Here is a 110,301-nt window from a genome sequence, read left to right as displayed (position 1 = left end):
ATGAAATAAAATGCTGTACAAATATTGGTTGTCATTAATTTCCTGCCAGTGAGGAAAAAAAGACTTTTCACCAAGCTAAGTCCACTTAATGAATCCTTCTCTGATTGCATTAGGCCCCAGTGAGCTCCCTGGAGGCATATTGCTAACACCTTTTTATACTCAATTACATACCACATTCAGAACTCTAGAAAGACAGATTCAGTGATTTACTGACTCTAAAGAAACTCAGTCTAGTGAGAGAAATTGTGATCACATGTATTGCTCTGCAGTGTCTGCTAAACATGGTTTCCTGGGTTGTCTTAAGATTACATCATATTCACTTCCAAAAACATTTAATATCAATCAAATCTGAGGTATTGCAGGACTGGAAATACAAAGGTAGATCAAGTCTCTGCCACGAAGAAACCTATCTGATGGTGGAGAAAGATTATAAAGAACTATTTTAAATAAGTATCCATAAACACACCTCTGGTTATTTGCGATCAGATCACCTTGTTTAGTTCCTTTGGTAAAGACTAGTAGTTGTCTATGCCAGTAACTATGCTCCCCTTCTTTTTTGTAGTAGAACTCCTAGCCCCCATTTGTAACTGGGCATGCGGCTACATTTCCCAGGCTCTCTTGCAACTAAGGGGAGCCAGGTGGTGGAGTTCAGGCCAATAAAATATCATCAAAGTATTGCATGATAGCTTCCTCAAAATGCCCCTTAAAAGAGAGCTAGTACACTTTCTTTGCCCCTTCTTAATCCCTTCCTCCTTCCAGCTGTATGGAACTTGGTTGTGTTTCCTGCCATATTGAACCACAGGAAGAGGGTCACACTCTAGACAAAATCAATTACTGAGATAAAAGGAGACAATTACTTGGAGCAATCATACATTCTTGAGCTACCTGTCTTTACCTCTTGAGTTCATTTATACAAAAGAGACATTTATTGTTTAACCCACTTCTATTTTTATAGACTTATCACAGTCTGAAATCATCCTATGTAACTACTTATTTATTATCTGTCTTCCCAGTAGTCTACAGTCTTCATGAGAGCAGGGACTTTGTCTATCTTGTTAATCATTGTTTCCAAAATACCCATATTATTAGTAGGTAGTCAATAAGTGTTTGCTAAATTAACAAAAGAATGAATGAATGGATGGAAGCAAGTAACTGCATTAGAGAGTGTCTGATTCAGTACAAAAGACTTTGTGATTTATATCAAAGAGGGATTTAATTCAGAGAATTGATAACAAAAGTATTGGAAGGGCTAAAAGAGCACAGGGGAGAAAGAACAGGTTTGTAGTTGCAAAAAGGAGAAAGGATTTATTACCCAAATATCAGGAAGTTGCTATTCCCTCTGCCTTAGTGCTCATTAGCCCACATGCAGTGCTGAGCTGCTGGGGTTATTTCCACTGCTGCTTTTATAACCACACCATGACTGTTGAGCAAGAATGAAGGAGCTAGTACTCTGCAGCTGTTGAAACCCCCTCAAGTGCCCACAACCATCTGCAGTTGCTCTCTGAGCCTTAGTTTCTTCATCAGTAATAAAAAAAAGTTCAAGATGCTGTATTAAATGAGATTTTGTCTGCCACACAGTAGACTTTCAATATATGATAAATATTATTAGTAAAAAGTTATAGGCTTTGGAGTTAAATAAACATGGGTGTGAACACCTGCTCTACCACTTAGCTGTTTGATCTTGGGAAAGTCACTTTATGTTTCTTAGCTTATGTCAAAAAAAGCATCCCTATAGACTACAGAGGCATACACACTAAATAGACGGAACTATAACCTAATCTTCCAAAATGGAATAAAATTAAGAAAATGATACAAAATGTGAAAGAACAATAATAACTAGTACTAGAAAAACTCAGGATTATGATATAGAACACCAGGAAGAAACAGAAAAAAAAGAAAAATCACTATAGAAATGAAGGTTGAACTAGAAGGAACTCAAGAGCAAAGAAACACAAGATTAATGCCATAACAAAGGGATGACTTTTTTTAATCAAAAAGGAATAAAGAGAGAAACAAAAAGGAATTTTTAAAAGCAATATATAGGAAAGATAGGCAAACAAGATCTAACATATGAATAATGGGAGACCCTGAAGACTGCATTCTCATTTTTAACCACCACCCTCTCCCAACAAGGTACAAGGATGTGAGAATTACCTTTTGTTCTCAAATTTTCCTAATACTTTCAAATAAGCCATAATTTTCCTAAAGTTTTCATTTCAAAACCTTCATATTGTATAGTCCTAGGTATCTTATATAAATGCCTGATAAATATTAGAAGGTGAATGGCAAATAACCCTTCTCTCTCCCCATCTGTACTGTGTTCATTGTCAAATCCAGTCCTTTGAAGAGAGAAGGCTGCTGACTCTTGATAAAATGTGATTAGCTGTTTCCAAAGGCAAATAAAAGACATTTATTTTAAAAGACAGCTCCTTGGATATCCAAAGTCTCTTGTGCAACAGTATTTTGATGAGTCTAGCAAAAAATAAATAAAAACACATGATATTTCCTAAGAGGGCATGGAAAACACGTATTCCCTAGGATAAACATAAGTCTTTTTTTTTTAACCAAACTCAAGCCTTGGGGAAGAATTAGAAAGGTTCACCAAATTGAAAATGAGGACAAGGCTCCTCCTCCTTCCTTTGATAGCCCCTCTCTGAAGCCAGGCTGCATCTCTTCATGGCTGTGTAGTGGATCAGATTTCAAAGGAAAGAGCAATGAAGAGAGAGGAAGATCCTTGAGGGAAAACCCACACAGTACAAACAAAGTATGTAATCCAGGCTTCAGAAATGGCCCCCCCCCTTTAAACCAGTGGTTTACAAAGTCTGATTTAACCTTCTGTTGGTGACACAGAGACAGTAAATCAAAATCTATGGGTTAAGTTGAGGCTACTTATTTGGTGCTTTGTTTCCAAGGATATGAGAAAGAGGCAGGATCAAAGGCAGGAGAAGTTCCTGGTAAGCAGCAGGTAAAGGCGTTAGAGTCCAACAGATACAGAGTAGAATCCTAGCTCCCTGCTTAATAGTGGGTTAGTGTGAGCAAGTAACTCAACCTCTTAGTGCACAAGTTTCCTCAGCTGTAAAAAGGGGGATACTAGTGTACACTGTTCTTTCTTTCTATCTACCTAGCTAAATGCAGCCGCATTACCCACCTTCAGATAATGTGATGGTCATCAATACTGCTCACCAAGCATTTCAGCTCTCTTGTTTTTAAGCATATAGTAGGATTGCAGCTCATAACCTTCTTTGAAGTTAGGTACGGCTGTGTGACACTTCTAGCCAACGAATTGGGAGCAGAAGTGACAAGTGTCACTTACAGGTAGAAGATTTAATTTTTACTGTTAGACCGTTCAGAGCTCTTTACCTCTGGCACATAGTGACCAACAATATATGAATTGGTGCTCGTTCCGTCAACCCAGAGGCCTGAGTGACTACAACGAACAGAGTGTCCCTGCCAATTTGTGATGAACTTGTAACATGAGCAAGAAATAAAACTTCATTGTTTTAAACTGCTGATATTTTGGAATTGTTTGTTATTGAAGAACAATCTAACCTATCCCAAATGGTATAAATGGTGAGTCAGTAAATGCAGTTACTTGAAGAGGGCTTGAAAATGCCTTGAAAAACTTCGTGTGTGTTTTATGTATTACCTTATTAATTTACTCCACTAGAATTTACTTAGCAATGAGTATGTGCCAGGCACTGTGCTGGGCCAGGGGAGTGCCCTTTGGAGCAGAGTATCTGCTATCAGGACTTTCCTGTCTAGGATATGAGGCCCTATCTTTAGACATTCACTCTCCTAAAACATATTCTCACTGAATACACCGATAGAGCTGGTTATCAGTTTTTAGTTTGTAAGTTTTTCTTGGAAAAAGGATGGGGACAGGTCTAAGAAACTTAAGCCGATCTGCTTACAGACTTCTCACTTCCTCACCAACACATCTTGTTTTTTTCTCCTTCATGCCTCTACTTAAGCTGGACTCTCATGTCTTCAAATGCTATGTCTTCCATGAAGCCTTTCCTGTTGAAGCTCTCTTTCTTCTGAAGATCCTATAACCCCACCATTCAGTGGATACGTCCTGCCTTGAGTAGCACAGTAGAGAAAGAGCAAACCTTGGAGCCAGACAATCCTACATTCAAGCCCTAGCTTTGCCCTTCCCTTGCTGAGAAGGCTAGACATCTTGCTTTGGTTGAACACTTATTATACATTGGACTCTGCAAGTCATATCACATGATTCAGAAATGGCTCACACTTGCCTTCAAGGTGAATGAGATATATTACACATGTGTATATACATGTATATATACACACACATATATATAATATGCTCCCAGGCACTCAAGTATACATACATATATAGTCTTCTACAGAGAAAGCCAAGCAGAGAGAGGTAAAGTGAAGCAAAGATTCACACTCATATCTATTTGAACATTTCAACTCTTTTATATGGTTTTTCACTGTACAGCCGATTTGCTTGCTCACTCCCTTTTCTCTTTTAATATTTACAAAGATTTGTGCTTTTGCCTTAATCATTTCCCTTATATAACATCTTTAACTCCCTCTATTTGGGGAGAGCAATTATTGTCGATTATTTCCCTCTTATGAAAACACTGACATTGATTAGCAACTTCTTCCTTCTTCCCTCTTTTCCAGCACCTGGTTTGAAGTAATATTCTGTTACTCTTAGTTAATAACTATAAGGCAATCAGCAAGTTTGCCCATTGTAAATGTTCTCCCGTTCTCTTTTTACTTTTGTTCGTTATACTGTGTATTTATTTTAAGGGCACATAACCATTATAACAATATTCTCTCCCTTATAACCATCATTCATTCTTAGTTCTACAAATAAATATGTATTAAGTGCTCTCCACCTGTTACATCAATGTCTCACCAGTCTGGTTGTCTGAGGTGTGCTCCCTAGAAGATGTCTCAGAAAGGTCCCACAAGGAATATTCCCTGAGTTCTTCCATGTTGGTAGTATTTCATCTGTGGCTTTCACACCTGAAAGTCAGTTTGGCTGGATGTTAAATCCTTTCCTTTGTCTGGTGCCTTAGATATGTTGTTACTCTATAGTCTTCTGATGTCAAGTGCTGTTGTCAAGTCTGATGGCAATCTGATTTTCTTTCCCTTATAAGTGAATTTGTCTTTTAGCCTGGATGCCCCCAGTATTTTTTTTTAATTCACTATTTTTACTAGAATATGTCTCAGTGCTGATCTTCTGAGTAGCTTCTCCAGGAATAAGGTAAGCTTTTTCTATACTCAGCCTTGAGTCTTTTAAATTTTTTTCAGGGAAGTTTTTTTTTTTAATTATAGTTTTTAAATAATATTTCTATTCCATTGCCTCATTTTTTCCCCTCTTTCAAGGACATGTATAATAGTTTTAGATACTCTTGCTAGCTTCTATATTTATCATTTTTCTCTTGAATTCTAAGATTTTTCTTTACTCATTCTAGAATTTAAATTTTTTCCTTCTTTTCACTTTTTATTCCCTTAAGGCATTATCCATTGTGCAAAAGCTATGTTCCTCTGATATTCCTTGTAGTTCAGTCTTCATTTGTGAAATTAGTTTTCCCTTTTCTTTCCAATTCTTTCCTGAGTTTAATTACCTAATTTCTACTTTCTAATTCTGACTTGTGATTTTTTTTCATATCTTATACTATTTCCTTAAATTACTTTAGCTCATTTTGAAATATTAAGTTACAGTTTTTATCTGGTTTTGTGGGCATGTCTTTCTGGAATGCATTCATTTCATTAGGGATGTTTTTCTGCTCCTTGTTCTCATTTTTCTTATAATAACTTCATTAGAGATTTGACTGCAGTCCTTTCTGTTGCTCATTTTTGTATAAAATTAGTTTATTTTAGTGGGGAGGGGTGAGTTAGGATAGCTTTGCTAAATCCAAGGCTCTATGATTCCTTTTCTGTGTTTTCATGAAGTGTTCAAAAGTATGGCTTCATAATTTCTGAGATCTTCTGGCTCTGTTCCCCTCCCCCATTCTCATCTGGACTTCCCTTTCCTTTGCCCCAAATTTCCCTGGCTACCCTATTTCTAATCTATTCTCCGCAGTTTCTAGTCTGGTGTCCTGGAAATACACTTTGGCTGGTTTTGAGGGTTCACAGGATCTGGGCTGCTCCAGCTTCTTCAGACCTCACTCTGGGCCCCCTTGCACTCGTCAGCTGGAGACTTGGTCATACAACCACCCACCCCTCAATTCCTGCTGCTGATCTCCTATTGGTCCATGTACTTTCCAGGGAGCACCTGTTGTCTATTTTAAGGTTCTCTTATTTTCATATTTCTTAGGCACTCTTTGCTTCCCTCTGCTTCTTTCCACAAAAATGCTAATACCACACAATTCTTTGAGCTGCCAGTGGTTTCCACCTACATGAATTTTGGGGTTTGGGTTGCTATCTTGTCACCCAGTTTTGTTATAGATATCCAAAGGTTTTTGGTTTTGCTAGCCCAGTTACTCAGTTTATTAATTTTTTATGGGAGAATTCAGGAAGATTATAAAATGTCACTCCTGTATTCCCAGAATTCTTTTCTCTCAATCCTTTATACAGTGCCAACCAGTGAAATCAAACAGATGATGGACAAATCACCACCCACTAACTTTTCTAAAAGTAGAGGATTCCAAGATGTAATATTATCCACCCAAAACCCATTTTGGTTTCACTTGGGATGGCAGTGTGCCCAGCTAAAGAGCATTCCCAGCCTCCCTTGCAGCTAGAGATGATCCTGTGATCCAGTTCTGACTGATCAGATATAAATGTAAGACAGTAGTGGGGCTGTGAAGAAAGCCCATCAAAAGACAGATTAGCTCAACTGGCCAACTCCTTTTGCCCTTTGCCATCTTCCTGCCCATCAGAAGCTGAGCTGCCAGGTGTCTGTGTAGAGTAGTGAAAATGAAACTAACAGTCAAGGCTTTACTCATCTACTGTGACAGTGTAAGCAAGAGACTAAACAGGAGAAAGTGCTGGCCCCCCTAATGTTCCATTTTTCTCCCTGGAACAGTGCCAGGCAAGAGTCATGTGGATAAGTGCAGATGCCGGGATTGTATCACTGCTGGAGGATCCCTAACCAAAATGCTCCTGCCATGTTGCAGACCCAGGAGGCTGGGAGGAGGGGGGAAGGGCGAGGAGTAGAAAAGTACTACGTACTGAGTCAGCATTCAAGGAGGACACATTTCAAGGCCCCTTCTTTGCCCTTCTACCCTAATAAGTCAGTCTCCGGAGAGGCACCTAACAGAGGCCATGGCTAGGGCCTCCCCTTCTCTCCAAAAGGAGCCTGGGCTAAGGCTGGGTGATGGTAGGGTGGGGCCAAAATCCTTGACTGCAACTTCCCTCAGAGAGCGCAGTGCACGGGCTGTGTACCTGTCTGGTGTGGGCCTTCCCAGGAGACCCATGGGTAAAACTTTGTAACTGCCTATGGTCGGGCCTGAAATCTCACAGATAGGTTTTTGACTTAGAGCTGGACTCCTCACTGCCTATGCTTTGCTGGAGAAAGAAGCACACATCTTGGGACCAGAGGATGACAAATTTATGCTAAAGACTGTTGAGCAGAAGAACATTAAAAGATAGAAGGCAGATTCCCTGATGGCCTCATGAAGCAGCCGTGTTAACCCTGGACTATCCCTAAACTTGCATTTACGTGAGAAAAATGAAACCGCTAATTTGTTTAAACCACTGCTCTTCCAGGTTCTTTTACAGCTGAATGCAATTCATAAGTGCTACATGGGGGTCCCAAGAGCAGTGGCTTCTGAAAGGGTGAGGCTGGTTGGTTTGTGAAGTTTTCACTGCCACTTGGTAAGTGAGAAAGAATGCACAACGTAGTTGGGTTTTCATAAGCTAAGTTTATTCAAATTTTTAGTACTGAGATTATGCCCTTCCAGATTATCAGATATTATGATGTCCTCTCTTTCATGAGATGTTGGTGCTAATTTATGATGCCGGTTATGTCTAAAATCCTTACTTAAAAATTAAATTATGACCACTGTATCATAAAATCTCTAAACATATTTTTGGAAAAATGTACCAGTCATACCACACTTAAAAATATTTAGAAGTAACTAATTTCCCCTTCAAATTCAGATAACTATATGTGCCTGGGGGGAAAAAAATCACTGTTTCCCTCTACTTGAACACTTACAACACTTCTGTGACCAGATGTGTGGATTTTCCACACTAAACAATTTTGACACTGTCTAAAATTAGTGCAGAACCTGTTGGTCAACAAGATTGTCCCCTACTTCAAATGCCAATTGCAAGCAGTGGGTCCCCAGGTTACCCATGACTTCTGTCTAACTTGGCTGCAAATTGGAGGGTCCCACAACCCCTTCTTTGGGTTTGACAATCTGTTCACAGAATCCAGGAAAACAGTTAATTTACCATTGCTGATTAATTACAAAGGACATTTTAAAAGACACAAATGAAAAGACAGAGGAAGAGATACATACGGTGAGGTCTGGAAGGGTCCCATGTGGAGGAGCTGGTGCCCATCTGGAGTTGGGGGTGTGCCACCTTCCCAGCACATGGATGTATTCACCAAACCAGAAGGTCTCTGAACCCCGTTCCTTTGGGGTTTTATGGGGGTTTCATCACATAGGTATGATTGATTAGTAACCCTATTTCCAGCCCCTCACTTCTCTCCAGAGAATGGGAGGTGGGGATGAAATTTTCAAGCTTCTAATCATGGCTTGATGTTTCTGGTGACCAGCTCCGTCCTGGAGTTCCCAAGAGTCTCCTAACTAGAACCAAAAATGCTCTAGTTCCCAGGAAATTCCAGGGAATTTAGGAACTCTGTCAGATACTCCTGTCACTCAGGAGATGACAAGGGTCTTAGGGGCTCTGTGTCAGGAACTGGGGCAGAAACCGGTTTATACATATTTCTTATTATTTCACAATATGCTTCTGTTCTTCAGTAGGAGAAAAATCCCATCACTTTTGGTAAGAGATAGGAAGGGGAGGTTGCAGATGGCTTGCACAGGGGAATTCACAGGATCCACATGTATAAGAATCCCTGTCTTGGGCAGCAGGAGTTAAGTATTAAAGAAAGAGTGAGCTGGGGCACCAGTTCAGACTGGAAAGTATGAATACCAAGTTCTTTGAAGAGCCCTTGAAGACAAAAGAAATATTTAGCTGGAGAAGACTCAGGGGATAACGAACAGCTGTTTTCAAAGACCTGAAGTTAACAAAAGAAAAGAAGTTCAGACCTGGTCTGAGGGCCCAGGGTTAGCGCTTGGACCACCCAGTGAAAGCTGTAGAGACACTTCTAAGAGCAAGAGCAGTTCAGGGGGAAACGGCTGCCTTGGAGAGGCTGAGGCTGGTCATCCCTCAGCAGTGATCACTGGACTATAGAATCCACAGGAACTGGGATTTTTTTCTGTTTTGTTTGCTGCCCGAGTACCTAGAATGGTGATCAGCAGCACATTGTAGGTGCATAATATGTATTTGTTGAATAAGTTAACAGGAGTGATATTCAGCATTTGATGGGAGGTTTGCCAAGGTGACGTTAAGCTCACTGTAGCCTGGATTTGTGTGCATCTTCCTTTATCTGTGTGGTCAGCCTTTTAAGTCCAAATATGTCTTCGTAGTTGTGTCAGAAATACACAGGGAACTCCTGTCCTGAAGAGGACAACAGAAATAGTGGGGAATCAGCAATCCTGACCTGGCAGAAGCTCAGCCTCCAAGACAGTGTGCATTTTGAATAAAAAGTGTAGCAGAGTATCTCTGAGGTATCACTTGTTTCTCCCTTTTAAGCACTCTACCCAAGAAGCCCCGCCACCTTGAAGAGGTACTCAGGGGGCCCTAAAAGAATTTTCTAAAATCTGTATGTCAAAATAGGTTATAAGTAAGCAAGTTCTTTAAACCTACTGTTCCGTACTTAGAGGGGAAAAAATTCTGATGTCCATTTTAACCCCCACACCCCAAGTCCTAGCACATTAAATCAGACTCCCAGCAGCCTCCAGCAGGCTGAAGATAAAACATCAAGGAAGAATCTGAAATCAAAGTCACAAAGGACAAACACAGACATAATGTGAGGTATTTATTTTGCAACCCTTAGGTTCAGTTGGCCAGTATCGGATCACCAAAGACACATTTTCAGGCTCCCAATGAATCCCAACCAAAGTTCACATTGTTTGGCCACTTGAGGATGCAAAAGGGAGCAGAGGATCACCTAGGTAATCCATCCACACTCCAGAGAAAAGACATCCGAGTAAGGATAGATCCATCTCAGGGATGAAGGGCGAACCGGGAGCGAAGCACACCACGTGACTGTGAGAGGCGAGTGCAGGGCACTGGAGCAGCCGACACCTGCCCCATACTTCACTCCAGATCAGCGCACAGTCACAATGACAATGCACAGGTGAGAAAAAACAGCTGAAGGACACATGTACTCAACGATATTTAACTTCTGTTTGTTTAACAGGTGACTAGGCTTCAGTGTGGGCACCGTCCCGATGTTGCGGGCTGGGACCATTCATTCCATCGTTCTCCTGCTGGCTTTGGTCACTCTGCTTCCCTGTCGTGGAAGCCCATGTCCAAAAGAACCACACCAAAACCCCTCAAATAGAACTGAAAAGCAAAAAGAATAACTTTCAAGGTAAAGATTCCCCCATACAGAAAGGATTCATAGCTGTAAGTTCAACACCAGAGAAGTCTGCTGCCACCAGCTCCCCAAACCTAGAGCCTTGAGCCCTGATTTAGATGCCCTTGGAAGACTCACTGTTGGAGGGGAGATGACATTTTTTAAAGTTTTCCTCTATTTCTTTGGAAACCCAGTGACTTTCTCTGACACAGATCCCAAAGCTACCTTCCCCCATCCTCCTTTCTCTCTTCTTTGTGACTGCCCTGTGTTTGGTGCTAGAGGAGGAAAGATAAAAGTAAATATGGAGGGATATAAAACAATTGGGAACAGGAGAGCTGTTTGTGGTTGTTGAAACATAAGGTTATACAGGGGACACTGGCAGGATATGAGGTAGGGCAGATAGATTAGGGGTAGATCTTGGAAATCCAGGGAGTTTGGATTTACTTTTTTAGACAGTAGGAGGCAAAAAACAAAAAACAACCTTTTTACATAGAAGAGTGACACAGTCAAAGGCGCAGCTAGATTTATACACTTTCACGGACCCCCTATAGCTACATATAGGATGGCTTGGAAGGAGGAAAAGAAAAGAGACAGAGAAACCCATCAAGTTATTCCCACAGTCCAAATGTGAGATGATTGGGTCCTGAATGCTGGGTATGGTACTAATAGGACAGATTTAAGAAGTATTTCAGAGGTAGAGTAGACAAGTCTTCTGACAGGTAAAACGAGGAAGATAAGAGGGAGGAATCTGCACTGATGGAAGTTCCCAGCTTGGGTAACTAGGTGGATTTCTTAATTTAGCTAACAAATAGTGACGGAGGACTCATGTGCCAGGGACTGGGTACAGTGATGAATGAGGCAGATATGGTCCCAACTCTCAAGAAACTTACAGTCTAGCAGGGGAAAGTACAGGGGAAACAAATACATAAAACATTCTTTATGTAATTATAGCTGTGAGATACCATGAGAGGGTATGATAAAGAATCTAACTTAGTCTGAAGTCAGGGTGGTGTGGATGGTAGTGCCATTCACAGACAGGAAAATATAAGGAGGCTCTGGCTGTTGGGGGGATGAGTTTAGTTTTGAACATAATGAGTTTGAGGCATCTGTCTGTAAACCTAGTTGAGGATTTGTAAGAGATGAGACCTTGGAAAGACTAGAGATATGGTCAAGTCCAGGGGAGATTAAAGAAGGGGTTCCTAATGCATGGCCTTCCCCCTAAGAGAACGAGCCAGGCCTCCGTGGCGACCTCATCAGGGGAAGTGTCACAACATGACGTCAGCATCTGAGCACCCCAGGAAGGTGAGCCTGAGGCCGGGGATATGTGTCTTCATCTACTGGCTCCAGAAAAGGGAAAAAATGCCAACAAAATATCTGTGAAAAGTGGTTGGAGGGTGGATGCGGTAATCTGCTGGAGTGGAGGAACCTAAAGTCCTGACTGGCTGCCTGGTAAACATCGCTCCAGTTTCTAAACTGCTAAATAAAGTTAGGGACAAACCAGTGCACAGGGCAGGCACTAAAGGTTTTATTTTCATAAATATGTATTCTGTTTCTCTCTCGTCTTTCTAGCTGTCTGTTCCAAATTAATGTCAAGACTGGAGGAGGACATGAAGGCAGAAAAATTCCCTTTCCTGCTGCCAACTTTTCATAGGTGGCCTGCAGGGCAGAGGCTGGGAATTCCTGGGGCTTAGGCTGAGGGTAGCAAGGAAGATGATGCCATCCTTTGTGCCAGATTTGGTCCATGATCTCACCATCAGCCAGGACTCCCTCGCCTCTTCCAGGCCTGAGACCTGACTCCTGGCCACTGCTAGCTCCCCACCTTGGTGGCCCCCTGTGGCACAGGCATGCTCCGCTTCCTTCCTGGCCCCCTCCCTGCATCCAAGCCTGGACAATGTCACCACTGCCTGACCTGGAGTGTTTCAACTAGAAGTTCCCAAAGTAACGATTCTCTCTTTAATTTAGTAAGGCCTGCTAGTCTGTGTGATGCAGGAGATATAAAATTGGGGTGCAAAATCAGGGAAAGTAAGGACCTATCTCCATTGTTCACCAGTAGCCCAGCATCTAGCACAGACTGGGTCTTCAATGAATAAACAAGAATTTCCAAGTAAGTTGGCAAAATATCCCAGGAAAGTTTTGAGTGCCACGTAGTATGTATATAATCCTCACTTGTTGAAATCAAGCTTTCTCCAAATGCCTGCTGAGTGTGGGACCTATATTGGTAAATAAATACCAAAGAACTCTCAGTCTATCAGGTTACAGTTAATAAGAAAATTGCCATAAGAGAGAAACATACAAACAGCTGTAGCAGAGCCCAGAGAAGTAAGTAAGGAATATTACCTGGAGAAGTAAAGCCAAACTTCACCAAGAAGAAAGTATCTCAAGTGGGTCCTGAAGAATAAACAGGAAGTTCCCAAGCAGACAAGGGAAAGAAAAGGGCATTCTAAACTTAAAAAAAAAAAAACCTTCAAAGATTTTAAAGTAACATTTCCAGGCATTAGTGGTAGTGTTGGTACTGTTATTGCTAGATCGCTGGGAGTGCACAGTGGGATAAAACAGATCAGTATGTGATAGCCCAATTCTCTCACTGATGATGTCACTGAGAAGTGAGATGCTCAGTAGAGGAGAAAGGAGATACAAAAATAAGATAAAAGCAGTTTAGTAAAAACCCTGTAGTACAAAATAGGAATTGAAAGTATCAGTATGAACTGAAAATATACTGTTCTTTAAAAAAAAGCAAGCAAACAACAATCATATTTCCTATCTCTGAGAACTGAAATTCAGGCCTGAAAATGTTGACCAATTGTAGTGATTACCACTAGCATCCAGACTGTGACTCGGAAATACTATTTCCCCACTGAATGGAACCAAGACTCTTTAGAGAAATGGCTCAGTCTGGGTCTGGGACAGGGAAAGTTCAAAATGAGCCCAGAACATTTGGCCATAACAGATAGCAAGGCAGTTATCAGAAACTCCTATGACTGTGCCAACAGGACTAAGGGGCCAACATGAAGAGGTTCCCCATGGCTAAATATAGGACAATTTGAGCATCAGTAAGCATAATATTTGCAATGAGCTGAAGCTAACTGGTCATCACTGCAAAGTGCTAGTAAGCCAACTACAATTTTGGAAGCAGGTAAATAAAGAGGAAAAAAAATCATTTACTTGCTTTTCTTATATAAACTATACCACCGGACACCCAGGTAGAGGAAGGGAAATTCCTAACAAAGAAATATTCTAGTTCATAGAAGGGAAGATAGAAGTGAAATATCACCATTTTGAAACCCCTAATGAATTGATGGGTCTAGATGTGGCTTATTAATGGCTGCTAATATAAAAAAGGCAGAGAGATAATACGACAATATTAGTTTATGGATAGAAGAACTTAACAGCACATATCAAGTAGTCTTGCCAAAAGAAAAAAGTCAAATCTGAATCTGATTAAACCTTTTAGATACAACCACCAACTCACAGAAAACAGAGGACAGAGCTACCTGTTAAATGATACCATGGAGGTACAGTCAGCAAAATCCAGACAGTGAAAAACTATAGGTTAAATAATTTTTCAACAAGTAAATGGCAAAGGGAAAGAGAAAGAGAAAGATGGAGTAGGACCCTCTAACTTAAAAAGCATTTAAGACAATCTAAATGTCCTTTGACAGATGACTGGATAAGGAAGTTGTGGTATATTTATACAATGGAATACTACTCAGCCATAAAAAAAGAATAAAATAATGTCATTTGCAGCAATATGGGTAGACCTGAAGATTGTCATTCTAAGTGAAGTAAGCCAGAAAGAGAAAGAAAAATACGATATGCTATCACTCATATGTGGAATCTAAAAAAAAAAGACAAATTGACTTATTTACAAAATATAAACAGATTCACAGACATAGAAAACAAACTAGTGGGGGAAGGCAGTAGGAAGGGATAAACTGGAGATCGAGATTTGCAGATACTAACTAATATATATAAAATAGATAAACAAGTTTATACTGTATAGCACAGGGAACCATATTCAATATCTTATAGTAACTTATGGTGAAAAAGAATATGAAAATGAATATATATATATGTTCATGTATGACTGAAGCATTATGCTGTACACCAGAAATTGACACAATATTGTAAACTAACTATACTTCAATAAAAATATACATACAAAAAAAAGAGATACATCACTGAATTGCAATATGAAATTCAAACACTGAAACATATTTGATATTAAAGAGTTACTATTTTTTAGATGTGCTTATGGTATTTTGGTTTGGTTTTGAACAGAGTATCTCTCATAGACACAGAATTTAAGTATTTATGGATGAAATAATAGGATGCTCTAGATTTGCTTAGAGAATATAGGCGAAAGAGATGGGGTGTAGGTGAGTATGTGGATGCAACAAGACTGGCCATGAGTTGATGACTGCTGAAAGTGAGTGAGGGGAGGGGCACACGGGGCTTCATTACACCATTCACTCTACTTTTGCCTAGGTTTAAAATTTTCCACTAAATAAGTCAAATAAGAGAATGAAAAGTTATTTGGTTGACCCACTTGCCCTCCCAGGTTCACCTAATTTTCCTGAAAGAAAAGGAACAAAGAAGAAAAACTGAGAAGGAAATAGCCTAGGAACTGAAGATGGATCCTCTGGGCAGGGAGATTTCAGACATGTTATGGAAAAGAATGAGGGGCTGTAGAGAAAAGTGTTCACTGCGGTGTAGAGTCATGCAGTTGGATGCTGTGTTAAAGGGGATTATAGCACTGAGCCAAAGCTGATTTCAGAACAAAAGAACTGATGTGTATAAACCTAGTAAAAACATTTGCAGCTTTGGTTTATAAAACGAACTCTTGACATAAGTGAGTGAAAGGATAATTGCATATAAACCCTGTCTATCAAGTCAGGAGGGTTTTAATTACACAGGAGTCCCCGGAAGCCCTTGGCTCATCTCTTATTAAAGCCCTTAGCATGCTGCAGTATAATTATCTGTTGGCTGCCCTCCTCCTTCTTGGGACAGGGCCACTTGTCATGGCCCTGGGAAGACAGCCCCAACCTGGATGTGGCCCTTTAGATATTCCATCCCTCAAGCCAAAGTTAGACTCCCTAGATTCCCCAGGGTCTTGGCTCAGAGAAGAAATGGCACTGGCCCTCCAGCTGTAAGTTAATACAAAACAGGAAAGAAAGAAGGAAGGAAGTAAAGAAGAAAGCAGATGTTCTTTATAATATCTCATTGGTTATGTAGGGATAGCTTCCCTGATTAGAAGTAATTGGAGGCTCCCCAATGATCCTGAGGTCCCAGGGAGAGAAGCGGTAATGCTCCCCCAGTAATCCCTTCCAGGCAGAGTCCTCCAATGCGCAGATTTACAAGAGGAAGGTTATCTTTGAGATTAGAAGCCATTCTTTTTCAGTGAAAGCTGGGAGTCCAGAGATTACAGTGGGAGGCACAGCCAGCTCATAAATCTGCAGTGCTCGGGGCTCTGGACAGCCCCTCTCATTGGCAAAGCAATTGATGCTTCTGCCAGGGAGGCTCCAAAGAAACTGTTTATCACTATCTCATTTAGAGACTTGACACCCAAATGGAGACACTCACATCCAGGGTTATAGATCTGAGCAAAGCTCAGAGGTATCAAATCTGTGTAAATCAGGATGGAAGGTCTGCAAGGGCCCTGAGGGCCAGGCTCTTCCCAGATGTCAGCTTCTGACTCTCCTAAGGTTTACAACACCTGGGACACTTGGTCTGAAGCCTTCATAACCAAAATGTATGAAAGGAACTAAAGTCTCAGCTCCAGAACAGGCTGAGAGAGCCCCTCTCCAGGTCGATGTCAGGTGTTCCGAGGCAATGCAGAGAGCCAGGCGACCATGGCCACTGGGTCCTCCACCTCTGTCCGTCCACAGCTGAGCTCAGATTTTCTGGTTCTGGGTGATGTGAGCCTACAGTGCATCACCATGTCCCAGTGAAGAGCCTCAGTCTTCACCTTCCCAAAAGCCACAGGGAGTTGACTAATCTTTTCGGGAAAATGGGCAACAGTTTGCTTCTGCTCAACCTTCAAGACCCGGATCAAGCAAGACCCCCTGTGAAGCCTTCGCCCAGGCCAAATGAGTCAGTGTGTCTATGCTTCTACAGCGTCCATCAACTCAGAACTTGGCTGTGGCACTTCTCACACAGCCTGGCCCACAGCCTGGCCCTTATCTGGTGAGTTGTTTCACACAGGGACCAAGGCACCTTGAGGTAGACTGTATCTGATTTTCTAGGTCCCCAGTGCCTGGCCCAAGAGACCATAAAGTGGCCTCAAATAAACACTAAGAGAGAGTAAATGATGATCCAGGACTCAGCGTGAGCCAAGGCACCTCTGGTAAAAGCCCACATCCTAACTCTTGCCTTAATCTTTCAAAGTCATCTCCACTCACTCAACATTAATGAAGCACACGCTCTGTCTGTGCTAGGCGGGCAATGGGCCCAGTGCCAGGGAGTTCAAGTGAAATAAGAGTCCCTTCCCCACGGACCTCAGTCCAAGAACCATCCTGCCTTAGGCCTTCTCTGCTAACGGTCAATAGAGGTCATTTGCCGGACAAGCTGGACAAATGTGCAGATAATTAAACTGTGATGCAGATAAGCTACCACATGCTCATTCTAAAGCACTGGGCTCCAAAAACTATCCACTGAGGTAGTGAAAAGAAAATATTTGACCTTCTATTAATATTTATTTTTCATCAAAAAATAAGAAGTTCAGCTTTAATAGTTCCTGTATAGACTGACAACAGTCTGTGTAAATACTTCAAATATACACATATCACTACAGGTGTGTGCTTGTGGCAGACAGACTCTAAAATGGCCTCCATACCCCATATGTGTATAGCAAACCATCACGAGCTACACTTTAAATGTCTTAAAATTTTACTTAATTACATCTCAGTAAAGCTGAAAAATAAAATAAAAATAAAAACAGCCTTCAAAGATCCCTGCCTCCAGATATCCAAGCCCTGGTGTGTCCCCTCTCCCCAACTGTGGGCAAGACTTGTGACTTGATTCTAATCAAAAGAATATGGCAAAGGTAATGGATGTCATTTCCATGACTTCATTACTTTGACAGTAACTTCCATCTTCCTAACAGACACTCTGTTGATTATCTCCATTTGTGGCTTTGATGAAGTAAGTCATCATAGGAGGGGACTACGTGGCAAGGACCTGAGGGCAGCCTCTAGGTGACAATTAGAAAGGAGGTCGTCAGTCTAACAGGCCACAAAGAACTGAATCCTGCCAACAACCGTGTGAGCTTGGAAGAAGATCCTCCCCAGCCCAGCTTTCAGATGACACCCCAGCCCAGGCAACACTTGGAGTGTAGCCTGTGAGAGAGTCTGAAGGAGAGAACTAAGGTAAGCTTTGCCCAGGTTCCTGATTCACAGAAATGGTGAGATAATAAATGTGTGTTGTGTGAGCTGCTAAATGTGTGGCACTCTTGTTAGGCAGCAATAGATAATGAATACAGTCCTCATATTCTTAACTGACAGGTTGCATAATCAAAGAAGCATGGAGGCCTCTGAACTAGAGCATCTCTAGGCCAGCAAAGGAGGGCCTTCCCACCCCACAAAAAGCTAGAAGCAAGCAAAGGAGCCTGCAAGTTCTCGTGGCAAAAAAACCAACAGTCTAAAAAGTGGGAAAGTGGAAAAACCTCAGGAATTGGTTCCCCAAGACCTGGGTTCGAGTCCCAGTTCTGCCTTTAAGAGGGAGGGGATCTGAGTCAACTCAAACTTACTAAGCCTAGCTCCCTCATTCATACAATTGGAACAAGAAGGATGGTATGAGTGGCCAATGAGAGTAAAGTGGACAGTGTTTTGTGAAATGGACAATGATATACCCATTACTTTGCGGTGGCCCTGGGCAGGGCACTGTCCTCTCTTGCCCTCAGCTTCCTCACTGTAAAAAGAGGAGGGACACACATCCCATCTCCAAGGGCTCTAACCTTCTTTGATTCCAGCATCATGTCCCATGTGAAGAAAGAAAGAGGGGAAGGTGGGCTGTGACATGTATAGTGGCTCCCTAGTCATGCCATTAGCCAGGACTGTCTTACCAACAGGGCCACTAGAGGGGCCTGTTTGACCCATCACATTTTGTCGCCTTGCAGGCCAGCAACCTAAATCCCTCAACTAAGAGGCAAAATCTCCACCTGTCTTAGAAAAAGGAAATAAAGGGTCACAGTAAAGTCAGTGAGAACTGCCAAATTCCAACACAAATTACTGACCCACACTCGGAGGGGCAGCAGCTTGATTCTATTACCGAGCACCTTAACGATGTGCAGGAGCTTTTATAGACATGATCCCTAATCTTCACCACAATCTTATAAACACATGCATACCTTGTTTTATTGTGCTTCACAGATATTGTTGCTTTTTGCAGATTGAAGGTTTGTGACAACCCCTGCACTGAGCAAGTCTATTGGGACCATTTTCCTAAAAGCATTCGCTCACTTCTTGTTTCTGTGTCACATTTTGGTAATTCTCTCAGGATTTCAAACTTTTTCATTACTACTGTATTTGTTATGATGATCTCTGATCTTTGATGTTACATCTACAACTCACTGAAGGCTCAGAAGATGGTCAGTATCTTTTAACAATCAAGTATTTTTTAATTAAGGTATGTGCATTGTTTTTTCAGACATATTGCTGTTGCATACTCAATAGGCTACAGTATAGTGTAAATATAACTTTTATATGCACTGGGAAACCAGAAAATTCACGTGACTTGCTTTATTGCAATATTTGCTTTACTGCAGTAGTCTGGAACTGAACCCACAATATCTCGGAGGTATGCCTGTAGACTGTATCATCCTTACTTCACAGATAAGTTAACTGAGGCCCAGAGAGTAAGCCCCTTGCCCTGGGCACACTGCTAGCACATGGTAGAGCAGGGATTTAATTTTAATTCTATTTGACTCTAAAGTCCCTGGTCTTTGCATCACTCTCCATTGCTCTGGGGGACAGCAGCTTGGGCAGAAAGGTCAGCCCATGATTACAAAATAAAGGTTCTTGGCCCACAAGGAGATCATGTGCAGAGTGTGGCTTCATTCATTTATTCCACAAACATTTACTGAGCACCCACTGTATACCAGGTCATGTAGTGGGCAATGAAGAAATAGAGAAACACTCATTCCTTGTTACCATGGGGCTGAGTCTAGCTGGGGGGACACCCTAGGACAAGCAGGATTAATAGATGAATAAATGACTGAACAAATGGACAGGTAGATGGACACATGGACCGTGAACGACTGGTGTTTCAAGCACCACTAGTAAAGTGATGTGCAATATAGGGTGTGGTGGGATCTCCAGGTACGTGGTGACTACTAGAAGGGAAGGAACAGTTCAGACAATTGGCTCGGCAAGTGCAAAGGCAGGTTGTGTTCCAGTGACAGCAGGCAGTTCAGCACAGCTGCAGGCTCAGTGCACTGAGGTGGTGGTACAGGAAGAGGAAGTGGTCCTCTTCCTTTACTCTGACCCCCCGAGCTAACCACCGATAGTGGAATCATCAAAGAGGCCCTGAGAACAAATCCAGCATGAGAACTGGGAAGCTTCAGAGAAATGCATGAGTAATTCTGGAGAGGTCACGCTCAGGGTCTGAGGCCAGCCTGAGAAGTCATAGAGAAACTGAGAAAAACCACCAGACTGTAGTCACATGGAACAAACCCATAATATGCTGCTGGGAAGGGGGCAGGGAGGAGAGGTGAGGAGACGCTGGGACCAAAAGGCAGGAGCTCCTCTGACCAAAGAATCTAAAGTTCATGTTGCCCAAGTGTATAAAGCCAGATGAAGTGGATTTCCCAACTGAAGCCTTGGCAAGAGGGACACCCAAACACGGACAGTCATGTGCATACACACCACACTGAACTATGCAGGCGGATTCAAGAGTCTGGCCATCTCAGTTCTCGATGCTGACAGCAACAGCACAGATGCACCTGCCTGTTTTTACTGTACCTCACAGTGAGAAGATGAAAATACAATGTCTCACTTTCTTCCTTAGTGGGACTTGGCTGCTGCAACTGTCTGGTTTGGAGCAGCTGTGGTTGCTGGGAGGTGGTCCATCTCTGGTGCATCAAAGAAGTAGGCCTGCAAGAAAAAGGGATCCACAAGAGGGGTTAAAAAATAATGGCCCAGTTAAGTCCTAGACTCCATGCTAACAGTACCTCTGGGCTCTCGTGGCCCCTACGTTCCCCCACCACACTGGTCATCACACTGAACTGTCTCTGTTTCTGTCTGTCTCTCACTCGACTGTGAGTGCCTTTTTAAATTTCGCTACCATTTACCGAGCACTTACACTTAATCTTCATAGCAACCCGGTGAGGATGTTATCATTACCCTCATCTGACAGATGAAGACAGGGAGGCTCAGAGAGGCTGTCATTCAATCAGGTGCACAAGACTAATGAGTGGTACAGCCAGGACTCAACGCTGGGTCTTTCCGACACCAAAGCTCAAGCTGTTAATCGCTACGCTGTACAGTCTCTCCTCCGGAGATCGTGTCCTTCTTGTCCCTGTGTCACCAGCCCCCTACACAGGGCCTGGCACACTGTGTAAACAATCAATACTTAATGAACTGAGCGATGACAGACTGCCGCTAAACCAGCCGGCTTCTATAAAGACCTTTAGAAGAAAGTACTAGGCAGGCCTTACCTCATAATTCCCCAGCTTGGAAATGAAAGGTTTGGTAAGTGCTTCCACTCACCATCTACAATTTAACTGTCAAAAATCAGAAGGAGGTGGACGATGGAAAACATCAGGGAAGATCTTCCCACTTGTCTCGGGGTCTGAGAAGCCTACCTTTAGCCCAGGAAAACACCAGTCTCACTAGCCCTGAACATGGGTTGTTCAAAGGACAGTTGAACCTGTTAACAAATCAGGGCCCACTGCCTGTGCCTGACTCACCCTTGGAGCTGGAGCTTCTGGAAGGTAAAAAAAAACAAAAAGCCACCAAGTTAAGAACCATCTTACCAGCTCTGCTCTCTATCAGCCGGAAGAGGGCACCAACACAACACGCTGGAGTTTCCCTGACATAATTCCTATTTCGCGTTAACTCTTCAATAGTCTGTTTCAAAAAGTTTCTAGCTGCAGACTCTCTCTAGTTTGTCACATCCCCAGAGCAATTCTATTCGTTTTAAAAGCCTTCCTCCCCAAGGCCCACTGTGGCAGCTGTTTTCTGAGGAAGGGAAAGAATGGTCCCTAACTTGAGCAGGGGCAGGGGGCCCCTCCAGTCGGCTTGCAGGTGCACTAAGCCAAGGAGCCCCCAGGATGCAGGGATGAAGACTCTCTTCCAGGCTCCTGGAGGAAACCCTTATCAGACAGAATGAACCAAGAGGCCCAGGTTCTAAACGTGGTGCTGCTAGTAACTCACACTGTGACTTTGGACAAGTCTTATCTGTAAAATGAAAGGATTGGAAAAAGAATTTTTTTATATATTCCTATAATTTCTAAGTTATATTTCTATGATTAATTCCACAAACACTAGGACAGAGACCCTCTACTAGCGGCAGTAACCACCTCAAACACAGGCTGGTACATCTCCAAACATGCTGGACACGGATGCACCCTCTAGTGCCTCCTTAGTCATCCCTGCCAGGTGTGTTCCAGGACCAGCATAGAGATGGGGTACAGGTACAGGCGCCGAGGGGCCCTCAGCAGGTGCAGGGCTGCCATAGGCTTCACTGCACTAAGGCAAAAGCACCAATACGTGTTCCCCAAGAGGGAGTGAGAAGGCCAAGCTGTCTGGTTCAGCCACTGTTGCTCAGCTCAAATAACTCCCCTGCCATTTCCTCTCCCTGCCTTTCCAATGATAATAACTGTACGTACCATTCATTCTCACAATAGTAAGATGCTTACTTTTTCTAAATGAGGAGGTGAACTAACAGAAGCAGGGAGTGATGGAGCTGAGACTAGAACTCAACTCCTAACATCTGCTTCTGCCTTCTTGCATCGTGCATCTCCTCGGGAAGAGAAAGGAGGAGGCAAACTCCAGTGGGGAGCAAAACCCCAGGCATAGTAGGGCCCTGGTGAAACAGACAGTTCTTTCCTCGAGAAGAGGAAACTGTGCCTCCCATTGCAGGTCCTACACCTGCAATGACCTCCGGCTCCACCATCCAACTGGCCCCGCTCCTCTGAGCCCCTTAGAACTGAACAGAACAAGGTCTTACCTCCTGCCTCCTTCTCTCCTCCAACTTCTCAACAAGGTATAATATATATATGTGGGTAAGAAGTTCAGGAGGGAGCTGGGAAGACACCAGGGAGAGGCACCAGTGAAAGGGCATTGTCTCTAGCGTTGTGACCTGGGACTGCTGTTACTGGGGCACAAGGAGGAACAGGCAGCAGAGTGGCCCTGACAGCTTCTGATGATACACAGCTCTTTGAATAATTTCTTTACATCTGAAGAAACTGTCACAGTATATGAGGGGCTTTCACAGCCATTTCATTGAGTCTCACAAAACCCCCGAAACATCAATCCCCCTGACATGAGGAAACCAGGTGCTGAGAGCTATGTCACCAGCCCAGGCTCTCAGGGCTAAGCAGTTCCAGCCCCGTACATTTTCTACTTCATCGTCATGCGCTTGTTTAGAAAGTTCCTGAGTAGCAAGATGGGCAGGTAAACCCTAACTTCAGTGTCATTTACCCCCAAAGGGAGTAGTGGGCATAAGAGGTCAAAGAGCCCGGCCCCAGGTACCAAGTGAAATGAGTTAATGATAATAGCAAGATACCTCCCTGCTCCATAGCCCAATTTGCCCTGCTCCTCTCCACCCTCTACAGAGCTGAACAGGGCAATGCCTTGTCTCCTGCCTCCTTCTCTTCACCAACTTCTCAAACAGGTATATAATAGGACAAAAACTCAAAAGAGAGATGGGAAGATGCCAGTGAGAGGTGTTACAGTGAGTGAGTTAGTTATGACGAAAAGAACACTAACTCAGCACACAGAAGGGTCAAAAGAGGGTCAGAGCAGCATTTCTAGGGATCAGCCCAGAGATTCCAAGTGCCAAACATTAAGAGTGTCACTCTGCTGAGTCCTGTGTCTCAAGGGGTTAAAGCTTAGGCACATGTAAAAGGCATGGCAACTAGGTCTGTGTTTCAGAACTAGGCAAAGACAAAAACTGTTTTAAATGTTGTTCATCTTAAAAATAACTCCTTTTCCTATTTTGACTTCATTCTCACCTATGAAATACTAATTTCAAAACTCTTTCTACTTATGTGCAGAAAACCAGCAAAGCCATCCAGGGGGGGAACTCCACCAGCCCTCACTCCCCAGCCCCACGTGTAGACACTCATCCATCCCTACTTACTCCAGCCAGACACTAAATCTCAACCAAACTTCAGAAATTAGGTAAAGTCAGAGACAATCAAATTCTCATGACTTCACTACTTCTCATCTAGAAGAGTCTATTTAAAATGATATTTATTTCATGGAGCCTTTTTTTTTTCAAGTACGTGTTGCTTGGTATCACTTTTGTTTTGTTTGTGGAGGAAGGGTAATTAGGTTTATTTATTTATTTATCTTTTTATTTTATTTTATTTTAAATGGAGGTACTGGGGGAGTGGTATAGCTCAGTGGTAGAGCCCGTGCCTAACATGCATGAGGTCCTGGGTTCAGTCCCCAGTACCGCCATTAAAATAAACAAATAAGTAAATAAATGTAATTATTTCTCCCTCCAAAAAAACCAAATAAATGGAGGTACTGGGGATAGAACCCAGGACCTCGTGCATGCCAAGCATGGGATCCACCACTGAGCTATATCCCTCTCCACCATGGAGCCAGTTTTTAAACAACCATTGTGTCTAACAGCTTGAAGTCTTAGCATCTGCATCTAAAGTGCACCAGAAGAGCATGGGAAGGAGACCATACCAAGCAGCCCACAGAAAGCAGCATGTGAAGCAACACAATTGTCACAACGGTGGCCAACGCGATGCGTCGGTTGTCCTCACGAACAGCTGGCCAAAATGTCATTGCCAAGACAGAGCCTGAGATGCCCAGGGCAATCGTGACTAGAATCCAACGGACGGCTTTCTGGGGGATGATCCACAGTATCTGAAAGAAAAGGAGGGCAGGAAGGGTTTGGGGGAGGCATTCAGAGAGGCATCTGTTCATTCCAGGCCGGTGAATTCATAAGGGCCCAGGAGCCAGTCAGCAGCTGAGCCTTCACTGCACTCTGGTGTCCCAGGACTGCCTGGAGAAATGCAACCAGCAGTGTGCAGATGGAAGAGAACGCTTTCCCAACAAAGGGCTGGAGATCCAAGGAAGGATGTGGCTAAACTTCTAAATTCAAGGGGTGTTTCTCAGGCATGCATTGGTGTTAGGTTGGAAGTAGTGACACTGGTTGAATTTTCCACCACCAATTTTCCAAGAACAGGGCCTCACTCAGAATAAGCGTGGTACTTACTGCCGTGGGAATGTAAATGAAGAGTGAATAGCCATAGACGCACACGATCTCCAAAAATGAATAGGAGACGATGTTCATGACTTTGCTGTTTCTCCACACGAGGAAACCCCAGAGTGCGAGAGGAACCAGCCAGGCATAGGCATAGATGATTGTGGCTGCGATGGACACTGAGGGCCAGAAGACACAAGTTTTAATCCCACCATGCCTTTAACACACTGTCACGGCACTTCCATACCTAATACCTACCAGACTTACTCCCTAACATGTCCATCTGCCTCACTGGATCGGGGGATCGTATCTTCCTGGTCTTCACAGCCACTGAGCCCGGCTGGTACCATTCCCAGCATGCAGTAGGCACTCTGTAAGTGTGCTGACTCGATGCACCTTTAGCATCTGTCTTTGTGGTGACGACAGCAGTCTGTCCTATAGTTTTCGCAATTCACTTAATAACTAACAACTAACTGGTATTAAACAACTGAATGATGCAAATGAAATACTTCCGAGGGCCACACTACAAGTGTTCAAATATACTGAGCATTTCAATCAAATAAAAGCCAACTATTCCCTTGGAAGAACATGTCCTCTTTCCTAATATAACAAGAGCTGACACTGATTCCTTTAGCAAATTTATTAAAATGCCCTGGGTACAGATTAAACTTGCTCTGCATGCTATTTAGAGTTCCTTCTGTCTCTAAAATAAAGAGTTCCAGCTCATTGATGAACTGCTTAGAATATTCTCCAGTTCCACTTTCTTCTTTAAATAATTCTGTCTCTGTGGTAGAAATGCTACTTAGCGGTTCTCAGAACAGCAATGTTCAGTAATATTACGGTCCCTCCCTCCTCCTCCTTCAACAGCAGTGGGCCCTGGAGGATTTGTGCTCCGTCTTCTAGAGTGGAGGGTCATAAAGTGTGGCTCAGCCCACGGCACCAGCCCTACCGACGTGAAAATCAGCAGGTGATTCACTAAACACTCTTGGCAAGAACAAAGGCACTGCTAGTAATTACAGTCAGACTCTGGTTAAGATATGTGATTGTCCAAAACATTTTCAGCTCCCAGAGCAGTTTTTTTCACATTGGGAACTCCCTCATTAAGCCAAATGTAATTTTGCTGATATACTGTCTTTTTCTTGGGTAACTAAAGGAAGGGGAAGGGAACTGCTACCATGGCTACAGCCATCCACTGGGTGTCACACGTTACACTGAGTGCTTTCCTGAGAGGTAACATTGGATAATAGTCAGAGCTGCAGACTCTCTATGCAGACTCCATGGATTCTAATCCTAGCTCTGCCATTTATAGCTGAGTAAACCTGGGTCATGAGTCACTTAACCTTCTTGCCTTGGTTTCCTCATCTGTGAAATGGGAATAATAATGGCATATTACTTTATAAGATTATGAGAGTTAAATGAGTAAAAAAACAGGTTTATTTAGAATACTGATTAATAAATAATAAATGTCCAATCAAGAATGAGCTTTTAATATTGCTAGCTGATATATAAATACATTATTTCATATAATCTGTATCTTCATTTTAAAGATGAGGAAACAGGTTCAGAGAGCTAAGTGGTTTGGTCAAGGTCAAATAATTAATAAGTGATGGAAGTCGGATCTGACCTTGGATGTGTGACCTATCTTCTTTACATAAAATGGAAAAATGTTTATTGATTGAGTCAATGTCTTTCTTACTGGTACATACATCCCATGATTCCCTGATACTGGGATGCCCAGCTGGACAGGATAAGAGCAGACAAAGGCAACCCCTACCCCCACCCCATGCTCCCACACCCTCAGGCGGTGTGATTCACTCCTCTGTCAATAAACCTACACATACCTCTGATATAGAAATTAACACATACCATTTATTACAGCAATATCTACTTATCTGGCCTTCTTTATTTAACCATTGAGCTACGTGAAGGCAGACTTGATAGCTCATGGATAACATTTATTGAATTAAATTTAAACCAAGGTCACTTGATAAATGGAGTTGGGACTGAATCCAGGTCTGACTTCATAATGGAGAAGGAGAAGAAGGGAAAATGGTCATGGAAGGTAGAGGGGAGGAAAAGAAGGCAGGCTACATAGACACACACACACGCACAGATAAATGCATACCTCCACATACACACGTATATGTGTACATACATATACTGCAATAGTTAATTTTACTGAACTCTTTTTGTACATGGCAGTATACTAACCTCTTTACATGTATCACCTTTTTATTCCTATAGTAGACCTATAATATAGGTATTCTTATTCCCATTTCACTAATAAGGAATCTGAGGCCAAGAGAGATGAAATAATTTGCCCAACAAGGTAGTCAATGGTGGAGCTGGAGCCTGAAGCCAGTGGCCTGGTTCTGGAGCCCAGGCCCTGACACAGCCTCTCAGCAGGAGAGCAGGCAGGGAGGGAGGGAGACTGGGAGGGAGAGTGGAGAAAGCGGCACAGGTCAATCTCCTGCAGAGCCAAACACCTTCACTTTGGGGTGGCTGTCATCTGCAAGTCCCTAAAAGCTGTTTTTTGTTTTTGTTTTTCTCTGACTATCCAATACGGCCACAAGAGAGAAATTTTTCAAACAAAAATGTCATCCACGAGCCCATCACCGGGACACGTTCATTTCTGCACTTCCCTTTCTATGCCCTGACCATTTGAAGACTTCTCTTTAACAAAGTTGCTAACAGCACTGGCAGAAGTTTGGATTACCAGTTTTTCACGTTGCTCTTGGTGCTTCATAATTAGTGGCTACAGACCCAGCTAGCTGAGTCATCATGCCTCCAATAACAATGCCCCTATTGTTTCCAACATTTGGATAATGGAAATAATGCTGCAATAGAGAGTTTCATGCACAGTGCTTTTACTTATTTTGTACATTTTTCTTTGGATAAATTTTGATTGCTGTTGGACCTTGCCTTAGTTTTCCAAAAGAGTATACGGAGTCACAGTATTGCGAATGTGCTTAATGCCTCTGAACTGCATGCACACTTAAAAATGGTTAAAATGATACATTTTAGGTTCTATATATTTTACCACAATAAATAATAAAAAGACTACATGGATTTATACAGATGGATAGTTAATTTTGAGACGGTAGGTATGTTTGAACCCTTAAATACAGACAGCAAGGGCTGCAGGACCTACAGACAGGGGTCCAAGAGCTCAGTGGGTAAAAGGAACTCACGGTTACCAATTGACAGCATTCCAAATGAGTCAAGCCATTCACCAACCTTTTCGGAATTCGGGCACATAATGGTATGTCTTCTCTCCCAGATGGATTAAGAAGTTGGAAAGATTCCCACTAATTGCTATGGCAAAGACCAGTGTGGCACATATCCAAAAGGGGCCTGCAAAAGAAACCAGAAAATTCAGACGAGAAAATAAAGAATCAGTTTTTAGACTCTTATAGGGTAGTTTCTTGTCTCCCTCACCCTATTCATGTAAGCAAGGGGAAAATGAATTTTAGATAAAATGAGTACTCGTTTAAGTGGGAATTTTCTTTTTTAAAGGGTCAAGCATACAACTCAGTAATTAGCTGCCTTCAAGACGGAGGGGATTGAAATGCACAGACCAAACACCTTCCACAATTAGGTGAATGAAGACACTGACTTGTTTATAGCTCCTTTTATTGGAGGATCATCCAAAAAAATTCACAGACATTTTGTTAAACCTTCATTATCAGGATACAGGAAGCAAAGGTTACTTCTGTTATGTAAGTGCCAAATGTTGTTGCCAGAGAAAAATAATGTAAATCACATAGGTCCTTCTGCTGTCTAAACGGAATAGTTAGAGCAAGCAGAACACTTTAGCAAATAGTTAATTTAATCTAACAAATCACAACAGGGTGTGTGTGTATGTTCAAGGTTTTACTTATTTTTTTCCTCAGTGTTCAAAGGCACAAAAGGGAATCTAGAGAAAAGTAAACTTCCTTCCCTCCCTGTTCCCTAGCTACACACTTTCCTCCTGAGCTCACCACTGTAACCAGTTTCTGGTGAATCCTGCCAGAGGTTCCTTTCTTTCTTTTTTTTTAAAATTTAAGTATAGTCAATTACAATGTGCCACTTTCTGGTATGCAGCATAATGTCCCAGTCATACATACATACTGCCAGAGATTTCTGTACAAATATAAGCAAATGCCTATTTGCTTAGAGTAGTTTGTATCTCCTAATCCCCTATCCCTGCCTGGCCCCTCCTCCCTTCCCTCTCCCCACTGGTAACTGCTAGTTTGTTCTCTAAATCTCTGAGTCGGTTGCTTTGTTTTATTCACTAGTTTGTCTTATTTTTTGGATTCCACCTATAAGTGATATCATATAGTATTTGTTTCTCTAGCTGACTTATTTTACTTAGCATAATGCCCTCCAAGTCCATCTACGCTGTTGTAAGTGGGACTTCCACCTTTTTAGTTTGACAACTCTCAGCCTCCGTTTCCTCATACGGAAAACAGGGATAATAGCACTTAATTTATAGCCTTGTTGAAAGAGTGTATGGAGGGATTGGCACATAGTAGATTTTCATGAATTCCTTTTCCTCTTATAATCAACATGGATAATTGCTCTAATACTCCACGTTTAGGACTGAGCAGATATATATTGCTGAACCCCACTGAGCATCAGCTTCCCTAATTGAAAACCAGAGATAATAATACCTACCCCAAAGGCTGTTGCAAGAATGAAATGCACTCATGCACACCAAGTCTTTGGTAGAGCACCTGCACACAGAGGCACTCAGAGCCACTGGCTCTCTTCTCCCTTCAAACACAGCGGCCACCGCTGTCGGAGCCCTTTCCCTCAGGAGCAATGTGTGGACCTTTGACCCTTTCTCAGACAGCAGGGAGGTCAGAATAAGAGGCATCCCCTGGCCCATCCTCTTGCAGAAGTCCAAGGGAAGGCCAGCCTGTCTGAGGGCAGAGCTGGAACTCAGCACATCAACGCGTAAGTGTGAGACTGTCTCCTCCACGCTCACCCCTAACACCAACTCCTCTAAAATGAAAATCAACAATCTCCCCTTACACAGAGTGACCTAATCTGCCTCCAGTTTGTGATGTCGTTTGAAGACTATACTACTTGTGAATATATAATTGCATTTTCTCCAAAATTCTTTGCAAGGGTTGCTACTGAAGCTCAGAAGAATCAAATAAAATGCTGCATGTCCTGCGAACGGTGCACTTCTCCAACTTTCCAGGCAATCTGCACACTCACCTGAGTTCAGCTGGGACATGGAAAAGAATCAAAACGGCACAACACGTACCATAGAGATCTGGATTGCTGCGGATATATAACCTCACAAAGTTTTTTCCTGGTATTGGCAAAAGAGACCCTTTTATTCTGTCAAAGACCTGGAAAACAGCATAGCAGTAAGTCTACTGAAGATTTTTTTTAAAAGTTTAATAAATTTAACTACTATAAAATTGAAACTCATTTATTAGAGCTTTAATTATTGATTTAGTATTTTTATTATTTTATTTAGTGTTTTCAAATGCTAACAACCTTTTACTTTTGAAGACTATATCCAGTAACAAAAGCTTTCACATTACTTGATTGTTTAACTATAGAAGAAACAGGTCTCCACTACACATCCAAGGAAAAGGGAAATTGGTTGACAAACCTGGTAAGTGTCTACATCAAAGAATGTTTGGTAGTATTCAAACGTCCAGAAGGGGGAGCTTTTCTTCTGTCCAGCAAGTAGCTGTCAGAGGTAAAAGAAAACATAATGAACACAGAAGTAATTTCCTTATTCTAACTACCCAGAGAGAGAGAGGGTCTAATACAAAATCAAGATGTATGAAAAACCAAACTTTTTTGCCCTCATCATTCAATTTTGCCATAGCCCCGCCTAATTCTCAGCTTGACATAAAACAAGCATCAGTTCTGAAGCCACACCAAAAGGGGTTAAATCCTGGTCCCTCTAGTAGGGCATGCCTTCATCAAATCACTAGACTCATCTCAGTCTTTCTATCCAAAAAGTATAGCTAACAAGAGCTACCTGATAGGCTTACAGGTAGGATTAGCTTAATTATTGTGTACAATAACATATATATGTGTGTGCACACACACACAAACTTATACCTACAGAAGGCAGTCAGCCCTCCTTCAGCCCCTCAACATCCTCACTGCTATCACCACCTGACTTCTCGAAAATCTGATATACTGACCCACCCTAAAGTACGAAAACCTTAAACCATACTGCTCTGACAAAAGAACCCAAATTTCAATTTAGAAGAGGCACACTAGGAGGGCCATGTCTGCCCCAAGAGCACGGCTCTTTCCAGCCGAATGCATGCCCCATGCCAGGAATTGTGAGTGCCATCTTCAGATATCTGAAGAGGATTCATACAGAAAAAGTAAAGATGGACCCTGAGGAGCTATGCAGGACCAGGGAAGGTACTACGGGCAGGTATTTTGTATTCATTATAAAGGAAGATTTTCCACAATTAAAGTTGTCCAGCAGTGGCAGTGGCTGCTTTACATGGTAATGAGCAGCCTGCTCCTGGAGGTATTCAAGTGCTGTTGTTCCTTCTTTCTTTTTTTTTTTTTAAATTTATTTTTGCTTATTTGGGGGGGTAATTAGGTTTTTTTGTTTCTTTGTTTTAGAGAAAGTAGTAGGAATTGAAAGCAGGACCTTGTGCAGAGGAGGTACTGGGAATCGACCCCAGGACCTTGTGCATGCTAAGTGTGTGCTTTACCACTTGAGCTATACCCTCCCCGCCAAGTGCTGTCTTTCTGACATACCTTGAACAGCATTAATCTCTTGGGAGGGCAACTGAAATAGAGGAAACTGAAGGTTCTTTCCAACTCTAACACTGCAAGACATTGAACACCTGAGACTCATGTTCCATAAGCTAAGTCAAGGAATTCTGTTACTGTCATAGAATATTGGTAAACTCCTCCAGATTCCCAGACAACACTGAGCTAATGGATACACTTTGATGCCTACTGTTGCTCAGTGTGATGATTAATTTTATGTGTCGACTTGCCTGGGCCATGGTGCCCAGGTGTTTGGTTAAACATTGTTCTAGATGTTTCTGTGAGGGTGTTCTTGGATGAGCTTTACATTTAAATTGGTGGACTTGAGTAAAGCAGATTGTACCTCCATAATGTGGGTGGGCCACAGCCAATCAGGTGAAGGCCTGACTAGCACCAAAGGCTGACCTCCTGAGCAACAGAGACTTCAGCTGACTGCCTTCAGACCTCATCTGCAACATCAGCTCTCCCTGGTTCCACAGCAAAATGCCTTTGGACTCAAAGTCTGTTTCCCTAATCTCTAGCCTGCCAGCATCCTCCATCAGATTTTGGCCTTGCCAAGCATCCATGATCATGCAAACCGATGTTAAAAAAATGAACCTCTTTCTTTACATATACACATTCTATTGATCGATTTCTCTAGAGAATCCTAATGAATACACTCAGCTATCCTAAAAATTATTCCTATATCCTGGGGGTGCCAACAACTTTAACAAGCATTTAACATATACTAGCTCTAGTACAGAGGGACTCAGATTGTCTCAGTTTAAAGTTCCATTTGCACCTGCCAGTTGTGTGCCCTGGGGCAAGTCACTTAAACTCTGTGGCTCCGGTTTCTCTTTTGTAAAATGAAGATAAGAATAGTTTCTTGCATATAGTGTTGTTTTGATAATTAAATGAGATGATCCAAGTAAGGAACTTTAAGTGGTATCTAGCAGCTATTAAACACTGAACAAATATTACCTATTGTGATAATAATGATGACAACAGTCAACATAGTATTTCTTCTATTCCAGATGAGGAAATCCAGGCTTAGGGAAGTTAACGTACCTGACCTAAGGCCACAGAGCTATTACTCCTGGCCACACCAGGATTCAAACCCAGGCTTCTAATTCTGAACTCTTGCCACAAGATCTAGTCTATAATGGTATTTAATTTGGCATAAATTTTGGTACCTATTTTGATATTTCATGGAGTACCACAAAGAGCACTTGGCACTCCACTATTTCATAAGCCTGTGAACACACTGCTATAAATTGAGCACTCCTCTAGTGAATTATAATCATGTCATGATCCATTTATAAAGTATTACTAGAAATACTATTTTTCTGGAACACACCAGCAGTGCACATGAAAGTAAATCTTTGTGATCAAAAACAGCTCTGATATTCAAAATGCAATCAGATGCCAAAACCTAGAACTCTGTATAGAATTTCCCCTCTCCCTCCTTCACCCCTTTACCACCAAGTCCTACTCAGCCCATCCCCTAAACACCTGTGTTCAGCTCTACTTCAGGCTTCATCCCTTCTAGTCTAGACCACTTCAGCAGTCTCCTACCTGGTCTTCTGGCCTCCAGTCCATCTCCCTTCAATTTACACTCCACAGGGCCACTATATCTTAAACATCTTTACACATATATGGCCATATTGTTTAAAATATTTCAATGGCTCCCAATAGTTTTCAGAATACAATTCATACTCATTGGGTTGAGTCCTTGCCTATTTGTAAGCCTCATTTCCTGTCTCCACCTATATTTTGCTCCCAGTGTATATGAAGATGGGAGACGTGCTGTCTGTACCATGTTCTTTCCTGTCTCTGTGACTTTACCAAAACTGTTCCCCTTGCCTAGATCACCTTTCCTCACCTTCCTCCCTGGTTATGTTCTATTCTTTCATCAAGATTCAGTTTAAGTGTCACTACTTCCAGGAAGCCTTCTGTAAGCCTGTTCCCCTGCTCCCACAATCCCAGTATGCTCCCCTTGGATAACAACAGTCCGTTTGTTGCCTGTTTCTCCCCCAAGACAGAGGCCACACATGATTTACCTTTGTGTTGTCACTGCTTGGCACTCTACCTGGCACACAGGAGACAGTGAATAAATGCATGAACAAGGTTTGTTAAAAGTTAAAAGAAAACAATTTCAAAGGCAAGTTCAAACCTCAGTTTTGTCAGAGTCATCATTTCCTAGTAACTCATCATCCTCTTCTCTTCCTGAGCCTCTTGGGGGTCCTGGCTGATGTTTTGGGGTTTCACCAGGATCCTCGATGCTTATTGTAGTGGCATCTGGGTTTGCTGCTAGAGAAGTGGTTGCATCACCAAATTCTGAAACCAGTTAGAGCACAAGGGCATCAGGGACCTTACCCACACTGGAAATGGTCTACTTTTAATTTAGAGACAAGCTGTTACAGTCTCAGCTGGCTTCAGACCCTATGAGACAAATGGCGAAAGGCTCTGAAAAAAATCTCATCTAAAAATCAAGCTGACATAGAAAAACGAGTATGAAGACAACAGGATTTGAAGTCAGACCTGGATTTAGTCCTGGCTCAGTTACTTACTAAGTATTCAAGCTTGAGTGTGTAACTTAAGCTCTATAAGCGTCAGTGTTCTAATCTTCACAATGGAGAGAATAATATTTATTTTAAGGAATTTTGGGAGGTTAGGAATATTATTACCTAAGTAAAGTCCTTAGCAGAGTGCCTAGCCCATAGCAAGTAACCAATCTAACCTGCTCTTCTTTGAATCAAGTTAAAAAAAAATTTAATGGAAGTTATTTTTTACAATAAGTCCCATGTAATCACTATAGAGAATATGGGGATGAAAATGAAAGTAGAAACCACAGACTGAAAAATCACTCTCAGTCCCACCCACATAAAGGCAAACACTGTTAACTTTTGGTATATTTCCTTTTTTCTATATAGTAAGATTCATACCAGTGATGGTCATTTATTCATTTAACAAGAATTCACTGTATGTCTACAATGTGCCAAGTACTGATTGAAGATGTGATAGTACCATGTAAACAATTTTGTATCCTGCTTTGTCTACTGGGGATTATATAAGAATTTTTTCATATTATATTAGTCTTTACAATGATCGTTACGTGGCTACACAATAGTCCTATGGCTGGGGATAGGGAGAGTAGGACAGAGACACCACCGTAAGTTAACACAATTATTCCACTATTACTGGATGTTTGGGGTGTTGCTCACTTTTCCTTAGTACAAAGAACACTGGGAGGCATATCTGTGTAGAGACAGCTTTTTGGGTTATTGCCTTAGCATGAACACTATCCATGCGATCACTAGGTCACAGGGTGCAAATCATTTTTAAGGCTCTGGAGCCATATTGCTAAACTGCTCTCCAAAAGAACCTCACCTGGGCATGTCCACAGGGAATGACTGTGAATTCCTGTCTCTGGGCATCCTAACAAACTTTATTTAGCTGCTCTGAGATAAAATTCAGGGCAGCTCTGGAATCTGGCAGGACTAAGGCAGGGTAACAGCAGGGCCCTGTTATTACACTGCAAGCATGGCAGCAGGATGGGGCTCCTGGATTGCCTTTCAGCCCTGCACATGGTTTTGTGGAGAGAACTAAAGTGACTGAAATTAATGAGGTGGCTGATATGTAGCAATTACTCAAGCTTCATTCAGTCTCCAATGTTTTGGTTGTTAAAGCAGCATGAGGCTCTGGAGTGAGATGGGCCTTTAAGATAAGACTCTAGCACTCCATGACCTTGGGCAAATTACTCCATATCTCTGAGTCTCTGTTTCTTCAGCTATAAAATATAGATAATACATATCTCACAAAGAGATTCTGAGAGTGATATGAGATAATAATAAATATTGTAATTGCTATAATTTATTGACTAGATAGGACACTGACATTTAAAAAGATGGCTATAGCTTTGCCTGGGAATCAGGCCAAGGATGATTTACTTGTCTCATATTTAAAAAGCAGTAGTTTACCAGGGAGAAGGGTATTCCAGAAGGAGGAACAGAGAGTGTCACTTTAGAGGCACCAGGTCCAAAGAGGTTCAAGCAGGATGATAACTCATCTAGTTGACAGGATTAGGAAAGGCTACTTGGAGATGCTGAGAAGATGAGAAGGATGGCCAGAAGCAGTGGGATCGCATTTCATGCAAAGGTAATGGGATGAGCAAGACCCAGAAGACAGAAAATGTGTCCTGGGTTTGAGGAACATCAGATGGCATAGTTTGATTGCAATGAAGAACGTGTGTACCTCTCACAGGATGACTGTTCACACATTCTGCTCTATATTAGTTATTCTTGTCCATCTCAGCTCCTTGAGGGCAAGATTGGTGTGTTTCTTATTTCTGTCACCAACATTATCTGCTTCTATATCCTGGCATATCCTATGTTGTTCCTTTCCTGACACAATGTCTCCCACCTGCAGAGTCCCTCCACTTTTTCATCTAACACTACCATCCTTCCTCGGAGAAGCCTTCAATGACCCCCACAGCATCCTGTGTTCTTTTCTAAAGAGCAAAGTCTTTTCACATAGTTTACAAATTCCTGTGTGATTTGGCTCCTGCCTCCTCTCTAATCTCACCTTGTGACAGCCTCCCCCACCATCTGTGCTCTGGTACACAGGCCTTCTTTTAATTCCTTGGGAAAAAAATGAAACAAACTTCCTCCCTCCTCAGGTACTCGGCACGTGCTGTTCTCTACACTCGAACTTTCTTGCACTGTACTCCTAGATAGGATGACCAAGGAAGGCCTCTGGAACGAAGTGAGATTTGAACAGAGAGAAGGAACAAGCCATGTGGTTATCTGGAGTAAGACGTCCCAAACAGAAGGATGGCACCAAAGCTCTAAGCTTCGAGTACCTGGTGTCTAGAAGGGACAGTGATGAGGTCCATGTGGGCAGGTGGAGAGAAAGGGCTAGAGTAGCAGATAAAAGCAGAGGCAGTGGAGGGCCCACCATGTGGGCAGGTGGAGAGAAAGGGCTAGAGTAGCAGATAAAAGCAGAGGCAGTGGAGGGCACCCAAAAAGGGCTCTGCCTTCCACTCCTAGTGAGATGGGAGCCACTGGAAGGTTTTGAAGGAATGACATGATCTTATAGTTTTAAAAGACTACTCTGGTTGCAAAATACAGACTGTAGCGGGGGCAAGAGTGGATGCAGGAAGACCAGAAGGAAGGTCAGAGCTATAATTCAGACATGAGGTGATGGTGACATTGAGCATGGTGGGAAAGTGGTAGATGTGGTGAGAAGTGATCAGATGCTGGATGTATTCTGAAGCTGGAGCTGACAATATTTGCTGGTGAAGTGGATTTCTCTTTAAACATCATATCTCTTCCTTAGATAATATTAAGATACTGTAGGTTGTGAACGTAGGATGCCTGGGTTCAAATCCTGCTTTACCACTTATTATAACCTTTAGGCAAATGACTTAACTTTTCTGTGCCTCAGTTTCCTGATTGGTAAAATAGAATAAAATAACTATTTCATAAAGCTGACATAAGGATTAAATGAGTTAATATTTGTAGAAGCACTTAGAACAGGGTCCCTATCACTCATTTAGTAAGGGCAATGCATGTGTTTACAAGACAAACGAGCATTCATCAGTCCTTAGTCTAGGTCAGGCTCTGGGTTATAAGTTACCAACTTTTCTGCCAGCACTTTCATAGTTTGTAGACATATATTTAAGTGATCATTTAACAAACGAATGTCTCCCTCACTAGACTGAAAGCTTCATAAGGGAAGAAACTGACTGTTCACTCTTCTACCCTGATAACTAGAACAACTGCCTGGTTCATGGTCACCATCATGGGATACCTACTGAATCAGTGAAGGAATGACCTGATCACATTTCATCATAATTATCCTTTCACACTTTTATCTGCTCCAGCTGTGTAAAAAACTTCCCCTTTATCTTTTATCTCCTGTGTCTAGTAGAGTTCTAAACACAAAATAAGTGCTCAATAAATGTGCTGAACTAAAGCAGGAACTCTATAAACACCTTCTGTAATCACTACATTAAATTTATGTTGTTACCAATCTTAAGACGGGGTATTTGGCAAGAAAGAACAGCTGATGTGGACACATGGAATAACCTGAGTCCGGCAAACATTCCTTTACCAAGATGTCCGAAACAATCTTCTTTAATATATGTGCCAGTATAGCAATGGATATCTGTTGCTGTGACTGCAGAAATCACTGATCATAAAAGGTGGGCACCCAACTGATGTACCTTCAAACTGCAAGTCATCTACAGCTGCCATTCAGCCAATGGGTCTTCTCCCAATTATCAGGAAGAAAATTTGCAAAGGTCTAGAAAGGAAAAACAAATAAACTTCATTGGATACCATAACCAAATATCTGCAAACAAATCTTATTTCAGCATTTAAAATGGTACTGCTTTCCCTTGCCTCCTTTTTTTTTAGTGGGATTTGATACATTTATATAAAGATAACCATTTAGCGTCAGATATCATGAAAACTGTCATAAAGAAACTAACCTGAGGGGTGGGAGTCCATTGGTTCCATCCGAGCTCACTCACTGTGCGACTGTTTAAGGGCCAAATGTAGCCTGGCGATGGAAGCACGGGGAAGGAGAGGCTGGGAGTTGAGAGGTGGCTGAGGGCAGTGAATAGCAAAGGCAGTTCAGCCTAGCCAGTGGTTAAGGGCACAGGCTCTGGGGTCAGACAGATCTGGGTGTGACTCCCGATTCTGCTGCTTCTCGCTGTGTGCCTATGAGCTCCTTAGGGCCTCAGTTTCCTTATCTGTAAAATGGGTTCATACTCGTACCTACTCACATGGTGTTGGGTGCCATTAAATGAGACAGTGAGTGTAAGGCGCTTAGTGCATAGCCAAGCAGTTAGTAGGCGCTGGAGTGATAGGGACCCTGCAGCCTGGGGCACCCTGAGCCCAGGATGGTCTAGGAAAGAGCTGCCCAAGAAGCGGAGGCAGTGTTTTAGGAGAAGCTGGGCTGCGGCGGCCGAGTGCCAGGAGATCCCGGGCTCCCTCAGTCCCGGGCCGACCTCGCAGACCCAGCTGCCTCACCTCGCGGGGCTCGGCGTCCAGCTGGTCCGGTCCCGGGAGGCCTCGGGCCTCAGGTTCTCCACGCAGGTTCTGGCCCAGACCAGTTGCCGGAAACCGGAGATCCGGGGGGCAGAACTTCACCACCTCCTCCGGGCAGAGCCCCGCCTCCTTAAAGAGACAGCGGCTCTCGAAGACGCTGCTTCCGGGGACCTCAGCGGGCAGCGGCATCCCGAGCTCGCTCCCTACGCCGCCCCTCCTGAGGGCGAGGCTCCAGCTCTTAAAGAGACAGGCGCCGCCCAGTGGAGCGGCGGGGACGCAGAGAGGGTCTGCCTTTTCTCGCCTCTCTCCGGCGGGTGGGGCGCAGAGAATTCTCTAGAGAGTTTGTTTATACCTTTTGTTATTGAAATATAAACTAGCGTAACGAAAGAGGATTGTGAAAAGGAAAAAAAAAGTCATCAATTTCATTCATTTTTGGCCATTAAAATTTAATTAACCAGAGAGGGAGTGAACGAATCAATAATTTTCTGAGTTTGTGAATGATGATATCTGTTAGTAGGGACACCCCCGTAAGTCTGGTAGTTTGTTCCTTCACTCCCACTACGGGCTTCTTTATGCCCTCGGGGCGGTGAGGGGCGGGTAGGCATTGGCTTCCTCCCTGTGCCACCTTGACTACAGCAGGGGTTCAGTAAACAAGGGTGCCGTTGCACTGTGTGACCTGGTGAGAAACGTTTTGCCCTGCCTCCAGTCTTTGGTTAACATCTACACATCCTCCGAGATTTCAGTACCATTTCCTCCTCGTAGGGAAAGCCTGCCTTCGCCTCCCAGGACTCCCTTTGCTCCTGTAGTCTCCTGTGTTAACGTCGTATTCTTCGCCCATCTTTGCCGGCCTGTGAGTGCTTCCGAGGAGACGGATCAGGAATAGGGCCGCCCAGGGCCGGGCCCACAATAGTTGCTCACTGAAGGCTAATCGTACAGTGATCAATTTCCGGCTGTTTAAGCAGCATTTGCCAAATTCACTGCCCACCCAAGGTGGAACCTATGACTTAGGCCTCACCACAATGGGCCCTTATAGACAATTGGAATGACTTACATCTGACTCATAATTACACACACACGCACACACATACACACAGAGTGTATTTATTGAATGGAAATCGTAATCAAGCTTTATACATGCAGAATCTCTAATTCTCAGAACAATCTAGCAAACTTGAGGTGATTATCCCCATTTTATAAACAGAAAGCTGAGTTTAGTGTATGTGCAGGGTACTTTGGTTGAATGTGTACCGGGAATGAATTGCAACGCACAAATTCAGGTGTGCTAGTGTATCAACCACTTCCTATGTCTGATGTCAGATCCTCTTCGCTTCACCTGCCACTTTTTTCACCACCATTCATCTTATTCTGGCTTCATCAGGTATAACCCAGGTGAGCTTCACCTCAAGTCCATACCTCAGGCTTCTCACTTTCTGCATCAGGGTTTGTGTCTTGATACCTTGGGATTATGGGACTGCTGGGATGGTTCAGCACCGGGGCAGGTGCAACCCAGAAGTGCAGAAGTGGGGAGTGGTTAATGCCTCATGGGACAAATCTTTGACCAATGGAGTCAACAACTGATGAATACCTGCTTCTCTCTTTTTCCCCTCAGATAGACTCTCCTCAGGTATTTCTTACAGCTTTCAAACTGTCTTGCAGGATCAAACAACCAAATGCCTTTGGAAGTAGTCAATTTGATAGTGCATCCTTGCAATGGCTCTCCTTCCTTCCCTGCTTTACAGCTCCCATCCTTCACTCCTGATCCTTGAACTCACACTTGCCAATAAAGTACTCACATGAGATGAGGAACCCACACTAAGGCATGTTGGTACCAAGAATGGTCCCAGAGAGTAGCCCGCAGGATGGATTTTGGAACTGGACTGCTCATCAGTCAGATGGCAACAACAACCCCATTGCTAGTGATAAGTGTGTAGGTGTTGGGGGGAGGTGATAACACCCAGACTATATATTTCTCCTCTTGGAAACAGAACTGAAAGTTATACTGATATATTAATTATAATGATATGTAAGTTTTGGCTCAAAATGAGACAGGAATCAAAGATAACTATACTGGTTTAACTAAAACAGTGATTCTCAACAGGGGACTATTTTGCTCCCAGGGGATACTTGGCAATGCCTGAAGACATTTTTGATTGTCACAACTTGTGGGGCACTATGGGCCGGGGAGCTTCTAAACTTCCTACAATATGCAAAATAGGGGTAGGGGAATAGCTCAGTGGTAGAGAACATGCTTAGTGTGCACCAGGTCCTGGGCTCAATCCCCAGTACTGTCATAAAAATAAACAAATAAAAATAAAATAAAGACAAATAATTGTTTTTAAAATGTTAAAAAAAATAAAAAGAAAGTCCCTACAATATGCAAGATAGCTCCTCAAAACAAAGAATTATCTAGTCCAAAACGTCAGTGCTATCAAGGTTGAAAAACTCTGAGCTCAAATGTTCAGATTTCCTTAACTTATCTGCCAAATATAGAAGGGAAGGTGAGTCCATCTGATGATACTAATTAGACCTCTACTGCCATGGGGGGAAATGAGCTGATGAGAGATAGAACCCACCCCACCCCACCTAGAGAGAATGGGGGAAGAACGAGGAGGGAAGGGAAGCCAAGGAACAAGCCTTGTTTTGATGGACAGGGATGGGGTGGGGTGGGGGATGAAGGGGACAGTCTGAAAAGCATGAGCCTTGGATAGATGCTGCATGTGATTCTGCCGGAATCCTCTGGCTTTCTGCAGAGAAGAAAGCTGGCAACCACACAGCTGAGCCACGCTCCAGAAAGTGTCTCCAACACCCCCTGAGTGACACCCATCCCAGGGAGAAGGCTGTTGGCGCTGTGGGAGCATCTCACCCTGGCTCCGGGGGTTGCAAATGAGGGATGGGCAGTAGGTACTGCTTTACTCTTTTCCTTTTGGAGTCTCTAACAAACAAGCCTCTTTTCTTTTTTTTTTTTTTTAATGTGTCTTCTAGTGTTAAGGGCCAAGGTTGTTTGAAACCCAAATGTGGGGCCAGAGCCATCCTGCAACAAACAGGACACAAAATTCATGTATGCTATATCCCGCCAAAATTATAAAATTTGTAGGCAAACCACATACATTTTAAAAGACAAAACAGGAGACTTCAAAGACTTTGAAAACTGAGTGGGCTAGTCTCAGATACTCAGCAGTTACAGGTATTTGACAAGACAAGGTTGAGAAGTGTGACGTCGGGCCCTTTCCCTTAGCTCGGCCTGCATTCTGTTCATGCCCTGTCTGGTAGAAGGAGGTTAAGTGATTTGGCCTTGGTCATTTAGTGAGTGGAGCCAGGCCAGTGGTGTGCTAGAATGTGTTCAGTGAGAGCTGGTTGTCAAATTTTCAGGAATTCTGTGAGCCAGTTATTGCAACCTAGCCATTATTAAAAATTAAATTATATCAATTTACAATTAAGTAAATTTTATTAACAATTAAATAACTTATATTAACAATAGAGGTAATCATATTCAAAACATCACTTCCTCAATATTGCCCTACATTTCACTATCATCTGTGCTCTTGAGATGATGCCTGTTTTTACACACACAGTGTGCTTCTGAGGGCCTCTTCCCAACTCCACAAACACAGTGACATCACTTTGGTAGCTTAAAATCAGCAATTTGAAATTATTTACAACACAGAAATTAGAAAATGCTACATGTCTAGGGTTGATTTTTTTGCTTTGTTTGCTGTCTGGACTAAGGCTGACAATCTTTTTCTATAAAGGCCAGAATAGTAAATACTTTTAGCTTTGTGGACCACAGAGTCTGTTGCAACTAGTCAACTCTGCTGTTGTAGTACAAAAGCAGAAATAGGCAAATGTATAAATGAATGGGCTGTGGTCCAATAAAACTTTATTTACAGAAATAGGCAGAGGGCCAGATTTGGCCCATAAGCCACGGTTTGCTGACCCCTGATCTAGGTTTAAGAAAATGATGAAGAAAATATTAAAGTGCAGATTAAATATAAAAGTATGTGTTATGACTATAGTTGTAGTATTGTGAATAACACAAAAAATTGAGGCAGTATTCTTTCAGTATTCAAAAACAAGTTCCTCACATCATGAACAAATAGTGAAATTTTGACACATATCTTCATTTTTTCACTTTCATCTTCCTCCTTAACTTAAAGGAAAATTATTAACCAACATTCATGTCCAAACTATCCTGTTCAGCAATTGCAAACATAGGTGAGCTACAGAAGCAAGAGTTTGGCAAAAATCAGTGAAAGCATCCTATAAGAATCAACTGGCTATGTGGAATTTGCAATAAGGAATATTGGGTATTTTACTATTCTTGTAAATTGTTTACTGCATAACCTGTATAGCAGTAAAATGTATAATAAACTTACATATGGATATAGGTATATATTTTTCTCCTCAGAGACCCAGTGACAATCTAGGAGAAAAGCTAGATAACCTTGAATTTGGTGATGACTTTTAGATAAAACACCAAAGTCACAATTCATGAAAAAAGAGTTAAGTTGGACTTCATTAAAATTAAAAACTTCTGCTCTGAAAAAAACATGGTCAAGAGACTGAGAAGACAAGCTACAGACAGGGAGAAAATATTTTGCAAAAGACATAGCTGATGGAGGACTATTGTCTAAAGTAAACAAAGAGCTCTTAAAACTCAATAACGAAAAAATGAACAATCTGATTTTAAAATGAGCAAAAGACTGGAACAGACATTTCACCAAAGAAAATATACAGATGGCAAATAAATATATAAAAAGATGCTCAACAACATATGTCATTAGGGAACTGCAAATTAAAACAAATGAGATACCACTACATACTTCTTCAAATGGCCAAAATTCAGAACACAGACTATATCAAACACTGGTGAGGACGTGGAACAACAGGAACTCTTATTCCATGATGATGGAAATATAAAATGGTGCATCCAGTTTGGAAGATAATTTGGCAATTTCTTACAACACTAATCATACTCTTACCATGAGATCCAGGATTTGTGTTCTTTGGTATTTACTCAAATGGGTTGAAAACTTAAGTCCATGAAAAAACACAGATGTTTATGGCAGCTGTCTTAGTCCATTCAGGCTGCAGAATATAACAGAATACCATAGACTGGCTAGATTATAAACAACAGAAATTTACTTCTCACAGTTTTGGAGGCTGGGAAGTCCAAGATCAAGGTACCAGTAGGTTCAGTGTCTAGTGAGTGTTCACTTCCTAGTGTCTAGATAGCCATCTTGTTGCATCCTTACACAGTGAAGGGGCAAGGGCTCTCTCTGGGGTCTCTCTTATAAGGGCACTAATCCTATTCATTAGGGCTCCACCCTAACTACCTAATCACCTCACGAAGACCTCACTTCCAAATACCATCCTTAGGGATTATGTTTCAATATATGAATTTGGGGGGGGACACAAACATTGAGTCTATAGCAGCAGCTTTATTCATAACTGCCAAAATTTGGAAGCAACCAAGATGTTCTTCAGTAGGTGAATAGATAAATAAACTATGGTACATCCAGACAATGGAATATTATTCAAAGCTAAAAAGAAATAAGCTATCAGTTCATGAGAAGACATGGAGGTTTCTTAAATGCATATTACTAAGTGAAAAAAGCCAATCTGAAATGGCTACATACTGTATGATTCTGACTGTATGATACTCTGAAAAGGTAAAACTATGGGAATATCAAAAAGATGAATGGTTACCAGGGGAGAGGGAGGGATGAACAGGTGGAGCACAGATGATTTTAGGGCAAGACTACCCTTTAAGATACCATAATGGTGGACGCATACCTTACAGATTTGTCAAAACCCACAGATTGTATAATACCAAGACTGAACTCTATGTAAACTATGGAATTTTAGTGACAATGATTTGTTAATGCAGGTTCATCAATTGTAACAGATGCACCACTCTGGTGGGATACGGATAGTGTGGGAGGCTGTGCATGTGTTGGGGCAGGAGGTACATGGGAACTCCCTGTACTTTTTGCTTAATTTGGCTGTGAACCTAAAACTGCTTGCGGGGGGGGGGGGGAAGCCTACTTAAAACAAACAGATGACAATAAGAAAAAACAAGTGAAACGAGGGATCTAGGATTGCTTTGTACCTGGCATATATACACAAGGGGTTATTACAGCTTGAAGAGACAGGTGCTTGTCCTTTGGGGACCCAGCAGGTGGCATTTACATTGAGATGCTCAGAAACAGAACATCTTTTGGAGCTGTTTTTTCTTTCTCTAAATAAGGTCAGTGTGCTAGAGGCCACGACTGACACCTTTTTGAAGGTGGCAGCTACTTTCATGTCATCCTTCCCTCTATCCGAACACACAGGTATGTAAATGCCTTGGGGAAGGGGGTGCACTTTAAAGCTTTGTGAATTACCTCCTTAGAGATTATTAACAGAACTGGCCTGAGGCCACTTCCACTCTCTGGATCTCAGTTTTCTGGCTTAAAAACGAAAGTGGTTTTAGATGTTTTCTAAACCTCTTTCCAGCTCTGAGCTTCTATGATTCTTTCAGTTTCTCCAGTGAGCCTTACTATCTCTGGATAGTAGTTCTTTGGACGTGTGGTTCCTTCCACCAGGACCACTGTCCCCACTTGCCTGATTTACTGCTTGCTCTTCTGTCTTTCTGGTTTCAGCACAGACATCACTTCCTTGGGGATGTCCTCTTGACCTCTCTAAACAGAATCAGCTGCCCTTTCTCCATGCTCCCATGGCCCCCACTCATCCTCTGTCTCTGTGTTTAACATACTAAATGGTAATTTTCTGTTTACTTGTCTCTTCCCCACTCTACACTACACCCCACTGAGAGCAGAGAGTGTTGTATTTATCACTCTACCCCCAGTGCTAAGGGAGGCGCAGTCCCAGATTTCCTTGGGGATGTCCCCAGCTCTGTCTCTGCCTGGGGAGCTTCCAGACCCAAGTCCTCTGGGGAGGGCTCTGCCTCCATAAACACTCAACCACCAGCTAGAAGCTGTCAGTGGGAAAAACACCTTTCATAGTTAAAGAACAACTTACATTATTAAAAGAATAATTAACATTAGTGTTCACTTGTAACAGAGCCTTCCTAAGGAGCCCCAGAGTCCTTTTAGGTGTGATCTTTTAAAGTCTTTATTTTTAAAAACTTATCAGAGGGAGAATGTAAGATCTGAAGTTTCCCAGTCCAAATATCTCTCAAAAGTGAAGGCAAAGACTCAGAAACAATCATTAGAACAGACCTTTAGCCACTGGTTTGGAATTTTCCATTCCATTGACAGGAATGCAAATACCTTCTGTCCTGACACTTTCCTCCTGTCCGGGTTGGCTACTGCTACCCTGCACCTTTGTTCAGCTCCGCCCCGTGTCACCTGGCGGTGGCCTCTCTGCCCACCGGCCTCAGAGCCAGCTCTGGCTGTGCCGAGATGGGGCTGTCCCTGCCAGGGCTATGGCTGAAGAGGCTCTGGGTGCTCTTTCAGGTGGTCCTGCACGTGGCCCTGGGCAAAGTGCTCCTGACACTGTTTCCCGGGAGAGTCAAGCAGGACATCCTGGCCATGAGTCAGAGGACTGGCATGGCCCAGAACCCCCACTTCTCCTATGAAAACTGGATCCCCACCTTCTTCAGCACCCAGTATTTCTGGTTCATCCTGAAGGTCCGTTGGCAGCGACTGGAGGACACGACCGAGCAAGGGGGTCTGGCCCCAGACTGCCCCGTGGTCTGCCTGTCAGGACAGAGGTGCAACATCTGGGACTTCATGCAAGGTCAGGGGGCTGAATCAAGCTTGAGGGGTGCTTGAGGAGGGTGGGCATGTGGGTTGAACAGGTCTGAATTCTACTACTCCAGCTGCTCCTTTTTTGGCTTCATGTCTTCTTCCTGCTTCCTGAAATGAGGACTTTTCCTGGGTTCTGTTTTTCTGAGTGGCATCACCACCTTCCCAGGCACTCAAGCCACAGAGCAGGCACACTGGCCTTCAGTGCCTCCAGCAGCGCTCTTAACGCACAGCCCCTTCGCCTGGGCTGCTCTTTGCTCGCCTCTGCCTGGTCTCCTCCTGTTCACCCTTCAGACTTCCACTCAGTGACACTTCCTGAGATAAGGCAACCCCAGCTTCCCTGGACTAGGTTCCCCCCTCTTGTAGGCTTAACATCCTAAACATTTCTTGATCACACATGTCCTGGTTTGGAATTATGTATGGGTATTTGATTAATGTCTGTCACCTTCACCAGCGTGCAAGCTCCGTGCAGGAGGAGACCCTGGCTCTCACCCAGCGTTCCCCTGGATGCTGCTGCTCATAGAAATTGCTCAGTAAATATTTGTTGAAGAGCTCTCTCTCTCTCTTCCAGGCAAACCAGCTCTATCTGTTTGGGCTCTAAAAGGCCTCTCTGGGTCAGTTTTCTCTTTCTGTCCTCACAGCTGCTCTTCCTGCCAGGTCTTCCTCCTCCCTTCTTGTGAGTGGCTCTTCCCTCCCAACTTGTAAGTGGCTGCCAGATTACCCTTCCACAAGCACATCCCTGGCCAACAGGCACCCCAGCTCGGCAACCTCCGGCCACCCCCAACCCCTGCATTTGGGATGAAGCACAGGCTCAGCCTTGTGTCCTGCCTGAGCCGACTCTACTTTTGCATCCCAACTTCACCTGTAGGCTTCCCCTTGTGCCACTGCCTCCAGGTGAGCTGCTGGTTCTTGGGCATCCCATGTGCTCTCCCTTCTCTTTGCCTTTGCTGATGTTGTTGGCTGTTCCCCTCTGTCACCAACATTCCAAGTTCCCCTCATCACCACAGTGCCCAAATGACCTCTGTTTTCTCAATAAGCATTCACTAAGTGACCACTGATAATAAGAGCGATGAGAAAAACAACAAACCTTCCTGTGTGTCTGCCTCATGCCAAGAACTGTGATGGAACCGGGCCAATTTGCTGAATTTTGATCATATAGAGACCAGTTCCATGAAAGCCAAACTTGCCTCGTGGCCAGTTGACAGGATTTGCTTGCTTATTTTAACTGTTCACTTTCTAGTGGGTCAGTTACATTTTAAAGACAGTTCTATTTGTCTCTGCTCCCTGCTGCTGTACCTGAAACTGAAGAAATGGAGAGAGAAGGGGTCTGAGAGAAAAAAGAGAACTCTTGTTTGTAAAATGGAGTTGGCTTTCAGTCCACTGGCCCAGAGTCCCTGAAATAACAGGTACTGATGATACAGATATCAACACAACTGGAAGATTTCATAACTGAGAGAGGAAGATGGTATAGTGGGAGAGAGAACCAGAAAGTCCTGGAAGAAGTAAGGTTGGGTAGGAAGGTGGTCAGGTGAAGGCTTCCTGGAGAAGAGGATGGTGAGCTGGTTGTCCAGGGACCTCAGGCTTGGGATGGGTGAGGACGAGGGGAGTGGTGAACAGAGCAGGAAGGAGGGGAGGAGCAGCAGAGGTCAGAGATGTAGAGGCACATCAATCAGTTTGGCCAGAGTAGGGTATGGGAGGCATGCAGGGATGAAGGATGAAGCTGGAAACATCACTAGGGATCAGAGCTTGCGGGGCTTTAGGTGTCTTAGCAAAGAGGGTAGCCTTTATCCTGAATGTACTGGTGAGTTCCAGAAGGGCTTTCAAGCAGGTAGTAAACATGATCAGTTCTGTTTCTTAGAAAGACATCCTGGAAGTTCTTTGGAAACTCACCAGTCCACTAAAAATCTCTGCTGTATGCTTTAGGTATGAATCTGGGAACTCATTTTAGAGCCACAAACTGGAAGGTCTGGAAGATTCTTTACAGATAATCTAAAGCAACGCTTTCACTTTTCAGATGCAAAGGCCCTGAGAGGTAAAGGACTTGCTCAGAGTCACACAGAGCATTCTCGTGGTCAGAACCAGAACCTGAGCCCTCTGACTCTCAGGGTAAAACAACAGAAGCTTTCTGTTACTGGGTAAAACAACAGAAGCTCAGGGAAATTCTCAGGCACCTCTTATCCTTGGAATGTACACGCACATGCACACGCAGGACAGACACACACTCTCAGACACACACCCACCGCCAAACACTGATTAACTAACATGTGGTAGAAGGCAAGTCTGGATGATTTGTTTTCTCTGTACCTGGCAGTTAGTCTGAAACTGGATTTATTTCAGCCCCCATTAAAAGTCTTCTAAAATCTCCCCAAGTATATTTATGAGGGGTCATCTAGTAACTATAAATGGGCTTTCTCTGCTGGGAAAGCCTGGTGTGGAGGTTAATTTACTAGTTTGAGGATCAACCTGTAAATTAACCAATGATGGCTTCAAGTCTAGAGCTACTACAGAGCTGTTTTCCCATTTATACAAACAAGTTGGACTTGACAGTCTTTGCCTGATGTTCTTGAAATGGTGTTCTCTGCACTGTGGCCTCTGGATGTGGTATAGTGCCAGCCCCCAGCACAGCCACCCCGTCACACCTGTCCTTCCTCTCTCTGCTACCAGGAAAGCAGGGAACTAAGTTTAAACTTTGCACTCAAGCCTGATTGTTGCATCCAGCCACACTATAAATTATTAAACAAATGGCTCTGTTTCTTCCAAGGTCCTAATCAGTGGATGTTGAAATGTTTTATCCAATTAGAAACAATATTCCAGACAGCTAATATTTAGCACTGGTCCTGACCTTAAATTCCCTTGGTTCTTATCTAAAGGGTGACTCCCTGGGGTCACTGGAGGCCAGTGGCCAGCCACTTGGCCATAACTGACCTCTGAGCCTCCCCTGCTGAGGTCTGGGCATTCCTGTCACATGGGTGAGGATGCAACCAACAGGCACTGAGTTTCTCTCCTAGGGCCTCCTCTGAGGAAACCTGTGGGACAAGGACAAGGAGAACTTTGTATGTCCAGAGAAATTGGCCTGCTTTCTCCTCATGTACTGAAAAATAAAGAATATATAAGCAATTGTGTTTGTCCTTTTACTTGGCCACCTGGTAACTCAGAGTCAAATATTAGCTCAGGTGTAAAGAATGCTTGGCATCTCTTCTATGCCTCCCGAAGGGGCATGATTTAAAAAATTTTTTGTTTAAAATTTTATTATACATGTAAGCTGCTTCAAATCCTTTGCAGAACAAGGTGAAGGAATAACTAACCAAACAAACCACAAGCAAGTTAAGATGCCCTGAACCCCCCACCCATCAACAAGTCCTATCAGTTCCACCTTTCCGCTTCTCCACTGCACACACACTAGCCCAGACTCCCATTGTCTCTCATGTGGATTTATACAAGTCCCCCTAACTGCTTCGGCCCCACTTCCATTCTCACCCTCAGTCCTTTCTTCATTGAGTAGTGATCTTCAGGTGGAAACTGATCATTTTTCATTACACAGCCTATTGTAGTAGTCAGAGTTCTGGCTTGCAAGTAACAGAAACTCACTCTGGTTTTCTTAGCCTCACATATATACATGTATAAAGGAATGTATTAGAAAGATGATCCAGTCTCCCCAGAAACAACCACAGCCGCTGGGCTTGGACCATCCTGTAGCATCAGCAGTTGGGCCTGGAAGCTGCTGTCACTGTGGTTGCCATGGGAATCCATCACCACTGTAGGACTCCACCATCTCTGATGAGGCACGACCATTGAGCTGTGGATGAATTCTATCATCTCAGTAACTCCAGGATCGAAGAGCTAGTAGGGTCTTTTTTTTTTTGGTGGGAAGGTCCAATCATCCCAGCCTGGGTCACTCACTGCCTATGCCCTGGCTTCTGAGAGCCAAGAACGGACATGGCCCTGATGTCTTCCACAGAGCAACGCTGGGCACACAGCTACATCAACAGTACACAGAACAGGGAATTCCAAGTGAGAAGGAGGGTAAGAGGTTAGGCAGCCAAAATTGCAACCAATATCCACCATCCTTGTTTTATGTGTCAATGATGTCCCCTTGTACTTGGAAAAAAACCTAGGTTCTTTACTAAGGTCCCCATTGTGGAGTCCCCTCCTCTGCCTACCTCTGCACAGCTCAGGGAGGAGATGAGCACTAAGAACATAAGAACTTACATTTATTGAGCACCTATTATGGGCAGGCACTGTTTTAAGCCCTTATCTGTTTTAACTTCTTTAAATCTCAGAACAACCCTAAAAGGTAAACATTGTTATTATGTCCATTTGTGGATGAGGAAATGGTGGTACTTTGAACGGAAAGAGCACCAAGTTGAGAACCTAGAAACCAAAGTGTTAATTTTAACTCCTGCTATGTGACAAGGAGCAAGTTTATAAATTAGGGGGAAAAAATCACCCACCTTGCAGCACATGAATCATATCAATGAGAGGATAGATGTGTGCCTGCCTTATGAACTGCATGAAAGGGACTCTCCTTGTCATCATTTTATGATCACCCAGTGACTGCAAATGGTCCACTGAGACCATCTGATGCAATCCCCTCACTTTTGAGAGGAGCAAACTGGCTCCAGCCTCTGCTAAGCCTGCTCTCTAGCATTCCACCCCCAACCGTGCCCTGCATCCATCTTAGAGGGGAAATAAAGGTCATAAGAAATGAATTCAGGAGTGAAGATGATGCTTGCAAACGAAATGCTGTGTGTAGGTTATTGGTTGATGATGGTTCCATTTGTTTTAGGCAACAGGCCTTTGGTGCTGAATTTTGGAAGTTGCACCTGACCTTCATTTATTTTCAAATTTGACCAGTTCAAGAGACTTATTGAAGATTTTAATTCCATAGCAGATTTTCTCATCATTTACATTGAAGAAGCACATGCATCAGGTAAAAAACATTTCCTCCCTCCAGCTCTTCCCTCCCTCTTTCTCCCCTTTGCTCAAGGTTGAGGGTGGGGAGACAAAAAGGAGAGAGAGGGAAAAATGGGAAAACTGAGAATTTAAAGAGGTTTAAAGAGCTCACCCAAGAAAACACAGCTGGGTATGTCAGGGAAGGCTTCCTGGAGGAGATGGTGTTAAGAGCAGTAGTTCTCAAGAGAGGGTGGTTTTGGTCCCACCGGGGACATTTGGCAATGTCTGAGACATTTTTGGTTGTCACAGATTGAAGGTGGGAGGATGCTACTGACATCTAGTGAGTAGAGGCCAGAGACGCTGCTCAACCCCTCACAACACACAGGGCAGCCTCCACAACAAAGAATTATCTAGCCCAAATTGTCAATAGTGCCAATGTTGGGAAGTCCTCTATCTGGGACCCTCGGTAAAAAGGGGGGCGGGGGAGGTATTTAGCTTGCAGGAAGTATGTGCCATGCCTGTGGGTCCTTCTGCCCGGCCTTTCTCTTATAGATGGCTGGGCTTTTAAGAATAACGTGGACATCAAGAATCACCGGAATCTCCAGGACCGCCTGCGGGCAGCCCACCTGCTGCTGGACAGAAGCCCCCAGTGCCCTGTGGTGGTGGACACAATGAAGAACCAGAGCAGCCAGCTCTACGCAGCGCTGCCCGAGAGGCTCTATGTGCTCCAGGAAGGCAGGATCCTGTATAAGGTGGTGTGGTGGGAAGGGGACCCAGGGAGGGCAAGGGCAAAGAGAGGGCTTTGTATCAGGCAGACCAGATTCAAATCACTGCCCAGTCATTTACCAGCCACATGACTACGTGCAAGTCTTTCCCCTTCCTGGAGCTTCCATTTCCTTTTCTGCAAAATGGAGATGTTGGCCCCCACCTCAGAGGGAATGAAATAATGTATAAGAAAGTCCCTAGCATTTGGGTCAGAGCTGTAGCTTCCTGGCTACCTTCTGAACCCAGAAGACTGGCCCTGCCCTGGTTTGGTTTGAAGCTGAGAGACAGAGACTGTTGCTTCCTTTTCATAAACAATGCTCAGAGAAGGAAATTGACTTGCCCAAGGTCACACTGCACAGGCTCTGATTTCAATTCTAGAAGCCTCTGGATGGGATGGGCCAGAAGTGGGAGAGCCTCAAGCTACTGATCTCAGAGGGAAGCCTGAACCTGGGAGGGGGTGTAGACGCCAGCAAAGAACAAACTCTGCAGTTTGGAGCTGGAAATACTGAAGCAGGAATTTGAGGCAGGAATTGAGTCTAGGCTTCCTTTCTGGAGGTCGTGTCCCCCTTCAAGGCTTCAGCCTGGCCAGGGTGAGGGAGGTAAGCACAGCCTCTGACCCATGGGCACCATTAGCCTCCCCTGAGAGGACGGAAATGAAGTTTTATAGCTGCTGAAGGGATTTCGAGCCTTGGAGAGCACAGGAAGCCCAGCCACGTGGATGCTCCTCTGCCCACGGGTCAAGCAGGTCCTAGTCATGCAGGGGAAACAAGCAACAACCTGCAGATGAACCCTCAGGTGCTAAGGGTCACAGCACGAGGATTCGGGTCCTCCCTCCTTTCTCCTCCCTGCGACATGGCAGTAAAGTGGCACAGTTGCGACAAGCTTGGTACTGAGTCCTAACCTGGGTTAGGTCCTGTGCGAGTACCAGAAGCACAAGCAGGAGTTTAAAATGGCCCACACCTTACTTCAAGGTGCTCACAGTCGGGGATAAGGAAGACAATTGTCCCAGGTGCTGTGAGATGCAGAGCAGGGATCGGCACATCTGTTCTATAAAGGACCAGAGAGTAAATACTTTCATCTTTGTGGGCCAAATTACCCCTGTCAAAACAATTCAGTTCTGCTGTTACAGCACAGAAGGGTGTGAGACATCAGGACACACTTGGGTCTCAGACTGTAAATTTTCTGAACCCTGGGGAAGGGCAGGCTTCTCAGAGGAGGTGACAATGGCTTAGGCTTTAAGGGGTATGGAGGCAGCCACGTGAGCATAGTGAGTGAATATCATTGCAAATATGGGGAAGAGGGTGAGCAGAGGCACTGAGGCATGTTAGGGCAGGATGTGAATGGAGAATTGGGGGCATGCTGGTTAACAGGGGCTCATTCAGGCCCAGGGAGTTTGTCCTACATCTTAGGGCAAAAAGGAGCCACTGAAGAGTTTTGAGCAGGGGAAAGGCATGATCAGATCTGTACTTTAGAAAGATCACTGCCTGTTGGGTGAAGAATGGACTGGAGGGGGCAGGGACTTGGGACTGGAGGTGAAGAGGGTTGAACTGAGGCCTTGGGATTGGAGACGCAGAGGTGGTTCTGATGCAGAATGGGCAGAAGTTGACGTGAGCGGTGGAGAGGAAGATAAGGCCAGTCTGAAGGTCCAATTGTGAAAGAGAAGCTTATTGGTATAGAGCCTTTTTTCCTTTGGAAAACTATTCACTTTACTCATTCTGGTTTTCCTCCTACTTCTCTCTCCAGTCTTCCCATTAAATGTTGGTGCCACTCCACACACTCTCCCTGGGTGTACTCATCCACTTCCCAGGCGTCTGCCCTTGACTCCACCATCCTGACAACTCCCACATACATATCACCAGCCCAAACCTCTCAACTCAGCTCCAGACCAACATATTCCTGCAAGTCGGGAATCTAACAATGCTGATTCATTTCTCTTGCAGGGTAAACCTGGTCCATGGAACTACCATCCAGAGGAAGTGCGTGCCGTTCTGGAAAAGCTCCACAGTTAATCTGGACAGATTCCCCCTGTTACAACAGGAGGGCTCCTCAAGGCTTGACTCGCTCCCCAACCCCATCACAGTTGATGTTTACGTCTTGATCTGTGTCCCCAGCTGAATCACTAGCCCAGATTTTTCTGATCTAAGCGAACAACTGTTACAATGAGAAAATGAAGCCACAAGAAAGTTGGGTGTTAAGGTACAACTCCACACTGCCCCTGTGGTGCAGACCATGTTCATTGTATGTTCATTTCATTCTTGCCAAAAGATTTAAAACAGAGGGTGGTGCTGGTGATGAGTGGTGGGTTTCCATAGTAATATATCTTCAATTCTACTGTAGAAGAAGAGAGTACTCACTTTACCATCTTTGAATTTATTTCATAGAAATCTGGCTCTCTGAACCTGGGAATCTTCCACCATCTTCCCTTATCAAAAGTCACCTGTGGGGAGGACTGGATTCCTGAAAACATTATAACCTTGACCAAACTAGATAACAGGCACCTCAAAGCTGTCATTCAGTTTTACAGAAGCTCGTATTTGAAATTCTGTTTCTCTGATTTCTTCACAAGTCTCTTAACTGTCATTTGTGTTAGATGACATCAGACTAATGGATAACCATTGGTATTGATCTGTTTTAACTCTGCTTCTTTTCATATTTGTTTATGACGGCCACAGCCTAAAGTACACACAGCTGTGGCTCGATTTGAAAGAAAATGTTTTAAGATGCAGCAAGTTAATACAGAATGATTAAAATGTATTGGGCTATTTTGGTGGCTTCAGTGTCATCTTTACATTGTCTTTGCTAATTTGTGTCAGCTTGTTCTATGTTTTATGATAGACCAATGTAATCTTTTCAGCAAAAATACCATATGCTGGAATGCCCTCCTTTGGCGGAAAGAACACTTGGTCTCTATGTATTACTATACTAACAATGTCTTGCCTTGTGAACTGCTAGAGAACGGTCACGTTGGAATCAAACTGCATTTACAACATGGCATAAAAGCATGAGCTTGGGAGATATTTTTCTAACATGAAAACACCTTCTCCTTGGCTCTGCCTTATTTGTTACAATGGTATTATTAATGTTGATTATTAATGTTGCTATTTTACTCTTTTAAAAATAGTTATTATTGATTATCTATCAGGCACAAGCACTTTCAGATATGTAATCTTATTTAATTTCTATATATTTCAAAGAGGAGATTATTAGCCCCATTTTACAGATGAGGAAAACAAGGCTCGGAGTTAAGTAACTTGTGGAAGGTCTGGGAAGGTTATCTCCAACTTCAAACCAGAGTCCCAGCTCTGCACCCTGCTGGCTGTGTGACTGTGGTTAAGCTGCTTTGGTATATTAAACTATGAAACAATATATCAGCAGTGCCTACCCTACAGAGGATTGTGAGTAAAGCACTCCGAACTGTGCCTGGCTTGGAGAAAATGCCATTAAAGTGCTGGCTATTATTGTTACCAACATTATTGTTCCCCAACTGCCTCCTTGGGTCCCCTTTTTAGGGGGTAGGGGATGGAAAAAAGACAGGACAGTCTGAATAAGGATTCTTCATCCTACCAAAATGACTGACCAATACTGGTGTGAGTTTGTGAGGGTACACTGAGAACGAACAGCTGTGAAATGGTGGGGCTAAAGCACAGCTGAGCACTGTTCTTCCAAAGTACTAAATTCCACGAAAGAAGGCAGAGTATAAGGCCATGCACCTCTGAATCACTTCTCGAATGGTCCTTCAATTCATGTCTATAAATGCACAGAAACCACTCAGTTTTAAATAATAGTAGCTGGAACTGAGGAGTTTTCAGAAAGCTAAATTGATCCCAAACATTCCAATTCAATTCTCTTCAATGTAATGCTTCACGCATTAACTGAGTACTGATTCTTTTCTGGTTTCTGAGTGATGCAAAGATGGACGAAGTCCAGCAGCTTAACCTTCTGGGGTGGAGGTGGGGGACATACACTGCAATATTACTGATCCAAGGTGGAATACTATGGGTTAGAGCTGAGGTAAAGACTAAATGCTTAGAGAGCACAGAGGAGACAGCAATCCATCTGAGCTGGATGGGTCTGGGAAAACTTTATGGAGGTGATGGCCTCTGGGCTTCATCTTCAAATATGCCTAGTACATCCATAATCTGGAAGCCTGGAAAGCATGGGAAGGGAAGTCATTTAAGTGGTCTAAACAACATAGGCAAAGGTGGAAAAAAAGAACCTGCCCAGCAGACTGCAAGAGGTTTGGACGCAATTCTGATTCATGATGAAGAAAGGGATTTTCTCTTTGAAGGTGACCTCTCTGGGTCTCGGTATCAAGAATGAACCAATTCTGCTTGGCTAACATTGCAAAGTATGAGTAAGAGAAAGAAGCTTCTTAATATGTCCTATCCCACTCCGAACACAGTTTGCATTCAGAACATCAACTGATTTATGTTGTTTCGTTTTTTGGAAGGGGAGGTAACTGGGTTTATTTATTCATTTTTAATGGAGGTACTGGGGATTGAACCCAGGGCCTTGTGCATGCCAAGTACATACTCTACCACTGAGCTATACCCTCTCCCAGAATATTTGAAGAAGATGCTTCAGCACAACATGTCTGTCTGCTCTCAACAAGAGGATTTACCTTTAGTTCACCTCTTCTCTAAGGGTGATGCCCTTTGTGGTACCTGGCTTTATGTGGGGCTCTGAGCCTATGCCCATTCTGGCTTATACAAGACATTGCCTTATGTGCCTGGCAGGAGGTGCAGGAAACCCAGGCTCTGACTGTCAGGAATTGGCAGATGCCCCCAGAATGGCCCAGTGACTTGAATGCTTGATCACCTCCCCAGAGTCAGGCTCTCAATTTGTTCCTGGCCACAGACAATTTTGTTTCTGGTAAGCTCAGCCATTAATTTCAAAAGATGTATTAAAATGTTTTATCCAGGACTGTTAGGTGTTCAGCTGAGGAAGGATTCCAGGATACCTAATTGGCTGTAAAGATGACATCACTGAAAGTCTCAAGTATGCAGTTTTTTGAAGAAGGGCACACGGGTCCTGTACTCTTTGAAGTCTTATGTGCTTGCAAACAACCAGCTACCTGTCTTTAAGCCTGAAGGATACCTGGTTGGGTTTCAGTCCCTTTACCTCAGAGATTTGTGGACACCACTGTTGTCTAGCAGTCATGAGAGGAAAAGTCTGAGGCCAGCCTAATTTATTTTCCCTAGCTTTTAATTGCTTTTATTCTGTCTGAAAACCTGTCCAATTCTTTCTTCATATTTGAAGTTCAGTAACTTCCCCAAGACATAGTCCAGGGTTGATTGTTCTACATCAAAATTTCTTTGGAATACTGCTATGGTCTGAATGTTTGTGTCCTCTCAAAATTCACATGTTAAATCTTTATGCCCAATGTCATAGTGTAAGGAGGTGGGGCTTTTGGGAAGTGACTAGGTCTTGAGGGTGGAGCTCATGGATGGGATGGGTGCTCTTCTAATAGAGGCTCCAATGAGCTGGCTTGCCCTCTTCCACCATCTGAGGATTCAAGAAGTCTGTAACCCTGGAATAAAGCCCCCAACCAACCTTGCTGACACCTTGATTTCAGAGTTCAGCCTCCAGAACTGTAAGAAACAAATTTCCATTGTCTACAGGCCACCTAGGCTATGGTATTCTTGTTATAGTGGCCCGAACTAAGGTAAATAAAATATCCTCTTTTGATCTTAAGACTTCTTTTTTTTTTTAACTTTGCCTTCTTTTTTATTGAAGTACAGTCAGTTTACAATGTTGTGCCAATTTCTGGTGTATGGCATAATGTTTCCATCATACATGTACATACACATATTCGTTTTCACATTCCTCTTCATTATAGGTTACAAGATATTGAATATAGTTCCCTCTGCTATACAGTAGAAACTTGTTGTTTATCTATTTTTATATATAGTAATTAGCATCTACAAATCTCGAACTCCCAATTTATCCCTTCCCACCCGCTTCCCCTATGGTAACCATAAGTTTGTTCTCTATGTCTGTGAATCTGTTTCTGTTTTGTAAATAAGTTTATTTGTCCCTTTTTTTTTCAGATTCCACATATAAGCAATATCATATAGTATTTTCTTTTCTCTTTCTGGCTTACTTCACTTATAATGATGATCTCCAGGTCCACCCATGTTGCTGCAAATGGCATTATTTTATTCTTTCTTATGGCTGAGTAGTATTCCATTGTATAAATACACCACAACTTCTTTATCCATTCACCTGTTGATGGACATTTAAGTTGTTTCCTTGTCTTGGCTATTGTGAATAGTGCTGCTGTGAACAATGGGGTGCATGTGTCTTTTTGAGTTATAGTTTTCTCAGAATATGTCCAGGAGTGGGATTGCTGGATCATATGGTAAGTCTATTTTTAATTTTTTAAGGAACCTCCATTCTGTCCTCCATAGTGGCTGCACCAATTTACATTCCCACCAACAGTGTAGGAGGGCTCCTTTTTCTCCACACTCTCTCCAGCATTTATTATTTGTAGACTTTTTAATGATGGCCATTCTGACTAGTATGAGGTAATACCTCATTGTAGCTTTGATTTCATTTCTCTGATAATTTGAGCATCTTTTCATGTGCTTATTGGCCATCTGAATGTCTTCTTTGGAGAGATGTCTATCTAGGTCTTCTGCCCATTTTTTTATTATATTGCATGTTTTCTGACATTAAGCTGTATGGTCTGTTTGTATATTTTGGAAATTAGTCCCTTGTCAATTCCATCATTTGCAAATATTTTCTCCCATCCTGTGGGTTGTCTTTTTGTTTTGTTGATGATATCCTTAGCTGTGCAAAAGCTTTTAAGTTTAATTAGGTCCCATTTGTTTATTTTTGCTTTTATTTCCATTACTCTAGGAGCTGGCTTGAAAAAAAAATTGCCATGATTTATGTCAGAGTGTTCTGCCTATGTTTTCCTCTAGGAGTTATATAAGGACTTCTTATTTTTAAATTTCAGGGACATTTTCTTCTGTTGCCTTGAACTTCATTTCTGTGGCATTAGTTTACTCAGAAACTATAATTATCAGTGTGTTGTAGCCCCTTTTCTTCCATAACTGTATCTTCTCTATAACTGTTTAAAAAAATCTTTGTTCTTTTGTTGTCTAAGTTGTGATTTTTCTCTTCTCTTCTCTGATCCTGATTCTCCCTAATTTGGGTTTATTATTGTTCCAGAAATGGCTTGTTGGTTCTCACTCTTTTCCACTCTCCTCTGGATTTTAGGGAGCTAGAAGCCTGAACCTTGCATCCTAGTTAGGTTCTGCCCATGGGAAGTGCTGGTAGCGATTAGAAGGCAGGTGGAAGGGGGAAGCCCTTCTCCATGTCTGGCTGTAGGGAGTGCAGGAGACTGTGCGTTGCAGCTGCTTCGGGACCACCAGCCATGAGGTGGAGTGGCTTCTGTTCAGAGGCAGTGATGTTGCGTCCACTGGTCAACAAACAGTGTGGCCCATGGGTTCCAGCACTGGGTTACTTTCCTGTCTCCTGTTTGTTTTCCCAGCCTTTTCAACGCTTTCTTTGTAACAAATTCCCTGAGTTATTTCTCACACAGCTTTAACTACATATCTAGATTGATTTCAGCTTTCCTAACTGAACACTGACTGCTGCAAGTACTACCACCATTCCTTTGCTTATGTGGCTTTCACCTCAGATACAGTTAACACTCTTATTTTTCTCTTCCATTTCTTTTCTTAGCTCTGCCAACTCACTTTTCATCTTCTGCATCTCATTTTTTCTTTAAATCTTTGTATCTCTTCTTTGAGCTCCTTTTGTCTTTTTGAGAGATAGCTATGGGTCCCCATTCTTGATGTGTTCTTTGTGTAACTTCTCTTGCAACAAATGTTCTGTAACTGCCCTATTTTTCTGCTTCCTCCTCCCCCGCACCTTTCTGTTTTACAGTTTCTAGTCATAGGTCCCTATAGCACAGTGGCTCTCAACTTTAGCATGTGTCAAAATCACCTGGAGGGCTTGCTGAATCACAGATTGATGGGTCCCACCCCTAGAGTTTCTGACTCAGTGGATCTGGGGCTGGATTAGGGAATTTGCGTTTCTAACAAGTTCTCAGATGAGGAAGAGGAGGATGCTGTTCCAGGGACCCCACTTTGAGAACTACTGCTCTATAGTTGCTATTAGTTTTCTGCTGAGATCCCCTTTCCAAGCCAATGCAACCATCTGCCAGCCGCTCTAAGTGTTGGCTGTTAATGGCTCACAGGTGTCCCTTTGCCTGAGCATTACCCTAAGTGATAGGAGCTTTATTACCCAGCAATGCCTGAGAGGTTGTTCCCCAGAGGGTGGCCCATGGCCAATGACTGATGGATTTGGGAACACGAAGACCTGGTCCCTTGCCTCAAGGTTGGGGAGCATACCTCTCTCGTGTCATTCATGCTCCAGAGCTCACCATGGGATCAGGCTGAGGCCAGACTTCATCTGAAGCCATCTCTGATTAACTTTCTCCCCTGACCTATCCTGCTCCCTGAGAGCACTCCCTCAGTAAATCACTCTTACAAGAATTCCTCTCTAAAGCTCTATTTTTAGAAACCCTGATCTAAAGCAATCCCCTTCCAGGTCTTTTCTGATTACTCTTCTTTAATAGGGCTCCTTATTTGCTGAAACAAGTATAGAAGTATGAAGAGTAAGCTGGGGCAATCTGCAACTTTGATTTAGATTAGTTGTCTTAAATACCCTCATTAAGTTTATTATTTCCTTTGTGATAGGACTCCCAGAAATCCACTTCGGTCACACTGGTTTGGTTGCCTTCTCACCACCTGCTATGGACTTAATTATGCACCCCCCATTCATATTTTTTGTTTTTGTTTTAGGGGGAGGTAATTTGGTTTGTTTGTTTTGTTGGTTGGTTGGTTTTTGATGGAGGTACTGGGGATTGAACCCAGGACCTCATGCATGCTAAGCACATGCTATACCCTCCCCCGACTCCCGATTCATATGTTGAAACCCTAAGCCCCAATGTGACTGTATTTGGAGACAGGACATACAAGGACATAATTAAGGTTATATGAGTTCATAAGGGTGGGGCCCTGATACCACAGAATTAATGTCCTTATAAGAAGAGACACCAGGGAGCGCGCTCTCTCTCTCTCTCTCCCTCCCTCTGTATTTGCACAAAGAAGAGGTTATGAGAGCACAGAGCAAGCCAATGGCCACCTACAAGCCAGGAAGAGACATCACACCAGAAATCCAGCAGGCTGGCACCCTAATCTTGGACTTTCAGCCTTCAGAACTGTGAGAAAATAAGGTCTGTTGTTTAAGTCCCTCAGTCCACGGTATTTTGTTACGGCAGCCTGAGCTACCTAGCACACCCTCCTTCACCATGCTTTCCCTCCAGCAGTCTCCTTCGGTGTATCTTGCCTGGTTTCTCCTTCAGCTCAATCTCCCCTGCCATTTGAATGATTAACCTGAGCCCTATGGGGACCCACCTAAAGCCACCTGTAGACCAAGACTGCTTCAATCTAGTCAAAGTCTAGAACTGTGACATGTTTAAGAAAATGTCTAGCTCTGGGAGAGCATGTCATTCTCAGCTTCTACCTTCACCAAATCCTGATTTCACTGTATTTAGCGGATATGCTTCCCAGTTAGAGGTTGTAACTACTTTCTTGAAGAGAAAACTTTTTTCTTTCTCTTTATAATCTTTTTTATTGTAAATAATAACTTTTGAGAGAGGGGAGTAAAAATTCCTTCTCTCCACTATCCTTAACCACAAGTAACCATTCTATGTTTATATGTGATTTGTATAAAGTATGAAATATGATGTCTGTATGTATCACACGTACTAATCTATGGATGCATAGACTTTTCCAGTTTCCCATCTTGTAAAAACAACATTGCTAGAAGTCTTTGTCCATTTGTCACTTACCTGATTATTAGAATAGATTCCTAGAAATGGAATCTCTGCCTCAAAGGCTATACATGTGTTTAAAACTTTGATGTGGTCTGCCATGTACTAGTTTTTAGAAGGCTTGCTACCAGGGTCAAGCTACAAAGGGCTGTTGGAACAACACCTAGAAGGTAAAGTTCCCCAAAGATGCCTGAGATGTAACACAACGCAATGCTTTTTTTCACAAGTCTGTATAAACAAGTGATAGACACAATTTTCATCTATATAATATGTCGTTGCCTTGCTTGAGTACATAGTTAAAAGGTTACTAGATTTTTTATTTTTTCAATCCATCCCTTTAAAAAAAATTCTGATTGGTTGTTTAACTTTATGCAAGATATTGTGATAAGCACTGACTCAGAGTAAGTGATCCAAAAATGTATACATCATTAGCTAGCTTTATTAAAAACTCCTCAAGGATTTTACAGTATAAAGAGATATACAGACATGCAAATAAATGAAAAAATTAATGTATTTAATCAACAAATATTTATGGAAAATCTACTATGAGCCAGGCACTATTCTAAGTCCTGAGGATATAGTAATGAGCAAAAGCAATAAAACTCCCTGCCCGGTGGAACTTACACTCTAGTGAAGGAGAGAGACAATAAACATGATAATATAGGAAAAATAAGACGAAATAGATAGTGATAAGCAGGGCTGTCCCTAAAAGGGCATGGGAGCCAAGGGCAATTCATTCAATTGAGCCCCCATCCAAGATATTCACACTGAAAGGAGGCTGTACTGCCTCATCTTTCACGGCATGCTTGGGATATCATTAAAGGAAAAAGAATCTAAGTTGAATTTTAGTGGTAGTGAGAAAAGAGGAGTAAGGTACAAGAACCCCTGAAGCACAGGACACAGGGTGGCTACCTCTACTGCCTCATCCCAGGGTTGGGGGTCGGCGGCTGGTGGTGAGGGTAGGGAGACACTATAACTTTAGATACAGTGAGGAAGGCCTGACTGCAAAGGAGATTTTAAGTAAGGATCCGAAGTCAATGAGGAAGCTAGCTGTATAGCTACCTAAGGAAAGGGCCTTCCAGGCAGATGAAATAGCAAATTCAAAGGTCTGGATCACACAGCACAGTGGCAGTCAGGAATCAGCGGACAGGTGGAGAAAAGACCAAATGAGCGGGCTAGGTTATGGGACAAGTGAGACTTTTAAAAAATGACGGGCTTCAGCAGTGAAAAACAAAAGATAAAGCCACGTGTTATTAAACCTATTGCTTGAAACTGAGAATGGTTTTATCAAGCGAAAATGAGTTTTTAAAGCCTGAAAAATGAAGGTTAAGGAATGCTGTTTTCAAATATCATAAAGGGGTATTACAAGCACTACACTGAGAACTTGTTCTCTGCATCCACAGAAGACAGAAACAGAGAAGATTTAAAGATAATTTACTAGGCTTGTGCCAAAGAGATCACAATCAGATAACCTCCGGAGATCCCTTCCAGCAATCTGTAAGCCTTAACACAGTGTTTCTTACAAGAAGAATTATTGACATTCCAGTTTAGGAAGCTGGCAAAAAGAAAATCTTCAGCGTTTCATTTTATTGAACATGAACACAATTGCTCTAAGTCACTTTCCTTCTCAAAAACCTTAAATGGCTCCAGTGTTATGGGAAAATATTGAAAGCATTAAAGGCTCTCTGTGATCTGGCTGTAATGTACGGTTTTGGTCTTACCCTTTGCCCTAGTCAGACTTATGTATTCACCACTCCTCAAATATGTTTTATGAGAGTATTCACTCACCCTCATGTATTTGACGGCACCAACGTCACCCTTGAAGGACCTTTTCTACTCTCCTCCATTGATCTAAAACCTACCTTCTCGAGAGTAAATTTGTGCAACAAATCTCGATAAGCAAATTATCAGAAAGTATCAAAAGACTTAAAACTGTTCCTAACTTTGACTAATTTCCTGCTGGGAATCTCTTCTAAAAAAAAATCATATGAGAGGGAGGAAAAGATTTACGCATAAAGATATCCTCCATAGCATTATTTATTTTAAATTTTCTATTATGAAGAATTTCAAGCATATATAAAAGTAGAGAGACTAGTACAAAGAAGCCCCATATATCCATAACCCAGATCCAATAACTTACTACTGTATTTGCTTCAACTCACATTTTTTTCCTTTAAAAAATATGCTCAAGTATTTTAAAGCAAATCCCAGATATCATGTTATTTTTACCTTACATACATACATACGCATTTTTACCTTACATTTTTTACATTTTTACCTTACATACATACATACACATCTCTGAAAAATATAGGCCTTTTCTTACATAAGCTTGATGCCAGTATTTCACACCTAGCAAAATGAACAATGATACCCAGTCCATAAGTAGATTTCCCCAATTATCTTTAAAATGTCTTTTTCAGTTGGTTTGTTCAAATCAGCATCCAAATAAGATCCACACATGGCATGTGTTTATTGGGGATCTTACATTTCCTTGAATCTGGAATGGACCCACTTCCTTAACTGATTAACATTTTTCATGTCACTGAATTGTTGAAGAAACCAGGCCACTTGTCCTGTAGGATAAGCCACATTCTAGATTTCTCTGTATATCAGTCAGGATAGGCCAGGTTATGCTAGGGTAACAAGCAATTCCAAAATTTCATTGGTTTAAACAATGAAGCTTTATTTCTCCTTCTATATGTCTACCTCAGACTGACTGGGAGCTCTGCTACCTGCTATCATCAGTCTTACTCCCAGAGGTAGAACGATGAAGTAGTTAAACTATGTAGAACATCACAGCTGGTCACCAGGGGAGAGAGAAAAGGGCTTTGAAGGGTCTCTTGTAAGCAATTAAATGCTCAGCCTAGAGGTCAACTACCTTTCATCTCATTGGCCAAAACTGATCACATGGCCCTACCCAAACAAAGAAGGCCAGGAATTATATCTTACCATGGGCAGGGAAGGCAGAGATCTGGGCATTTCTGTGAGCTGCATTAATGGCTACAAGTCTACTTGCTTCCTTGTGGTGTCATTTTACTTGTTCCTCTCTCCCTTGAATTTCCTGAAAATGAAAGATAACTCTAGAACTTGATTTGACTCAGGCTCAGTAATTTTGCAAGAACACTTCATAGGTTGGTCTATGTGCTTCATATTGCATCACATTAGGAGGCATACAGTGTTTAATTATAGTAGATTCCAGCAGTAATAGCCACTACTCTCTGCCTCCACCCCCATTGTAGTCACATCTCCTTGTATCCATGCCCTAGGTGGACCCCTCTTGTTCTGACTCTGGGTTTGGCCATATGACATGATTTGGGAAAAGCACGATGATAGCAAATACAATGTGAGCAAAGACTCAAAGTGTTTTGCACATTGTGGCTATTCCTCTCTTGCCACTCTAGAATGCTGAGATTGGTAAGCAAGTTATCAGAAAGTATCATGTGATTATGAAAGCTGACAAGTCCAAAATTTGTAGAGTTGGTCAGAGACCCAGGGAAGAGCTGAGGTAGCAGTACAAGCCAGAAGGCCCATCTGCTGGCAGAATTCTTTCTTGCCCAGGAGATATCAGTCTTTGTTTTATTAAGGTCATCAACTGATGGATGAGGCCTGTCCACATTATGGAGGGCAATCTGCTTTACTCAATGTCCACCAAGGTAAATGTTAATCTCATTCAAAAAATACCTACAAAGAAACATCTAGAATAATGCTTGAGCAAACATCTGGGCACTGTGACCCAGTCAATATGACACATAAATTTAACAATCACATATATATTTCACTAAGGCTGCGTTGTGGGGTGAACTGTATCTCTAAAAAGATATGTTGAAGTCTTAACCCCTGATACCTGTGAATGTGACCTTACTTGGAAACAGGGTCATTGCAGATGTAATTAGTTAAGATGAGGTCATACTGGAGTAGGTTGGGCCCTTAATTCAATATGACTGGAGTCCCTAAGAAGAGGAGAGGACACACAGAAACAAATATATGCATCGAGGGAAGATGATGTGAAGACACACAGAGTGAATGCCATACGATGACGGAGGCAGAAATTGGAGCTATGGTGCCACAAGTCAAGGAATGCCGAGATGCCACCAAAGCCAGAAGCTAAGAGAAAGGCATGGAACGTATTCTCCCTCAGAAACTCCAACAGGAACAAACGCTGCCAATACCTTGACTTCCAACTTCTAGCCTCCAGAACTGTGAGAGAATAAATTTCTATTGTTTTAAGCCACCAAGTTTGTGGTACTTTATTATAGCAGCCCTAAGAAACGAATATAGACTGCATAGATAAAATACTATGTTCTAATGTTATTTTTCCTGTGTGTTTATCAATTTGTAATAAAGTTAGGTTTACGCATTTCTGTTTGTTTTCAATATTTTGAAATTGCTTAATTTTTTAACTTTTTGACTAAATATATGTATTCAAATTCAAGCTATATGATAAGATACATTCAGAGAAGTTTTATTTCCCTCCAAGCTGTCCTATCCTGTTCCTAACCTCCCCAAAGTATAAAGAAAATCAAATAATATCAACATTAGTTATCACTGGGAAGTAAGATTATGTGTTTCCTAACTCTTCTCCAAGGTCTGCAAATGAGGACAAAATAAAATTAAAAGAAAAAAATAAGCTAAAGCTCAAGTTCTATGACCTCAATGAAACCTTCTCATAAAAGACTTTCTCTTTCTTGAACTTGTACATTGTTTACTGTCCATATTGTTCACTTAGCCCTTTGCATCAATCAATCAATCAATTAAAAAATTAATGCACTGACATCCGAAGGACACCATATTAGATGCTGTGGGGACACAAGGTATTATCAGCTGAGTTTTCATGTATAGTCATTTCCTTGATTAAATTGAATGCTGAAGTAAAAGTTTTCTTATAGCCCACATGTTGGCCATCACTACTGACTGATGAACCAAATTCCTACAAAATGTTACAGAGAAAATAAATAAAAACTGAAACAGATTGCTACAAATCCCTTTAATAACGACAGCTTCATGTTTCAATAAATATATTATTAAAATTGTGCAAGAGGATTTTGTTATAATTGTTAAGAAAGATTTGAGATTGCTATTCCCTCTGCAGAAACGCTATGCACAGATGCAAAATGATCAAAGGCTGATACAATAATGAATCTCAAGTAAGTGGCGTGGCCATCACGTGCCTGTAGGGGAAAGATCAACACAGATGCTTTTATCAATCCTAGTTAACCATTAAACAAGCAGTGAGCAGAAGGGTTTGATGCAAGAATAATATTCTAAATTGTAATGATTTATGAGATACAATATTCAGAAGAGAAATCAGCCACATATAATGGTACAGTTATTCTGATGTGTATCAGCCAAATATCAGCCTTGGTTTGATGAAGACTAGCAGGTGGAGCTAAAAATTACGCTGTACAACTCTTGATTAATTTTTAAAAATGCTTTTCTAAAGTATTTTTATGCTAAGAGATTTCATTTGTTGGATGATGCCTCAGAATACACTACTTTGAAACATTACTATATTTTTATATTTACATAATTTTTCTGAAAAGCAATTTGACATATATATATATATATATATATATATATATATATATATATAGAACTATAAATATGTCTATACCCATGGACCCAGTAATTCCATTCCTTGAAATTTAATTTTAGAAAATAATTTAAAAGGTGAATATCATAGTAGCAGGAACAGGCATAAGATGTCCCTGTAGCATTAACTATAATGACAGAGGGAGAAAAAAGGAAATTAGTTAACATTTGCCTATCTGTATACATTTAATTTTAAAATCGTAATTTATGAAGCTTGTGATATAATATTAAATTTTTAAAAGATACAAAAAATTTCACACATACTATAATAACATGTGATGCATATGGTCAATAACTAGAAGAAAATAAGTACTGTAAAAGCTGCTGTGCCGGGGTACAAAAACTATGGGTGATTTCCAGCCTTCCATTCCCCCTTACTTTTCTCCAAATGCTCTATAGTGGTGCAATCCTCCCTGATCCACAGTGAGTTCTGAAACAAAATACTTAGCAGAGGCTTACTAATCATAACCTATTGGTAAAGATGGAGAAAACAGGAAGATAAAATTCCTTCTTCTGGTCCCCAGTAGCCTTCCCAGTCATTAGGCACATTTGGGTGGTGGAGAAGATAATTAATAGGATTCAAAAACTCCTGCAGAATCTTTCAAAACACTGATTTCATAGCTGCCAGTATGTTGTGAAGAAGGAAACTTAATGGACAAGGTACCTTTAACCCTCATTTAGAGAAACTTTAATTGAATAAGCACTACTACCTAAAAAAATACATATTCAGTTGTTTCACTTTTGTGTGTTTGTCTAAAACAGGGGCCTGACAAACTAGCAGGAACACAGAAACTCCTGATGAGGCAGCAGCTTCCTCATCAACAGGCATTCATTCCACTTGACAAGCAAAGCCCAATGGAATGTTGTCGGAAAACGCTGGTTCTCTTTTCACCTCATCTCTCTTTGGCTTATTTGTTGCTGATCCTATGCTCCAGTTCCCCTTATCTGAATCTCCCTTGTCCTTTCATGCTTAAATTAACATCCAATTTTGGCATCTCGACTTTTTTTAATTCCTATTTTAAAAGCCTACAAAATCAAATGAAAGAAAGGAAAGCAATACTTCAAAATAAATGAATGAACAACATAAAACAAAAACAAATAAGTGAATTCTGTTCTATCCTTGCCGTCATTCTGTTTATGACAGATAAGAGCCTAGTTGATGAATGCTACATTAGATTATACTCTTACTGAGAATAACTTTCTCTCTTGGTTGATTAGATACAGAACCTAAAATATTATGAAGGTATTTACTAACTATATGACTATGGAGATAGGTTTAAAATTTAAATACATTGTACTAGCTAAAGATGATGTTTATCTCTTCAAAGTATATTTACTTACCACAATTTCTTCATTTTGAAGCTGCCCCTCTGTGTGTACTAGATCTAAAACACAAATTTAATGGAAAGGAGTTAGGACTCAAAACGCATGAGGAAAGCTATGGAAATTTATGTTAAGCAAAACATGATACCTGGTAAACTATAATTAGACCAGATTTACCAGTGTTTTGGGGTTATGACTCAATATAAAAATAGAGACATTTGATATGAAAGATATAAAAGGTAAAGTATTTATGAGCTACAAAATATTTCTAGTGAGTATAAATAAAAGTAAGTGTAAATTATAGTAAAGGAATATAAAGCAAAGAATCGATAAAATGTGAAAATCCTTTTCAAGGATCAAGCTACTGAGTAATGCAGGCCTGAAAGGAGCCATCTTACCATTCTCATGGTTACTCATGGCTCAGTTTCTCACAATGAATTTTTACTATGATGCTGAAGTATGCCACCTGTGAACTGATCTTTTCTGACATCCAGCTTTAGAAAACTTTTACTTACGTACTTTTAGGACAGATTAACTTATTCAATCATGAATTAATTATAACAAACATTCTTTCAGAAATATGAAATAGTTAGCTGATATAATAAACAGACATTATTTAGAAATTAATTTTATTTGTATCAAAATAGCATACATATTTTAAAAGGCATGTAGCACAAAATAGGAAGTCTCTAGGAAGTAAAATTATGTATGACTTTCCTTCTGTTTCCTAACCTTTCCCTGAGGTAATGAAAAATATTAAGTCCCTGCTTAACCCCTTTTTCCTCCAATCCTGCCCCCTAGAGGTAAATGTTTTCTATCGTTTAATCTGTTTTTCCTGGAATTATGTTTTACATTCTTTTTCTTGATTTATCGATTTTTTTTACTGCCTTTATATTATGGTATGTGAAAATTTAGGCCTCTTGGACCAATATCCTCTTCTTTCTCCTCCTGCAAATTTTCCCTCCTGCCATTGCCTCAATTTTGAAATCAATACTTTATGGGTACATTACTGTCTATATAAATGTTATTTACTGCTGAAATAAGTAATAAATTATGATACATTTTCTTTCTTATGCAACCCTTCCTCTACCAGAAGTTAAAACAACCTCATATCATTTGCTTAGTTTTTTCAATTATAAAAAATTGGAAAACCTCAAATATACATAAAAGACAGGATATAATGCCTATATATACATACCCATCATCTTGAATTTACAATTATTAACATTTCACCATACTTGATTTATCTAATTTTTTGCTAAAGTATTTTAAAGCAAGTCCAAGACATCACGACATTTCATCTTTAAATATTTGATTATCCATCTCTAAATAAGAGTATTTTCTTACATAACCACAATACCATTATTATACTAATATTAAAAAATGCTTTAATATCATATAATACTCAGTCTGTATTCAAATTTCCCCATTGTACCCCAAAATGTCTTCTTCTAGTTGGTTTATTCAAATCAGAATTAAGTCTCTCTTAGTCTTGAACTGCCTTCTCTCCCACACACAGAGTTTTTTCCATTCCATTGACTTATTGAACGGAACAGGTCAGTTGTCCTGTAAAATGTCCCAAATTTTCTCATATTGCCTCCTCGTGGTTTCATTTAATTTGTTCTCTATCCTCTGTTTTCTGTAGATTAGAATTAGAGCTAAAGGCTTGATTATATTCAGGGTTTAAAGCCTTCATCATATGTCTGGTGATTTCTGGCTCTTTGTTTCTTATGAAAAGATCATCTGAAAACTGTGCACGAGCTGGACTTGTTGACTACTGGACTTTGAAAGGGAGACCAGGAAATGAGCTAGCCTTTGTCAGCATACACAGATCTTTCTTCTGGGACCACTCAGTTTCTCCAAAGATGAATCCTCCAATCTCCTGGCTGGGGCTCTATTCCTAGTGGCTACAATAAACAGCAGAACACAGGAAGAAGGCTAGAGTTCCCACCATTCAATATGCAGGCTTCCACTTACATCCGTTTTCCACTCCATGTCTCACTTACTCTCTGTCTACTATGCCTACTATGCCTGGGTTTTTCTAGGCTCTTAATATGTCACAAGAAGCATTCAAGTCCTCTTTTTTCACCAAAATGCAGCCCGACTGGAAATACAGAATAAAGGACAATTCTCTACTCCCTCATGATCAGAACAATGCTGGTGAAACAAGCACATACCTCTTTCAACCCACTGCTCAAAATCAACTGGCTCTTTAGAAGTGCTCTTTTCAATCTTCAAGGCCCGCACTGACATTGTAAATAAAGAAAATAAATAAAGTGTTAATTATTTACCTGACTCTATTTTGCTGTCCCTATATTCCCTTTTTCCTCTGTCTGAGAGGGTCAGGCATTGGTGGGACTGCACAAAGTACTGGGATCAGGAACACCACATTCTGAAAATCACTCACTTACTCTGTTTTTCCATTAAGTTCCTATGGTAAAATGCAGTCTGTGTAACTGTACTCTCACAAATGTTTGCAAGCATATAACACAAAGCTAATAGAAACTTTCTGAATTTGGTATCATCTGGATTTTGGGGGGTAAATAAGAATAAGAATAAGAATAAGAATAAGAATAAGAATAAGAATAAGAATAAGAATAAGAATAAGAATAAGAATAAGAATAAGAATAAGAATAATATTGGTCTTGGTCATAAAACTTTATGGAGAAACTACTATGAGTCAGACATATTCATTCATTCACTCTTGACTTCAATCTTACTTTACTGATGAGGAGAAGGCTTAAAGAAACCAGGCAACTTAGAAAGTCAGGTGAAGTGTTCAATGATATACAGCTAGTAAGTGCCAGAACTGGAATTCAAACTTCAGGTCTGACTCCAGACCCTTTACAATTAATGACAGAAGAGAGAATGCAGTCATCTTCCTTCTGCACTGGTTTTTCTCCTTTACCCCTAACCCAGCTCCCCTCACCCCAAATCCATTCTTCCCCTTCCCTGTTCTGTGCCTTGAGGGGAGGGCCCCTGGGGACAGCATCGTCTAGACTCACTTGCCCACTGGCTACTCGTCAGATTTGGCCAATTGGAGGTACTGGGAGGAAAGTGAAGGGCTGTGGGGAAGTGAGATCAGGTTGTATTTTCTCCACTCCCTTCCCTCTTCAGTATCATGTCTTTGACAGTAGTTATGTGCCTTCATGATTACAGCCCCTGTTGGGCAGGCCCTTATCCACAGGCTCCAGCTCTCGCCGGGCTCCAGTAGTACTATTTCCTTCCCTTGGCCCAGGGGAGGTAATGGCTTACTGCTGTAGCCAGTTTCTTGGTGTCTCACCATCCCTAGTTTGTTCCCTTAACCCAGGCCATAAATAGTCCCATCAATAAAGTCTCTTCATTTGAGCCATGTGGGATGTATCCTGTTTCCTGCTTTGATTTTGTCTGACACAATTTATCCTTAAATAAACATAAGACAAGATTAGGATAATGTTCTAGTGGGAGATACTTCTCCTAAATCCCTCAAAAAAATACCATTATTAATAAAAGAATCAAAATTATCTAATGTAAATAATCAGGGTTGTCAGATTTCCAGAAAGATTTTGACAGAGAACCCCTAGCCAAAAGAATCTGGAATAAAGACATCAAGGAACCTAGTGTTCTGGCAAGCTGGCTTCTTATGTTCATAACAGGGTCTTTTGCCAAAAGCATTTACATAGTAAATTGCATGGAAATTATTATGTGCTTTGGAAGGGTTTCAAATGTGCAGTTTCAGAGAGGTTAATTGTGCTCAAGGCAGTTAACCCATACTCCCCACCCATCACCCCCAGCAATAAAACTGGATTCCATGCTGTAAAAAAAATTAGTGTTTTGCCAAAAGTTTACATATGTGCCCTCTGCCTCTGGAAAAACTAAAAGATGTTGAAAATTAATACATGATTTGCTTACCAAAGTAACTCTGGATTACAAGCCTTTCAATCCTTACGTGTTTGTGAAAACAAATAATGAATTCTTGGGGAAACATTCCTGTGGTGGTCCAAAATGTTTCTGGATTTCTATTGTTAATTTTAAAGAAAAAGAGAAAAGAATAACCATCTGTTTTCAAATGTTTACTCACAAAATTCTAGTGAACAAATTAAAAAAAAAAAAAGACCACTAGAGTCTTGCAACCCCATCCTAACTGTTCATTCTGCCTCTAATCTCTCCCCAACTTAAATAATTCTTTACTACTAACCAGATAAATTTTTTTAAACATAGAACTTATGTCACTCTTCTCTATAAGTCTGCAGTGACCCCTTATTGCCTATAAATCTAAACTCCTTAGTATGGCATATATGACCGTCTACAATCTGGTCCCATCATGATATCATCTCTCATTACTGCAGTCACACTGGACCGATTAAAATTCTGCAAACACGTCATGCTGGCTCATGCCTCTGTGTTTTACTTTATGAGGTTCTCTTGACCAAAGCAGCCCTTCTTCCCTTGCAAAAGTTTATTCACTTTTTGGTCCTCTCTCTCCAACCCAACAAATTAGAATCACTTTCTCCCTCCTTTAGACTCATCTCACACACAGCATCCATTTTTACATTGGCACTTTTCTCTTGTGTTTTTATGGTTCCCGCTACACACTCTTTGTCCAGTTACTTTCTCTTACCCTTATTATCCCCAGGAACTATCACAATGGCTGACTCATAGTATGTTTTGAATAAGACGTTTGTTGGAAAAAATAAAAATACGCACTCAATGTTAGTCATATACTATATAAAATTATATATATATGTACATATATAGTATTGACTAGAGAGACAATCATTTCTGTTTTAATTATATAAGATTTTTCTCTTTTGGAGGTAAAATTTACCTATAGTGAAATTTCTCCTAGGTGTGCAATTCAATGAGTTTTGATAAATGTATATGCTTATGTAACCAGTATCTCAGGTAATCAATACCCTAATCAAGATAAAGAACATTTCCATCACTCTACAAACGTCCCTTCTTTCCTTCCAGACAATCCTTACCTCCTTTAGGAAACCACTGCTCTGATTTCTAACATGATAGACTATGCTATAATTTGTTTATTCATTTTTTTGTTTGATATTTTTGTTGAATATTTGGATTGCTTCTAATTTTTTACTATTATGAATAAAGCTTCTATAAACATTCTTGTACATGTGTTTTGTGGGTGTTTTAATTTCTCTTGGATAATTACTAGGAGTGGAACTGCTGAGTCATAAGGTAGAGAAGTATGTTTAGTTTTATAAGAAAATGTCAGATTTCCAAAGTGGTTGTGCCATTTTCCCTTCCTAACAGACATGTGAGAGTTCTAGTTGTTCCACACCCATGCCAGCATTTGCTGTTACCAGGCTTTTTAATTTTCGCCCATTCTAGTGGATATGAAATAGTGTCCGACTATGGTATTAATTTGCATTTCCTTGATGACAAATGATGCTAAGCCCTTTCTTCATGTGCTTTTTGGCCATTCATATATTTTCTTTTGGAAAATGTCTGTTAAGTATTTTTCTCATTTTTAAAAAAAGCTCTTTGTATTTTTACTATATATTTGTAGGAGTTCTTTGTCAGACTTTTGTATTATATTTTCTCCCAGTGTGCAGTTTGCCTTTTCATTTTCTTAATTGTGTCTTTCAATGAGTATTAGGTTTATTTTTGGCAAAGTACAGTTTTATTACTCTTTTCTTTTATGCTTAGTGATATCTGTGTCCTCATTAAGAAATCTTTGTTTTTCTTGTTGTCATGAAAGCACTTTCTTATGTTTTCTTTTAGAAGCTTAAATATTTTAGCTCTAAATTGAATTGATCCATTTTGAATTAATTTTTGTGGTTAGTATGAGGTAGAGGTTGAGATTCATTTTTTTCCCACTTGTTTATTCAGTCATTTCAGCACCGTATGTTAGACAGACTTTCCTTTCCTATTGAATTACCTTTGTATCTTTTTCTAAAAGTAATGCACTATATATGGGTGTATGTTTTTCTGCTCGCTCCAGTTTATTCCATTGATCTGTTTCTGTATCCTTAGCCTTTTATAGAAAATTAACTGACTTTATATGTGTGGTTCTATTTCTGGGCTCTCTACTGTTCCATTGATTGATTTATCTTGACAAAAATGCCATGCTGTTTTGATTACTGTATATTTATTTTAAATCTTGAAATCAGATAATGTAAGTGTTCCAACTTTTTTTTTTTTTAAGATTAGTTTGACCAGAGTAGGTCTTGGTATTTCCATATAATTTTCAGAACCAACATGTTCTAAAATTCTATTGAGATTATACTGAATCATTGTACTGGTCATTTTAGGGAGAAATTGTCATTTTAACACCACTGAGTTTTCCAACCATGAATGCAGTGTATCTTTTCATTTATTTAGTTCTTTAATTTCTCTCAGCAACATTTTATGGTTTGAGTGAAGGTCTGGCATGTCTTATTAAATTTATTCTTAACTATCTTGTGTTTTAAATGCTATTGTAAATGGGATTTTAAAATTTTCATTTTCCAAATGTTTCCTGCTAGTATATAGTAATACAATTGATTTTTGTTAATTGACCTTGTTAAATTTACTTAGTTCTAGCAGGGTTTTTTTGTTTGTTTTTTTGTTTTAGATTCGTTAGGGTTATGTAGATTTATATAATCTGTGAACAGAACAGAGACAACTTTTTTTTAGTGGCCAATAGCTCCTTTTTTATACACACACATACACCCCTGGAGAAACTGAAACCCAAATAAATATGAACAGTTCAAAAGGATACCTGGGTTTTTTTTTTAAACTAAACAATCTATAGACTTTATTTAAATATCACCAGTGCTCCCATTAGAGTTCTTTATAGCAGAATGACAACCAAGTTCTTGTCCAGGATTCAGTTCTGGATTACATGTTGCATTTGATGGTCTTCTCTCAAAAGGATACTTGGTTACAAGCTATATGTAAAGAGGACTCATTCCAAAACTTATTTTCCTGGTTGCCATCTGGAATAGGAAGACTTTTGGGGGAAATATTACAAGGGTAATCTCTTCCTGAAGAAATGATATTCTAATATTATAAAATGTCCCCTTTATCTCTGATAATACTCCTTATATTTTACCTTGATATGAATATAGACACAGCCACTCACTCACTCATGCTTACAGTTCGTAGGGTGCATCTCTTTTCATGCTTTATTTTCAACCTATTTATGACTTTATGTTTAAAGTGCACCTCCTGCAGACAGCATACATCTGGGTCTAACGTTTTGACCCAGTTTGACACTCTCTGGCAATTAATTGAAGTGTTTAGAACTGACATTTAATATAATTATTTATAGAGTTGGATTTAAGTCCTCCTATTCATTTTCTGTTTGTCCCTCCCATATATTTTTCTTGTCTCATTTCTCCTTTCCTATCCACTTTTGAGTAAATAAGAAAAAAATTTTAATTCCTTAAATTCCTTTATTAGTTCTTTCAGTGTACATCTTTTTTTAGTGGTTGCTCTCAAGGTTATAGAACCTCATGACAGTCAATTTACATTGAACTCTACTTTTGTGTCATTGTTTTAATATATTTTAAACCCATATATATTATAAATCCCACAATACAACATGTTGTTTCCTCATTAAGTGGTTAGCTGTCTTCCAAAAAAATGAAAAGAAGAGAAAAGATACTCATATTTATACCAAATGTTTCCAATGTACATACTTTCTTCCTGAACACTTGAATTTCCATCTAGTATTATATCATTTCAACCTGCGGAACTTTCTCTAGCATTTCCTGTGATGTAGGTCTCTTTTTTATATCCTCATTTTTTAATGATATTTTAGCTAGATACAGAATTCTGTGTTTATAGGGTTTTTTTTTTTTTTGGTTTTGTTTTGTCTTCCTTTTTCCCCAGCATTTTAAACATATTGTTCCACTGTCCCCTGGATTCCACTGCTTGTGATGCAAAGTTGGCTGTCACTGGTACCATTGTTCCCCTGTATGTAACGTATTTTTTTGCTCCAATTGTTTAAAAAATTTTTTCTTTATCTTTGTTTTTCAGTGATTTGTCTATGATACAGTCTCTTTGTATTTAACAGTTTCTTAGATCTGTAAGTTAGTATTCTTTAATGAAATTGAGGAAACGAAATATGCTATATCCACCCAAAGGAATTTTATTTGTCAATAAAAAGGAATGAAGTACTGATATGTGCTACAACATGAAGAGCCCTGAAAACATGTAAGTGAAAGAAGCCAGTCCGAAGACCACATATGTATGATTCCAATGATATAAAATGTCTGGATAAGCAAATCTATAGGGACAGAAAGTTGATTAGTGGTTGCCTAGGGCTAGTGGGGATAGAGGGTGACTATGAAGGGGTCTGAAGTTTCTTTTTGGGGTGGTGAAATATTTTAAAATGGATCGTGTATAATACGGTTGCAAAATGCTGAATATGCTGGAAGCCACTGAATTGTACACCTCAAATGGGTGAACTGTATGGTATGTGAATAAAATGCCAATAAAGCTGTTACAAAAAAGAAAAAAACAAGAATCCAGGTCTCCTAATTCACAATTCTTGATTTTTTAATACTATGCTTCATATTTCATAACTTCGTTTTATTTATATATAGTTAAAATTTTTATTTATTTAAATAAATTAAATGATTTTTACTTGCCCTATGTTTTTATTGGGTGCTTGTAATGAACATGACCAATATAATAACATCAAAGATATGTAGAGATGTACTTGGATTTTAAAATAATACATAACTGAATCCCCATAATGAAGTATAATGAAGTCATCAAAATAGTAATTTCCTTTTAAGTAAGGCCTTATAGCTATTGACTGTTTAACATCTATTATCTCAAGTGATAATAAAAAAAGTCATGCGATTTTTTCCCCACAACTCTGAGGTAGTCAGGGAAGGTGGTATTATCCCCATTTTTCAGACCGGGAACTAAGGCTCAAAGAATAACAAATGTATTCCTAGCCCAAGTAACACACATAGTCCCCTTACCCAGGAATTATAACTGAAAATCTATCATTCTTCTACAATGTGCCAAAGGGACCGAGTCTCTCTCTTTCCTTTTTCTCTTAACTAATTTTTTTCTTACGTACAATTTTTTTCCTTTTTCATTGACATGTTAAATACCAGAGGGCAAAAGTAAGAGTCAAGAGGAAGTAAAAATATAATCACTTTTAAAAATTCTATTTCTGAGGAAATAAAGAATTGGGAGCACTGTCCATTGGGGCAAATTTATAGCACTATTTTCTCCAAATAATTCTATAGTTACTTCCATTTAGACAAACCAACTTATGAACAGAGAATAAATGTTAATATCTACTATATACAGTCTAATTGTATTTGTTGGAAATGCATATGAATTAAAAGTCTCTGATGTACTCTGTTCAGTTATCAGGTTAGTAACTACTTTTATTCCATATAGTTTTCTGTACTAAGGATTTTTGTCTAATGTAAAAAATATTATGTACTTATTAATATGGACTGATAGAGTCTAAAATACTATCTGTTACATGTAACAGCCAATCTTAATGATCTAAAAACATATTCCCTTGAAACAAAGGTCACCAGAGGTGTGCGAGGTAAACTGATCTTGCCTTGCAAATTTGATCTATCTCCAGTCAGAGACAAGGAGTATTTTCAGAAAGATCTCTATTTCTGGCAAACAATTTAAGGCAAATCTCTATAGATCTGTGATCCTCATAAAAGTCCTCACATTTATATCTCTACTATAAGGCAGAGTGGAATAAATATCTATTACCTGAATTTCAGGAACTAAAAAGCTAAGAAGGATTAAGAGGCACAGATGTTAAGTTTTTTATTCAAACCTTGAGTTATTATAGTTTAGTACAAAGACCCTAAACTGGTAGTTAGAAGGTAATAGAGGTATATACTAAATTCTACTGGAACCCAACAAAAAGATAAGCTAATTCTATCTAAGGAAAAGGAACAGATGTCAGAGAGGAGATAACAGCTGGGCTTAACGGAACAGGTCGAGTTGCTAGAATTTTATCCAGATACGTGGACTTCACAATAGAACACAAAGAACCACAAGATCCATTTTACAACTGGCTCTGCCTTCGGTAGTTAAAACTAGTACTTGACCTCTTAAGACCTCTCTTACCACAAGTCTAAATGAAAGGTTTAGATCAGATGAACTCAAAAGTCCTTCCAGCTCTAAAATTATATGATTCTGTAAGTCAAGCTCAGGTCACTGTACAAATACCAAGAAAGAGAACTCAAGAGAGTAATAAAATAGCCAGGACTATTGGAGAAAAAAAAAGTTCTTCCTGGATGGACTTGGAGGGCATTTAATTAGTGAAATAAGTCAAACAGAGAAAGACAATTACTGCATATCATTTACATGTGGAATCTAAAAAATAAAACAAACTAGTGAATATAACAAAAAGAAACAGACTTACAGATAAAGAGAACAAACCAGTGGTTAGTAGTTGGGGGAGGGAAGAAGGGAGGACCAAGATAGGGCTAGGGAACTAAAAGGTACAAACTACTATGTATAAAATAAATAAGCCACAAGGAATATTGTACAGCAGACAGAATATAGCCAATATTTTATAATAACTATGAATGGAGTATAAGCTTTAAAAATTGTGAATCACTACATACCTGAAACTTAAAACACAGTATCGTAAATCAACTATACTTCAACTTTTTAAAAAAGGAGTTGTTCCATTAACTACTTTTTCTTGGAATTTAAAAGTCTAAGAATGATATCTATCTCTACTTAGAATAAGCTCTAACACAGTGAAGAGTGGTAATTGGAATGATATCAAGAAGCTGAAGACCAAACGATGCAAGTAGATAGAAGAAAGTGAAGCATTCAGTTCAGCAAAGATGTTGCTTAGACCAGAAGGAAAATAGGCAGTAGACAGGAAGTTGTAATGTTTAGATTCCTATTTACCAAGAAAACCTTGGAATAAAACCATAACCAGATATTAAAATGTGTACATCCATAAAATGAGGTAACCATTGTTTGAAGTTTTGCCTTGTTAGACCACATTTTAAAAAGCTGTTTTAGTTTAAGAATTATCAAGAAAAGGATTAAAAACCTAAATATACACAACTGAATTAGTTCCAGAGATGGTACTAAAGTGGGTATTGTCAGGTAATCTAGTGCACCATTTATTCAACTGTTTAACCCTGCTAGTTATTGTACACGTAAAACATGTACTCTCAGTACTCAGGGGGTTCACTGACCTAATACTAAGACTTTAAGGAAGAAAGAATAGTAACTCTTACCCATCAATTATATTTTCAGGTGGATGTTTTTCATCACTTGATGTCGCTAAAATCACTTCAGTTCCTTCAGAGCTTAAACAAAGATCAACTTTTCCCATCTTTAAGTACTTAACCTGCAAGTAAAACAAAACAAAATGACAACAACTGCAACTTTTTTATTCTCTAAACTTTATCTGAGAAAAGGAAGAGGGAGAAAGCCTGTTGCCTAGCACACAAATTAACAACCAAGCTATTCAACAAGTGGGAGGGACTCTGACATGTTTATTGACATAAGTAAGCTTCTGACCTCTCCAAGGGATAATCCATAAGATATGAATATTTTCACTACTCCATGAAACAAGTCCCTGACTACTCTCATTGACATAGCTTTTCTGCTTTCAAGATGAAAAACCCTCAATAATTATACAGAAGTCAGCTAAAGTGACATGAATTAGTGGGTAAATCTTAAAAAGGGATTTATAATGTTCTATTTCTCAAATTTTAAAAATTGCAGAGCATAAAAACAGATGCTTTGTAACTGTTTAACCATATGCTTATCAATTGAAGTACCAAACAATATTATTTAAATCTTAAAAGACATCATCATTTTTTTTTAGTAGAAATGTGAAATAAGAGAAAAGACGCCTTTTCATTTATTTTTAAATTCTAAATCAGTCACTTGTTTCACGAACTTAGACATTTCTGTTGTAGAGTAATATTTTAAGTTTCATGAAAGGCCTGAAAAGACATTGTTGAGCTCAACTATGACCCCTGGAGGGTAAACCAGAAGGAAGAATAGAGAAGATTATATCAGAACTCACCCTCCTATTTAATCTGCAGGTGATAGGACACAAACCAATATACAAATGCAAAGTGACTAGGAAAGCTGTGTCAACAAAGAACTAAAAAATGAAGAATGCCTGGAAAAGGGAGAAAGCCTTTGAACATACTTCATACCTTGTCCCAAGTCTAACTTTTTAAAAAACTAAAACTATTTCAAATAAACAAACAAGGTACAGCAAATATTACATATATTAAACAACCATGTACCCACTTCCCACATCTGAAAAATCTTAACATTTTGCCATACCTACTCTAACTTTTTTTTTTAAGAAATTAGTAGAGCTTCTTTACTGAGACGACACCAAACGGCGGATGACGCCGGTGCTGCGGGAGGGCCCGGAGGCCCCGGAGGCCCCGGGGGCCCCGGGGGCCCTGGGATGGGAGGCCGCGGTGGCTTTCGCGGAGGCTTCGGCAGCGGCGTCCGGGGCCGGGGTCGCGGTCGGGGCCGAGGCCGCGGCCGCGGCCGCGGAGCTCGCGGAGGCAAGGCGGAGGACAAAGAGTGGCTCCCTGTCACCAAGCTGGGCCGCTTGGTGAAGGACATGAAGATCAAGTCTCTGGAGGAGATATATCTCTTCTCCCTGCCCATCAAGGAATCTGAGATCATTGACTTTTTCTTGGGGGCGTCCCTGAAGGACGAGGTTTTGAAGATTATGCCTGTGCAAAAGCAGACCCGTGCTGGCCAGCGGACCCGGTTCAAGGCATTTGTCGCCATTGGGGATTACAATGGACATGTCGGTTTGGGTGTTAAGTGCTCCAAGGAGGTAGCCACAGCCATCCGGGGGGCCATCATCCTGGCCAAGCTCTCCATTGTCCCTGTGCAGCGAGGCTATTGGGGGAACAAGATCTGCAAGCCCCACACTGTTCCTTGCAAGGTGACTGGCCGCTGTGGTTCTGTGCTGGTGCGCCTCATCCCTGCACCCAGGGGTACTGGCATTGTTTCAGCCCCGGTGTCCAAGAAGCTGCTGATGATGGCTGGTATTGATGACTGCTACACTTCTGCCAGGGGCTGCACTGCCACGCTGGGCAACTTTGCTAAGGCCACCTTTGATGCCATCTCCAAGACCTACAGCTATCTCACCCCTGATCTTTGGAAGGAGACTGTGTTCACCAAGTCTCCATATCAGGAATTCACTGACCATCTTGTAAAGACCCACACCAGAGTTTCTGTGCAGAGGACCCAGGCTCCAGCTGTGGCCACCACATAGTTTTATATGCAAAAAATAAAGTGAATGAAGTAAAAAAAAAAAAAAAGAAATTAGTAGCCCCTCACTGACTAACTCCATTCCCTTCCTTGCCCAGTGGTAACAGCTATTCTGAAACTGATCCATATCCTTACTGACTACATTTTTATACTTTTACCATATGTGTATCAATATGTACTGTTCTTTTAAAACTTAGATGTTTTCATAATATATATATCCCTTGCTACTTGCTTTTTTCATTCAGTATTATATTTTCAAGATTATTATATTGATACATGTAAATCTACTTTATTCATTTAAACTGCTGTAAGGTATTTCCCATTTCTCTGATGATGGATATTTAGGTCTATTTCCAATTTTTTGCTATTACAAACAAATTTGCAATGCATATCTTTGTGTATGTGCACATTGGGAGAAAGTCTTTATAATAAATAGTATCTTTCCTTGTGGAAGTAAAACTGCAGAGAGCTACAATCAGAGCTACAATCAGTATATCTCCAAGTCAATAATTGATCAACTTGATCTCTAAATTAAAATAATTTACATTACCATTGGCAGTGTATGAGAATTAATGCTTCCTCATATTGTCACCAACTTGGTATTGTTAGACATTCTGGCTTTAGTCAACTGCGTTGGTGTGAAATGGTATTTCAGTAAGGTTTTAATTTGTATTTCCATGATTACTAGTGAGACTGAATACCTTTTCATGTTTATAAAAGGTCATTCAGGCCTCTTCAGTTATTTGCTTTTTCTTATTCTTCACTCATTTTCTATTGGGTGCATTTTCCCCCTTATGTCCTTTTCTTTTTGATTTGTAAAAAATTTTTAAGCAAAATATTCTGGATACAAATCCTTTGTTATATGCATTGCAAATCTCTTCTATTCTATGACTTGATTTTTCTTTTTAACTTTATTTTTTTGTGCGAGAGCTTCTTCCCCACCACACACACTTCCTTTTTTGGTTTTGAACTGTAACATATATACAGAAAAGAACACACATCATAAGTATACAATGCAATAAGTATTCACAAGGTAAACATTCAGGTAACCACCACCCAGGTAAAGAAACAGACTATCACCAGCATTTGAGAAGCCTTTTTTATGGCCCCTCCTAGTCACCACCCTCCCCTCCTTCCCACAGGTAGCATGGTCCTTATTTCTAATGCTACAGATTCTTTTCACCTGAACTTTATATACATGGGATCATATAGTTTCCATTCATTTGCATCTGGCTTCTTTCACTGATCATTACGTGTTTGAGATTTATCCATGTCGTTGTGTGTGGCAGAGTTGAAGCACAACTAAGTAATCCAGCCCCAACCAAGCTCAACTCCTAATAAGATCAATGAAATCAACCCTTAAGTGGAGCTTCACAGGAAACTGGATGTGAGCTAAAAAGCAAGGAAAGATTTCTATGGTCTCAGGCACTTAGATCCCAAAGCCCTGATGAAGGAAGGAACTGATTTTACTCTTAAATATGTGAAATCAGAGATAAACTGAAACTATTTAAATAAAACTACAACTCAACACAATCCCTAGATGGACTGAAGTGATTTTTCTCCTTAGCCTAGCTACCAGACAAAGAAAATGGTGTGTTTTCTCTAGGAAAAAACATTATCTACTTACTTCAGCATCTATTGTTCTTTTAAACACAATGGGCAACACACAAAGTCATGTGAGTAGCACAGGGAATTATAGCCATTATATTTTAATAACTTTTAGTGGAGTATAATCTATAAAAACACCAAATCACTATGCTGTACACCTGAAGTTAATATAATATTGTAAATCAACTATATTTCAATAAAAATTTTAAAAATAAAACTTAAAAAAAATTAAATACTAAAAAAAAAAGTCATTTGAAGCAGATCTATAGATGACCAAGGTGCTGGAATTATAAATTGATTAGAGAATTTAGCGCAAAGATGCACAAAATTGGTGAACAGAAAGGGAATTTTAGCAGAGAAGTGGAAACTATAAAATATAACACAATGGAAATCCTAGAACTGAAAAATATCATATCTGAAATAAAGAATTCATTAGATGGGTTAACATTAGATTGGACACAACACAAGAAAAGCTCAGTGACCTTAAAGACAGGCCAACAGAAATGGTCCAGAATGAAATAGATGAAAACAGATGATAATGAAAATAAAAGAACAGAGCATCAGATACCTGTGAAACAATATCAAACTAGTCTGAAATACATGTAATTAGAATCCCAGAAGGAGAGGAGAAAGAGAACAGTGTAGAAGAAAAATTTTAGTAAATTGTAGCTAAAAATCTTCCAAAATCTATGAGAGACATAAACCCACAGATCCAAGAACTTTAGTGAACCATAGCTGGATAAATACAAAGAAGATCCCACCTAGGCACATCTTAGTCAACTGCTGAAAATTAAAGAAAAGAGTGAAAATTAAAATCAGTCTAGCAAAAACCACCTTATACGTAGGAAAACAACAAGGAGAATCAAAACTGAATTCTCGTAATTAACAATGGAAGCTAAAAGACAATGGAATGATGTTTTTGTGCTGAAAGAAAAAATACAGAATTCTATATCCAGCAAAAATATCCTTTAAAAATGAAGGCAAAATAAAGACATTTTCAAGCAAACAAAAACTGAAAGTATTTGTTACCAGTAAGACCCACAGTACAAAAATATTAAAGGCAAGTACTTCAGGCTGAAGGGATATGACTCCAAGTTGAATCCTGGATCTATGGGAATGAATGAAGACCACTGGAAATGGTAAATACATTGCTAACGTAAGAGAATATTCTTAAAATTTCTGTAAAAGACTACTGACTAAAGCAGCAGCCACTAAAAAACATAAAGAGTTACAGGAAAAAGGCTGACAGAGAAGAAAAATTAGAATACCATAAAAATACTTGATTAATCTGAAAGAAGGTAGAAAAGAAAAAAAGAAGACAGAACAAACAAAATGAACAGCAAGAAGATAGATTTAAGTACAAACACAAAGATTATTCCATTAAATATTAGTAAACTAAACACTACACTATCAGACTAAACTTCAAAAAACAAAACAAAACTAGATACTTTCAAGAGACACTCTAAATATGAAAGTAGAAGGCTAGATAAGATAGAATAAATCTTAGTATCTGGAAGGTAAATTCTCCTGCTTAACTTTCAAATTTTGTTTCTATGCTTCATACCTTGATTATTACAAACAGTTTTGTTAAATTATAATAAAACATTTTTTGAGATGTTGATTATAATTCAATTCCGTTATAGATTAATTTGGAGAGAACTGACATGTTTATGACAATGAGTTCCCCAATTCATGATCTGGCATATCTCTTCATTAATTTAACACTTCTTAAGTTTTACAGTTTCCTACAAATACATCTTCACCTCTTTTATCATATTCACTCTTAGATCCCTATGGTTTCCATTGCTACTGTAAATGGGATCTTTAAAAAACTAACGTTATTAAAAAATTTTATTCTTCATCACACAAGGAATATTTCCAACATTTCACCATTAAATGTGATGCTCATTGAAGATTTTGTTAGCCACTGTCCATGGTGTTACCCTTCACTTTAGATTGTTGGGGGTTTTCTCTTTTAAGTATGAATGAGCACTGAATTTTATCAAATGCTCTTCTAAAATTTATTACGGTGATTATACAGATTTTTCTACAGGTTGTTAACGTTAAATTAAATCAAGATTTTCTAATGTTACAGCATCCCTAGTTTGTAGTACAAACTCTGTCAAAACGGCCGAATTGTTTTAGTGTTTTTATCCTTAGCTGGATTCAATTTGCTAGTATTTTTAGAAATTTTGCAAATATATTTCTAAGTGAGATTGGCCTGTAAGTTTTCTTTGTTATTTAGTCCATGACTGGTTTTGGAATTTAGACTGTACTCTCAACATAAAGAAGTTGGAGAGTTTCCCCTAATTTTCTATTCGTATAAGATAGGGGTTATTTGATTCTATAAGCCTAGTAAAGTGTTTGTAGATTTGTAGTGTAGGTTTTTGACTATTTCAAGTCTAATAGTTCTCTTTAGGCTTTCTACACCTTGAGTTAATTTTGAAATTCATATTTTGAGAAAGTTATCTACTTTTCTAAGTTTTTATATTTATTGGCATGAAGTTCATGTTCTATTATAACTTTAAAATCTAGTATTGATAGTGTTAAAAGCCATGATCAAGAAAAAAGGCATATATTCTATTATGTTTTTATTTTGCCTTTTTTCTCACCAATCTTACCATAGCTTTTAACACTATTGATACCAGAGAACTAGTGTTATATCAACATTGTTAACCTTTAGTTTGAAGAGAAGAAATATGGTGAATTCCTAGAAATACAGATTGATGTACTTGGATGTTATTTATCAACAAAATTATAAAATTACTAAATTTCATTATTATTAAAAGTATAGCCTTGAAAATCTAAACAAGAAAGTAGTAAAACTGGAAAGCAACAGTAACATTAGTTTACAAGTTATACCTAACCTACACATTTCTTTTTGTTTGCTTGATAGAGTTACTACCTATTAGGGACATGTCAACAAAACTTGAGACAAAGCATCTCAAGATACCCTGTGGACTAGATGAAGAAATGTGGGAAAGGTGATAGGCAGCACTTTAGGTAGCCATTTATAATTCTTAGAATGACTATATTCAAAGAATTATGATTAATGGGACAAAAAGGACTGTGGAAGACCTCTATCCTTATTCCATTCAACATTTTTATTAAGGATGGAAAAAGTATGTTTATCAATTTAGCAGACGACACAAAGCTGGGATGTCAGCTAACAATGCTACATGACAGAAAATATGCTAGAGCACACAAAAAGATCTGAACAAGCTAGAAAAACAGGTTGCAATGAATAAGATATTTAATAAGGATAACAGTCAAGGCCGATACTCAGACTTAAATCAATCACACAAGCAATGGTCTAGATCAGGGACTGGCAAAATCCTGCCAATGAGCCAAATGTAGACTGCCACCTATCTTTGTATGGCCCATAAGCTAAGAACAGTTTTTACATTTTAAATATTTTTCAAAATCAAAATAATATCTTGTGGCACATGAAAATTATATGAAATATCAAATTCATAGCTGAGCGTCTGTGAATAGTTTTACTGGAAATGGCTACGCTCATTCATATATTGTACATGTGCTATAGTGACAGAGTTGAATAGCTGTGGCAGACTATAAGGCTCATAAAGCCTAAAATATTCATTATCTGGAAAAAGTTTGCCAACCCTTCTATGTGTAAAACATAGATTAGTTGACTGCAAAATCACTGTAAGGCAAGAATGTACAGTATCTGCCCCCAAAGGTAAAAGAATGTTATTTTATATTAATAGAATTAAGAAGGTACTATATTCTATCAAAATTTTTGAAAACCAACTAAGGCACTATGCTAGTAAGGCAAAGAAACCATGTAGTAGTCTTTGAATATGTAAACCTAAGACAAAGAGGTTGACTAAGACTTGGTTTTTGCCTTAAAGCTGAGTCAAGGAAGATGGACAAGCATAAAACCAATAATTTAGTATGTTATGTGCTAACAATGTGATCCACATCTAGAATACTGTATTCCGTTCTAGGTACTATATTTTAAGTAGAACATGATCAGGGTTAATATTGTTCAGAGGAGAGCAAAAAGTTCATGATGGTCTGTAAGTCATGTTATGTGGAGGAAGTTGAGAGAATATTGTTTCAAAAAGAGGTAATTCAGTGAGAGAAATGTGACTAAAGGTTTTAATATTGCAAGTCTTCACAAATGGAAAAAGGCTTAGAACTTTTCTTTTACAACTCCAAGAGGGAGAACTGGACTCAAAAAATATGAATTTTAAGCAGGAAGACATCACAGATATAAGAACTTTCTAGCAAAGTAAAGATTTTTTAACCTTTTCCATCCTTGAAAGTGTCCAAGAAGACTAGGTGGATACCTTTGGAGAAAACTAAAGAAAGAATTCTTGAACTGGGGTTCTTTTAGACTGAATCAAATTCTAGGAAAGGTAGATTGAGAACAGATAATGAAGAAACCTGAAAGTCAGGCAAAGACGGTAGGCTTTAGCCTGTAGTCCAGCGGTTCTCCATTGGAATGGGGCTAATTTAGCCCTTTCCCCACCAAGGGACATTTGTCAATGTCTGGAGACAGTTTGGCTGTCACACTTGGGGTGGGGAGGTGATGCTTTTGGCATCTTGTGGGCATTTCATGATGCTGCTAAACATCCCACAATGCATAGGACAGTCTGCCACAACAAATAATTATCTGACCAAAAAATGTGTATGGTGCAGAGATGGAAAAATCCTGTGGTAATCTATTTGGGAGTGGAAATATGAAGGTTGGAGACTTAAGCAGAGAACTTCTTTTTTTTTTAAAAGTGTTGTATTTTAGGGAAATATATCTAGCATTGATGTGTAGTAGATGAATAAGGAAGAGAATGTATTCTCCAGCTAGTCAGTTCTTTTCTTACCTCACATTCTTATCACCTAAGTTGTCTGAAGGAAGCAAACATGTACTTTAATACAAAATTCATTTTATACCTCCTAAAGCCACCAATATCCTTCCTTTTTCCTGTAGTGGGTGGAATTATCTACATAACAAGTAAGAACTAGGATTCACTTTGAGGTTCCTTTGTTGTGGTTAATGAAAAAGATGCAAACCAATCCAAAAGAAACCCAAAAAACAACTCAGCAGTTACGTTGTTTCTGCAACTCCAAAACGCAGATTTGGGATGTAGCCTATTCCCCATCCTGGGACACCTTACTTAATTCACGTGTGTTCACTTGGGGCCTCAGTTCATCAAAGCTGCTGCACTCTAAGGTGCCATCCTTTGCAATTTTTAAGGTCCCTGACCCTGGACTTCCCTGATGCCTTATCCTGTCCTCTAAACCCAGTGCCAGTTACCCACCCTTTCACCTCCAGTTCATATGTCCCTTCTTTCCGAAAACCCCTCTGCGCCAAATCTTCAGTTCCCTTTCTCCCTGACTAGCCCCCTGCCTCTGGTACTCCTACAACTAGACTCCTCAAACCCCTTCCCACATCATCATCCACTTGGTACTTTTGTGTAAATTAGAACACGTCCATCCTGTCTCCCCAGGGCTAGGTGCTATAGCTTGATATTACTTGAAAGGCAACCAGCCCTGATACCACCTTTTCACCTCCATCCCAAACCCCTCTCCTCAGTTCAAGGCCATTTCCAGACCTCCAAGGGCCCTAAATACTCATACTTTTGGACTCCCCGCCCCAAATTACGCAAACTATATTAAATGAATCAACGTCAAATGTAATTCTTAAATATACGGGTTACGTTCCAGCTGATTTGTTACATTTTGATAGATTTATTAATTTCGATTTGCAATTGATTTTGTCTTTTTGGGGTCAAAACATTATTTCAGGCCTCCAAAAAGTTCGTGAGATGTCACTAGTGTCTCTAGGACTCCGGGGAAATAACAGACCTGCATCACACCCCCCCCACCCCACCCACCTCACGAGCCTCCCCTCACGAGCCTCCCCTCACGAGCCGCCCCAAAGCGCCCTCCCACCGTCCGCCTCCGCGCCGCGGGTCTCCTCACAATCCCCGCCACGCTCGCTCGCTCCCTCCTCCACCAGCATCGCCCTCAGTAGGCCTCGCTCGGCCAGGATCCCACCTCCCCCGGTGCGGGCCGAGCCCGCCGGGCCGCCTCGCTCGCCTAGGCCTCCAGTTAGCTCCAACGGCGAGGACAGTCGGGCCTCGGGATTTCCCTACAGACTCGCGCCCCAACCCCGCCCCCTTCCCTCTCCGCAGGCCTTGGAGGAGTTCCCGGAGCCTTCTACTCCCGGCTCTTCGCTCCACCCCGCCCGCAGGCTCCGCCCTGTCCCGCCCGGTTCTGTGCCACGGCCTGGGTCCCCAGCCCCGCCCCGCTCCGCTCCGTCCAGGCCTCCTCTGAGTTCCCGGGCGCGCAAACCTCCTCTTCCAGCTCTACGATCCACCCCTGCCGTAGGCCCACCCCAGACCACGCCCCGTATCCTTCTTTACTTCGCGGGCTGAGCACCGTAGCCCCGCCCAAGGGCCTTTCCCTAGGCAAGCATCTGAGCGTGGTCTGCCTACCCTCCCCCAGCTCAGCTCAAATTCTAGGGCCTGTGAGACCCACGAGACCCGCCCTCGAGAGAGCACGCACGCGCAGTCCCCACCTCTCCGGGCTCCAAGCCCTCCGCCCTCAGGTCGTCAGCCCTAGGCCCGGCCCCGCCTCTAGGTCCGGCCCCGCCCCTCATGCCGGGTCTCGCGCAAGCGCGCCTCCCCTGCCCAGTGTTACCCCCGCCCCTGCCGGCCCCCGCGGTCCCACGGCGCCAGGTCGCCCCCAGCCCCCTTCCTCCTCCCGCCCACTCTCAGTCTCACCCTCCCTAGCTTTGTGCCGGGGGCGCGGAGCTGCTTCCCCCCTCAGCGGCGCCGCGGGAGGAGGGAGCCGCCACCGAGGAGCTGCTGCTGGCTGCCCCAGGCAGGGGCACAGGTAGGTGGCGGCCGCGGGCCGGGCCGCTCACGGAGCCCAGAGCTGCGAGTGGGGGCGGGTGCCGGGCTTGAGGAAAGGGTGGAGTGGGGGAGGGGAAGACCGAGGGGGACGGGGTTGGGGTGTGCTTGGGTGAAAGGTGTGAGGATGAGGATACAGGGGTGACGGAGATGAGTTTAAGGGTGGAGTTAGGGTGCTGGGATAGGGTGTGGGGTGTGAGAATTGGGGTCGGAGGCCTGGGTGGGAAAAGGGAGCGGGATTAGCTTGGGTGGGCTTGAGGAGGGGCTTGAGTGGGAATTTACGGATACGGAGAATGGCAGTACTGGGGAGGGGGGAAAGGGAATGGGATTTGAAGAGTGTGAGGAGAAAAGGATCTAGGATTGGAACAGGAGAAGGGGTGGGGTTTTGGGGGTGGGAAAGAAAGAAGTTGGGGCTTTGGATTGTGAAGTTGGGCATAGTGAGGCGTGAAGGAAAGAGATTTTGAGGACTGAAGATAGAAAACAAGGAAAAAGATGGAGAGATTTGGGTCCTAGCAGAAGGAATCCCAGAGAATGGGAGGAATGGAAGAATACATGGTGAAGGACACATGGGGCTTAGAGTGAGTGGGGGTGCAGTAGAGTGGGGAAGGAAGGAGAGACAGGTGCTGGTGGGATTGGATCTGGGGGTCATGGAAGGATTGGAAGGGCAGGAGGCTTGAGAGGTGGGGTGGCAGGGGAGCTGGGAGTGGGTGAAGGGAGGGGGTTAGGATTTTTGGTGTGGAGATTGGATTTTGTATGAGAAAATCTAGAATTGGCAGATAGCAAAATTGAATGTTAGGATGTAGGAGAGGTTGGCATGTTCCAGGAAGGAAGCAGGGACCTAGGTATGGATGAGAAGGCAGGTAAGAAGGTGCATGTTATGAGAGAAAAAGATAATGAGTTGAAAATTGAATAATGGTGGTGACACAGAACAATAAGGTTAGGATTGTTAGTTGCTTGTTGGTGGTTTGTAACTAGTTTCTGTTCAGGGTTTTATGTTAGAACTTTTCTCAAAAATTCTGCATTTTCAAATAAAGCAAGGGTGTCTGCAGCCTTGGGATGAAGGCCACGGGTTGACAGATGTTCTCCTGGTGTATGGATGTGGGTAATTTCTGCCCAGAAGGAAGAAGGGAGGCCTCAATGTAGCTCTGTCTTGGCTGTGTTCCCACTGACTCTTTCCTCAGATGTCCACTGTTTTTTAATCTCCTCCCTGTCTCACTGCCCCCTCTCCCCTCAGCTTGAGCCAGTAATACCAGAGGGATCAAACAGGTGGGTGAGATTAGTTTTTAACATTTTTTTTTATCCTTAAGGCTGATGTCATATTTTTATTCTTGAGAGACAGCATCATGCAGTGGAAAGAGCTTGAGCTTTGGAGTAACTTACAGCCTTGAGATTGAATTCTGGCTCTGCCCCATACTAGTTCTGTTCCTTAAGTGAGCTGCTTTACATCTCTGAGCCTCTTCATCTGTTAAATGGCAGTCCTGACTTCATAGGATTGTGGAGGATCACACGAAGTAATTTAATATAGTACCTAGTACAGTGCTTAGCAACTGGTAGGTGCTTAATAAATGGTAGCTATCACATCTACTATCATTATCGTCATATTTTGATTATGATTTATTATTCCCAGGGGATTGTTAACTTACTTTACCTAGTAAAGTTAGGTGTTTTCTTCTCTTTTCAAATTAGATCACCATAGACTCACCTCAAAATTTTAATCCTGTTGTCTCAATCCCTGCCTCCCTTCTTCCAGTCCACTTAACTGGATAGTCATGATTCTTGCTTGGTAAACTGGCTTCAAGATCTAAAGAGCTGTTATGTTTAGTTATCTATTATTTTATCTTGCTTCTTATTCAAAGGGGCTGTAGAGAAGTGAGTTTTTAATGTAGTAAGGCTAGATTTTATTCAATTGATGATGACATGCTTCATGGAAACTTTGGCTCATTTGTGGTGACCAAATACCAGAACATGCGCTATTGTAATAGTTCCTATGAGATTATATAAAACTGCCCCTCTGGAGACAGGCTGGGAGGCTATCAGAATGCCCTGTTACTCTGTTGCTCTAATATAAAATATAGCTAATGCAGATCTCCACTGGACATTGTTATTCTGGGAGATAACTTTCTGGTTTGTATAGAATTTTTGCTGTGACATAGAAGAGGCCCTGTCCCCTGAGGGGCTCCTTTCTAATAGACGACTCTGTACAACAGCCAGGCACAAGCAAAGCCAAGTTACAGAAACTTTGTGTGAAATTTTCTTGCCTTTATGATTCTTTAACCTTGAAAGGCTTAAACATTAATTCAATTCTTAGATCATCTTATAGTACCTCACAAACTCTCAGAAGCTCCTAATTGGGAGAATGCAAGATGCACAGATTTAGTAGTGGAAGTCAAACGTCACCAGGATTTCTTGAACCCTGATCAGTTTCTCAAGTACCATAGTTGAAAGACAGAGAGCCCTTGGGGCTTCTGGACAGATGATGCGAGTTTACTCTTCAGGAAAGATTAGATTTTCTTTTCATCATTTAGAAGGAGAACTAGCATTTGATGAATAATTTAAAGATAAAATTTAGCCAGAATGGTGCCAGGCAGAAGCTGCCAGGATCTTGGGCAGCCTGGGTTCACATCCTCACCCTGGTCCCAAGCTGCTTTTGCCCTCTGCTGGATGGAATCAGACTTTTCTGATTTTCACCAGAAGTAGTTATCCATTCATCCATTTGTCTATTTCACTCCAAAGTTTATAGAAGGGACTATTGGGATGAGTGTTAGGTGTAATTCAGATGGGCAGACCCTATTTCACTGCCAGGGAGCTTACAGTATGCGGATTCCTTATATGTTATCTCCCATAGAATTTGCCTTACTGCATTTAAATTCAAGTCATTCTTGTTTGGGTCCACGCCGGTGTCCGCTTTCTGACCTACAGGTAGAGTAGGGCTCTGAATGTCCAAATCCAGAAATACAGACCAAAGGGGATCTGCTTTATCTCCTCATCAAGATTAAAAGTCTGAGGTTGAAGGGACCAGATGCTTACCCTACTGAAAGAAAAGCTTAGAACTGGTAAAATATCTCCTTTGTAGCAGGCACTGAATACTGGCAAGAGTATGAGTTATGAGAACTGGCACTGTGACAGGAATTTTTTTTCTGGTTTTTAGTTTTTTCTTTCCCTCCCTGGTAGTACCAGTAGCAATATACTCCCATCATCCTCTTTGCTTCTACCACCTGCAGAAGGGTCTGGCAAGTGGGGGAGGAGCCTGCAGCTGTTGCCTGGAAGGGGAGCTGGCTCCTAGCAACAGTATCAGCAGGCCCTGCGGCTCAGAGCACTGTCTGTCCCTTTGAGGTCTTACCCTTCTCATTCAGTTCAACAAATATCTGTTGTGGGCTTACTCATTCTAGGCACTATGTTGGGCCTGGGAAAGAGAGATGAATCAAATAAATGTCGTGCCTTCAAAGAGCTCACAGCTCTGGGAACATTAGCAAGTGAACAGAGAGTACGTAGTGCTAAGTGCTATGTAGAAGGAGACACTGGTGCTCTGGGAAAACCAGACAGGCATGTGTGCTAGTGCATGGGTTAGGAAGTTTTCCCAGGAGAGTGGGCTTACTGTTAATGATGAGTAGGTATTAGCTAGGTCAAGGAAGCAGAGAAGGATGTTCCAGTCTCAGGAGCAGGATGTGCAAAGGCCAGTGGGACAGGAGAGCACAGCCAACTTACCTGGGTAGTATGAGGTGGCCAGAGAGTAGGGCAGAAGGCGATAGCAAGAAAGGGTGAAGCTCTCAGGCTAGGCAGAACCCGTTTTTCTGATGTGCTTTTACATACATAATTATCCTCAGGAGAAACATGGATCTTACTGATGCCCACAAATAGGATCCCTGTTTGATCTCCGGAGACTCAGCGTTTTTGATCATTGACTTCATTGATTGTTGACACTTGACTGGCTCCAGAGCTACATCCTAGCCCTGCAGTGATGTTGAAGAATGTGAATTGGTTCACTCTAAAAGTCAATCAGAGTCTTTTAGGGATAATAGCAGCTTTTTGACCTATATTAGATTAAATTTTATCTTAAAACTATAACAATGATAATCATACACTTTCATTTTATTTAATGTAGTAACTTCTCAAGTATTTTGAAATCTCACAGTTCCTCAGGATCTCATGGTACCTCAGGAAAACAAGTATTTATTCCAATTAGTGCTTAGGCGCAAAATGTTACCCACATGATTGCGTAAATACCCTGCTATTTTTGACATTTTACCTTACCTCAAAAGTGCCAACTAACAGAAGAAGTTGAGCCATAAGTGCTAACTAAAAGCTGTTCTAGCCCTTTGTGCTTCCAAGGGCTAGAATAGCTTTTAGTTATGTCTTGTCATAGAGATCTTTATTTGTAGATCCCCAAAACTCTGTTGCTTGTGATCTGTGTAAAGTTTGGCAAACAAACTGTAGTTGCACAAGTATCTGTTCAGGGGCTATTAATTATGTGCCAGAGCACTATGTTAGGGGGGATGAATTAAACATAGTCCCTCCTGTCAAGAAGCTCAGATTAACGGAACACCCCCAGAAATAAATCAGTAGCAGAACTGTCAGCCAAATGCAATAAAGTAATGTGTGCCAAGGTGGCAAGGTAGTTACTAGTTTCTCATCTTTGTTCTGTGTGTAAACGTGTTTTAAAAAAACAGTAAATTCTATATGCACTTTTTGTAACTTGCAAATCAATAAAAATTTTACAGTCTTAATGACTACATAACATTTCATGGTGTAGATGTAGCATCATTTATTTAATAACACATTTAATGGACGTTTAGGTTGTTTTCCATTGTTTTGCTAATATTGACTATGCTGCCGTGACTTTCCTTATAGGTGACTCTTTGATCACTTCTGTGCTAACTTCCTCAGGGTGAATTTTAGAAATGAGTTTTGAGCTGGCTTTTGAAAGATGAATGAGTTCCCAGATGGACTAGGAAAGGGCATTCCAGGTTGAGGTAATAGAGGCAACCTCCAGTGCCAGAGTTCACAGGCAACTGGTAAGCTTTGATTCCCCAAAGCAGCCACAGGGTCTCCTGGTAGGCTCATAAAACTCTGGGCACAGCAAGATGAAGTTACACATTACAAATGCCATTTTAATTGGAATTGTTTCCCTTGTGGCTTGATTTTACAGTTGCAACCAAGGCAATGTCTTACTGCCTCAACTCAGAAACCCACCTGGATCCAGGGCCCATCTATGTGCGAGAAAATGGGCAGCTGCACATGGTCAATCTGGCCTTAGATGGTGTCAGGAGTAGCCTGCAGAGGCCAAAGCCCTTCAGACTGTTTCCCAAAGGCTTTTCTGTGGAGCTTTGCATGAACAGGGAAGATGATACTGCACAGAAGGAGAAGACTGATCATTTCATCTTCACATACACCCGGGAGGGGAACCTTCGGTACTCTGCCAAATCCCTCTTCAGCCTCGTCCTGGGCTTCATCTCTGACAACGTAGATCACATTGATTCCCTTATTGGCTTTCCTGAGCAGATTGCCGAAAAGCTGTTCTCTGCTGCTGAAGCCAGGCAGAAGTTCACAGAGCCAGGTGCAGGGCTGAGGGCTTTACAGAAATTTACTGAAGCCTACGGAAGTCTGGTGCTTTGCTCCTTGTGTTTGCGAAACAGGTAGGTGTTCTTATTATGACAGTGAGTATTTTGTTGGGTGTGTGAATTCTGTCACGCTCTGGGGCTTAGTGGGCTTGGGGGTTTTCTCCATCAAACAGCACTTCAATTTAGAATTTCCAAACACAAAGTGGAGGCCATTTTGAGAAAAATCACTGTCCTTCTTTCCCCCGGCCCTCCAAGACAGCACTTAGCTTTATTTTGGAAACACCTTGCAAGGAGTAGTTGATTGCCACAGCTCCTCCATTAGGTAAAAAATACTCTTCTACTAACTTTTCTAGTAAGAGAGAATAGAAAAGATGTGATCTGCCAAGTATCTCAGTATGCTCTCAGAGATTGGAAGATTAGTAACCAGAGTTCTTGTCTCTGTTCCAGTTTTCAGACCTCTAGATACTGAGCATTAGATAAAAGCAACTTTAGAAGGATAAATGATTAAAATTTCAAGTATGTTAAAGTTTGGAAATTTTCTAGTAAGATCCCAACACTAAAACCAAGATCTGTCCATTTTAAACAGAGCAGATGTGACTTGCCTTTGCTCATATCCTTTTATTGATTTACTTAAAATTTTCATACCACTATCATGTAAAATAACTTTCAAGGCACTGATTAATTAAAAAGAAAAACTTTTAAAAAAATACATAGAAAAGAATTTAAACACAAATGCTGAATGGTATAAAGTGAAACATAAGCCTCCCTCCCGTCTCTCCTATTTCCCTTCCTCAGGGGCAACTACTGTTATCAGTTTCTTTTATATCATTCTGGAGATAATTCTGTTCATATTCTTGCGTGTATAGCTTTCCCCTTTGTTATACAAATGGCAGCACACTGCTCTCATACTGTTAGGCATTTTGCTCTCTCCATATATTTTGAAAATCATTTACCATCAATATTTGTAGGTTTCTTAAATAGCTGTATAGTATACCATTATATGAACTTTTTTGTAATTAGAAAATGTGAAAGGCAGCTTACTATTAAAGTGCATAATCAATATAACTATTAAAACAAGGCTAACCAATAGGCATGTAATAAAAGAAGAGAAACTTATACCAGAAAACATAAGTTCATATGCTTAAAGAAATAAAGAAGAACAATATTTAATCAGCTTATTGAATTAATTTTTCACCCCAAGCCAAATACGGTACTTGAAAAAAAAAAAAAGACATAAACCCACACCGATAATTGTGTAGGTATAACTGTGGACTTGTGAACTGAGTAGGCACCTTATGGAAGCTCTGTCTCTGTGCTGGGGTCTCAGTCATGGCTGGGGCAGGGGTTGATGCCAGTGGAAAAGAAAAGAATTACTTTGTGTAAATGAAAACATCAAGCAGTATTTCATTGAAGCTCAGACAATTAAAATACATTTTATGCCTTCATTTTTTATTCCAAGTTATTTACGTTCATTGTAGGAAAATTAGAACAATGAAAAATAAGTTATGATGTATACTTTGTTTTAAAATCATTTTATAAAGGCAAATGCATACCATTTGAGAAACATATAGAACTGTAATATTAAAAAATTTATAGTCCCATCATTCATGCTTATCATTTCCAAATAGATATCTTTATACATTTGGGAATATACTCAATCTATAATTTGTAATCTTTTTTTCCTCCACCTACCATTATTATAGCTTAAGTATTTCTCATAATAGTGAAAGTACTTTTTCTCTATTTGTGATGTCTGCATAGTGTTCCAGTGGTCAGATTGGATGAAAATAGCACTTTTGATGAGCACATGAATTAATGTAGCATTTCTGAAAAACAGCTTGGCAGTATGTATCAAGAGCCTTAAAAATATCCGTATCATTTGTTTGACCCATTAATTCCACTTGTTAAGAATATATTCTAATTTCCAATGTAATCAGATATGGGAACAAATATTTTTACATTAAGGGTGTTCGTTAAGGTACTATTATAGTAGTGAAAACATGAAAGTTGAATATCCAGGAATAGGAAATTAATTAAGCAAATTATGGTATATTCATATAATGAAATACTATCTAGCTATTAATATAATATCCATAGGTCATTTAAGGTGATGTGGTAAAATGTTCATTATATAATAAATGAAAAAATAATTAAAATTGTATATAATCTCAATTCTGTTTGTAAAAAAATAGGAAATTTTATATGGATTACATATATGGGGGAAGGAAGAGAAGCCCACTAAAATGTAGTTTAGATAGTGGAATTGAAATTGGTTTTAATTTTCTTTATAATTTTCTAGATTTTCTTAAAATGTTCTCCAAGGAATATGTATTACTTTTATAGTTAGAAAAGCATAAGAAAACATTTTAAATGTAGTCTTTTGGCTCATATTTTATTGCAACAATTCCAGACTTTGCTGCCTTATTCAGATACAAGATTTTCAATTGTGATTAAAAACTTCCCTTCTCCTTTTGAATCCCCAAAGGAAAATAGGAAGAGGGCAGGAGGTTTGGGTTTGCATTTGCAATCCCCAGCTGAAACTGCAGCAATAAAGGTTTGACCAGCACAAAAGGGTTTAGATCATGGGAAAAGAGCTTGAGAATATAATTGAAAAATAAGATAATTGAGTAGGTGCAGGCACTTCCTGTTCAGGGTTGGGTCGCAAAGCTGCCAGCCACAAGGAGAAGCCAGTGTCTTTGCAACTGGGTTCCAGTCCTGTAGGACTGTGTTTTCCTTACAATATCACCCTGTGTAACTGAATTATAATAGCAACCATTTAATGAGGGCCTGTGAGATGCTGTGTATTTTTGGAATATTGTTTCTAATTTTCTTAATAATCCCTAAAGGAAGTAATCATCAGCCCCGTTTTCCAGCTGGAGAAATTGAGGCTCACAGAGGTTAAGTAACAGTCACACAATCTACACAAGTAAATTCTTACAATCACACAAGTAGTTAGGGTTGTTAGAATCCAAATTCAGGCATTAAATTCTGGCATTAAAATACCTGGGCTCCCTCTGTTGCTTCTCCACTACACTATTCTGAACTTTTTAAGCAGCACATTGGAAGACTAATATTGAATAAGACCCTAGAGCTTTGATTATGTCCTTGATAAGCATCTAGTAGTGCCTGTGGCCTCGCGTGTTGATTTCTCCACCTTGGCTTTTATAATTTTTGTCACATTATACATTGTTATGTCCTGTGCAGATAACCTTTGTTTCAGAATTACAAAAAGTCTTTGGTTAATTGATCAAAGGATGTGTATTTTCCTTTCTCTGATTGCCAGTAATCTCCCAAATCCCCATTAACCCACTTCAACTCTGTGATTGGAAGATGGAAAACAGCAGCTTTATCTACAGTGCAGTTGAAGTATGTCTGAGTAAATAGAGCTCATTTGTGTACCCAGCTGAGCTCGGTCACCAGGCAGCTTAGAGGGGGTATCAGTACCACAGGCCATCTGTACCCAGCAGTCAGGCCAGCGATCAGCTTCAGTACATCATCTTACTCTGACTGAAAGTAGGAAGAAAAGAGATCTGACCCTCCTCTTGCCCTTGGATTATTCAACCCTGTTTTTGATTATTACCATCCTGGTGACAGAAGAGAAATGTGAACAGTGAAGTATAACTTCACTGATCCTACCTACCATGCCCTCTTGCTGTGGAAACCTCTAAACATCCATGAGGAAAGTGGATGAGAAAGGCACGCTCTTGCCACAAGCCAGTTTCCCTGTTCTTTTAGGGTCCTCTCCTGTTTCCTGTCACATCTAACCCTTTTCATTTTTTGTCACTGACATCATATGAAATAGATGGACAACTAGAAAGCAGGGTGGAGGCCACAGCCTGGGCTGTGCAACGCTTTTTTGATCTTTTCCTTTCCAGAGGCGTCCCTGATACCTCCTGATAGCAGTTTGGCAGGGTGCCCCGGTGTAATTAAAGTGTTTGTGCTTACAGCTTTGTCATCATAACCATCTAGTATAGAGTGAGTCCTCGTAGTAGTCCTGCTGCACAAACTTTTGGCATAAAGTTAGCAGGGTAACAGTGGCACAGGAGAGGGGGCAGCTACTCAAATTTGTGTTTGAATAGAAAAGATAGAATCTGATCTGCCAAATGTATCTTGGTATGTTCTTGGGGATGTGCGTGTTAGAACCCAAAATTCTTGACCTGTTCCAGTTTTCAAACCACTGCTTATTGAGCATTATGTAAAAATCAGCCTTAAAAGAGTAAGTGATTAAATTTGAGTATCCTAAAGTTTGTAAATCTTCTGATAATCTCAACACCAAGGTCTGTCTGACTTCTAACAAAGCAGATGTTTTCTCGTGTCTTGCCTTTGCTCGTATGTTTTTATTTATTTAAAGTTTTAATTCCGCCATCATGTAAAGAGACTTTCAAGGCATTTACTAGTTAAATTCAGCCTATGCCTACATAGTAATCAGTGAGGTCTGCTTGTTATACATAGTACCTTGTCCTGATGGAATGTTGATGTATCACAAAGTCCCAAATGGTGATGTGTTAAAAGAAGGAAAACAAAAGCTATTGATTGCTCTCTACACCTGACAGATACCTGGTGATTTCAGAAAAACTTGAGGAGATTAAGTCTTTCCGGGAGCTGACCTGTCTGGATCTTTCCTGTTGCAAGCTTGGAGATGAGCATGAGCTTCTGGAACATCTCACCAATGAGGCCCTGTCTAGGTATTGTTCTGCCACTACTTCTCAATGAATTGTTTTTTTGTTTTTTTTTTTAAAGGATGATCCATAGGATCATCTTGAAGAATGTTGGTTACTTCCCAGTCATGTGTTTATTTGCTAATTTTTCCTTCCTGAAACATTTTCAAATTCCATTTACTTGGTACAAGCACTGTAGATTGGAGAGCTCTTAGGAAAGAAGTCAGTAGGTTCATTTACCTAAATAACCTTTATTTCAACATATAGCGCTTAAGGCTACCTGGGCTGAAAAATGATTTTGCCATTTAATTGTCCAGTCCTGGTTTATTCTAGCAAGAGATGAGAAGTTATACAATTTTTTATAGTCATTATCTTTTCATATTTTAACTATCAATAAACTATAAATTATTTAAAAAGTGAACTATTAAAAGACAGCCAGATAAATTCTTTTCAAGAACCATAATTTAAAGCAGTTCATACCATTTCATACCATTCACAAATAATCCAGCTGACCTCAGTCTGGCCAGCAGAGGGAGAAGGCCAGATGGATTCCTTTGTGGTTTCATAAACACCCAGAGGGATAACAGCAGCTACAAACCTGAGTCTAACCTGCTTCCTGGGGCCTGCCTAGGACAGTGACACCTATGTACTGCCCTGTACAAGAGTATTTTTGTGTGAGGTTAGTAAAGGTTCAGATTTCTTGTGTATGGGTCAGTGAAGCACGTTAATACACCAATTTCAGTTTAGCTGAATGGATTGGGATATGGCTCTACTCTATAAGCCCAATCTGAAAATCTGGATTTATAAAGCTAATTAGAATGAAAAGATTGTGCTTTGCGTAAAGAATTCTGATAGGAGTTCTTTAGCAGAGTTTCCTGATACATTTAAAGTGGTTTTGATTTTCGCACAGCACTTGTCTGAAATGCAGCTTTTGTGTTAAACAAGGTGTACTAATCTCCTTAGTGAAATCCCTGTTTGTCTCATTCCACCATATACCTCCAGTGCCCTCTGCCATCTGAGATTAGTACTACATGACACTTTGATCTTTGAGTTAACTCTCACTTAGTAACTGAAATAGCACCAAAAAATCTTTAACTCTGTTAAATGCATCAGGTGTGAAATAGCAGGGGGTAGAGGATATATTTTTAAATGAAGTTTATGAAAGCATGTTCTCATACCTGGACTTTCTCAAATGCTAAGTAATTTATGTATGGTCTTTGTTTCCCTAGTGTAACTCAGCTCCACCTGAAGGATAATTGTTTATCTGATGCCGGAGTGCGGAAAATGACAGCACCAGTTCGAGTGATGAAAAGAGGCCTTGAAAATCTAACGTTATTAGACTTATCTTGTAAGTTTTATTAGAAGTTATAGATGATTAATGTTGAAAGAGTGGACTTAGAAATCATCTAAGTCTTCCCCTTCATTTGAGAGGTAATAAAATTGAGGGGAGGTGATTTTCTTAGGTGCCACAAGTTGGTAGTAGAACAAGACTAAAGCCAGAGGCTCTTGATTCCTGGCTAAATACCTTTCCTGGCATGCTGCCACCTCTCTAGGAGAGGAAAAGCCCTTACGAATTCATCCACGCCACTCACTCTCTGCAGACAGGGCAGCCTTTCATCACATTCACAGCATATGGAGAGGATATTTGGCTCATCTTTACTTTCTTTGGGTTGCTGGTTAATAGTGTCTGTTATCTAGGCCTCTTTTAACAATAATTGCTTGATGAAAATCTGGATAAATTCACAATTTTAATAACTTAGGTTGAACTAGATATTGACTCCAGTGGTAGAAAGATAGTAAGGATCATTTACGATTTAATTGAGCATCCACTGAATACATAACCGGATGGTATAGTGTCGAAAGAATAGGAGCAGGGTTTGAGGTCAGAGGACGGACACTCTTTGCTCTGCCGATTATGTGCCCTTGGGCATGTTATTTAGCCTCTCTGAGCCTTGGTTTTGGCTTCTGTAAAATGAAGATAATGATAATGCCCCTCCTCCCTACCTCCCAGGGCAGTGTGTTTGTTCAACAAATATTTCTTGAGCATCTCCAGTGTGTCAGGCATTGTGCTCATGGTCTTGAGGACTCAGTGCTAAATGCAGTGCTCCTGATACGAAGGTAATATGTAAGAAAGGATTCTGGGGAAAAAAATGCAAGTTAGTAAGACAGTAATAGGCTTTGTGTCTAAGTACCCTTGAAAATATTTTTAAAATAAATCTATTACTTTGGAGGTGAAATGGCTATGAACAAAGTCTAATACACTATTTTAATACTTGTTTACATATACTGTTTTCATATGGTTCCAAATTAAACCCTTTGGAATAACTACCTGGTTTTTCTGCTAACCCCCAACTCCTAAAAAGTTAGAGCTATAAAGCATCTTCTAGTGTGGCTCCTTTATATTACAGACAGGAAAGAGAAGATCCCTGTATTTAATTTACTCTGAGAAGTTGGAACATTCAGTGTTTCATATTTTATCATTGGCTTTTTTTCCTGAGCTTACTGTTGGCATTCTAGCAATACTTATACTGTAACAGAATATTACTTATGTTTTGACATCTAGGTAACCCTGAGATCACAGATGCAGGAATTGGGTACCTCTTTTCTTTTAGAAAACTAAACTGCTTAGATATCTCTGGGACGGGACTCAAGGTAAGACTTTTGCTTCCTTCTCTTACTTTTCCAAACTCACATTTTGTTATTTTGCTTCTGCTAATTGGCATTTAGAAGGACTGGTATTTATGATGGGGTTTATTTCCTGCTGAGAGCAAGTTAAGAGCTGACCAGATGAGTGTGCATTTGTGTTCTGCTTTTCCCTCACTAGGACATCAAAGCTGTCAAACACAAGCTTCAGACCCACATAGGCCTTGTTCACTCCAAAGTGCCTTTGAAGGAATTTGATCATAGTAACTGCAAGACAGAAGGCTGGGCTGACCAGGTAATGCAAATTTTTCTCCCCTACAGTTAATGTGGCTTTTCATTTTAATTCCAAGTGTCTTATTCAACACTTGAACAAATGTTAACACCCTTGGTATCCTTGGCTGAATTGTCATCCTCAGTCAAATCAGAGACACTGATGGCTTATAACTGACCCAGTTACTTAAGGAAATGTGTTAGATGCCAGTCCTTAAATCCCATGGTCTAGTCACTATTGGACCTAGAAGAAAATGTCTTCTTATAAATAACTCAGAAAATAAGTGAATTCTTGCTTGCTATGCAAAAAAGCAGTGTGACCCAACTTCAGAAGGACAGATTCTCTTAGCAGTGTGTATATACTGGAAGGAGAATAATTCATACTGATAAGAACTCAAATTGGACTCTTTCCCTTTTGGGGGCGCAAATTTAACTCTCAGAGCCTTAATGAGGAACTGTCTCTTTCATCCTGAGCCCTCCCATTTTCATCTCCTTGGCTGAACTTGCTTTGACTGTCTCTCATCTTCTTGATGGACTTTCTTAAGTTGGTAAAGTATACAGACTTAATTTGGAAGTCAGAAGGTAACCCCGTAGCAGAGCATCAGTAGATGCCAGTTTGCCTGTGGCTGGTGCCTTTCTCCTTCAGATAGTTTAAACCAATGTTACTGGTGGAGGCCGAGAGGACCCACCACACCAGACTGTTTTATTCTGGATCCCTCTTGGGCTCCAAGCTATAATACACGATGGTGGACCTATCTGACTACCTCATTGTACCATCACCTCCCTATAGATTAGCAAGAAGGGGTGCTGGTGAATCGATATTTCAGAAGCACTTTAAAGTTTGTCCGGAAAAATGCATACTGAAATCGTTATAACAGTTCATTGGCAGACAAAGTTTGTAGCACTGGATGAATCCTAGATACATCCAGTAGATTTGAGGCAAGTGTGGGATGATCACACAAGGGCTTGATGTGGTTTGGTTATGGCAGCAGGTGACATGGTAGGAAAAGTGTAGGCTGTGGAATCAGGGACCTGGGTTCGGGATCCTGGCCCAGCAGCCCAGGAGCTGTATAAGTTAAGGCAGCTTTTCTGTTTATTCATCTGGAAAATGCAGAAACCAGGACTTCTCTTGCAGAAGTTGGTAAGGACGAAGTAAATACCTAGGAGCCCGGACTGAAAGTAAGTTGGGTTCCAAGCAGGTTCACACTGTGCAGCCTCAGCTGGGCCCCGAGGACTGGCAGCAGTGTTTTATCTATCTCTTGTTAATTCCTTGTTGAACCTGTTTCAGGCTGACTCTGTTCTCCTGCCTCATTCTCAGCAGGTGGCACAGGAAAATAAGGCCATCTGTAAGAGTTCCTTTACTTCCCTAAATCTGTCTTAAAATTTCTCCACTTCTGCAACCATGTCCCACTTCCCGCCTGTCTAAGGGAACAGATGTGGCACTTTATTCCGCTGATAAGCCCTTTAGTATTTTTCTTTTTTTCATTTCTATTCCCTAAGATCTCCAGCTTCCTCTGTGATATTTTACTAATAATTATTTCCCTCTACTGCCCCACCACTACGTCTTCAGTCTCACCCTCTGTTGGCTATTTATTTCTGTGTATAAACATAAATCACTCTTATTCTCACATGTTCTTCATCCCTTGTTGCAACTGTGAATTGTTTTCTATTCTTATCTTCCCACCTCCTCACTGCCTACTCAGTTCTTAATCCCTTGTAATCTAGTTCTGGCCCCCAGGGCTCTACTGAAGGTGGCACGTGATCTCATTCTTCACCCTCCTTGGCTTTCCTGCTATATCGAGATAAACATGCAGCCTTCTGCTTTTTCTCTCTGGGCCTTCCTGCTGACTCTCCCCTAACTTTCTCACTTCTCCCTTTAGCTCTTGCTGATTGCTCACTGCCTCCTTTCCTCTCCTCTTCTGTCTCCACTCACCCTCCTGGTTATCTGAACTGTTCTTGGAGCCTTTATTTTCCCTGTGAGGATGATTTCGGCTTCTTTCACACCTTAGACCCGTTCCTAAATATTATCCATAAATCTCTGCCAGGCATCTCAAATTCAGCTTGTTCAGAACCAAACTCATTTTCTTCATCCCCATCCCCAGATAGCTCTTCCTGTTGACATTCTTATTTCTGTGAGTGGAAGCACAGTTTTCCTTATTGCCTCCCCAGCCACCAGATTTGGTTCATCTTCACATTCTCTTAGATCTGTCCCCATTTTCCAGTCAGGGAGGTACCATAGAAGAGATGACAACTCATATTTACTGAGTGCTTCCTGTATGCCAGATGCTGCCAGGCCCTTCACGTGGTATGTTCTCATTTAGTCCTCACCACAGTCCGATGGTGTGTGTACTGTTACTAATCCCTGTTTTACAGATGAAGAAATTGAGACTCAAATCACTTGTCAGGGGTCCCCTGGCTAGTAATTGATAGAGCAACTCTGGAACTATGTTCTTAAACTGCGTGTTGTTCTGCCTCTGTGTCCTGGAAATGTTTTTTTCTTGACTGACTTTATGATCATTTCATTGCATACCATAAAGAGAAATGTTAAATTTAAAGTTCCTATACTTGTGGTGTATGTAAAGTAATGGTTTGCTTTATTTTTTTATGTGTAGTTTATACTCAGCCAGATTTCCAAAAGAATTTGTAATAGCTTGTAATAAAAATAACAGTACTAGCAATTTTTTAAAAATGCAAACTGATCATGAAGTGTTGTGAGAACGTGGAAACGTGGGCATTTTACACACATACGAGAGTTCGAGTTACAGTTGGTATAGTTCAAGGCATGAAAGTGAGTCTAGGAATGTGTGAAAAGTATTACAACTAAGGTTTTAAGCTTTAGTTTAAGGATATGCAGTTTTTTTTCCTAGATTGGAATAGAGATGAAAATAGGGAGTCAGCTTTATAGATTTTTTTCTGAGTAATGCAGGAACATATATCCAACATGTTTGTTGTCTGACCAAGTCCTGCATTAAAACAGAAAATCCAAACTTGACTTGGTTCTTATTCTCGTCACCATCATCTGAAGTAAGATTTCCACAGGGGTTTGTGTTTATGGAAAGGGAATGGGGGAACAAGGAAGGCTTGAAATTAAAAGCTTGAGATTTTGTTCTAATTCAAGTCTTTCCAAATACATTTTAGATTGTTCTGCAGTGGGAGCGTGTGACTTCGGAAGCTGTGAAGCCACGAGAAACCTTGGAGCCTCAAACAGCAGCTCAGCACTTCTGTGAGAAATTCCTTTTCCTTTGGAGTTTTTTGCCCTTAGGTTATTTGCATCCTTAAAGCACTTAGCCCATCTTCACTCAATGGGAAAATTAATTATGATAGTATTGACTTAATTAGATCACTGAGACTGGTATTTGCTCGACATAGCTTACAGTGTAAGTTCACACTTAGCTTTAAACACCAGCACCAGGAAAATATCTTGGTAAATGTATGTATGTTTGTACATAAAATATGTTTATTTATTTACATTCCATTTTGTTCCAGAAAAGATTTGCAGTGGTGCAGAAGTAGATAGAATACAGAACATTAAGTGTAGCAAAAAGGTAGAAGTGTCCATCAGCAGATAAATGGATAAACAAAATGTTGTATTTACGTACAGTGGAACATTAGTCAGCCTTAAAAGGGAAGGAAATTTTAACACATGATATAACACAGGTGAAATTTAGAGACATTATGCTAAGTGAAATAAGCTAGGCAAAAAAAAAAAAAAATGAATCTTCTTATGAGGTTCCTAGAGTAGTCAGGTTCCTAGAGACAGAAAGTAGAATAGTGGTTGCCAGGGGGAGAGGTGGGAGGGAGTTATTGTTTAACAGGTACAAAGTTTTTACCAAGCTGAAGAAGTTGTGGAGATGGATGGTGGTGATGTTTGCACAACAATGTGAATGTACTTAATGCCACAGAACTCTACACTTAAAAATTGTGGAAATGGTAAATTTATGTTACATGTATTTTACCGTAATTTTTTTTGAAAGGAGTTAAAGGATGAAATCAAAGTGAAGGAAAAATACAGGTTAAAACAATAAGAAAAATTCAGGGGTTATCAAAAAATACAGAAGAAGGTTGTACCTTTTGCTAGAGTTGTGCCACAGATTTGGTTCTTAAAAAGCAAAGTCCACATTTTGAATAATAATAGCTTACATTTTTTGAGTTCATATTCACATCACCCTTATGAAATAGATTTTATATCCCTATAAAAATGAGAAACCTGAACCTCAGACAAGTCATTTGCCCAAGATCACTTATCCAGGAAGTGGCAGTTGTGGGATTTGAATCCAAATCTGTGCTACTCCTGTGTGAGTACATGCCTTCACCCTGTGCTGGTGCACATGCTGTAAGATACTTTACAGGGCACTCAGACGGGAATAAAATTAACCCCGACCTCACCCTATTTGGGCTTCTGTTGTTTCACTTGGATCATCTTTCTGGTTGTAGGCAGGCATTAGTAGCCGGCATAGTAAGCTCATTGCCCTTCCCTTTGTCACTCTTACAGATGGGAAGCGGGCTCGTACAGAAGCCCCAGTGACGTGTCCCCTGGCAGACAGCCATGTGAACTCTTCTGAGAAACTCCAGTTCTATAAAGAGAAAGCCCCAGACTGCCATGGGCCATTGTTGAAACGTGAAGCCATCTCAAGCCAGGAGTCAAAGAAGAGCAAGAAGAGAACTTTTGAGGAGCCAGAGAAGGAACAGAGCAACTCTTCACAGTCTTCAAAGCAGAAATATGTATGTCTAGCTGTTGAAGACTGGGACTTACTAAATTCCTATTGATGGGCAGATACAAATTGATCTTTTACCCCCAACTCTAATGTATGAGGAAAGGGGGCTGATGATGTTTTCCTTTTTGTTTGAATTTACCTATGGCATTAGCATAGCAAGTGGATATTTCTACTTTTGTGGTGGGGGAGGGGAATGCTATGGAAGTATGTAATAATTTCTAATGTATATTTTCAATACATAGTAATTTTTTCAAATAAACGTTTTTTGCTGTCCTTAGGTTCTACTTGTGAAATATGGGGCCACAGGAAGTAACACCTTGGTTTGGTTTGGAAGACCATGTGAACTAACGGGGCAGCTTAGCATTACTCCAATTTGGCCTGGCCAATAGGATATATATATACAATAGGATATATATATATGTATATATCTATATATATGCCTATGTCTGTACAGCTACTATTATTGAATGCTTCCTATGTGCCATGCTCTAACCTCACAACAATGAAAGGTGGATGTTAGCCCCACTTTAGATGAAGTTAAAAAAACTCAGCCTCAAGTTAAATGAGTTGTTTAAGGTCTAGAGATTATCAGAACAAGAATTTATAATCCTTTCTGTCCAGCTCTGAAGCCCACACTGTTACATTGCCTTCTTAAATAATAGTTACCATTCAGTAGAATCTCAGCTATTAAGTCTATTAAGTAAACCAACAAGAATCTTCCCAGTAGTCCTGCCAGGTATGGACTTTTGCCTCCATTTGACAGAAGACCAAGGACTTGCCTTACTTAGATAAGTCATTCTCAAGCTTTATTGTGCATGCAAGTCACCTGGGGATCTTGTTAAAATGTAGATTCTGATTCAGTAGATCTGGAGTGGGGGTTGACATTCAACATTTCTAACAGGTTTCCAGATGATACCAGTGCTTCTAATTTGTGGACTACACTTTGAGTAGCAAGGCTCTTGATCTTCACCGTCTAATACAGTAGCCCCTACTCAGATGTGGCCACTGGACAGTTGAAATGTGGCTAGTCCAAATTGAGATGTGCTATAAAATACACACTAGATTTCAGATATCAAAGTACAAAGGTATGAATGAAAAATAATCTCCATTTTTAAGTATTGATTACATGTTAAAATGGTCATTTGGGGGTTAAAAATATTAATTTCACCTGTTTTTATTTTTCTAACGTGGCTACTAGAAAATTTACTTTGCTTGCATTTGTGATTTGCATTATATTTCTGTTGGATGGTGCTGCTCTAGACCATATTCCATCCGTAAAAGACAAGCAAAAGCAAGACTTACTGGCAATTAAAAGGAATGGAGAGAATACCTCAAGGGATTAAAAACATTAGTGTGACAGGCCTGACATTTGGACATGCTCTAGAGCTTAACCAGGATGTTAATAAAAGTAGATCTTGGATCTGATACGTGTTCTATTCGCTATTCAGAGCTAGGCAAGGTGCTACCTTTGTAAAGGTGGCCTGTTGCCCAGGATCATACCCAAAGCTCTGATTTCTGAAATTTATCAAATGAAAAAGGCAGATTCAGTGCAGATTGTTTTGTGTTGTAGAAGTAGAGCTTTAATGTCATTTGGCGGAATAGTAGCACACTCTGCCAAATTCCTCCTACAAGTAAATAGCCTTACATGTCAAACCTAGCTTATATCATTAGTCAAACCTGAATCTAATTTTGATCACCCCCCAACTGTCACCACCCCTTTGTTGCCATGGTGCAGTGCTATGTCAGAAAGCGGCATCTGGAGTTACTCTTCAAACATCCCACCTGTTCTGATCATTTTGCAGGGCAAATCTTCCTTCAGAGCAACTTCTGACTACTTCTCTTT

General features: G+C 40.9%; 5 protein-coding genes and 1 non-coding gene across 20 annotated transcripts; 3 read left to right on the top strand and 3 right to left on the bottom strand.

Annotated features, from left to right (window-relative positions):
- Window positions 1-10,023: 10,023 nt before the first annotated feature.
- On the bottom strand, window positions 10,024-38,880 carry YIPF1 (Yip1 domain family member 1). Of its 4 annotated transcripts, none has more exons than XM_006200511.4 (10): window positions 38,728-38,880; window positions 37,917-37,996; window positions 33,864-34,027; window positions 30,573-30,653; window positions 30,216-30,303; window positions 28,199-28,315; window positions 24,974-25,140; window positions 24,439-24,621; window positions 20,536-20,667; window positions 10,024-10,566 (listed from the first exon to the last, which is right to left on the bottom strand). In XM_006200511.4, the coding sequence occupies exons 2-9, from the start codon at window positions 37,945-37,947 to the stop codon at window positions 20,578-20,580; spliced, it is 921 nt and encodes a 306-aa protein (XP_006200573.1). In that variant the 5' UTR covers window positions 37,948-37,996; window positions 38,728-38,880; the 3' UTR covers window positions 10,024-10,566; window positions 20,536-20,577. The 4 variants fall into 4 exon arrangements, with proteins under 4 accessions (XP_006200573.1, XP_031540144.1, XP_072830513.1 ...); XM_031684284.2 differs by having other exon boundaries at window positions 20,570-20,667; XM_072974412.1 differs by adding an exon at window positions 38,184-38,254 and having other exon boundaries at window positions 10,024-20,667; window positions 38,728-38,866.
- Window positions 38,881-46,071: 7,191 nt separating this feature from the next.
- Window positions 46,072-54,913, top strand: DIO1 (iodothyronine deiodinase 1). The gene is made up of 4 exons (XM_006200512.4): window positions 46,072-46,485; window positions 51,280-51,423; window positions 51,939-52,138; window positions 54,092-54,913. Exons 1-4 carry the CDS (start codon window positions 46,149-46,151, stop codon window positions 54,158-54,160), a joined length of 750 nt encoding a protein of 249 aa, XP_006200574.2. The 5' UTR covers window positions 46,072-46,148; the 3' UTR covers window positions 54,161-54,913.
- Window positions 54,914-56,634: 1,721 nt separating this feature from the next.
- On the bottom strand, window positions 56,635-56,709 carry TRNAA-GGC (transfer RNA alanine (anticodon GGC)). Its single transcript has one exon. It is a non-coding gene; the product is annotated as a tRNA-Ala (tRNA).
- Window positions 56,710-63,981: 7,272 nt separating this feature from the next.
- IFT25 (intraflagellar transport 25) lies at window positions 63,982-90,319 on the bottom strand. Of its 12 annotated transcripts, none has more exons than XR_012079098.1 (7): window positions 89,758-89,905; window positions 80,106-80,218; window positions 72,808-72,914; window positions 71,094-71,162; window positions 68,935-68,978; window positions 64,954-65,065; window positions 63,990-64,577 (listed from the first exon to the last, which is right to left on the bottom strand). XR_012079098.1 is itself a non-coding variant. In XM_072974413.1 (7 exons), the coding sequence occupies exons 3-7, from the start codon at window positions 80,201-80,203 to the stop codon at window positions 67,059-67,061; spliced, it is 432 nt and encodes a 143-aa protein (XP_072830514.1). In that variant the 5' UTR covers window positions 80,204-80,218; window positions 80,906-81,004; window positions 90,126-90,194; the 3' UTR covers window positions 66,974-67,058. The 12 variants fall into 12 exon arrangements, 11 of the variants coding, with proteins under 11 accessions (XP_072830520.1, XP_072830514.1, XP_015091660.1 ...); XM_072974413.1 differs by lacking the exons at window positions 63,990-64,577; window positions 64,954-65,065; window positions 89,758-89,905 and adding exons at window positions 66,974-67,172; window positions 80,906-81,004; window positions 90,126-90,194; XM_015236174.3 differs by lacking the exons at window positions 63,990-64,577; window positions 64,954-65,065 and adding exons at window positions 66,974-67,172; window positions 80,906-81,004 and having other exon boundaries at window positions 89,758-89,866.
- LOC116277743 (small ribosomal subunit protein uS5) lies at window positions 81,226-82,162 on the top strand. Its single transcript, XM_031672398.2, has one exon. It carries the CDS (start codon window positions 81,305-81,307, stop codon window positions 82,130-82,132), a length of 828 nt encoding a protein of 275 aa, XP_031528258.2. The 5' UTR covers window positions 81,226-81,304; the 3' UTR covers window positions 82,133-82,162.
- Window positions 90,320-90,398: 79 nt separating the features above from the next.
- LRRC42 (leucine rich repeat containing 42) lies at window positions 90,399-108,731 on the top strand. Its single transcript, XM_006200514.4, has 8 exons — window positions 90,399-90,597; window positions 95,761-96,247; window positions 100,726-100,857; window positions 102,060-102,178; window positions 103,394-103,482; window positions 103,655-103,768; window positions 106,882-106,966; window positions 108,236-108,731. Exons 2-8 carry the CDS (start codon window positions 95,775-95,777, stop codon window positions 108,508-108,510), a joined length of 1,287 nt encoding a protein of 428 aa, XP_006200576.1. The 5' UTR covers window positions 90,399-90,597; window positions 95,761-95,774; the 3' UTR covers window positions 108,511-108,731.
- Window positions 108,732-110,301: the final 1,570 nt, after the last annotated feature.

This window comes from Vicugna pacos, chromosome 13 (genome assembly GCF_048564905.1).
Source record: "Vicugna pacos chromosome 13, VicPac4, whole genome shotgun sequence".
Taxonomy (NCBI): Eukaryota; Metazoa; Chordata; class Mammalia; order Artiodactyla; family Camelidae; genus Vicugna; species Vicugna pacos.
The sequence above is the reverse complement of the archived record's forward strand: the minus strand, read 5'-3'. Positions and strand labels throughout refer to the sequence as shown.

What these genes read in the sequence shown, in the direction of transcription:
- LOC116277743 (XM_031672398.2), top strand. Translation starts at nt 81,305, where the DNA reads ATGGGAGGCCGCGGTGGCTTTCGCGGAGGCTTCGGCAGCGGCGTCCGG.
- LRRC42 (XM_006200514.4), top strand. Translation starts at nt 95,775, where the DNA reads ATGTCTTACTGCCTCAACTCAGAAACCCACCTGGATCCAGGGCCCATC. An exon ending in TCCTTGTGTTTGCGAAACAG is followed by an intron (nt 96,248 to 100,725) that starts GTAGGTGTTCTT and finishes TACACCTGACAG; the next exon opens with ATACCTGGTGATTTCAGAAA. An exon ending in TCTCTGGGACGGGACTCAAG is followed by an intron (nt 103,483 to 103,654) that starts GTAAGACTTTTG and finishes TTCCCTCACTAG; the next exon opens with GACATCAAAGCTGTCAAACA.
- IFT25 (XM_031684288.2), bottom strand. Translation starts at nt 80,203, where the DNA reads ATGGGAAAAGTTGATCTTTGTTTAAGCTCTGAAGGAACTGAAGTGATT. An exon ending in TGAGCAGTGGGTTGAAAGAG is followed by an intron (nt 68,979 to 71,093) that starts GTATGTGCTTGT and finishes TTTGTGTTTTAG; the next exon opens with ATCTAGTACACACAGAGGGG. An exon ending in TTCAAAATGAAGAAATTGTG is followed by an intron (nt 67,173 to 68,934) that starts GTAAGTAAATAT and finishes TTTCCCCTACAG; the next exon opens with GCACGTGATGGCCACGCCAC.
- YIPF1 (XM_072974411.1), bottom strand. Translation starts at nt 37,947, where the DNA reads ATGGCAGCTGTAGATGACTTGCAGTTTGAAG. An exon ending in CAGCAATCCAGATCTCTATG is followed by an intron (nt 28,316 to 30,215) that starts GTACGTGTTGTG and finishes TTTCTTTTGCAG; the next exon opens with GCCCCTTTTGGATATGTGCC. An exon ending in TGTGCCCGAATTCCGAAAAG is followed by an intron (nt 25,141 to 28,198) that starts GTTGGTGAATGG and finishes TCTGGCCCTCAG; the next exon opens with TGTCCATCGCAGCCACAATC.